This window comes from Talpa europaea, assembly GCF_964194135.1.
Source record: "Talpa europaea genome assembly, chromosome: 12".
In the NCBI taxonomy this organism is placed as follows: domain Eukaryota; kingdom Metazoa; phylum Chordata; class Mammalia; order Eulipotyphla; family Talpidae; genus Talpa; species Talpa europaea.
The window spans coordinates 13,287,083-13,399,413 of NC_140079.1; the positions used below are offsets into that span (position 1 = coordinate 13,287,083).

The following is a 112,331-nucleotide window of genomic DNA, read 5'->3' on the forward strand; positions in this document are numbered from 1 at the left end:
AAGCATTCATATGTGTAAATGCTTAGCCCTGGGAAAGTAGTCCACCACAACCTTTAGGAAATGCAAAATTTCTTCGAAGTCTAATGTTTATCTTAAATATTTGTTTAAATCTCACACCTACTCTGCTTTTCATATGTAAATAAGAGCTTTCAAGGAGAACTTCTATTCCAGAAGATGCAGTATGTTTAGCAAAACTCAGAGAAATCCCTCCCCCTCCACAATCATAGCACAACTCATATCACCATTATATCTTAAATTTTTACTGCTCTGGGGTGGAATGCAGTGGTTTAATATTTCCTTAATTTGTACTTTATCTACTCATTCAATCAATATTTATGGAGTATCTACTATTTTTCTTTATTTTAGCAAAATCACCAATTAAGCTGATATAATGAAGATGTTCACATAATTTGTGTTCTACCAACAGTTATGATGCAAAATTAAAATCTAAGTGTATTCAAATTGTGTAAAGTTTCTTTGTATTTTCATCAAATATGTAAACTAAGCATAAAATATTAAGGCATAATAACTATTATTCATGCGTTGTCAAAAAAGTTACCTCTCCTAAAATATTCAAAAGCCATCTACTAAAATTTAAAGGAAAAATTGTAAATTATATTTAATATCAATATTTAAAATTAAACTTATTTAATCTGAATTTTAATCTTTAAAATTTAAATATTATTAAACAGTTTATGAAAGTATAGCAATTCCTAACTGAAATTTATTGTCCTAGTCGCCACTGCAAAGCATTGGTACCAAGCTCATGAATGTTATAGTTAGATCTTGCTGTATAAGGGATATGATGTATAGGGGAGATAAGGGGGACATGAGTTATTTGATGCACAGAATATTCTTCAGCCGTCATGTACAACAGCTGTAAAACTGCCCTAATATGTGAACATAAAAAAGTGTAATTAGCAGCATTGGAGAATAATTAGATATGGAAAAATCTATTCATTCTTATTGAAAGAAAATATTTGAAGAACTAATTATTTGTCTTTCCTCTTATCTAAGCACCATAATGGAGTAGACAGTGGATGTGACATGAGTCCCTCTACTCTGCTTAGGACAGAATGAAGTGAGAACAAGATTTAGGAATGAAGAGTTTACAAAGTGCTTTCCCATACATTGCCTCCTACCCAGTGATGTTAGTCTATAAAGCAAATATGATCATCATTACCTGACAAAAAAAAGAAACTGAGGCACAAACTCAATTAAAGTGACTCTCCACTATTTACTGACCTACAATTTGGTGGAGATAAGACCGGAGGAGCCCGGGGCTCCTGACATCCTGCCCACAGAATCTCGTTGCCTCCTGTCCAGATATTTGATTCTCAGAGTCCTCTGTATTCTATCAAGTTTTCATGGTCAAGTATTATGTGAATTGAAAGGAATAAAATAACCACATTGTTTAATCCTCTTCAGTGTTTAAGACTTTAGAAGTTTAGGGTGGAGGAAAGGGAAGTTATTTTAACAGACGATTTCGGAACTTGATCATTGAACTTCAGTGTCTTGCAAACAACATATCCTGAAACAGTGATTATGGGCACAACAATGCCATCACTGTATTTAGTCTGCTGGGGAGTGGTCAGCATCTTCTTTCATCCTTTTGATTTGGATTTCCTTGGACTGCTGCATGGGGATGTTTTCTGTTCTTATGTGGCAATTTGAGAGGGGTAGCTAAGTAGCATAATTGTTATTTACCGTGTGATGTGCACTATTTGGGAGTTGGGGGCTGAAGCTGAAACAAAATTAAATGGGATTTCTGCCCTCAGAAGTCCTCATTTTACTCTGATGAATAGATTTGACATGTAAACACAGGAAAGAAAAAAGAATACCAACTTCAGGGGAAATGGTGTAGAGATACACCCAAAAAAAAAAAAAAAAAAAAAGACTGCAAACCAAATCAATGTGATTCAATGATGACCTGAAGAAAAAATAAGAGCTTTTTTAGCTGAAAAGCCAAGGTGGTAAAGGAAGCCTCTCAAGCTGATCAACATTTTCCCCCCAATTTTTGCATAAGTTCTTATAAAACATCTGCCTGCAAACCAGGTTCTTAGTGACATTGTCTTCCTCAAAAAATATATATCCCTCTCTTTTTCACTGTTAACCCTTTCCACCAATATACCATCAAGGAACTAAAATAAGCATCAAATTATCTTTACAGGAATGGATGGAAGCATTTTTAGGAAGACATCACAAAATGTGGCTGACCACTAGAGGGGGCATGAGCTTCACATCTGGTGTTCTTTAAAGACATAAGAAACCAGAAAGAAGGCTATTTGTGAGGTCTCAAGCAGAATAAATCTGAATTAGGCATGAAGAAATCTACAGCTGCTAAAAAAAGTTTTGTGAATATTTGCTTCAAATCTTCACATTCTTGCATGGGAATATGAAAAGGAACATTATGCAGACGAGAGGAATGAATCATTCTTGATGTAACAGTGTATGACATTTCTTACTGGAACTCTCTTGCATTCAAATTCTTATTTCTTGATGATATGACATGTCGTTTAATTTTAACAAAGCTTTCCATGACATGCAGAAGCAAATTCCTCAACTTGCAATGACAAAGTCTCTGTAGCACAATACCTATGTTAGGTAAAAATCTCAGCTTCACATATCTAGAGAATGTGTCATCAGCAGAACTGCTCTTGGTTGGTATCTCAGTGAATAAAACAGTCTTAGTGGCCAGGAGCCTAACCCAGTTGTTAAGGGCTAGGCCCTAGAGTCAAACAGATGTGGCTTCAAATTCTGAATTCTACTATACGCTGTCTTCATGGACAGAGCAAATTAGGTTCACTCACCAAGATTTGATTCATCTGTACAAATGGGATTACAGGGCCTCCCTGGAGGCACAGAGGTTAAGTCTCAGCACTATTAAGCTATCGCCAGCCACTGCAGCATGAGTTCAATCCTTGGCCAGGGAGCTAACCCACATGGTGCAGGAGTCCTAACCCTCTCGTCTCGACCACTGCTCCCCTCCGCAGTGTATTTTAATAGATCTGCCTGTTCTGCTCCCTACTCTGTCTCTAGTGAATCCTCTCACCCTCCTGCACCTCTGGGCTACACCCCAGTTCTTGTATGCATAAATAAACTTTAAAAAAAACAGGATTACAGTAGTAACAAAAAATAGGATTGTTATGTAGATTAATGGTAACTAATAATAAAAGCAAAATGTAGTGGGCAGCTGATGTTGTTTTTCCACTCAAGTGCAGAGAATTGGATTATCTTTGATTCATTGGCCTAAGCAAGCCCTCTTTTGTTTCTATATATAGTCTGTACTTATTTTAATAATACTTGTGAACCAATCACCCAATTGAAAAATTAGAACATCAACAGTCATTTACACACACCTATGAGCTTCTTCCCAAGCTATTTCTCTACTTCTCCTTCCTTTAATCTTGCATTTATTATAATAAATTGGTTTTGGAATTATAGCTTATTGCATTTTTATACTCCTAAAAATTATATGGCTTAATTTTCTTTGTCTTTAGCATTATAAAAAGGGTACCGGCTCTATACAATCTTTGAAAATTTCCTTTTTAAAAAATTGTATTACCTAGATGATTCATACTTTTGCTTGTAGCTTTACACTTTGCTATATAATATGCCATGATGTGAAGTTACCATAATTTATTTATCCATTTCCTATAATTTTTTGGTTTGTTTCAGGTATTTACTCTTATTAAGAGTAAGAGTTCAGTAAAAACTGCTGGAAACACTCTTGTTTATGTCTTCTATCGTACGAGAGTTTTTCTTGAGTGTATATCTAGAAGTGGAATTGCTGAATAATAGGATATGGAAATGTTCAGCATCTAGATAGATAGCAAACTTTCCACACTGGTCATACCCATTTATACTTCCAAGGGTTTGTATAAGACATCCTGTTAATTCATAGCATCTCCAATACTTTCATTGCCATCCTCCTTAGTTTTTTGCCAATTGTATGCATATAAATTGACATCAGTAATGAAGCTGATTATCACAATTTTATTGATCATGTTTTCTCCTCTGTATTTCTTACCCATCTTCTATTGAATTATTTGCCTTTTCCTTATTAATTTGAGGAAACCTTTATATATTCTTGCTATTAAATATTTTGTAGGTTAATTGTGTTGAAAATAACCTCTCTCAAACTCTTTATTTTTGTAAGACAGCTTTTGGTGTTCAGATCTTAATTTTAATATACTCAGACTGATCTTTTATGGTTAGAAATTTTTTTGATGTGTCTTTAATAAATATTTCTACCCCAAAGTCAGAAAAATATTTACCTATAACATTTTAATTTTTTTTTTAAAGATCTTATTTATTTTTGCATAGAAGAACTGGGGTATAGGCCAGAGATTCAGGGGGGTGAGAGGATTCACCAGATACAGAATGGGGAGCAGATCAGGTGGACTTACTGAAACACACTGCTGAGGGTAGTAGCAGGCGAGACAGGGGAGGCCTGCTAAGCCATATGTGGGTTAGCTCCCTGGCCAGGGATCAAATTCAGGCTGTATGGCCCACAGCACTGAGAGTTAATCCTTAGGCCACCAGGGAGGTCCACATTTTCCTTTTTAATACCTAAGTTCTTAATATATCTGCAGTTCATTCTTACATATGGTATGAAATAGGGAATCAATAATAGGATGTTTTCTATATAAAATTACGTTTTTACTACTCTATTGAATCACCCCTCTTTTTCCTATTGAACTGCCATGCCACAGCTATCATATATTAATTTTCCATATCTACATAGTTCTGTCTCTGAGTTTTCTATCTACTCATTGGTTTATAATTGGTTCTATTGGGATCAAATACCATGCTATCTTCAGACACAACATCTTTAAAAGAAATCCTGTTCTCTAGTAAAGCAAATTTCCTCTCCCTACTCTTCTCTAAAAAGAAAAGTCTTAACTTTTGGTCCTTTACTCTCCCATACAAATTTTAGAATAAACTGTCAAGTTCCATTACAATCCTATTGGGATTTTTGTTGGAGTTACGGTAAGTCCATAAATCAATATGAGAAGTGAAATATTTACAATATTACAACTTAAGAAACAATATTAAGTTTTTCTATTATAGATATAAGCAATAGGTATCATTGTATTTCTCTTCATTTATTTAGGACTTGTTAATGAATCTCAAAAATTTTCTTTTTTCTCCATGGGGGTCCTGCACATCTCTTTAAAAATTTTAGTCTATGAAATTATGGTTTCTAAGAATATAAGTGGTATCCACTGAAATTATATTTTATGGTTACATTTGCTAGTGTATAAGAATCAATTCACTTTGCTAACTTTTACTATTATTGATAATGACATAATGCATTGATCAGGAATCTTTAATTTTTTATAATCATACCACCAGCAAATAATAAAGATTCTATTTCCTCCTTTCCATTTCTTAAGCCTCCCTGTGCTTTTTTGTGCCTTATTGCACTAGTTAAAACAGTCAATATAAATTTGAATAGAAGTGATGTTATCGGGCATCGTTGTCTCATTCCTGCTTTTAAATAGCATGCTACTATTGCTTCCCCATTAAGTATGATATTTGCTATACATAATTATCCTTCATCAGGTTAAGCAAATTTTCCATTTGCTTAAGAATTTTTATCATGAGTCCAATTTCTGTGAAATATTTTTATCCTTTAAGATGATTATATTTTTGTCCTTTTAAGTTGTGAATGCTGTGAATTATATTTATAGATATTTTATATGTCTATAGAGATATAGCTATATATCTACATTATAGATATGCTATAAATATAAAGAATGTAAATAGTTAAAGTCTTAAGAAAGTTCTACATGGTATATTTTACTTTGTATACTCTGCTGGACTAAGCTTGCAAATATTTTGTTTAGAATTTCTACACTTAAGTTCCTGAGGAAATAATCTGTAAATTTCCTTTCTCATAATATCCTTATCATGAAGCTGGAGATTTTATGGTCCCATACATGAGGTGGGAGTACTCCCTATTTTTGTTTTCTTCTGTTATAGTTCGTAGGAAGTTCAGTATGACAGGTTCCTTGGAAGTTTAGTAGAACTCGCCTACAAAATCACCGCCCTGATATTTTATTTGTGAGATGAAATATTGATTTAATTTCTTTAATGGTTACAACGCTATTATAGCCTCTACTCTTAATTTCTTCATTCAATTGATAGATTATGATTTTCTTCCAGAAAATTTTCCATTTCATGTATTTCAAATCTGTTTGCATGGTATGGAGATAATATTAGGAATACCAGAATGGACACATCCACAAATAAAGCTGAGATTAAAAGATAACACTAGTGTTTTGGGTTTTTTTTTTTTTCTATCCTTTATCACTTTTTCCAGGCACTGATCTATTTCATTAGTTGTTTTTTCCAAAGAATCAATTTTTGGTTCTGTTCATCTCTGTATTTTCTTTTTCTTTTCTATCTCATTAATTCTGGCTATTGTTTTTCTCCTCTGCTTTCTCCTTTCTTTCAATTTATTCTGTTCTTAAGAAATGTCTAACCTAAAGACACTACCCTTTGATATTATGTAGAATTTAAGTGTAGGTTATTATAAACTTTTTTTTTTTTGGTCTTTGCTAATTTTTGAAAGATAACACCAAACTTTTCCCAGGTATTTAATTATCGTTACATCACACATTTCTAGCAGTATCTCCTCGATTTGCTTCTTCTTTTAGTGTGCTATTCCCACGACTATTTTCAATATGGGTCTGTTTGACAAACCTTTTGAAGCTATACACACCTGAAAATGTTACTATACCCTCACATAAATGTCGATTTATATTTACTGCATATAAATTTAGGTTCAAAGTTCTTTTGTCTTTGCAACACTTAAAACTATTACCACTATCTTCTTGTTGCTCTTGAAAAGTCTGAGATCTTTGTGATTCTTGTTCTTTTCATAGTTGATGAGCTAATTTCTACATAATTTTCCTGCCTCAGGGTTTAGATGCACATACCTAAGTTAAAAACAGGCTTACCTCTCCCTGGGGATTTCTCTGTGGATTTCACCTTTATTTCCATGATACTTTTCCTCTATGGGTCCTTCAAGATTCATCTTCGGGTCAGAAGCCAGACCACGGTAATTCTCAATGCTGGCAAAATGAAAGGTTTTACATAGGTTTATATAAGACCAAATTGTATAACAAGTATCCCCTGGGAACTTAGCTGCACCTGGACAACCCAAGATTCAAAAATCTCAATTTTCAATGCTGATAGACCTGAGCCTTCCTTCATCACCAAAGGTCTCTGCTCTGGTCCTTGCCTTCTTCACATTCCAGTAAATGATGCTTACCAGTTCCCTATACAGATATACAGATACCCAATCATCCCAGTTATGAAGCTAACTGGAATAAAACAGAATAGCAGAGAGGGAGGAAGCCTAGGGACTTTCTCTTAAGCAACCAAAACGCATTTTAAAAGTGGTATTTGGAAGACCATCACATTTTCTTTGTTTAATCCAAAAGTACAAGGCTTTGTAGAAGAGAAGTAGTAGACTGTGGAGAAGACATTTTATATAATATATAATTATTTAAAATTTCAAATTTCATTGTGTAGAATCACATACCTATAATAATTTCAATTAAAGCTTAGACATTAACAACAATTATAAGTCAACTTTTCCCATTTCAAGTCTAGAAGGTCAAATGTCCCTTATGATGTAGTACATGCAGCAGTACATAATACAGTCCTAACTGACCCCTTGAATTCCATCTCCCAACTTTCATTGTTATGATTTAGTTTGAACATTTTCAGCTTCATGAGCCTCAAAATATTCAGAAACCTTTTTAATTCTATTGGCAAGGCTCTCTTTACATCTCCTTCCCTGGCTAATTCTTACTCACTCTACAGAGTTTAACTTAAATGTCACTTCCTTAGGAAAACTTCTTGGCCCCTACCTCCCCTCCAGACTAGATCTAGATCCCATGCATGCAATATCCTAGCAGGCAGTAATTTTCCTTTAAAGCATTTTCCATAACTAACTAAATACCTGAAGAAGAGAGAAATTGAGAAAATACACTCAGAAGCAGAAAAATAAAGCATTTTATTCATTCTGGGAAACAAATATATATTTGTTCTAGGCATTATATTAAGTGGGGATGATACTGCAGGGAAAGAGGCAGACCCCTTATCTTTACTTTATTCACCCATCCAGGCCATGCCCTGTATTTTGCCATGAACTAAATCAATGTCTAACTCAGGTGTATACCAGAATAGCCACAACTCCTCCTCAAGAACTTTTATGCCTTCTTCAGCACCTCATTTATGCTCCAGAGTCTTGGGCCCTCCATTTCCCGCCCCACCCCCCCATTTCCCCCACCCCCCAGCCCCTCATTCCACCCACCCCCGCCTCTTCTTATGTTCATTTCTTTCTCTATCCAGGCTACATGATACGTGTTTCCAATAACTTTCTTGCCCCTTTGACATTCAGTAGGATCCAAACAGCAAACTCCAGCCCTGTACTGGAATCCAGGATAGCAAACATTGTTGCAAAAAGTCCTATGGCCATTTAATTGGTGTATGTACCAATTCATGGTTTTCCATCCTCAAACAGATTGTCCTCATTGCCCAGCACATTTTCTCTGTGTCCTAATCAGTTTCCTTTCCCACTCTCACCGCTGATTTTTCAGACCTCCACTGCTCCTCGAAAGCCTCTTGTTCCTGTATTCTCACACTCTGCAGATAACCTGCTTCCTATTTCACAGAGGAAACTGAGCCAAAGGTTAACTTCCTGCACAGCAAACTAACTAACTACCCCCACTTACCTGAAGCTAAAGCTGCCCTTGTTTCCATCCCCCACCCATATCAGAGTAAAGGAGGCATCTCACCTCCTGGCTGAAGAGCCCCTGGAATCTTGGATTTTATTGCCCTAAGTAGATGATCTTTACCCAATTTACTTCAAACTTTCTGTCTTCTAGCCTTTCCAAAAGTGCTCAACACTCTAACAAATGAAAAAAAAAAAAGAAAAAGAAAAAACACACTAAGCTTCTCTTGACTCTACATCTCCGTTGTCTTTGTTCTGTCATAGACATTTCTTGCAAGACCGGTCTGCACTCATTCGTCTTCACCCCTTCCCACTCTCCCGCCCTCGGTACTCTGAGATGCTCTGCAAAGATCATCAATTATCTCTTCGTGACTAAATCCAGTGAATTCTTTTTGATCTTTATAGTGCTTGACAGCTTTTCGGTGATTGAACGTAGTCCCTTTACCTTGAAATTCTCCTTTAAACACTCTTCCATCTAGATCTTAATATTTTTCCCTCTCTAGCCAATTTCTTTCCAATTCTCCTGCTTCCCCTCCTTGGCAGAGTGAATTCTTCTCTTTATTAGCCCACTCCCATGAATCCTGTACAAAATAATATGGGATTTTGTCTTCTCTTTCACTGTTGTAGGGGTGGAGGGGGTGAATTTTTTATTGGCTTGTTTTTGCAAGTTATTTTCTTTTTGCCAAGTGAACTGAGCAAATGAATATATTCGTCAGTCTTGGAGACCAAAAATAAGTGCAAATTTAAAAATAACTTTTGTAGTTATAAATATAACATTTAATCTAAGTTCAACAGTCTAAAACAATCTGCTAAAACCAGGTTAAAATTAACAACCACCAAAGTTGGATACAATTATATTAAAAACTGAAATTTACATATTCACAGTTCCAAAAATACACCTACAAACCCAAAAAGAACATGTCCACTAGCAAATTAGAAGCAAACATGGTTCTAGCTTTCACAATATAAAACACTTTCTGAAACTGAAGATTAGAAAATAACTAATGACTCACTTGCAATATTTACTCCTTGAACAGACAAGTCAGAATGGTAAAAACTCAAACCCAGGCCCCCCCATGAATCTGTGGGTTTATCCTCTTGAGCTGTACGTTAATGGGCTCCTAAATTAGCAGAAGACAGTAAATAGCTGCAATGTCTTCTCCTCCACCTTTATACTTCAGGGATACCATCCTGTCTTTGACTTAGACCATCAGTACTATTAAGCTGTAAATTTCCAGCCTAAATCTCTCCTCTGAGCTCCAGAATCATGTATTCAGAGCTTACAAATGGCAGTGCAGAACATCTGATTCCCAACACATCTCCCTTTGCTCCATTACACAGACATAATATATATTGATTTCTGCAAATTATTTAATCATCTTTCATAATATCTTTACATATCTATTAGAGAAGTAAGGGCTAACGTCTGAATGAAGTTGATTATATGCTTTTTGAGGACTGGATCCACATTCCATCCACCTTTGGTTGTTCAGTGCCCAGCAGTGAATGGCAGGCACATGGGAAGCAATTCTCAGTAATTGATTACATCTGTTCACTCCTGTCAAAAACCTGGGAGCAATCTTCAACATCTCTCTTCCCCATCCTGCACATCTCATCACTGCCACAGTAAGAACTCATCACTCCAGCAGCTTCCCTATCCACTTGCAGCTTCAGAATTTTTCTTTGGCAGGGTTAAGGAGCAGCAATCTGGCTGGACAGGGGAGAGGGAGCCCTCCATGACCTGGTCCCATGTATCTTTCTATTTTATCTGTGGACAATCTCATCATTAAGTACCAACATTCACAACTGAGAGCAGTTATCTAAGTACATCCTCCCTCTTCATACCTTCAGGACCATTGCTCATGCTGTTTCCTCTTCAAATGCTTACCCAATCTTTCTTTTACCTGGTTAACGCTTACTGAATTTCTCAACTCCCTCCAGTTTCCTCTTTGGAAGCCTCTCTTGCAAACACATTAATCACCTCTTCTCTGTGTTCCCTATGCAAACCTTTGATCTTAGCACTTACCACCTCACGTTATAACTACAATCCTGAGATAGATGCTATGAAGTGTTACATAGGACTACTTAATAGTGAGAAACTGAGGCAGAGAAAGGTTAAGCAACTTTCCCAAAGTCACCTGCTAGTAAGTGGCAGAACCATAAGTCATACCAAAGCAGCCAGATTTCTGAGTTCTCACTCTTAACCATAACATTCTCAAAGTCAGCGACTGTGCCTTATTCATTTTTGCTTCCCTATTGTGGACCATGATGTCTAGCACATGAATGCAATAAATGTCAAACTAAACTGCATTTGTTGAATTATGCCAGAAAGTTTAGGAATTTCAAAAAGACTAAGATATAATCCTTACCCTCAATGAAGTTCATCATTGTAGTGAGAGGAATGACCACAGTGCAGGTTTTCTGATCCAGCATACTGGGTAAAGGAGGAGTCAGAGTCCTCAGTGGCTTTTTGCAGCTTTTATTGGGATTTACCTGGTACACAGCAGGCGGGGGTGCTGGGGGGCTGGGAGGCTGGCAGTCCTCCCAGCCCCCAGCAAGTCTTCACTCTATCTGGGCTCTCCAGCCTTCTCTCTGCTTCTCTGCTCTTCTGTTCGTTCCGCTGCTTCTCAGCTTCTGCTGGCGTCCCCATGATGCCACCCTTAAAAAAAAGCACAGTCTTAGCCCAGGTGAATCCCATCTACACATGCCCCCACCTTATTCCAGGTGCCCGCCATCAGGCATGCATTCAGGACCACAGGGTTCTGTCATCTATCCTAATGGCGGGAGGGCAGAAAAGCCTGACATTTTTTCCTTACCCTACAATCATCTAGTAAAGTTGGAGCAAATTAGTAAAATATTCCTATCATAGAAAGAAAAAAACTAAGGGGGAAGTAACTGAGAGTTGAGTAGCTTACACATTGAAATATTGATATTAGAATGTTTGAGGGCCATCTTCAAAATCTTATCCCAGCAGCATAGATGTAGAATTTTCCTGGAGTTCAAGGTTATATAAATAACCGAATTAAATGAATGTTGACTAATAAATTGTTGGAAATTAAAATGGAAGACGATTAGTGACAAACTCAAAACTCTGGCCCAGGCTTTGCCCTATTGGCCAGTTTACTAATCTAGTCATAAACCTACTAGGAGCCACACACTTGCACTAGGAGTGGAGGGAGAAAGAATAATGAGTGCAGTAAGGAGATAGATGCCAAGTTGGAAGAATCAGCAGATGGCCCAGAAGACTAAAGAGTAGGTAATGTGATAGACAGCAGAGCAAAGATTCAAAATTATTCTATTATCTGGAACAAAGAGCAAAATCAACAAGATGACGTTTTTAACTATTGGGATTTCCAGTTACGTTTTTTGAAAATAGTAACAATATCATATGTAGAAGACCCGGAGTGTCAGTTGATCTAATCTTAACTGCTTAGATGACACCTGGGCTACTGTGCTCAGTTTTGGAAACAATATAATAAAGAGAAATTGACAAACCAGAGTCCAGAGAAGCATTAGAGGAGAACAGCAGAATGCTAGAAATATAGTGGGCTACACAGTGAACTGGAGAATGTTTTGCTGGAGAATGGAAGAAAGAATATAATAGGTAGGAGTGTCTGTGAGTGTGTTTGTGTGTATATCTTGTGCTAGGGAACAGAACTAAAATCTATGGACATTGGAAAGAAGCAGCTATTATGAAAGAATATTTTCCACTATTAATCTCACATAGACTGGGTTTTTCTATTAAGCAGTAATCCTAGGTTTGATGCTACCTGTCTAATGTTTAGAGATTTTGTATCAGATGAGAAGGTAGACTCATGACATTCTTTAAGACCCTAAGAAAACCTGTCATCCCAGAAGAGAAATAAAAAAGTTTGAAATTATTTTCAAAGTTTAGAGATAATTATTCTTCATTTAGAGAAGATACAACAGCTATAACTAAATTAAAAAAAAAATTAAAACCAGGGCAAGGTGACCTGTCCTTTAAAAGAGCCGAAAATGTTTTATTTAAATAACATCAGTCCTCTAGATTATTTCTTGAATAGTAGCTTAAACATAGTGACCCTAAGAAAACCTGTCATCCCAGAAGAGAAATAAAAAAGTTTGAAATTATTTTCAAAGTTTAGAGATAATTATTCTTCATTTAGAGAAGATACAACTATAACTAAATTTAAAAAAAAAAAATTAAAACCAGGGCAAGGTGACCTATCCTTTAAAAGAGCTGAAAAAGTTTTCTTTAAATAACATCAGTCCTCTAGATTATTTTCTGAATAGTAGCTTAAACATAGTGACAGTGACACCCAAATGCTCATTAACCCGAAGATTGACAAATATTCCAGGAATAACTATATTTCTACTAATAAGAAGGACTTGTAGGGCCTCTCCGGTAGCCTACGGGTTAAGTCTCAGCCCTATCACCGTTTTAGCATGAGTTCGAGCCTTGGCCAGGGAGCTGACCCACATAGGGCACAGCAGACCTCTCCTGCCTCAACTGCTGCTCCCCTTAGCGGTATAATCCAATAGATCCACCTGTTCTGCTCCCCAGTCTGCCTCTGGTGAATTCTCTCATCCCCACCCCCCATCTATGGCCTATACCGCAGATCTTGCATGCAAAATAAAAAAATAAATCTTTAAAGAAATAAATAACTTCCAAAAATAAAAGAAGCACTTGTAATTGGCAAGGGGTGTAATTCGTATTTTCTCATATACTTTCTGTCTTTTGTAATATAAAAGCAAAAAGCAAAGTATTCATTCTAGCTTTGTAATCTATTTTTCTAAGCAATCTAATAAAGATTTTACTAGTTTTTTATTTGAACTAAATCTAAAATCAGGCCTAGGCATACTGGTATATTGACTTTCATTCAGTCATAAAATGATTAAACAGCAAAAAAAATGCAGATATTATTCTTGACAAAGGAAACACAATGCATATCTTATTTCTCGAGTTCATGGGCTGTCTGCTTCACCAAAATATATACAGCACTATGAGCCGTGAGGTTTTCTTTCCTCACATTTCAAATCTTTCACTATCACTTTGCTAACTCCTACATTTTTTTTGTTTCAAAGTCTGTTTTAGTCTGATAAAGCATTAATTCTTATCTCAGTCTCTCACCATCTTTCTTAATTCTTTCTATGTATTCACCCTTGTCCTTTGTCATCTTAATATCTTTTAATCAACTCAGTGGCAAATATAATGGATTCATGCATTAGCTGGGGATGTTACATTTTAAAGTTCAAGCAAATAGGAAATCTCGTGATTAGAGCACTCTACCTTACTTATACTGAAACTGGAGATGAAGGATGGGGATTGTAGAAGTTTCACTTTTCTTTCCCTTTTCCCCTTATTTTTTATTCTTTTTCCTGAAGGATGATAGTGGTGGTAGTGATGGCAGTGTGTGTCCAAGGGAGAGAGAAAGAGGAAAGGAAAGCAAGTGTTAGATACTATTAGTAATTGCTAAAATGCATCAATATATCCCTATCATTTAGTTGAAGTAAAGACATATTCTAGCTAGAGATACAGGGTTGAATCTGTATCCCTACAGGGAGAAAGAGATCTTCTGGACAGAGGAAAAAGAGCAAATCACAAATTCCAAGGATGCAATATTCTGCTCAGTTCCCATGTACTTCTTCGGGGTTACATTTATAATCTACCAGTACCCCAGCAGCATTTCCAAATGCACAAGGTTTATTTTTGCAATAGTGCCATTTCTGGCCTCCCTTTCTCTAGTCTCTAAACATTCAGCATCTTTGCACTGATATCTGGTTTGCCTAAAACCTTTGGGCACTCCCTGCCATTCCTTTCTATTATTGCCAACTCCAAATCAAATCTTATTCACAGATTTCTACAAGGAGACAGTTGGTCTGGTATCCTATTAAAATAGTCAGAGAGAAATTAGTCTTAATTCACATTTTAAAAAAATACTTTAAAAGAGGAGGCTGTTGGCTCTAGTGAATCTCTACGTGCATTTTCTCATTCTTGACTAAGCAACTTTTCATCAGCTTCCCCAGAGCAATTAAACCACATTAATCTAACAGGCAAATGTATATGGGAGCTATTTTTGAACTGTGAGCTCTTAGATTATTTAGAGCTACTCCCATCAATCCAGAAATCTTATCAGCCTTACAGCCTAATTCCAATTCCAATCCCTTTCTCAGTTTTGCAAACAACATGATTTAGAGTAGAAGATACTACTTGGGGAGAATGAAGGACAGAAGCAAAGAAAGAAGAAGGAGGACCCAAAAGACAACCCATCTGACAAAGATAAAATGTGAAACAAAAAAGTAAATGTATACACACATACATTAACTTCCATTAAAAAATTAAAACTAAGAAAAGTTGCAAAACAGCACAATAAACTCTCATATACCCGTTATCTAGATTTATCAATTTAACATTTGGCTACATTTGCCTTATCTATCTATCTTTGCGAAACCATTTGAGAGGATGTTACATAAATATATCAAAAACTTTTATCACTAAATACTTCAGTGTGCATCTCTTAGTAAGGGTATTTTCATAACCATAGCACAAATATGAAATTCAAGAAGCTCAACATTTAAATAGCACTATTATCTAATATATAATCCATATTCAAATTTCTACAGTTATCCTGAAAACATTTCTTTAAAGTATTTTTCCCCAATCCAGGATCACAAGTTGCCTTTTTAATCCCCTACAGTTAGAACAATTCCCTTAGCCTGTCTTTGTCTCTGGTGACAGACATTTTTTAAGAGTAAAGGCCAGTGGTTGGTAGACTGTTTCTCAATTTGCATTTTTCTAATTGTTTCTTTGTGATGAGATTCAGACACGTATTTTTTGCCAAAGATACATGAGACTGTGTACATCTCACTCTCACATCAAAAGGCACATCATGTCATTTTATTCCACAATTGGTGACAGTAACTTTGATCACTTGGCTCAGAATTCTGTCAGATTGCTGCATAATACAGGTAGCGTCTACCCCTTTGTAATGAATAAGAAATCGAGGGATACTTACAGACTATGTAAGTATCATCTTTCCAGCAAACTTTCACCCGATGATTTTCACATCTATTGATAAAGCTGAGTCAATTATTACTATAGTGGCTGCAAAACCGTGATTTTTCTAATTTCATCATTTATGTGTATTCGTTGGCATGCCACTGTCAAAAAATCGTCTTCACACTTTATTTTTATTTAAAATATTATGAATAAATATGGATTTGTAAATTCCTTTTTAAAAACCCATTGTTATATCATGCACGATGTTCAAATTGTCCCACATTTAGTAAATGGAGGTACCTTGAACCAGACTCCTGCATCCTTTTGACCTGTACTCATCAGTCTTTGAAAATCTTGCTCTCTGGTACAAGATCTTTCAAGGGCATTTTACACTTTCCCTGTTTTTTGCCCTGGAACCAACCATTCTGCAGAGTCTGGTTGCTCGAAGTGGAGAATGGCACCTAGGTACCAAGACCTGGACTCCTGTGATATTCAAAATATTAAAACAAAGCAGTACCTGTCTCCTTGGGTCAGCTCTAGAAGGCGTGTGGTGCCATCCTAAACCTAGCCATGCCTGAGTGCCTCTAGCCACCCCTTCATTCCTGGGGTTTGCTTTCTCATCTGAAAAAAAAATTGAATTAGATAAGTATTTCTGAACTTTTTCGGTGTCACCAACACCTCTGGGAACTGGATAAAAGCACTAGCCCCATGTCCCCGGGGGCAAACTCATAAAATAAGCAACAATTTGCGTACATTTCCTTGTGTCCCAGGCTCTGAAGCCTATTTGGGGCGCCACATTCCTGAACCAAGTGACCTGTGGGGTCTCCTCAGAACCGCCACTCAGCGAGTCTCTGAGCGCCCGCCCTGCTGTCAGGACTCCTCAGAGGGATTCATACAGCAGCGAGACGAGGAAAGGATAGAGAAGGACACAAAGAAAGGCGCCTGTGAGCCAAGCTCTCCTCAGCCGCCGCTCCTAGCCGGGGCCACATCCAGCACGCAGGGGAGCCCTGGGTGAGGTTTTGGCGGGAAGGTCCCGGGCGGGCGGACAACGCGAGGCGGAGGACGGCGCCCCGGTCGCGCCCGGCTCGCTGCACCCCTCCGCTCCGCCCACCAGGGCTCGCTCTTGAGCTTCGGCTCCGAGGCCGAAAAACCGGGCGGGCCGGGTGGCGACCCCACCCCCGTCAGCGGCGCGGCGGCGGCGGCGGCTGTGGGGCTGAGGGCGCCGGAGCCCGGAAGGAACGCGCCGTCCAGGCCACGCCCCCTCCTGCCCCCGCCCTCGCGCCGCCGACGTCGGCGGGGCTCCGGTCGCCATGGTGACCAATCCGGCCCGGTCCCGCCCCCGCCCCCCTACCCCGGCCCCCTGACGTCGGCGCACGTCAGCGGCGGCGCGCGCCTGGCTGGGCCCAGCGGAGCGGGAGGGACGGAGCCCAGGAGCGAGCGAGCGGCCGTCGCCCGAGCCGAGCCGCGCCGTGCAGCCCGCCCGCCCGCCCGCCCGCCCGCGCTCCAGCCCGCCGTGCTCAGCAGCGGGGCCCAGCATGGTCATGGCGGATGGCCCGAGGCACTTGCAGCGCGGGCCGGTCCGGGTGGGGTTCTACGACATCGAGGGCACGCTGGGCAAGGGCAACTTCGCCGTGGTGAAGCTGGGGCGGCACCGGATCACCAAGACGGAGGTGCGGCCCGGGGCCCGGCGGGCGCGTCCGAGGCGCGGGCTGGGAGAGGCGCTGCTGGCCCCTGGGGGCGGCCGCCGCGGCGCTGGGGGACCCCGGGGGGGCCGGGGTCACCGGCCGGGGCGCGCGCAAAGGCCGGGGCTGGAGGGACCCCGGGGGTGCCGGGGAGCGGTGCGCCCCGAGGGGTCGGGGCCGGGTCCCCCGCGCCCCGGGGTCGTCCGATCGCAGCCCCGAGCGGCCGGAGCTGTGCGTCCCCCGCGCCGCCCCCCGTGGCCGCGCGGCACTGCGCCCCGAGCCGCCCCCCCGGGCCGTGACCCGGCCTGTGGCCTCCTGGGGAGCCCAAGTTCCGCGTCTTCCCAGCTTTCGACTGGGGGTGGGGTGGGAGGGGAAGTCTCGGCGCTCCGGGCGCCGCGGGGAGACGCCGCCGGCCCCGCGGAGGGGACCCCACGGCTGCGCCCGCGCGCCCCGGACGGGGCGGCGCGCGGCCCGGGGGACCCCCGCGGAGAAGGGACCCCCCCCCCCGTGGCCGAGAGCGCCCCGACGGCCACTGTCCACTCTTCCCTTCCCTCCTTTTGCCCGACAGTGTCTCTAATTTGATGTCAGGGTAGCTTGATCTCGTGCTGGAGCAATTTCCAGCCGATACCCCAGACAATAGGACTGGGTTAAATGGTCTTCCAGGCGTTTGCACACTTTGGTAATGCAAAGTGGGGCGTCTGGGCCTCGGGTGTCCCTTTACCTGGTGTGCGTTCTGGCTGGGGATACGCGTCCCTTAAAGCCACATCAGGTATCAGATTCTGCCTCTCTGCTCCCAAGCCCTCAGCTGCTTCCTGCCGGGGAATCCAGCATCCCCCACCACCCCACCTCCATGGCACATTCTAATGCACCGCACATATTTTCTCACAAGTCTCTGTTCTTACCTAACCCGCCCCCCTTCCTTTCCCTGCTTCAAGCTGCTTTCCTTGGGGTCTCTATTTTAAGACGTGCAAATTAAATACGTTAGGAAGACGGTAGGAGCAAAATCATTCTTTGGAATAAAACCTTGTGTTTTTCGCGTACTCCATACCTTCATGGAGTTGCTCATGGAGTTGCACCCTCTTTTTTTTTTTTTTCAGTTTGTCTTTTTTTATTTTGCAGTTTTCATCCTATTCAGTTGTGCCCCTTCAAAGTACAAATGTACTCGAGTTTGAATATGCAATAAAGTAGACTTGCTTTCCAGAATGGCTATGTAGGATGAAGGGCATTTGAGAACTTGAGTGCTTTTTTGCTACTGTTGTTCTTAGAAGTTTTACTTAATCTGAAGGAGTACATTTCAAAAAAGAAGGGTATATATCTGTGTCATCTTCACTTTTGACCTCTGCTGCTGATCTTGAAGCCGTCCAATCTCCTTTTTTTTTTTTGCCTCAGGACCAAGGTCACAAATTTTCCTCTCACAAATTTACCCATGTTAGCAATTTAGGTTAACTTTGTAGTGATAGATAATGTGTGGCTATAATGACATTGCTAAATATTTGCATAGTTTAATCTCACCCAAGCATTTTTTAAAATGAAGAAACAAACTGTTTCCATTCCTCTGCAGAACCATGGCCTAATTACCAGGCTATTTCCCCTGAAATTCGTTGAAATGAAGGCATTTTGAATGTGTATTTTTATACGAGTCCTTGCTAAGTGATTGTCAAAAATCAAACAAATTGTGCGTTACCTGCAATGTCTACAGAACTTTTGAACTATATTATGAAGTTGAATTTCAGACCTGTCAATTCTGTTTTTTCTCAGCAGTTCTTATTAGTATTGTCCCGCCAATTAAATGTCAGCTGTTATTTATTAGGTCACTGTTTCTTAATACAGTATCTATTTAAGAATTGCTTAAGTGGGACTGATAGGGACTGCCTTTCTTGAGGTTGACAGTTCGAACTGTGTGTCCCTTTCAAACTGATATATCTTGCAGAGCTAGGGGGCACTGTGACTAGTGTCATGACTTGGCTTTGAGAGTGAGTTCACTGCATTTGTAATTGAAGGCACAGGTCAGATCGTGAAAGCACTCATATCCTAATTGTGTTCTGTAGTATCATATGTGCATAAAATGATTTAAATTAAAAGCTACTTGTCTAGTCCATGGAACTCATTTCCTTTCAGCGCTAGTGTCCTTAACATATAAAAAGAAACTGTGAATTTAAGATGCTGAGTATGTGAGTTTATGGTAATTTGGTGTGATGACTAGCCATATTAAAGTTGAGAGGAAAATACCAAGATAATTAATGAAAAGTTCCTGTAGCTCTCAAGTACTGTGAAGTTGCTCTGTGAACTTACTTGATAATTTGTAAGAATTTAAGAATTTTTTAACAATAGCATAGGCACAATTGTTTTTCTTAATGTATTCGATGTTACTAATGAGATTTTTTTTAAAGCAGTTATTTATCTTCATAAACTGGATACATAATGTGTGTCTTTAATAACTACAGTGACTATCTCAAATATTATAAGATAGCTAATGGAAACTTTCAAGTTTTATTTAACATTATTTTAGGTCCTCATTGCTGAATATACTTCAGTAATTACAGTGAGGACAGTTAATATGGTATAAAAGAATAGTACCAGCAGACTTGTGATTATGCTTACTGATTATAAAAGCTTTTTTCAATATACTAAGCTTTAACATCAATATAAGTTTGTATGTTTTAAAACTTCCCCCATGTTTAAACCCAAGGCAAAGTTTCGGGCTTAGTTTAAACATTTCTGTGTTGAACAGTTGGCCCCTTTTAGTTTTAATTGGCTGTTCTCTGTCTCTTGTTCTGTAGCATTCAAAAAATGATATATTTTCTACAGAGCTTGGGCAATCCAAGACTGCTTGCCTTTTAGGGGGGAAAAAATAGAAGTAAAAATAAATATTTATTTTGTTCTATCAAAGAACTTAACATTGTTTAAGAAATGTATTTACATCATCTGAAGCGGTATCCTCATTTTAGTTCCCCTATGTAGATTTTTCACACAAAAGGGATGACAGGTGGTGGTAGACTCAAGCTTCCTAATATAATACTTCATAAAAGCTTTGTAGTATTGTTTTGTGGTTTATGAATTAAAGTAGCTAATTTTATAAAATTAGCATAATGGGGAGAGAATAATAGCATTTAGACTGTTAAAAACTATTTTAGGCAGTTGTGGTTGCTAGCTTGCTTGCTTGCTATGCCGTGAATGTCCTTGAGTAGTGTTTTATTTTATTAGTACTATACTAGCAAGGAACTATTTCCTTCTAACTAATTGTATGGCTAGTTTTTCACTTGCTTTTTTGTGTGTTTGTTTGTTGTTTTTGTCTGTTAAATAAAATTCCAGAAAAGTCATTGTGTCTTTAAATTTTTTTTTTTTTGTTTTCTGACTACTAAAGAAATGTGGTCTCACTATAGAGAAAAAATAGTGTGCAGAGAAGTACATGCATAATTCCACCACCAATGGGGTAAATCATTCTTAACATTATGGAATATTTACTCCAGTCTTATTTTTTAATGCATTTTTTCCATAGAAGGGATTACATGATATACTTTAAATTGTATCCTTTAGTCCAGTTATCATTATAGCCTAGGCATTTTTATTATCTATAACTTTATAAAACAGTCTTAATAGCTGTATAGTGTACTACCTTTTAGATGACTCCTATTTTGTTTCATGAGTTCCTTATTATTGAACATTAGATTGTTTGCAGTTTTCACACACAGTCAATAATTTTCAGTGAACATTTTTGTGCATGTAACTCTGTAGCATTTAAGAAGAGGAATTAGGGGTAAATTCCTAAAGGGAAATTACCAAATGAGAAGTTATTTTTGTCTTCTATTTTTATTATCAAATGTTGCATGTTTGTTATTTAAAAATTTAAAAGCATAGATAAATGAAAATCCATAATGTCACCTACCAGTAGATAACCATTATTAGTTCTTTTCAGATCTTTTCCTCTTATAGTGCTTAGCTAAAGAGCACATGAATGTGTGGCCATGAAATCTTAAAGGTCTTTCACAGAGATTCTGCAAATTACCTTATTATAAGGACATGTGGGTATTGGACTATTGACTTAGAGTTCCTAGAGCCTGGAATGCTAACTGAAAAGAAAGGACATCTGAAAACTGCTTCCTTCACTAAAAAGCAATGTGCATTTGGGACTTTCATATTTACATATAATTCCTAAAATAACAACTACCTTAAAAATGTTAAAAAAAATTACAAAGCTTTCCAAAATGGCTAAAGTATCAAAATTGCATTTTTAGGGCAAAGATAGAAACAAGAGAAGGGTATATTACACTCCAATTATGATGTTTGTTGAAATAACTTATTTTTTAAAGACATTTGAATTTTACACTTTAAATGTTAAGACTCCTGTCAGTACTCTGTGTATTAATCTTTGCTATGAAATATTCCAGATTTCAAGAAATAGCTGTACTGTGGACAACAAAAGGACTGTTACCAAAAAAGTTAATCACTAATATTTGTATCTAGGCCTATGTGTGATCTTTAATTGTGTGCTGAAATAAAAATTATTTTTGTCATGGGATGTATATACTTTATTAGAAATTGTTCTCTAATTTCTTGGCACCCCAAACAAGTTGCATGTGCTAAATTTTTCTGTTAAGGATTATTTTTCAAAATGATCTGTTCTTTTGGGGGGAAACATGAAAAAAGTTTGTGTAGATTTTTATATTCTGTAGAAATTTTTAACTTGAACAGAATTAAATGCATCTGATTTAATCCCACTGAGGGAGATTCTGTCTCAGTATGAGGCAATTAAAAAAAAACGTTTATTTGGAAATAACTAACACTGACCTCCATTCTTGGATTCACATGGTGACAATTCATTTATGGCCCACTGCTTACTGCAGATTCATTCCTTGGAGCCAAATGGATTCCAGAAATTTGCTATGATCTTTCGTTCCTCTTTTTTCTACCTTTACATCCATATATTTGAAATATTTTATTTTTGTAAAAGTTTCTTTATGCGAAATATTTGTTGAGAATGCTTTCCCACTTTTCAAAGACTAACAGACCACATATCTAGTTGAAATTATTAGAAGAATGAAAGATAATTACATTTGGACATGTCATCAGAAACTTCATTTATAAAAACATTTAAAAATACTTTAGCTGGTTAAGCAGTGGATCATGGATAAATTAAACTGAAAAATACCAAAGTTGAAGTTCTTTAAAATGTATGCTTCCCCCCACCCTTTCTTTGTAGACGTGGTTGAAAAGCTCAAGAAAAATACTAAACATCCTTAATTCCACCATCCAGACTAAGACACAACATTGATAATACATAGCTAATACATAGCCTTTTAGTTATTCACATATATTTTCTACGTAAGTAATAAAATTGATGTCTTTTATAATAGTCACTAAATGTGTTAACATTTCCCCATGTCTTAAATAGAAAAACTCTCTAAAGGATGGCTAAATATTATCTGTCATAGGAACATCTGTTTTGCTTAACTGTTCTCTTATTGTTGAAATTTAGATTATTTCTCTTTCCTGCTGTTTCTCTTACTAAAATAATGTTTCATAAGACATTCCCTATATATACATTCTTGTGCACCAAATTCTTGAGTCAAAGAGTCTGTTCTTCCATCCATATCTTATGGCATGAGGAGGAGCCAAATAACTCTCTGAAAAAGAGGAACTTACTTAATTTACACCAGGAATAATGCATATTTACCAAGAATGTCATTTTTTAAATCTTTCTAAGCTTGATGGGAAAAAATAATGTTTTTATTTAGTTTGCTTTTCTTTACACAAATTTATACTGTGACTGTTAACATTTCTTTTGTGACTTGCTTTTTTGTCCTTTGACCCATTTTTTAAATGTAGTTATTCTTTATTGATTTGTTTAAAATTTTAGGATAGACATTTCTTTTAAAATCACTTCTTTTATAGTTTTAAGGATTCTCAGCTCAATTTTTATGGCTATAGAGGTATAATGACATTTGCTAACTAGAGAAGTCCAGTCAGTTTCACTACCGACTTTTCCTGTGTTCACAAACCCTTTTATTATAGAACACTCACACTCCCACTTCAATCAAATAATAGACTGGTATTTATTCTACCTGTGACTTGACATATTAACTTGAAAAGTGCATTTATTCTTTTAACTTCAGAGATCTAATTGTATGGTAAAGATAATGCTTCTTGATATTTCAAAAGGACAGTATAAAATTAGTGTATAAGTAGTAAACAGCAACCTGGTAATTCTTTCTGATTTGTTGCTGGAAGAATAGGTCTTGCTGCATAACATCCTTATAAAGTCACCAAAAACCACTTTGGTATGTATATCTTTAAATGCATGAGATTAATATTTCCTTTATGAGAAGTGAAATAGTTTTTTTTAATTATTAAAACGCTAACGTTACCATTAAATTACATTTTGAAAAATGAAAAAATTTCAATTACCCATCAATTTAAAACTATTTTCATCTCTTACATTTAACTCATTGTCTTCCTTGCAGATTTGCATTTTGCATGGTTATTAATTTTACTGTATTGCTTTTTACTTAACTTTCTGTGCCTGCGATTTTCTTAATAATTAAATCTTATAAATTAGTGAGGCCATTTTAGAGATGATCATGAAAATGGCTAATATTTCACAGATGAGAAGTTAGCATACTTGACAAATATAACTCCATTTCATCTAATTTGTACTCATTGGACAGGATGAAAATAATCTATAATCCATGATTTTTCACTCACTGATAACATTTTTGCCATATTTGTATCTAATTTTTACTGATCTCTTTCTGTACACAACTTGTGACTGCATTGATATCCTGACTTTTTTAATTGAATGTTAATTTTTTTATCTTCCTATAAATTTACTGAAGGAATTTTTAAAGATAATGGTTGCATAATTCAGAATTAGAGGATTGAATAATATAAACAATAAAGAAAAAGGGATCTTTGATTATAGAATCCCTTGCTTGACTTTGTCTTGGCCTTGTAGATTTTGGAGTTAAGGGGAAGGATATAGAGAATAAGTTCTCAGAAATCTAAGTTCATAGGTATCTTTAAAGCGAACTTTTAGAGCACAACCCTTTCTAAGTTGGGACTTTTGTACACCATTTAGGGAAATCCCAAAATGCAGGTTGATGAAATATGTTTTCCGAAAGAGTTCTTTATTCTCACAGACCAATTCCTTGAGGTTAGGAATCAGATCTTGTTCATTTTTGATTCTCAGATATGATTTCAGGCACACAACAGGTGCCCAGTGAATGTGGGAATAATAGGCTCTTTGAAATGGTGAGGAGATTGAACTTGGAGTTAGAAGGCCTGTGGTTTTTCCCCATTAATTAATTTGTGCTCTTTGCAGATTATGAAGCACTTTTTGAGCCTCAGTTTTCATAGACATGGCCATATTGTTTGTTTAATTTACTGCACGGCATTAGGATACAGATGAGATAAAATATATAAGGTATCTCACTAAAGTGCTGTGCAGTTGTGAAAGTCATCCTCCTTATCATCATCATTATATCTCTGGGAAGTGTTAGGAAGAGTCCGTTGTTAAATTATCTGGAAGAGTTTAGCAGAGACTGCTAAATGATTGCCAAAACTCCACTGTTTCCACCTCTTCCCTAGCTTATAACTAGACTTTTTCTTGGCCTCCCTTGTATTAGGTATGAGCATATGACTGAGTTTTCCAGTAGATTGAAGAGAAATAACATGTGCCACTTCCTGGCCTAACCTATAAAACCTTACAGGAGGGCTCTCCCAGGCTTTTCTTCTCTGGCTAGCTGGACCACAGACTACCTTCAGGGTAATCATTCCAGCCCCTGTGACGTAGTAAATCCACCTTGAAACTCTCACTTGCCTGGAAGAGGGCCACCTGCCAACTTTACCCATCCATTTCTACTACATGAGCTAGAAAGTAAGCTTATGTTGTCTTTAAATCATTTTGGATTTTACTTGTTAAAGCAGTTGCACTAGCCCTAACTATTATAAGGAAGCTGCTAACATGTGCTCTTTTCTTTAAGTACTTTGCTTTTTCATAATCCTCCTATAGCAGTTTTACAAACAAGGGCTAACTAATGATATATATATGTATATACACATGCACACACTTAATAATATATATACATTTGTGTCGTATATATCTGTATATAATATATATTTTTGTGTTAGTATGTAAATTTATAAAATATATTTTTAACATATATCGTTTGTGACCTAAGAGAAAATTGAGGAATTAAATATAATCTCTTATGAGATTTTTTGAGGTTTATAGCTTTTTATTATGAAAGTTTAGTTAGATAACATATTTTTCACTTTTTCATTGTTTAAGGCCAAAGTTCCAAAAGAGTGTAAGAAATATTTCTTAGGGTTACATTACATTAATTGTTATTTAGTATCCAAACCTTTTCTTCAGCATTAAATGTGATATTCAGGATATTTTATATAATAAATTTTTTTCTCAGTGATGGGGATCATGGTAGATTTTAAAATGCATGATTATTTTCTCCCCAGTTCTTTTTCTATTTATTTGATGGTTCCAATCCATTTTTTTTGGATCAGGAGGATCCTTTGTTGGGGGAAGGGTGCTGGTATCTTGATGCACTCCAGAAATTGTAGGGTAAGGCATTCTCTTCAAAATATGTGTACCTGTGAAACTCCATTTTATCTTTCTAAGGAATATTGAAGAAATTTAAGTATACACTTATCTTTCTATCTGATAGCTGTTACCCAAAGTGACTGATAGTATTGTATGCTTTTTTTTTTTTTAAAGTACTGTGTGTATTCTGTCGTAGTTTTAACTTGACAAGGGGGGGATCTCTTTAGCTTTGAGGTGGTCCAATAATGTCTCTAATCACAAATTAATCTACTTATCTGCCAAAGTTTTACACCTTTTACTTGCCAGAATATTTTCATTATCAAAGTCAATAAAATACCACCAGATATTACGAAAATAGTTACTGCTAAACCTATGCACTTCGCTGCCCAGAGGAGGAGCTACTATCGTACCCTTTCTTAGACAATAAATTTAATTTTACTTATATTTAGTAATCTGATTTCCCCTTGGAAGTTTGGGTTCTTTTGTCAGTTACAACTAATTCAAATCAGGAAACAAACTGTGGACAGCAAAGTATTATAGAACTAGAGGAAGATAAGAAGGAAATCTTAAGGTAGAGCTCTAAGAGGAAAATAGTAGAGGACAGAACAGCTGTCAGGAAAGACTTAGTGGTTCCCAGTTACCTGAAAATTTTTATTTAAATCTGAATCTGTATTTTCAACCAGATAGCTGCCAATTTTTAAAAATCAGTTCTTTTTGGTGATTGGAAAAATATGTGATTGTTTATAAATACCTAGTTACTCATATTCAAATTATTAACCTAGTTATGTTTAGTTATGTGAGGAAGAGGCCACATTTTTTGAAAATCAAATTCCTTTAAGAAATTAAGTTAGTGGGCCTCCCCGGTGGCACAGTAGGTTGAGCACAGCACTGTAAAGCTGACCGCAGCCTCTGCAGCATGGGTTCAATTCCTGACCAGCCAGGGAGATTCCCACATGGTGGGCAGACCTCTCCTGTCATGCCCGCTGCTCCCCTCAGCAGTGTATTTCGGTCCCTCTGCCTGTTCTGCTCCCTGCTGTATCTCTGGTGAATCCTCTCACCTTCCCGCACCTCTGGCCTGTGCCACAGCTCTTGTATAAAAATAAACATATTTTTAAAACAAAACAAAAAACAAGATTGGATCAAAGAATTAATAGATTTTAAAAAAGAAAGAAAGAAATTAAGTTAGTGTAATTACAAGCATTTGAATTTTTGCACTTTGATTTTTAAGACTTTATAATCACTTTTTTTTTTCCCAGAAAGGTGTGCCTGTGTTTTTTGTAACCTATTACTTGCTTTTCTAGAAAAAAATCATATTACGGTACGATTGAAACTTCCACTTCACTGATCATTTGCTCATAGGTATTGTGTGGTAGCATAACAAGTTGCAACCACTGAGATTTTATTTCTTTGGTTTTTAAATGGAATAAGGAGACGTTAGAGTAGTAATGAAAGAAAAACATTTTATTAAGGTAGTTTTACAGGCTGAATCCTCTACCTCTGAACCTTATACATGATAAATGTCTAACAGATATTTGTGGATTGAATGAGCATTGAATTTAAACTAGTTACCAGCATTACCGTAGGTATCTACAGCAAAGTCTTAACTTATTTTTTAAGATACTTAATTGGAAAATGTTAACTATTATATACTAATTGTATTTATTTGTATCTGGGATGCAGGTGGCAATAAAAATAATAGACAAATCTCAGCTGGATGCAGTGAACCTTGAGAAAATCTACCGAGAAGTACAAATAATGAAACTCTTAGATCACCCTCACATAATCAAACTTTATCAGGTATGCTTTACTTAACCTTGTACCTCTTCATGCTTCTCCAGCATCTACTTTGCATTATCAGTTTTCAGTTTGCATCATCAGTGTCTTTTTTTATCTCAAAAAAGAGTACTTACATGTCTTTAGTATACCGCAGATGTCCACTCTTTTACATTTAAATACAAAATCAAAAAACTACTAGTAACTTACTTTTAAGTTGTCTTAAATTTGGAAGTCATTTATTTAAAAAGTTGGCACTTACTCATTTTTAACACTCTACTTATACCTGTTGGTGGCATCTTAATAAGGAAATGCTAATTTTGCTTCTTTAAAAAATAAACTAATTCTATCTTATGAAATACAAAGGTTAAAGTAGTATATTACTTCACTGGCATACTTTATAATACCTAGAGCCAAATCTTATATTTTGTTTGGGTTATTTTTGTCAAATAAAGCAAATGAGCTGTTTTTTTTAAAAATCAACTTTGTTAAGACATAATTTTTGTAAAATGAACTGCACCCATTTCAGGTATAAGCCATGTTTTTGAAAGGAAGATTTTCTCAGATTTTTTAAGTGTAATTCATGTCTAAAAGTTATAATTTTGTGTAAAACTTCTTTACACTTCTGTTCATTAATATGTAGAATTTTTATATTGGAGAACTATTTTTAAACTATTGCAGTATACTTACTATGACTTTGATCTCCGAAGTATGATGTGTGTGCCCGGTATGCCAGACTCTGCCTGTACTGGCTTGTGAGAAAGAACTGCTGAATTTTCAGAGGTCTTACCAACCAATTAATATCATGTTAGTAGCTCAAAATCAGTGACAATGATATGAGTCTTTATACCACAGAAATTAGTTGACAACTCTGAACCATTTTTTTCCCAGAGAGGGGTAGGTCTAGCACTCAAATGGTTTAAAGCACAAATGTGCTTTGGGGGATAGTAAGAAAAGATTAGAATTGTTAGAAAATTCAACTTATGTTTATTTTTTATATGTGAATTGTGTAATATACAGAATGTACTTACACAGTAGGACAAGTATGCAATTATGCCTCTGTATTTATGTGCACATAGGTACAAAGACATGTGTGTAAGTGTGTGCGTACAAGTACATGTATATATATCTACATGACTCGTGTATTTGACTCAACAACTTTTTATTGATAGGTATTTGCAATTAAAAAGGTGTGCAGCAAATAAATAAATAAATAAAATTAAAAGGTGTGCAGCATTGGAGACTATTCAAATTATCAGAGTAAGAGAGAGTGGAGTGCCATTCAAATCAATTCCTAAAATTCTAAAACCTCACAGGGCCTCTTTGGTCAAATCTGTATCAGCGAATTTGTCCCTTTAAGCTTTTTCTTTTTTAATTCCCCAAGAGAAAACTATAAGAAAGTAAGCACATCCTTAAAAGCCTCTGATGAACCATAACCAAACTGAGGTTAAAAGTACCATTATTCACATAATAATTCTGTCATCATTCAAACCAAATAACCAGTTAACATTGACTTGTCCCAATTTGTAGATAGTTCTCAGTTTTCTGGCCTGATAGGGAATAGACCTAAACTATGATTAGAGCAAAATTCCTTTTCAGCCTTTCAGTAGATCGCACTTAAATATAGCAATATATAAGAAGGTGAGAGTGACAGAGAAGCAACCTAAAATTCACTCATTTTGAATCTATCAATTCATTTCAGTATGTTTTGCAATATCAAGTTTGTGACAATGACACTTCATTTCTAAACCTAGAAAACTAATTTAAATAAAGGGAATAGCAGTGGCGCTGTGAAGAAGCTTTTGAACAGTATTTTCAAATGGCAGTGCTTTGTGACAATATTAAAGTATAGTAGGAGGAATAATGCATTCTTCTAGATTAGCTAGGCTATAGGCCAGATATAATGAGCCCTGTTATTCTTAATCAGAGGCCAGCACAAAGCTAGAAAAGTAGTGAAATGTTAAGAACTCCTATTACATATGTTAATATTCCTCTCAAACTTGAATATCTATAAAAATCACCTGGAAATTTTGTCAAAATCATAAGTTTTGATTAACTTGGTCTAGGGTGGGTCCTGAGATTCTGCATTTCTGGGCAGTGCTCTTGCAGCTGCTGAACCAAGCATCACACTGGTACGAGCAGACTAGATTTTCCACAAAAAAAAGTTAGTATAGAGATATTGTCAGTCTTGTAAACTTCTCTAGCTTCTGAACTGCTCACAACTTCTACTCTATTGTTAGTCATTTTTATTTAGATAACACCATAGAACATTGGGATGATTGCAGTCCTTTACTGTTGCACTAATACGGAATTATTTCTAAATAGGTAATGGAGACCAAAAGTATGCTGTACCTTGTGACAGAATATGCCAAAAATGGAGAAATTTTTGGTAAGTTTTTTCTTTAACTTTTTAAAATTTGAAAATGTCATTTATCTTCATGAATAGGATATTTTCTGTTTATTCTCCTGCTTGTTTAAAAGTTGGTAGCATGAATTAGAAATTTTTTATCATAGACTATAATAAAACTACTAGTAAGTTGCAAACCTGGAATATGATTTATTCTCTTGTATTTGTAATATTAAAACTACTGCATAGTTGTCTGTGTTAAAGAGTTTGGAGAATTAAAGATAGGGAGAAACTTTTAGTCATATCATAGGAAAGATTTTGTTTCTTTTTGTCTGAAGATACCTTTTTATCTTTCTCTCCGGGTGAAAGATCAATCAACAAATATTTATTGAGCTCCTCCTGTGTCCCAGGCGTTGTACTCACTATTGGGAATACAATGGTGACCTAAATAGCACAGTCACTGTCATTGTGGCTCTTACACTGTCATGAGCTCATAACTGAAGACCTCACACAGGTCACTAAACCTTTCTAGGACGTGGTTCCTTTCTCTTTAAAAAAAAAACAAAAACTAAGTAAAGACATGGAAGATATATTTAAAGAAAGGGTCCTAGTCAAGTTTATAGAGCTGAAAACTCTGTCTGAGATGAAAAATACACTGGATAAAAGTTCAGATTAGACATTGCAGAGTAAAAAATTGGTGAACTTAAAGACAAAAACAACTGCCCAAAATGAAATTTAGACTATTTATTTATTTATTTTAGGTGGCATTGGTTACAACACTGTACATGATTCAGAGGTATAGGGTCACACCTCCTCAGATATATGTCACCACACCACACCCACCACCAAGGCACCCATAAGTTCTCTACCACAGTCTATTGTATTTGGCAGTTGCTTAGAGCGGTTTTATTGGAACAAGAAAGTGGGCCAAGAGTTAGAAATATGGAGTTTAAGAGCAAATGAGAGAAGAAAAATGGAGAAAGCAAAATAAACAAATCTTTAAAAGATTTCTGCTGAAAAAAGGGAGGAAGAAGTGGGGAGGTGTTAAGGACTAGTGCAATCAAGGGAAGTATTTTTAAGTCTCTACCATTCAAATACTTTTGAAGTATCAGACTATATAGTTTTAGCAGTAAATTAGAAATAGCTGTTACTTGTTAGATGTAATTTTTATGAAAATGAAATGTTCTTAATTGCTCTTTCTTGCTAAAACCTTTGATAAAGTTTGTGTCACATTGTTTTTTTTTTTAAGTTGAAGCATAATTTTGGGGTTTTTATTGTATAGCATTTACTTTTAATGCATAATATCTGGGGTAAAAATGATATCAAGACAGAATAAACTTTTAAGTTCAAATAGGTGCAAGCATAGAGCAATCTGGTAGATTACCAGTCTGCTTCCTCAGCCATGGAACCCATGAGGAAAGTATAACAGAATTGAAAAGATGCAGTCCATGGGACACTAAGCAAGTAATGGAAAATATATACAAGATTTTAAGTGAATTCTGAGCCCAAAATGTTTTATGTCAATTGGAGACTTAGATGAAAAAGAACTCCATGAATAGTATTCGAACCATGTATTCAAAACTACATGTTAAGGTTTAATCTTTCATGTTTGTAACTTTGGAATTACTCTTTATTTAACTTTATAAGTATTCCTTTAGTTCCTACTTTATGCTGGAGGACATTGTGTTCCTTTTTTTTCTTTTTATTCTCTTAGTTTCATATTTAGTTGGCCAGCAAACCATACCCTGTGTTCTTGAAAAATGGCTTGAAATTAAATCCTTCTGTTTCCACAATCATCACCCTGATCTAGGCTTTCATCACCTCATGTCTCAATTAGTGAAGACCTCATGTTTTACCATCCCTAATTTTTCCCAGTCAAGTACATTTCTGATATAACTCTTGCTTCATCTTCCCAGAATATATTTTTATTATGTTATTGCCTTGTTTCTTAACCTTCACTTAACTTCCTGTTGCTTATTGGATAAAATTCAAACTCCTCAGGCTACAAATAGGCTAACTCCTCTAAGTAAATGAATGTGCCAGTTAATCCTTACATAGGTCAATGTATGAACAACCAAATTGCACAGTGTACTTCTTGCTTCAGTTAATAACCAACCCTCCTTCCTGCCTTTAATCCTTCCTTTGTATCTTTCTTTCTTACATGTTTTTTATTTTTATAAAAGTTTAATATGTATTGTTACTATTTTAAGAAACCAAATGATCCTGCAAGATTTATTAGCAAAAATATCAGTTTCTCATTCTTCTCCCCACTCCCATTTTCCCTTCCTCAAAGGCAACCACTTTCACTTCTTTTAGCTGATTAGTTTGGATTTACCTGCATTTCCCTCAGTAATATACTTACCTTGCTCCTCTGCCTTCTTCCTATTTTTGGCATAATCCTTTAAATCCCTTTTGGATTCTTTCTCCTGGATATAAAAGTCATATGTTCAGAGAGGTGCGTAAGGACCTTGAGTGTTTGGATAAGGGTTAAAGGTTATTTTTTAGAGTTGTCATTAGGGAACCAAAAGCTGATAATAAACCAAAGGTGATGATGTGGATAAAGACTTTTTTAAAGAAGCTAAATCCAGCTGTGGTATGTAATCTGAATTAGAAAAGGAGAACAGAGGCTGTTTAGCAGACTATTTTATTTGTTTATGTATGAGACTAAATACTTAGGTGAAGATGTTAGTTGTCAGAATCATGAGAAGAGATTTTAGTCAACAGGCCTTTCCAAGGCTCCCTGGTAGCTCAGGGGTTAAAGTCTCAGCACTATCAAGCTATCACCAGCCACTGCAGCATGAGTTCTATCCCAGCCAGGAAGCTGACCCACATGGCACAGCAGACCTCTCCTTTCTCACCTGCTGATAAATAAATCTTTTTTTAAAAAGGCCTTTCCAATTCTGATAATAACAATCAGTACTGTTCACTGAGCACTCCCTTTTTGGTGGTTCCTATTTAATTTTTTAGCATTTATTTTATTTATTTATATATACAAGATCTAGGGTATAGGCCAGAGGTGTGGGGGAGGGGATGAGAGAATTCACCAGAGACAGAGGGGAGCAGAACAGGCGGATTGACTGAAATACACTGCTAAGGGGAGCAGCTGGAGAGACAGGAAAGGTCTGCTGCACAATGTGGGTCAGCTCCCTGGCGGGGGATCAAACTCATGCTGCAGTGGCTGCTGATAGCTTCATAGTGCTGAGACTTAACCCTTTGTACCACCAGGCAGGCCCTGGTTACTATTTAAAGTATTTTGCACAATTTACTGACTTAAATCTCACATAAACTGTTACAAGATAGGGACTGACATTCAGTATTTTATCCAGAGTTACACAGTAAATAAGTGGCACAGTCCAAATTGAACAACACAATCTCAGAACCTATACCTTGATAAACAACTCTACTTGGAAGAGTTCTTATTGACTGTCAAGAGGAAAACATCGAGTTAGGATACAAAGCAAATATGATTGGAGAATGCTCGTGATGCCATTGACAGCAATAAAGAGTTCTGGTTCCCAACTGAGAAATTACACTTTAAATTTCAAATGTACTGTTGGAGATACTACTAATACATTTAGTCTGATATACACTGTTAGCAGTAGAATATATGGAAACAAATGACATTCAAAAGACAAATTTAAATTCAGCAATAAAGACAACCAACCCTGTTTAACAGTCTACAAAAGACTGGAAACAGACACTTCACAAAAGGAGATACATAAACGGTCAACAAGCACATGAAAAATTAGTTAACATTAATAGTCATTAGAGAAATGCAAATTAAAAACCACGATGAGATAACATTGCATATCCAATAAAATGACTAAAATTGAAAAGATTGAGCAAACTACATAGTAGCAAAGATATGAAGCAACTAGTATTCTCACTTATTGCTGGTGGAGTATAAAATGATACAACAACTTAGGAGAACAATTACTTACAAAATTAAACTCTGTTACCCAGCAATTCCATTTCTAGGTAATTATCCAAAGTTATATGCCCATACAAAATGGAGCATGAATTTGTCAGCACTTTTTTTTTTAAATTTTTAAAAAAGATTTTATTTATACAAGAACTGGGGTACAGGCCAGCGGCTTTGGAGGGTGAGAGGATTCACCAGAGACAGAGCGGGGCACAGAACAGGCAGACTGACTGAAATACACTGCTAAGGGGAGCAGCAGGTGAGACAGGAGAGGTCTACCACGCCATGTGGGTATCTCCCTGGCTGGCTGGGAATTGAACTGGTGTTACAGAGGCTGCAAACAGCTTCACAGCACTGTGCTCAACCCTCTGCACCACTGGGGAAGCCCTTTTAATTTTTTTTAAAGATTTTATTTATTTTCATACAACAACTTTTATAAGAATGTCCATAGCAACCTTTTTATAAGCAGTAGTAGCCCAATGTCCACCAATGGAGGACTGTATCCAGAACAAATTTGGTATAGTAATGTAATGAAAGACAATAGAGCAACAAAAAGGAACAATACTATTTATACAACAAGACGAACAAATTTTATAGACAGAAGAAACTAGGAATGAAAGAATATAGTGTATTTAGCTCTATTTACATGAAATTCTAGAGTAGGCAACACTAATAAATAGTAATAGGTGTTGAAAGTTGTTGCCTCTTTCCACTTTTTCTTGGAAGAGGGAAATCTGACCAAAAAAGGGCCAGAGAGAACTATTTTTGGGTGATGAAAATGATCATTTTTGTTTTGAGTGGTGCTTATACAGAGAATGCCATTACCACATTGCATCTAACTAATCACCTTAGGGATTTGCATGTTACTGTCTCTATATAAAGTATACCTCAATAAATCCTTTTCACTCTCAATAAAGGAAAGTTTAGCCGTAGAGGCATAAATTTAAGAATTGCCTGCATGGAAGTGATAGGTGAAGTTGTATTTAATGAGAACTCCAAGAGAAGAGGCTGAGAAAGACGTTTGGGTTAAGTCTTCTTTTGGAAGGCAGGTGGGAGAAGTGGAATTGGGAAATAAAGACAGCTTCTGACCTAATTAGTCAAAGGGGGAGAGAGCTTGGAATAGAAGGATGGGAAGAGGGTAAATTTAGTCATGAAGAGAGGATAGAGACACTTTGAAGAGACTACCTTTCCATAAATTAGGAGCCAAAACCAGATTTCCAGAAGTTGTAGTCACATGGGTAGCAAGGAAAAGCTGTACTAATGATAGGGCTGCAGAGGAGCTATGGGGCAAAATGGAGCATGAATTTGTCAGCATAGGATAGATTTGATTCATTCTGTAACGCAGCAGATGAGACAGCAGGGAAAGCACAGCACATTAGCCCTGTGGGGCCGGGAAGGGTTTAGAGCAGCTGGCAGTGTTCATATGGCACTCAAGGGATGAATGAAAGCATCGATAATTAGCAGTGTGGGAGTTCATGGTAGACGCACAGTCAGCAGTGCTTTCCAACGCAGGAGGACAAAAAGTGGACAGTATGAGTGACCCCAGTTAGGGACTGGAATAGTAGAAGGTCAAATGCATGTAGGCATTGGTGCACCCACAGAGGTCAGAGTCGCAATGACTAAACCGTGAGGTCGAGTTCAGGAGGGAGATAAGTAAAGCCGCACTGGGGGCTCATGAGCTGAGAAAATAGAAGAGTAGAGCAAGTGAAGGTTCTAAAGAGAGTGAAACATTTTTGGGGAAAACATTCAGATATAAAAAGATCTTGAGCCTGTTCATAACTTCTCAGCAGCTTTCTACTTTTAAGTTCTCTTCTGCTCCCGGCACTGACTGCCCTCACTGTGCCCTGCTAATTCAGGAAAGGCCTTGGGTCTTTGCACTGTCCTCATCTGCTGCTTTTTTGCATAGAGAGAGGTTTCCTGCGCCATCTGGTTTCTACCTCCATCTGACTTGGTTTATGCCAAAAGAGTGATTTTGGTAGCATGCTGGGAATGCATATACAGTGCATGATCATGGTGTTTATGCCCTTTGTTTTTATTTGGTTAATTATATTGCATATCATTCCACAAAGGGTTGAAATAGCTTTAAAGGAGAATAATGCAAAAACAGTAATTCTAAAATATAAAGAAAAATAAAGAATTGAATCAGAAAATACATGGTAAGAGAAGGAAACATCCCTGGAAGGGGGCACATAAAATGGCAGGCAGCAGGAACCCGAGAGCTGCAAATTTGGCTCTAAGCTGTCTGGTTGTCGGAGCAAAAAGAAAATTGTCGTCGTTTACAGAATTTTGTCTAGAAGAAAGGTATCTATTCTTCAAAGCAGAGCTTCTCTTGATAGTAAATTCTAAAATAAAATTTCCAATTGCAGCGTCTTATAAGAGGTACTAAGTGAACCATCTTTTTAAGACATAATCAAGTTAAATTTTTCCCTTTTAATTGCTTTTGAGATGAAATCCAGGCTCCTTAGCAAGGCCAACAAGGATCATTACACTCTACATGCTCTGACTTTAAAAACTGTAACCCATGTAGGCCTCCCCGGTGGCACAGCGGGTTGAGTGCAGCACTGTAAAGCTGTCCGCAGCCTCTGCAGCGCGGGTTTGATTCCCGGCTGGCCAGGGAGATTCCCACATGGCGCGGCAGAGCTCTCCTGTCTCACCTGCTGCTCCCCTCAGCAGTGTATTTCGGTCCATCTGCCTGTTCTGTTCCCCACTCTGTCTCTGGTGAATCCTCTCACCCTCCGGCGCCTGTGACTAGTACCCCAGCTCTTGTATAAAAATGAATAAGTCTTTAAAAAAAAAAAAACCTGTAACAAAAGTGATCATTTCTTGAACACTTACCATTTGCTAGCGTGTGCTCAGTCCCATACACCTATCATTTCACCCTCTCAAGTGCCTTCTACATTTTCCATTTTACATTTGGGGAATTTTAGGAACAGAGAGGCTAAATAATTCTCCCCCTACGTGGAGCAAGCAAGTGGCATCACCAAGACTTGAAGCTATCGTCTGACTTCAGAGCCTGAGCTTTTTATGGCTCCATCCACTCTATAAATATGTCTTCCTGAAGTTCTTTGAAATACCTGTGGCTGTACATTACTATTTCTTCTGCCTGAAGGATTTTTGCCCTCATCTTCCTGAACTTGTCAGTTAATTGTGTTGCATACTGATAGATATCATAATTTAATGCTATTATTAAAACTAGAAACAGGCAAGGAAAATAATGGTTGTGTTCGTTATGGTGGGTCTTCCCTATTCTTCTTGATATAACTTCTTGTGTAACTACAGCCCTGTATTTCCTCCTTATTTAGGAGGCATTTGTGTTCCTGTCTTCAGGGCTTTGGCAGCTGGCCAGTGAACTCCTTACCAAATCTAATGACCAAATCAAATCTAATGACCACAGAACCCATAACTAAGCTGATCTTTGTACTGGTTCTCAAAATAGAACATAGAAATTTCTGATTTCAAATCTGTGTTCATTTTGATCTGGAGCTCTAGAAGGGCCTATGTTCTCTACATATTCACATCCTGCCTTTTTTAAAGGTCTAGCTTTCAATAAAAAGTTCCATCTCTTCAATAAAGACTTTCTTAGTTAATTCTGTCTGCATTGATTTCCCCTTATGGGAACCATTATGCTTCTCTCTCCTGCACAACTCGTTTTAGAATTGATCTGCATACTGCCTTTCATTGTTATTTAAAGTCTTCATGTGTGTCTTTTTATCTCTACTACATTGTAAGTTTCTGCTAAGAACTTAGCACAATGCACAACATTTTTAAACACCTGTTGAATGAATGGTGCAATAGTCTTCTTTGGCCTTCTTCACCTGTTTATTCACTGAAGCCAACAGGAAAGCAATCTGCCAGGTTGAGTAGTCTGAGGTACTTCTTTGTTCGTTTTTTGAAAGGAGTTTTCTGCTGCTTTACTCTTCAGGAGATGAACAAGAATGGGGAAAGACTAACTGAATCAAGGAGAAAATTGGCATCCTCTAGTGTACTGAGTCGTTGTTGAGCACTTACCGGTAGTTACCACCCTACAGTTACATTCTTCTACACCCACACGTCCCTAAAATAACCTTTTAGAGTGTAATGGTAAATAAGAGCATATAAATTTAATCCAAGTAATTTTGCTTTTCCAATTCTTGTATAGCTGTTGGTGCTCATCTCTGAAGGATATTATTTTCTTGATCTGGCCACATGGAATATGTAATGGTAAATGAATTTGCTAAAAAGAGCTTGGGGTTATTTATAAATACAAGGTTTGACTCTTCATTTTTCCTTTGAAATCACAGGTGTGATGGATGAAAGTTACTGAAGATTCCTACAATCTTTAGAACTATTTCTCGTTATTTGTCCCTGTGGTCACATGCAGTAAATGGTGCAAAAATGTTAGGGTGGCCACTTCATCAGACAATTTGGGCACTGTTCAAACAATTAAACCGGCAGTCAGCAGATTCCGGCTTGGTAATTAAATTACCCAAAGCCTTTGTTTTCAGATTTCTGTGCCTTGATATTCTGTGTCTTTCTAGGCCAAGCATGTGCCTGAGGTTTATTGATTCATTTCCTGTCTTTCCCTTTCAGTGGTAACATATTAGGATGCTAGCTACAGAAACTGAAAGGGGCTTTGTTTTAGCCAAAATACCTTTAGACCCTTGAGATCTCAGAGTACCTAAGGGACAGTTTGTGTGGCCTTTGGTTACTGTCTTAACAGCATGAAGGTAATGTTAGAAAAGTCTTCATTTGCCTCTCATTATGTGTTTAAATACAGTTTGAAGGTTTTGAACACTTTCTAATACCAATATGACTCTAATTTAAGTTTTAATTCTTTGGGTTTTTAAATTATTAGCCGATGTCCCACTTGCAGTCCTGTTCAAATCTGTTGTCACTTTTCCGGTTTCTTCCATCTTTGCTTCAGTTTGGACCTTCCTCACTTCTTACTTGCATGGCCTCAGCAGCCTGCGGTCTCTTTATCTCCAGATTTGTCCCTCTTGTAATCTATTTTCTGTGTGACTGTCAAAATTGTCTTTCTAAACTGTAGCGCCGATCCTGTTTTCTACTTCAAATATTTCTGTGGTTCTCCATTGCTTTCAATACAAAAGGGGAGATGGGTATAGAATTGGTACAATGAGGGCCTCCCCTGGTGGCGCAGACGGTTGAGCGCGGCACTGTGAAGCTGTCCGCAGCCTCTGCAGTGCGGGTTCAATCCCTGCCAGCCAGCGAGAATCCCACATGGCGCGGCAGACCTCTCCTGTCTCATCTGCTGCTCCCGTCAGCAGTGTATTTTATCAGTCTGCCTGTTCTGTTCCCCACTCTGTCTCTGGTGAATCCTCTCACCCTCCCGCGAATCTGGCCTGTGCCCCAGCTCTTGTGTAAATAAATAAATAAAAATTAAAAAAAAAAAACTTAAAGAAAAAAAGAATTGGTACAATGATGCAGTGCCTGTCTGCCTTTCCAGTAATGTCCCAGTCATGTGTTGCATGAGCTTTGTTGACTGAACAAAATCTACTGTGCAGATATAGAGGCAAAAACTGCGTTCACACATCTGAGGATGGAAGATGTTAAGAGAGAGAGTAAATTGGTGTATACCTCAGAAGGGATATGCAAATGTTAAATTCATGCAGACAAAATTAGACGTAGATGTAAAATTTAGGATCTTTCTTTTTAAATCTTTATTAGACTCCTGTAACATAGCAACCTTTGAAAAAGTCAGATCTAATTGAACTGTTGGTTAATCTTTCTAGTTAACTTTTGGGGAGACTAGTAACTACATGAAAGAGCAATATGATTCATGGCTCTCCCTGCCCCCTTGGTCTGAATAGGGTCAGACATCAAAGGAAAAGTCAGAGCAAGGCCTGTGTGCTATCCCCACATCTCACAGAACCATCCCAGGGCCAGCCCTATAACCTTTCTAAGCCTCGGTATCTTCTAAAAATGAGGGGGTGGTATGAGGTTATTGAGTTTCATGTACTTGATACTATGACTAGTGCTGGGGATTTCAAAGGAAAAAAGATGAGTGACTTTTAAGCACTGCACCAAGGGGCCTCGCAGTCCGTTTTCTGCGTCTAAAACGTTGACGCCTATACATCTCAGGGAACAAGTTTGGTTCTGAGCGTTTGATGAATGAAATGGATTTGTCAGAGATGATTAAATAAATTATTTTTAAGCTTCATATGTTTGGAAATATAAGCATAACAGGCTTTAATTGAATAGACAAGTTTCTGAAAGGCAGTCCAGTTTTCCTGTTAACTTCTGTTTTAATTTCAGCTATCTCCTGCTGATTATTGGCAGGCTGCCTTGAGTTATGGTTCAAAGCTGACATTCTGTGCTGTGAGCAGTGAGCTTCTCCCGTGTCTGGCAGCTGCAGCTGCAGCTAGGCTACAGTGAAGGGGGGAGAGAAAGAAGCATCAGCTATTCTGATCTTGGCCATAACCATACCCAGCCAAATTCTATTAATGTGAGGCTTTTGGCAGTCTGTGTTCTGTTTCTTTCAGGATAAATTTCTACTAAGTGAATCATTGTATTAAGACATTTCAATAAGATTGAATTAATTCAGAGAAAGCTGCTTTTTTGCTTGCTAAAGGGGAGAACCAAAGGTAAATTTTATTGCTAATTAAGGTGGTAAGAGGAATTTCCTACTTGGGATAAAATGGGAAAGCCATAGTACATAACGAAGATCTTCTCATCCCTTTTTGGAGAATATTTTTTTCTGCTTTCAGAAAGAGTTCTCTGAGTTAAACTTTTGAGATATATTTCTGAAAATGCCTTCATTTCATCCTCACACATAAATGATCTGTGCTTCATTGTAAGAATTTCTTCCTATCAAAGCAATACATTGTTTATCAAAAGTCTGTTGTATATCACACTGGTTCTAGGTGCTAAGAACATATCAATGAATGTATTCCTTGCCATCTTGAAACTTTATTTTAGTGAGAATGTTTCATTTTGGAGGATTAAAAGAAAATGTGTTAAGTCAGCATTTCAGAGACAAGATAAGGGGTAGGGATTAGGATGAAGATTTGTTCTTTCATAAAAGTTGGTCAAGGAAAGCCTCTCTGTTGCTGTGCAGAAGCTCTTTAATTTGATGTAGTCCCAGCTGTTTACCTTTGTCTTCACTATCACTGCTTTGGGTGATGTGTCTATAAAGATGTCTTTGATGTGCATATCATGTAGTGTTTCGCCTATATTTCCTTCTATGTATTTTATGGTTTCAGGTCTTGTGTCTAGTTCTTTAATCCATTTTGAGTTGGTTTTGTGTATGGTGTTAGGTAGTAGTTAAGCTTCATTCTTCTGCATGTAGCGACCCAGTTTTCCCAGCACCATTTATTGAACAAACTTTCTTTGCTCCAATGCATAGTCTTTGCTCCTTTGTCAAAGATTAGTTGACCATAAATCTGTGGGTTTATTTCTGGATTTTCTATACGATTCAATTGGTCTCTGTGTCTGTTCTTGTTCCAATACCATGCAGTTTTGATGATTATGCTTTGTAGTATAGTTTGAAGTCTGGGAGTGTGATGCCTCCATTCCCTTCTTTTTTTTTCAGGAGAGCTTTGGCTATTTATAATAGCCAAATCTTTTGGCTATTCATAATTCCATATGAATTTCATCAATAATTGTTCTATCTTTGAAGAATGACATTGAAATTTTTATTGGAATAGCATTGAATCTGTATATTGCTTTTAAGATGTGGTACATATACACCATGGAATATTACTCAGCATTCAAAAAAGATAAACACATGCAATTTGCAGCAACATGGATGGAGTTGGAAGGGATCATGCTCAGTGAAATAAGCCAGAAAGAAAAAGAAAAATACTAGATGGTCTCACTCATAGCAGGAATCTAGAAAACTTAAATAAGGTACCAGGAAAAAGAATAACTATAAGAAAGAAAATATCAAAATCAACAAACAACTATGAACCAGAGACACTCTATGGGGAGTGGGGGGCGGGGAAAGGAGGGATTGGGGTCAAAATAAGGGGGTTGTAATTGTATGGGGAATATAAAAATAAAATTTAAATTAATAAAAAGCCTCTGATAAATATTTGAGCAGAAATCTGAGGAAAGGTGTAGAGGAGGACATTTTTTGAGATATTACATTTCTAAAGACCTTGCATGTGTACCATAATACTCAGTAGTTTGTCTTGGAATAGAATTTTAAGTTGGAAATAATTTCCCTCAGAATAATGAGGACATTGTTCCATTGTCTCACAGTTTCCAGGATTGCTTTGGAAAAGCCCAAAGTAATCCAGTTCCTGAACCTTTATTGCAAATTATTTTCTGTCTGTGAGGTTGTCAGATCATCTCTTTACCCCCAGTGCTCTGAAACTTCACAATGAGCTGCCTTGCTGTGATTCTGTTTTGCTTCATGGTGCTGGGCTATTGGTGGTCGCTTTTTTTTCCCTGTAAATTCAAAGCCTTCAGTTGTAGGAACAGCCTTGAATTGCTCAGCTGATTTGTCTCCTTTCCTAATTTTCTGTTTTCCCTCTCATGAATACCTATTAGTCAGATACTGTTCCCCTTGAACTGGCCCTCTAACTGCCCTCTTCTGTGTCTCTCTTCTTTCACTCTGCTTCTGGGGGATTTTATAAACTTTATCTTCCAACTTTTCTGTTGCTGCTGTATTTTAAATATCTCTGAATTTATTTTGTTCCCTGATCCTTTTCAAATGATCCTTGATGGTTTTATTATGTGAGTTCTCTCAGAACAATGACTTTTTTTAATATATTTTCTCTTTATATATATAGTCTCTTCTTTCCTCCAAGTTGATTTTTTTCCTCTACGTGTGTATGTTTTGTTCTACATATTTTGTGTTAGAAGTTTTCTTTAGATTGTTTCTAAACATATTTGGTTGTCACTTTCTGGTTTAGGAAACTATAAAGCAGCTGATTTGAAACCAAGGCAGTGGATGGGATTTGTCAGCTGCATGTTTTACTGTAGGTGTGATCCAGCTGTGTTCTTTCATTGGAGATTCCCATGTTTATATATTTACACTGGAGTTGATAGATTCCTAGAAGACTCTGCCCAGAAGGTAAAGACCCAGTTTCAGGAGTCTTGGTTTCATAGGTAGGGAAGACAGAAGCAAGTCAGTGGCTGGTGAATATATGTTTACTTAATCCCTTTGTTTCAGTGTGGTGTCCTATTCTCAACTGTGCCTGGAGACACTAAGTCTAGAGAATCCAGTTTTGTAGAAAGAGAGTGGAGATCTGGAGTGAAGTGTTTTTAACCATCTTCAACAGATCACCCTTCTTGTAACTTCATTAACACCAACTTGCAGAGTTCTTGTGTCATCAGTTCCTGAGTCTTTGGGTGATTTTTCTGCATAAATTATATTGATTTAAGGCATTTTTTATTGCTGAGGCTTCTGGTCTCTCAGGTTGCTTAAGGTTTGTACATCAACAGTTAGATTTTTTATTTCCAAAAACAATTTGTTTTTTCCCAAGATGGGATGTATCCTCTTATTCCTGGGAAAAGGTTGAACTTACATATTTATCTCTAGATTGTCCTTTTTTTTCTTATAACATATTTTCCTTTAAGTACATGGGCATAATTAAAACAGCTGATTTAGTGTCTTTGTCTGATAGTTTCATCTCTCTTTCTGGGTCTGTTTCTGTTGTCTGTTTTTCTCCTGATTATAGGTTATATTTTCCCTACTTCTTCATCTCATCTCATATTGAATGCTAGATGCCATGACTTTTGTATTGTCAAGTCTCTTTATTGTCTTCCCCTAAAGAGTGTTGAACTTTGGTAGGCAGTTGAGAGTTACTTGTAATTCTCTCTGAGCAGTTCAAGTTTTCTTCAGATGACTGTTAGAGTATAATATTTACACTTGGGGGTAGGTTAGCTTACCATTCAGCTGTGGTCTTTTCAGGTCTGTACTAGAAATGAATGCCTTGAATGTTCAATGAGAACGCTCCACTTTAGCTGATGGAACTCTGAATGCTTCTCAGACCTATGTGAGCAATGAGAACCATTTGGCTTACAGCACCTCAATCATTCTTTGCCCAGCTTTGTAGAATTTTATCCTGTGCACACATGTCTGAGTACTTAGCAGAGACTTAATGGCACCCCTATTCAGATTTGTGAATTTTTCTTACATATCTCCCTCTTCTCCAAAACTTTGCCCCACATCTTCTAGAAACCTCAGACTTCTGGAATTCTAATTTCCATCCCCTCTACTCATAAGGCAGCATGCTCTGCTTGATCTTTGTCCCTGCTGTTAGGTACAGAATGTGCCTCTAGACAGAAAACCAGATTATAGGTATCACTTCATTTGTTTCCTCATTCTGAGGGATCACAGCCCCATGTTGCCTGTGGTCCAGTGTCTGAAGAAAGTTGTTTTATATATTTTGGCCAGTTTTCTAATTGTTCTAAGTGAAGGGAAATTTTTTTCTGGGAAATTCTCTTTTGTGTCAAGTCTCTTTTCCTACTGTAAGATTTGTCTCTCTGTCTTATTTTTCTGTCCCCAAAGAGCAAGAGCTCTGTATATTCTCTCATGGTGAGCTTCTATATTCCAAAGACTTCGATTCATCCAGGAATTCATTCTCAAGTCTTTGACCTGGGCCTTTTATAAAATTACCCTATTCCAGATTCATACTTTCGGCTGTGAAACCTACAAAATAAATACAAAACTGAATACATTTTCTCATCTTCTTCTAAATAAGCCTGTGTTTAAAATTCTGTCAACAGTTTGACCATTCTTTTCATCTGAATTATCTTTGACTCCTCCAACTTCTTATGTTTATGTCTAGTGAATTACCCTAGGGTTACATTTTTTCCTTTGAAAAACATCATTTCTGTCTTGTCTTAATATTTCCATTGCATTAACCCTAATTTAGTTTCTCATTAGTTCACTTCTAGCTCATGATTAGCTTTCCATGTTATTATATGTATCAGTAGTTCATTCTTTTTCATTGCTATATACTTTTTAAGGTTTTTTTTTCCACAAAAGTAATATATTTATTAAAGAAATTTTGGAAAATATAAGAAAGGTAGGGGGAAAGTTGGGGGAGGGGAAATATCTTTTATTTCCCCGAGACAAATATTCCTACATTTTGGTTTCCTTCCACCTTTATTTTTTTTATTTATACTGGCTGTCCCTAGTTAGAATTGTAACATTTAAGTCACTGTGTATCATTTTTTTTTTAAATTATATAACATGAGTATTTTTAGAGTCACCAAGCAAGCAAGGCCGACTGTCCTTTTGTTTTGCCCTGGCTGAATTACTAATGGTTTCGAATTTTCATTTATTCATTTATAATTCAACAAATATTTGTACCAGTCACAGCTCAGAGTAGACCAGTGGACAAGACAAATAAAGCCCCTTTAGCTGTCCACACTGGGGGAGTAAATCCAATAAACAAATAAAGAAGAAAGGTTCAGGTAGCAATAAGTACTGTAAAAGAAATTCATCGATACAGAGCCAAGAGAGTTCTCCTATACTGGTGTGGTATGTACATTATTAAGTCAAGTCAAATATAAATATATTTTGTGACCCAGAAATTTCACTCTATTTTGTGTACATATAAACCAAGATGCTCCAAAAAGAATGTTCATAGCAGTCGTGTTTTTAATCGTCCCAAATAGGAAAGAACAAAATACCTATCAGCAGAAGGATGGATAAATATGGTGGTAGTATATCCATACAACAGAATATATACTGCTACAACTACACTCAGTATGAGTGAGTCTTAAAGACATGTTAAGAGAAAACAGATGCAGAAGAACACATTCTATTTCTGTAAAGCCCAAAAACATGTTAAAACTAAGCTGTATCATTGGGGGGGGGGGGGAGGGTGTATGCTGACACAGCAAAATTAATTTTTTAAAAGTGATTACCATAAAAATCAGTAGGATTACTTACTTGTGGGAGAGGGAGGAGTTGTGATTAGAAAGGAAATGTGAGAGAGGTGCTTGGGTTGCTGGAAAAGTTCTGTTTCTTCGTTTCGATGGTGGTAATATGAGTGTTCATAGTAATTCATTAAGCTGCATCTTTATGTTTTAGGCACCTTTCCATTTGTGTTTTGTATTTCAAGCAAAACAGTGGGGTGATAGCATAAGGATTGTGTGTGTGTGTGTGTGTGTGTATGCCTGAACTGGAAAAATTTAGGCCTGTGTGTTAACCCATGAAACCATCACCATAATCAAGATAATGAACATGTTCACCACCCCCACCAAGTTTCCTCGTATCCCTTTGTAATCCTTCTCTCCACCTGTTCTTATTCCCTCACTCCCAGGCAACCACTAATCTGAATTGTCACTGTAAATTAGCTTCTGGAATTTTATATAAATGGAATTCTGTAGTATATACTTTTATTTTTCTCTGGTTCATTCAAACTCCAGCATAATTATTATGAGGTTCATTCATGGTGCTGGATATTTCAGTAGTTTACTCCTTTTTATTGTTGAGTCATATTCCCTTGCTTGGCTATACCACAATTTATCCATTCACCTGTTGATGGATATTTGGGTTGTTTACAGTTTCTGAATTACAGATAAAATCACTATACATATTTATATAAATCTGTGTGTAGCTATATGCATTCTTTTCTCTTGGTTAAATACATAGGAATGAAATGCCTGGATCATATGATAAGTATTTCACTTTCTAAGAAATATATAAAATATATGTATATATTTCTTAAGGAATATATTATATGTGTGTATATAAGAAATAGAAATGTACTTTTGTACTCCTTTAATACCTTATGAAAGTATTTTCACATCAGTAAATATATTTCTAAAAAATTATTTTAAATCACTATCTAGGAGTCTGTCAGTTAAATATGCCTTAAGGTACTTAACCAGTTGTTTATAGGTAAGCATTTCAGATTTTTTCACTATTATAAACAATATAACCATGAATATCCTTAAAACTAAATCTTTGAACATGCTTTTAATTATTTCTTTAAGATAAATGACTAGAAGTGAAATTGCTTGGCCAATCATTCAAGCTTTTGTTACAGATTGTCTTCTAGACATATAACACATGAAATCTTTATCAGATTTTTTCATTTGAATACTAGATTTATGTCAGATACAGTTAGTCAAAACTGTATGTGAGATACTTTCAAAATACTCGTTTGTGCAATGAAGCATTTTTACTTTACTCTCTTTAGGATGTATAAGCCTTGAAGATGGTTTATCTGTTTGTATCTTAGATTAAATGAAATTTCTCATTCTGAATCAAATGTAGTTGTGAAAAAATTGCCCTTGAAATTTGAAAATCTTGAAGTTTAGCCAGAAAATGTATGATTGCATTTAGACTTTCAAATACATTGCTATATAATACTATTTACTGTTTTTAAGTTATGTTTGATTCATGTTGATACATTTATATATCATAAATACATTTATACATAATATACATGAAATCCATAGGCATATTTCATTATAATGTATATTTTCATAGACAGGGAAATTTTTAGAAAATAGGAATTAAGCTGTATAGTAGTATCTCTGAGGAGTAAGATTACAAGGACTTGCATTTGTACATTACTTTGTATTTAAAGTTTCTTCACAATGAATATGTACAGATTTTACTATTGGAAAAAGTAAAGTAGTTTTTATTTGGAAAAATACAAGAGAGCTGTGCGGTTAAGTTCAGAAGATATGTGAGAGGGTAGCACTTGTGGAGAAGGTTCCAACTAGAAGGGAGGCTGTGACAAGTGGATTGACTGGATCCTACTGCTGGAATCTGTCTTATTTACCAGTTATATTCTCCCAGTCAGTGTTTGTGTTCTTGAGTTGTTAGTCAGCAAAAAGAATACTTTTCACTCTTTCTTAAATTCTGTCAGGCTACACATATTTCATAATTGATATGTTTGTAGCTTGTCAGTTCCAGTGCACTAGCGCCTATTATATTTCAGCACACTGCAGCTGGTTAGGGTAGTGTCACATACTTTCATTCTTTTTCTGCACATTTGTCTCTCCATCTGTGAGTACAGCATTTTGTTGATCCTTGCACACATTCCATGTATCTGTCTATACTCTGACATTGAATCTGTTAATCATACGCCATACATTTAGCTGGTGACCACTGCGTTCTAAAATAATGCATTGTTATTGCCAATCTATTGCCAGTTTCTCCCCCCGCCCCCATCCGGTAACATCTTATCTATAAATGAAGGTAAGGAAGTGAAAGTATTTGAATTCTTGGAGCTTATAGTACTGTGGTGGAAAAGCCACTTAACTAGATAACCAAGAGACCAACTAGATAACCAAGAGACCCATGTAATTATCTTAGCTCTGTTCTGTACTTAGGAAGTTATATCATCTACATGGGGTAATAATACTTGATTGCCACAGTTACCTAACAAGGAATGATCATGAGGATTAAGCAATGAAAAGTAGGTGAGAACATTTTATAGATGAGAAAGGACAATGCATATGTAGTTCATCTACTTTTTTATTGTACTATCAGGAGTCCTTATCACATAGGAGGAAGAACAGAAAGAAGGTATCACTAGTACTTTTGCAACACTATTTTTTCATAACAAAATCTCTTCTCCAGAATAACTTTCATTATTTAAAAAATAAAATAAAAATTAGGGCCTCCCCGGTGGCGCAGCAGTCGAGTGCTGGGTTGCGAAGCTGCCCGCAGCCTCTGCAGCGCCTGGCCACCGGAGAAGGGTCCCACGTGGCACACAGACCTCTCCTGCTGCCTGCTGCTCCCCTCAGCAGTGTATTTCGTCGGTCTGCCTGCTCTGCTCCCTGCTCTGGCTCTGGTGAATCCTCTCACCCTCCCGCGCTTCTAACTGTACCCAGTGCTTGTATAAATAAATTAAAATAAATCTTAAAAAAAAAAGTCTTTAAAAAAAAATTAACCCCCAGGCGTGCTTATAAGATTTTGCACATCCAGAAGTTGATTTAAGGAATGAAGACAGAAATTTATTCTTTCTTATTTTATTTATTTATGCATACAAGAGCTGGAGTGCAGAACAGGGGTGCGGAGCACAGGCTGGGCATGAGAGGATTCACCAGAGACAGAGTGGGGAGCAGAATAGGCAGACTGACTGAAATACACTGATGAGGGATGCAGCGGCCCGACAGGAGAGGTTTGCCACCCCATGTGGGTCAGCTCCCTGGCCAGGGATTGAACCCATGCTGCATTGGCTGCTGATAGCTTCGCAGTGCTGAGACTTAACCCTTTGTGCCACCAGGGAGGCCCCAGAAAAATATTCTTTAGTGGTTTACTAATGAACACTCATTCGAGGCATATGCAAGTGCAGTCATATCTCCCCAGCATTAACTATAAACAGTTTGTTAGTCCTTGAAGCATTATTGATTGACTCTGATTCCGTAGATCTTTGCCCCAGTAAAACATTGGGTCAGTAGTTGTATATGCCTTATGTCAATATGCTAGTCAGCTAACATATTGCTTAATGTCCTCCATTTAGATATATTTCAAACCTTAGCTTTAGCAATTGATTATTTTTTCTATGACTTTTCTGAGCAGCCAGTTTCTAGCTCATGACTTGGTTAAACTATCAGTTACAAACTTTCTGAGGAAATAAAAAAAAAATCTCTGATCTTTATAGAAACACATGGCTGTAGTTACCAAGATAGTCTACTTGGTATTCTTTTAGGCTTTGAGAACAGGACTTTGACCTCTATATAGACAATCATAAGAAAAAGCTTTTATGAAAATGGTATTCTCCTAGAAAACAGAAATGGCTTCTTGTTTATCATTTTGAAAATATTTATTGTATCTCTATTAAAGAAATTCTAATAATATGATTCTCTAGTAAAGTTACAAAATCTTTGGCATAATTATTACTTTGGGGCAAGTAACTAAACTTGCATCAATAACTAAAAACATAAACATTTTGTTGATCCTAAATAATTATTCTCAACCTCTTTTTATTTTTCTGTTCAATTCCCCACTATCAAATGTCAAAATACAAATTATTTGCATTGAGCATGTTCTCCGTTTTTCCCTATTTTAACATAGGAAGACTACTTTCCATAAAATTATGGAATGAAACTAAATGTAAATGAAAGTAAAAGTAATAGATTCTTAAAGCAAGGTTGTATTTGGTAGTTAAACCAAAGTGAGTCTACTTTTATGTTTAGTTAATAACATGGCTGGTCTTAGGCATACATTTTCTAGAAATAATTCTGTCTTATTATGAGTTTCAGCATAGAGGAAAATTTGTATTTTATACCTTTGAGTATATGTGAAGGTAAAATTGAGTTTTACTGCTTTTACTCTTTTGCTAAGAGTACTTCTAAGGTCCAGTTAAATTTATAAAATGGTTAAGTTACCTCAAGCTGTATTTTCTTTGCTGAAACACAGTATTTCACATATCATATGCAAGTAAGATTGGGTTTTTATTTTACTAGAGTAAAAGTAAAATTAATTTAAGTTATTAGTGTTGTGATCCATAAGAATTACATAGGTTCTAACTGAGTTTTAGTGGTAGACTTTAGTTTTGCTGATTTTTTTTTTTAAGGCAAAATAACATAGGTACTTAGTACAGTTGACATGTGTAGAGGCAACCATTGTTTGCACATTTATTCAGTAGCTATGCATTAAACACCTACCTTATGGCAGACACTCCAATTTGATAAATTTGCTTCAGTAGTGTTATGAATTGTGATTTTGGCTTTGTCAGTGGCAAATATGTCATTCTAACCAGGGTGATTTTGTCGGCTCTGTAGCATTCTTTTAATGGACTGATAATTTTAATGGAAGTAACTTACTACTTCAAAAGCATTTCATAAATGCTATGTAAGAATAATTATTAACTCTACCAAGAAGCCAATAATGGGCTCTTTATACAAATACTTATTCCACATTATTCTGTGGTTGAAGTTATTGCATCAATTTGTCTAAGATCTCATGCAAACTTTCTTTAAAAAAATCTGTCAAATTTATTGAATATACCCTAAAAACATATATTAATAAAAAGGATAAATATATTTGTATGTGTACATGGCTTGATTTACATATACATAAATATATTTACATATAGTTTATATTATATATACACATTTTTGTATATAAGTATTTTATATTAGATATTTATATGCATAAATAAAACAATGTAATTTAATCCTTAGTTAATTTTAAAAAACACATAAGGCTTTAAATCTTGTATGTATTAAATTTTGGGGAATTTGGCCAGGGCACTATGGCCAGAATTAATCATATCTGACTTTTTGACAGCTTCTTGCTCAAATGGGTCACTTATATGTAAGGTAATGGGGAGTGTTAGGGAAGCAGGAAGAATGACAGAAATTGGTAGAGCACCAAAATCAAATCTAGTTTGCAGTTTTGCCAAGAAACCTGGTGATAGACGGCCTGTCATTAATACCATCTTGGGACGGCAGGCTGCCTTTGGCACACCACTCCAATTTAAACAAGTTACCATGAGAAACATGGAGCTCTTAGATGTGAATGAGACTACCTTGTATTCGTCTAACTGAGTATCTGACCATTGTAAGTGCTTGGAGAGACGCAACCAAACAGCACCAGATAACCTTGATTAGAAGACCTAATTTTTTTAAATTATTGTTAATAGTGTTAGTTACAATAACTGACCTTTAATGAATAATTACCATAGCTTGTGCCCGGCTATTGTTTGGTATGTCTTTTTTTAAAAGATTTATTTATTTATGCATACAAGTACTAAAGTGTAGGCCAGAAGTATGGAGTGGGGGTGAGAGGATTCACCAGAGACAGAGTAGGGAGTAGAACAGGCAGATCTACTGAAATACACTGCTGAGGGGAGCAGCAAGCAAGACAGGAGAGGTCTCCTACACAATGTGGGTCAGCAACTTGGCCAGGGATTGAACTCATGTTACAGTAGCTGGCAATAGCTTGATAGCACTGTGTTTTTAACACCTGTGCCACTAGGGAGGCCCTGTTTTGTATGTTTTGTCCCATTTAAACCTCATGTAGGTGCATGTATTATCCTTATCTTCATGTAGATGAGCAAAGGGAGACTCAGTGGTAAAATACACTTGCCCCTGATAACACAGTAAGTGGGAAAAGTAAGATTCAAACCTAGATGAGTCTTAACTAAAAAAACCCAGGCACTTAACTATTATAATAGTGTTTCTCAAAGTATGTTTTACAGACTACAGACCTTAAAAGTATATTGGATAAGTATATAAAAAGATGTCTATGACCCATAGTAGATCTGCTGAATCTGATTTCTTGGGTATAGGATCCAGGCTTTGCATTTCTCACAAGCTTTCCAGTGTGACTTGTATGAACACTGAAGTGTAAAAACCATTGGACCACATTATATTGCTACATGATTTGAGTATTTAAAGACAAATAACTTGTGCCGATGGGTAGGAGAATAAAGAATATTTCTGATACCAGGAATATAAAATTATAGAAGTGTGAATACGTTCCATATGGACTTGCAGTATTTGTAATATTGGAAAACATCAGTTAGGATCAAGAGAGTTTGGGGGATTTTGATGTCTAAATTAAAGATTAAGATAATGGATAGAGCTTGGTGTTAACTTTTCCTGCCCTATATTATAATGCTGAAACACTGCATTTCTGCTATCTCTTTCCTTCATTAAACAGTGTCCTTAAGACAGATTATTCTATTTTATTCATTGTTGTGTTCCATTACTTAGCTTAGTCCCTGGTACATACAGATCCTTATAAATGTAAAGTTTTCTTACTTTAAAAAAAAAAAAAAGCTCATGGAAGGCCTAAATTGGGCTGGAGTCCTCTAGGCTCACTTTTAGCAATATGAGAGTCTTGATTATCACCTTCCTAAACCCACAAACCCAGGGAGGAGCTTTAAGCTACAACTTGGCTTCTAGGAACCAACCATTGACGTTTAAACCAACAACCTTAAATACTGAGTCTTCTGGATGCCCCAAGAAGAAAATTCCCAGGAAGTCACAGCAGCCTCTTCCTGCCCAGCAGTACTATTAAGAGAGTCCAGTAACTTGACCCTCAGTCCTGGGATCATCTACCCTTCTCCTCCAGCAGAAGGACTAGCCAATAACAAGACAAAGAGAAGGCCATCCTATGGTAGAGAATGGGAAGAGATATCATCCTTTGATTCTGAAGACAATTTAGTTGGAGAGCATTCAGTCGCAGTATGCCTACATAGTACACATTATACAAAACAACTTCAGACTTCAGACTTGAATTTGAATGTTGTCATTTCTGGAATCATTTTGGAAACTGTACAATGAGAAAAATAGCCTCTCAGTCTTGCTCCTTAGTTCATAAATGCTAGGTAACTTGACCCTCAGCCCTCATACCACCTTTCCTCTGCTCTAGAAGAAATGTTCCAGCAGCAGGTGAGAAAAGAGAAGAGCCAACCAAAAAAAAGGCAGTGAGAAAGGGAATTGGCATCTTCAGAGAGAGGCTTCTAACGCTGTGGTAAAGGACAGGTTGAAAAGGGTTGAGATGTCACAGGATGGAGATTAGATTATTTACAGACATGAATGTGCATATTGCCTTGCACGGAGCTTTCTAAGAACTTAAAACAGTGTGAGGAGTGGTCAGTTGTAGCAACAGAAGGTAGATTTATGCCAGAAGTAGATTCCATCCAGAAGTAGATTCCATCCAGTTTCAGCGCAACATGATCCTCCACTAATTTTAGGATCACTGTGGGCCAGCTGAGAGGTTTCTGTCATTGAAGTTGTCTTTTTCCCTCCTCAGATCTCTCTCCTTCCCATCCACATTATCTACAATATAGGTCATCTGTATAGTTTGAATACCTTTCTAATTTCACTTTGCTTTATTCCATTTTCTTGATTAACCATTCTTTGTATGTGTATTTTTGAATTCTAAAATCAGCTATAAGATGGGATTGTTGTTAAGAATTTTAAACAAAAACATGAGGAAAGCAAAAATAGAAATAGTTAGGGAAACCATAATTGTAATGAAGTATTATGTTAGTAAATATTTTTTGCTCCATAGTAGTGATCTTGTTATTCCCTCGTAAAGGAACTTGTGCTGTATCATTTAGTTTTCAAAGGGGAGAAAAACTTTTGGTAATTCCAATGACGGGACAAATCCTTACAAAAAAAAAAAAACTAAAGAAGAAAACCTAAACATCAAGATTAGAGTAGCTAATTTCACTTGCTTGTTGAAATTTCTGACTGTTACCTGATCTCCTTTGCTGCAGGATTTGAATCATTATTATTCAAACAGTATTTAGTCCTTGTCAGTTTATTTAGCCAAAATAGATTACTCTTTCCTGCTTCTTTTTCATTACTTATTTTCTTGACTTCATTATATGGTTTTTATTACTCAGTATCCTATTTCTATTTCTCTGTATATAAAAACACTCAATTATGAGTTTTTTCAAATGGAAGGTAATTCTTTACTATTGTGCTTTGTGTAATTGGTACAAAATGACTTTTTTACGTGTTTTACAATTCTAAAACAGGCATCTCAAGTAGCTTTTAAATTAGTTCCCCACACCTAAATGTGAGTGAGAATTGTACATTTTTCTGCTTGTCATCAACTGCCTCTTCTCCTCAGTCTTAACCATGTTTCACTAACCATGTCCATCTGTTGTGTCTTATTAAGAATCTGTACACCCATCAGCTTCACACTTTTAGAGGAGTGTAGTACAAAAGCTTCATGGAGAATAACTGTATTTTACACGAGATAAAATTTCCTTCCCCAGGTGAGGACTATTTTTATTTTTCACTCTATATGCAAACCCATTAGAAAATAACTTATGAGCATAAACTCTGATTTCAGAACACAAATTCCTTTGAGAGAAAATTTAATCAGAATATTTTAAAACATTCTGCAGTACAGTAAACAACATAAAATTTACTAGTGACTCCATATATATATATATGTATATACATACACACACATAAACACACACACACATATATATATGATATATGAGGAACAGGATTTTGAAAGTTTTTTTACTTAAATATTTAAGTTAAAAGAAGTTTTTCTCTTTCCTTTATTGCCTCACCTGCCAGTAAAATCTGAATTTTAAGCTTTATGTAGATTAGAGGAAAATAGTAATTTTTTTCATTCTCTTTCTATAAAATCACTGTGGGCCAGTGATTTTTATATTAATTTATATTTTCATTTATATTTTCATATTAAATCTGTGTGAAGAATGCTGCTTATTTTTTGGCTCTGTGTACCGAGACTTTTGACATTGATAGTGATTTTGTGATTGATATTATTGAAAGAACAATAACCTGAAATTCTCCCTTGACTCCTATGTGCTAGGTAGTTGACAGAGGGCGCTTCTTTGCGGTTCCTTAATGGCCTATGCCTAGCTCTCAATGCTCTACTTTCCACTTTATAATTATAGGCTTCTAGGTCTGTCTCCCCTCACTAGACTAAACTCCATGGGGGCAAAAAATACTTTTTTTTGGAACAGACACATTTATTTACTAACAAAAGGGATAAGCTTAATGAAACCATACTTTGAAATAGCTGCATATAAAATATCTGTGATAAAGATAATTGAATGCAGTAATTTTTTAAAAAAGCAATATAGAGATTTGCTTATCACACTGAATTTTTCCATCCTGTAGCTAATTCCTGTCCAAGATGATGATTGAATTTTTGTTTTACTTTTTCATAGACCTGAGTACCAGTGACATTATTCATGATGCCACTCATCTTCCAGTTTTCTTGTTCCTATGCTTTGCTTCCCATGTCCTTCCTGATTTGAACCAATGTGCCAGTAAAGTTGCAGACATTCTGAGTTTTTCTGCCTTCCCCGATTGCCTTCAAACTTCACTCCCAGATTACATGAAATTTGTATTTTTTTTTAAAGATTTATTTATTTATTTATACAATCATTGGGTACAGTCAGAAGCGCGGGAGGGTGAGAGAATTCACCAGAGCCAGAGCGGGGAGCAGAGCAGGCAGAAGGACCGAAGTACACTGCTGAGGGGAGCAGCGGGCGGCAGGAGAGGTCTGCCTGCCATGTGGGACCCTCCTCCGGTGGCCGGGGAGCAGCCGAGGCTCGAACCAGCGCTGCAGAGGCCGCGGGCAGCTTCGCAACCCAGCGCTCAACCGCTGCGCCACCGGGGAGGCCCTGAAATTTGTATTTTTTGTCAAAGTGCTCTCAGTTTTCACATGGGAGGTGATCGCCATCAACAGTGATCACACAATCTAGTTTGGCCATTGCACCCATTCTTTGCAGAGCCATCCCCACTCCTAATTCCTTCATGTGCTCATCATAGCTGCTGCTGCTAACCAAGCACCATTTCCTACCAGCTCCTAAATGGTGGCCATGGTGGGCACAGAGAGAACAGAACAGGTGGTGGGGTGGAGTCAAAAATTGTTTCTTATTTATCCTTGTGTTTCCAGTACCTGAAGGAATGCTGAGTCCATAGCCTGTTGTCAGTATTCTGGCAGTATTTACTAGGGAATTGAGCAAACTCACTCTAACATTTTGAACTAAGACTGTGGACCAACGCAGTGCTGACCAAAAGTATATTTATATTGCTTTTAACCATTTCCCTAATGTTAGAAATTCTAGTTAGCCAAAAAGTTTAACATCCTACATATGTCCATAATGCAGGCAATTTTGCTCAATATAGTCTATGCTGATACACCCTTTACATAAGGATTCTGCATCCTGGTTACTATGAGACTTTGAGCTAGTTTGTTAACCATTCCCCATATGTACAACTCACCAGTTTCTATTGCACCATTCCATGAGGATAACTGACACAGTGGTTGTCACCATTTTTTAAATTTCTTTTTAGAGAGACTTACTAATGGAGAGAAACAGGGACAAGTTATTTATAGTGCAAAAGAATCCATTCAGCTTGTTTCTGAAATGCATTTGTTAACATTTTTGAAATGTTTGATCTGAAATTTTGTTTTGCAGCATGCCTTACACATAATATATGAGTGTTACTGTTAGTGATTTTGGCATGCCAAATAAAATACAGTAGTCATGCTACAAAACTCTGACTTGAGTTTCTAGTAAGCTAGTTGCCCAATTAAATTCCCATCTGATTTTCTTATTTTTTCCTCAGAAACTTCTATTCTTTCCTTAGTGTAATATCACACATTTTAATTATGTTTTTACACTCTAAACTAGATGTTTAGCTAACTCAAATTCCCCTGGAGAAAGAAATAGAAACCCTTTAAAAGGCCCTTTCTAAACCTCAGTGTCCCTTTTGTTCTGCAACAGCCTAAGAATAAAGTTATGCAAATATCTGTTAAACATTATTACTTGTAAGTCACTGTTTAGTGCTGTAGACTGATTATAAGTTAATTAAGATGTGGTTTTCTGTTTTCAAGTCTGTTAGAATAAAAGAGACACATTCATGTAACAATGACAAAGCTTAAAGAGCTAGGTAGCATTTTTTGAAGGAGGTGATATTTGAGTTGGAACTTGAGGGACTATTGAAAGGGTCTGGTCTGTCTGACTAGTCAACTGACTAGCAGTTGAATCACTGCTCGCTGTCCCTGCTGATTCTCCCATTTTGCCTGCCTGCTGTATCTTTCTATTTTGGTTAAGTGCTCCTGACTTGTAACCCTTAAAGTGATTTTTGCATATATCTACTCTGAATCATTCATATGCTGATTTTATTAATTAGAATATTCTGCTCTTTCTCAAAATCTGTTAGTCCTTTGTGCTGCCTACAAGAATGGAGGAGACTTTAGATTGGGGGGAGGTAAGTTTCAGATGAAGGTAACAACTTGTGCAAAGTACTAAATTAGAAAATTATGAGGTTGATATGGAGAACAACGCAATTCAACTTGACTGGAGCAAATGCGGGGAGGGAAGGTGGCTAGTGGGAGGAGATGGTAATAAGAGATAGTAAGGGCATAAGAGTTGGGTTAAAACTACATATTATAGGGGCTCTTTATACTAAGTAAGGCTGAGTTATATTGGCTTGATTAATGCCATAAGCATTAATCTTATTTGAGAATTTTTAGAGGAAAGATATTTTCCAAATTTTGCTTTAGAAAGTTTTTTTTTTTTTTTTTTTTTTGGAACTGGGACGTGCTGGAGCCATGGTGGTTACCTTGACAAATATTACAGTAACCCTAGTGATAGGTAATCAGGACTGATATCAGCAGAACTCAAAATGGGAGGTGGGGAGTTGAGGAAAGAGATACCAGATGGGAGAGAGGTTGCAAAGAGAAAATGTGAAGCCCTGTCATGGCTTTCCAAAGACATAGGAATTATTGAAAAGTTAAATGTGTGGAGAAAGGATTTGAAAAACTAATACTGGACCTAGATACACTTTTGCTATCTCTTGAACATATCTTTTCCTATACAATAAGAATATTTATTGCTTACACAACACAAAGTCCCAAGGTTAGTTAAATCACTCAATAATATCATTAAACTTCCTTGGTCTCACCATCATCAGACTAAGGTTTTTCTTCCTTGTGTGTGTTATCTCCTGGCCACAAGATGGCTGCTGCAGCTCCAAAGTTCTGGAGGCTGGGAAGTCCAAGATCAGGGTCTGGTAAGGTTCAGTTTCTGGTCAGACCCCCCTTCCTGTTTAGAGATGGCTACTGTCTTGCTGTGGGCTCACGTGCCCTTTTCTTTGTTTTTTTTTTTTTTTAAAGATTTATTTATGCATACAAGAACTGGGGTGCAGGCCAGAGGTGCAGGGGGTGAGAGAATTCACCAGAGAGAGTAGGGAGCAGAACAGGCAGATCCACTGAAGTACACTGCTGAGGGGTGCAGAAGGTGAGTCAGGAGAGGTCGGCTGAGGCTGCGCCATAAGGGTTGCTCCCTGGCCTGCGGGGGTGGGGGGGGGTGATGCAGCCGTGGCTGTTCATAGCTTGATAGCTCTGTCTTTAACCCCCGAGCCACCAGGAAGGCCCCTTTTCTTGAGGTATGTGCCCTGAGAGGAAGGGGGGTAGAGAAAGAGAAAGAGAACAAATTAATCAATCATAGAACTTTTTGACATGTAACTTTTTTCTCTTCTAGTAGTCAATTAGTTTGATTCTGTTTGAGACCTGTGTTCACTTTTTATTTACTCTGTTGTCTTCTTCGTTAAGTGTCACTATTGTCAAGCCTTTTTTTAGTTCCTCATCCACTGTTACTCACCTCTTTAATTGGCAATGTTAGTCGAGTTTGCGTTTCACCTTTCCGTCTACTCTCACGTCCTAGACACTTGCTTCTAAAATAGGAGGCTCCAGAGAAGGATTGAAACAAGGAAGAAAGGAATACATCAAGCTACCGTAGGAATTTCAAGAATTCATTGTAGTACCAGGGGTGCTGTGAGACAGGTGTAGACCAAGGAGGGTATGAAATGATTGACTAAGGCTAAAGTGGGTATGAAAATTAGAACCAAGATTTTAAAATTGCAGAGGACCTTTGAGTCTGTGGTTCTGTTTTCCAAGGCTGCTCACTAAGTTATTGGATCACCTTAGGGGTCAGAACCTTGGAGAGTTCCAAGCAGACCTGGGCAGGAGAAACTAACATGCAATGTTAACTACCTACTGGCATGAAATAGATGGGAAGGAGACTCTTCAGCAACATTTGTTGCTGAAGCAATCCTCTTTCTTGCTTTCTAGTGTAATCTCCATGATTTAAAAGACTGGCATTTCTGCTGTTCCACAACCTCACGGAGATCTTGGTAGGGCTAGAGGTTTCAGTCCATTGTGTGGGATACATGCAAAACCATCATAGTTGCAAGGGAGTTTTTGTTAAATTTTGATGGTACAGCAGGAGTTGGGGTTCCTTTCAGAATCTTGTGCTTTCTCCTAAAAACTCTTAAGGCATGGTATTGCTTCTCTCTTTCCTGACCTTTTAAAAGATTAGTCAGAATCTTTAGTGGATGTGGGAGGGTAGATTTGCCTAAAAGTTGTTTTCTGGCTGGCATTTAATGTTTGTAACTGAAAAATAAAAGAAAAGATACTTAACATATTAGACAAGGCTATCAAAACTGAAATATGTTCAGGCTTTTGCCAGTAACAGTAAACTCTCACAATATAAAGTCAGGGTGACATAGCTGTCTCTAATTTCAGTACCTTGATATGTTTGTTTATTTGTTTTGCTGTTTTTAGAGTGCTAATAAAATTTTCATTGTTCCTTTATCAGTTTTAGGGCATGTTTTCAAATCAGATAAATTTCTGATACTTCAATTTAGAACTTCACCAAATTTTAAAAATCTTCTTTTTAACCAGTCTACATTTATGATGCCACATCAGACCGAAAATAGGAATTTGAATGTAAATTTTAGGAAACACCTAACTAGTAAATCTTAGAGATAATAATAGCAAAGGGCAGAAAATGTATGAAAATAGAACTTATTATAGAGAATATGATTATATATTTATACTCCATTACAGTTCTAACATGTATCTATTATCTTTTAATAGTACCTGAGAGAACAGGAGAGTCAGAACAAAATTCCTGAATAGCTAACTGATTCGTAATGCCAAAAATAAATGTAGTCTCTAAAAGGTTTGTGATGAGAAGGGAGTCTCCAGGATTGCATTAATATTCTAAGCATTAGATTAAGGAGATTTAAAAAGTTAGAAATGGTTATAGATAACAGTATATAATAGTGAGAAACATACAAGATAATTTCAGAGATTTATAGCTCCTTCAGTAGGTATTTTTCAAAATATTAATGAGTATAGGTATCTTTTATGTACAGGGTAAAATATTTTTTATATTGTGGTCATCAACTGCATTCGTACTGAGATTTGAATTTGTTATTCCTACAATATGCGTCAAGACACCAAGAAGGAAACCTTGGGAAAGTTTTCAGGTGGACTACGTAGGGGAGAAGGATAGTGTCCTGAGTATGAACTGCAGCCCTGAAATTACAAGTGAAAACTACAGAAGGAAGGAAAGCCGGATGTCAAAAGCAACCAAGAAGGAAATACTGGTACCATTAATAGGAATGAGTCATGTCACAAAGGAACTCCAGTAAGGAGTTCCATTCAGAACATGTTGAATATAAAGAATTGGGATGCTCTCCAGTTGGAAATATTTATTAGATAGATGGAAATTTTATTCATTCAGCAAGTATTTATTGAGCCCTAGAGAGTTTTCTTTTAACATTTGTTGCGATTAAGAGTAGTACAGCTTTCTTTTCTATTCCCATAAGCCCAATAATATGGTCCCCAGATGCATTTTCTTAAGGAAAATTTTAAGCTAACTATATGTAAGATGTAATAATTGCTTTTTTAAGCCTATGTGCTACATCTTACAGTAATCATAGTTTCCAAACTCAGAGGCTGTTTTTAGTGTTGTTAAAAAAGAAATTATTCTGCCTTTGAATGTACTAGAAAACATTGAATTGTGTGACCTAAATGGGTGAATTGCATGTTGTGCTAATTTATATCTCAGTAAAACTGTAAAAAATTACTCTTCACTGCACACATTTCTGAATAGACATTGTTTAAGAGAGGGAAAAGTCATAGCTCTGTATCAGCATTAGAACTTATGACATACAAATAAATTACACTGGATTTTAGGAAAAGAGAGAGCCAATACCAATTAATTTTCAGAATGAAGCTTCAAACTAACTTTTACAAAATGTGGATATTTTTCCTTTAGTCAGCAAAATGGAGTTCCTGATCTACCCAACCAAGAGAAGTGAGGAGATGCTTGCTTAAGGTGGTGATATTCTGAGATGAGTATGAAAGGATGAGTAGTGATTAGTACATTCAGGGTGAAGGTATTCAGAGGCAACAGCATGTGCCAGGGCAAGTAGATGTGGGGAAATTCCCTCACTTTCACATAGAATTAGAAATGTGTTATAGGCACATACAAATTCCTAATAAATTGAATTGGAAAACTTTATGGTAAACTAGCAGTTACAATGTTAGTCACTCTGTGGTATTCTGGCAATGGTCATTTACCAGCTGTAATGACTTCATGGTCTCAACTTTGGTTTACCTTTTGCTTCCATCATTTCTTTAACTCCCATGAATTTCTCTGATCTCAGCCATCCTTTCTCACTCACTGTAGACTACATTTTCATACTCTGCTCCGCATTCTCAGTTCCCATACTGTCTACCTGTTAGCTTTATGTTGTGGAGATGCCCTATTTCATAGAAACCTCAGTCAATTCTTGGCTCATTCTGCAGCCTAATTATAGTAGTTTTAAAATGCTATAAATTAGTTATCATTTATCTGCATGATAATATTTTTCTTCAGGAAACAAAAGCCAGAAACTCACTGTGTGGGAATTGTAAATCCAGGCTGGCACAGGATCTACTGACCCTGCGGATTTCAAAGGATCAAATCCAAAGGCACTGACAGATCTTTCTAACTTTTCTCCAGTTTGTTTGCTTAATAGACATTTTCACTTACAGAAAAGTTTACTGACCCACACATAAATGTGAATAGCACATAGGTATTCTGTTTGACTGTTGCTAATATTAGTGCATGATGGACTTTAAATTGAAAATAGGGCAAACCCAGAATTTCCCAAGCACTTTAATTTCACTTTCTCTGGGAGTTACACAAGCTCTCAAGACCCTAGTATTATGAGCTATGTTAAGCTCCAATAAGAGTATTCTTTAATCAAGCCTAGGGTGTTTAGTAAATCGTAGTGACAATTTTTTAAAGTGCACAATCAAAACAATAGAGGAATCATAATTTAGTTTTCAGCATTCTTGTAATAATTGACTTAACAGTGATTAGATTCTTCATGTCTTAACAAATTCCTCGAAAGTAAAATAGGTTAACTATTCAATGTTTTTCCTTCCTCTAGAAAAGGAAGGAAAAAAATTAGAAAGATAGGTCAGAGACTGTTGAAAACTGCTAATTAAACATCGGCAATGACAAGATAGCCAGAAAATTCTAGCCTCAAAATCTGTGGACCACAACACTTGTAAGAGGATATAAATACTTTTTTTTTTTAATTGAGGTAATATCAGGATACCTCCATCAGGTATTACTACCATACTGCACCCACCACCCACTCACCAGTATTCCACCACTATAGACAATTGTTCATCCTGGCCTCTTTGTTGTTACCCTTTACTCATACCTTCCCCACCTGGTGCTTCATTTCTGTAGTCCACTAACAAAGGTTAGTTTTTAAACTTGACTTTATCTGACTATTAATTTAGTTACTTTATATCCCACATAATAGTGACATCATCTGTGTTTTTCTCCTTATGATTTATTTCACTTAGCATTATCCCTTCAGGCCCCATCCATGTTGCCACAAATAGCATGAGTTTATCTTTGTTGATCACTGAGTAATGTTCCATTGTGTGTATGTACCACATCTTCTTGATTAACTCATTTGTTCTGGGACACTTAGATTGTTTCCATGATTTAGCTGTAGCGAACAGTGCTGTAATTAACATGGAAGTGCAAGTTTCCTTTGAAATTAGTGATTTTGAAGTTTGGGAGTAGATTCCTAGGAATGGAATTACTGAGTGGAATGTCATATCCATTTTTAATGTTTTGCAACACCTCCATACTTCTTTTCATAAGGGCTGGACCAGTTTGCATTCCCACCACAAGTGTAGGAGGATTCTCTTTTCTCTGTATCCTGGCCAGCATCTATTTCTGGTCTTTTTGATAAGGGCCATTCTCACAGAGATGTTATCTCATTGAGTTCTTGATTTTCATTTCTCTAATTATAAATGATTGTGAACATTTTTTCATGTTCCCATTAGCCATCTGACTTCTTTGGAGGAGTACCTGTTTAGTTCTTTTGCCCATTTTTTTTTTTAAAGATCTATTTATTTATTTATACAAGCACTGGGTACCGTCAGAAGCGCGGAAGGGTGAGAGAATTCACCAGAGCCAGAGCGGGGGGCAGAGCAGGCAGAAGGACAGAAGTACACTGCTGAGGGGAGCAGCGGGCGGCAGGAGAGGTCTGCGCGCCACGTGGGACCCTTCTCCAGTGGTGGCTGGGGAGCAGCCGGGGATCGTACTGGTGCTGCAGAGGTTGCAGGCAGCTTCGCAACCCAGCGCTCAACCGCTGTGCCACCGGGGAGGCCCACTTTTGCCCATTTTTTTGACTGGGTTATTTGTTTTGTTTTTGTAGCATTTGATGAGGGTTTTTTGTATATCTTTGATATCAGGCCTTTGTCAGATGTATTATGTGCAAATACTTTCTCCCATTCAGTAGGGTGTCTTTTCGTTATGTTTTCTTTCTCTGTATAGAAGCTTTCAGTTTGATGTAGTCCCAGCTGCTTATGTTATCTTTTGTTTTCCTTGCTGTTGAGTACAAATTCCTAAAGGCATCACTAAAACTTATGTCATGAAATGTTTTGCCTCTGTTCTCTTCTATGTATCTTATGGTTTCAGGTTTTGCATCCAAGTCTTTGATCCTTTTTGAGTTGATTTTGGTGGGTGGTGTTAGATCATAGTCTAGTTTCATTCTTTTACATACAGCTGGCCAGTTTTCCCAACACCATTTATTGAAGAGGCTGTCCTTGTTCCAATGTATGTTTTTGGCTCCTTTGTCATAGAGTAACTGTCCGTAGATATGTGGGTTTATTTCTGGGCTCTCTATTCAATTCTACCAGTATGAGGCTGTTTTAATAATTATAGCTTTATGTTACAGCTTGAGGTCTGCAACTGTGATACCTCCATTCTCTTTCTTTCTCAGGATCGCTTTTGCTATCTTTTATGATTCCAAATGAATTTCAGTAGTATTTACTCCAGTTCTTATAAAGACTTTCAATGTCTTTCAAGTCATAAGTCCATGTCCTAATCTAGGTGAATACAGAGATTTGAGATAAGGATGCAGATGCTTTCTAAACTCTGTAGAGGCAACCACTATTAGCTTAAACTCTGACTTTAACAAAATTTAATGATTATTGAAAAGATACCAAACTGTATCTTAGGGTGCTTTATTTTTTTAAACTTGCCTTTTGTGTGTCCGCAGAACATGGTAATAGTGTATTTGGGTTTCCAAAGCATAATGATTAGAAATCCATACTAAGCTGTTTCCTGGTTAACCACACCTGTGACACAAGATTTGCCACTTAAATCACCCAGAGATATTATTGAATCTAAGAGCTGAATTTGTAAACCCAGCTCTATGAAGTCACATCTTTTCTTGAATATTAATTTTTAGGAGACCACGGAAGAACTTTGCTCAATGATTATACCTGCTCCTGTTATTCCAGATCATCACTCTAAATTTAGAACCTGTAGGTTTTGTTTTATAAGCATCTTCAAATCTCTTTTTCTGTTGTTAAAAAGAAATATTTATTAATGAGCTACCTACCAGGGTAGAGGCTATATTGCCCATCCATCCTTTCATTCAATTGCTGTTCTACCCCACTGAGTGTCCTTGAATTGAAACTGCTGGCTGTATGAAATGGCAAATCTTGTTTTCTAAAACCACCAGAGGTAGGACAGGCTCTCCTGTCTACTTTAGGTCCCTGAATACTGCCCACATTGAAGTCACTACCTTTCACCCATCTTGTTGCCTTCTTGGATTTGATGTTTTCTTCTGGCTTCTAGTATTTTCAACCTATGATTCTGTCCTTTTGGCCTCACTACTGGATGAGTAGTTTTGGAGCTGCCACCCCAGCACCTCTCACTTCTCTCCATCCTCAAATAAGTGCCCCAGGGATTTTTGTACCAGAAATTACAGGGAAAGAGATGAGATAAAAAATAAACCAAGGAGGAACTGAACACTTAACAATAGTTAAGATAGTAAATGTTTTGTGTAGTTTACCACAATCAAAAAAATTAAATGAAAGGGAAAGTTAAAGTCACTTTTTTTACAATGCTGATATCTGCTGAATTATTATTATTATTGATTTTTTTTAAAGATTTATTTATTTATTTATTTATACAAACACTGGGTACAGTCAGAAGTGCGGGAGGGTGAGAGAACTCACCAGAGCCAGAGCGGGGAGCAGAGCAGGCAGAAGGACCAAGGTACACTGCTGAGGGGAGCAGTGGGTGGCAGGAGAGGTCTGCACACCATGGGGGACCCTCACCCAGTGGCCGGGGATCGAACCTGCGCTGCAGAGGCCGCAGGCAGTTTCGCAACCCAGCGCTCAACCTCTGCGCCACCGGGGAGGCCCTGAATTTTTTTTTTTTTTTTAAACTACCCTGCCCTGGAAGTTAAGTGTAATCAGAAACACAGACCTGGAAAGACTGAGTGATGTGTAAGACCTGAGAATAAACCCTGGTGTTTTCAGCATTAGCCGGAGCCATCTTTAATTACTCCCTTCACTTAGGAGTTAGTCATAACCAACCCCTCTGTCTACTTTATCTTCTTTGAGAATTGAATTATAATCGGTTCTTTAGAACCATGCCTAATCAGTTGTCTGCCTTTCCCAGGACTGAACATGGAAATAGGAAGCAGTGGGTAGGTAAGTCTAGGGGCTTATAGTGGATAAACTGGCTTGGAAAGAGTGATCAGGTGACCTCCTAAGAGGAAATCAGACCAGTCTTTACATCATCTTACAGAGCAAAGCCAGTAATTTATGTGGCCTGTGTGAGTAGTTCCCAACCTTGTTCTTCAAGGCCAATCAGGTTAGTTTTGATATCCAAAGTTGTCATCCAGAGGTATAAAAATAATACAAGTATATGTGATGAGGAGCACCAAATGTCACATAAATTATGTGCCCAAAATACTCAAAAGATTTCTTTCTGCAAAATTATGAGATTTTACAGGTGAATAAACTTTCTAATATTGGAAATTATTTTAGTCGTATTTGTGCTGTAGTAATGTTACATAACAAGTATCTCCACAATTTGGTGATTTCTGTTTTGTCTGTAGGCCAATGCGGTGGTCCTATTTCAGACTATAGATTGGATTCATATCTGCTCCATGTATCTATCAACTGGGGTATGTTCCTCTCTTGGTAGATGATAGAAACACAAAAAGTCAAGTCAAGTCACACATAATTCCCTGTGATTAAGACCAAAAGCAATAGGGCAGAAATATACCTCCTGTTCTACTGTGAGGCATCGTAGAGTCAACAATAGAGGGGAGGGTATTTAATTCTGTTACAGAGAGGGAATGAAGAAACGGGAACAAAAATCTACCACAAAACTCTTTTACCCCATAATATCAGTCTGTTGCTGAATTAACTGTCATCTTTGATTTCTGAATAGTTGACCAGCTAGCCAGGGTCTTGTTTTTTCAGCTAATCCTTCTCTTTCACTGTCAGAAGCTCTCTTCTTTCACCAATGAGCCATGATGTCATTACTTACTATATGGGACCCTAGTAAACATGTGCATCATGGTCAAGCCATTGGCAGATAAAGTAAGGGACAAGGCTTTTCATCAGCTTGTTTACCAAAGAAACTTGATTTGCTGTCTAGCTACCTTTATTGCAAGGCTTTCATTGAAAAATTTTTGTTCTTACTCAGCACAACTGCATTTACACTCTTGACTTCTCTGTGCCCATTTCTGAATGAACCAATGCAACCTGGCTTCATTGTTTTCCACTCTCAATTTACCTGAAGAATTCAAAATAATCAATGAATGAATGAACAAATATATTTGCCTTTTATCAGTGAATGATGACAGCATCTTAGATCTTCAGTGTTTGCTAAAAATGGATCTTTAGAGTGCCTATATACAGAAACCAAAATAGTTTAAATTAATAGACTTGCTTCCTTCATCAGCATCTTATTCTCCAAATTTGGCATTTGAATCCTAATCCCTAAAAGTCACCTGCTTTGGTAAACCATAATCTGTTCTTTGGACTGTATTTCTTTCCTCCTGAAGAAATAATTACATATCAAAATAACTATCTGGATGTATTTATCTGTGTAAAGAATGTGTTAGAAGTGTGACCAGATTGCATTTATAAATATTATTATAACACTACTATAAATTGAGTAAATAGCACACAACATCAGTAGTTCAGCTTAGAGTGACTCATTTATCAGTCCAGTCATATTCATTACTCAGAAATAATTCACAACAGACTCTGAGGTCGGGTAGAAATGACAAAAATAGGCAGGACAAAAATACCTGTTGAGGGTATTATCTGGCATGTGTGAGCTCTGGAGATGACAGCATCATCTTATGGTCATGTTATATATGACTCTGGATACTTTTTTAGGCTATTCAGTGTACTTAGTTTTTAATGCTTGCCTAAAAACAGTCTGAGACAGTTAATGAAATGTTACCTCATATGGCAAAATCAGAAAGAAAACCCAGCTATTGTTCTGGAATTGTATTGAGAGTTTCTGATGTTTTAGACCATAACACATGTCTTTAGGCCAGTATTGTCTCATGTCTTCTATTACTATCATAAGGCCAATTAAAGTTTTTATTATTGAACCTCTTTTTCTCGTGTGTATTGTGAATGTGTTTGCAGTAGGCACTGAAAGTTCATTCCTAACGGAGCTCACGTCAGCTATCAGACCATTCCCATAGAAGTGCTTAAATTTTTTTGCTTGAGTTTTTGCTTAATGAAACTACACAGCTTATTAACATAGAGTTCACAGTTTCAGATTATTTTTAGGTGCATTAAAATGTAAATTAGTTCAGGTCTCTCACCTAGTTAAAACCATTAAATGGTTTCACAATACTTTAAACTACAGACTGTCCCCCTCTTAGGCTACAAGTTCTTGCTATGTTTGACTCCCACCTCTTTGGTTTACTTTATGCCTCTCCCAGCCCCAACTTCTCCGTACTCTCTGCTCTAGCCTCTTGAGTGTTCTTTTTGTTCCAGGAGTGTGCTACATCTTTTCTTAAAACACTTTGCTCCCCAGTTACACTGGTACCTTCTTGCAAAATTCTCTCCTGACCTATAATGGCCTCCCTTCAGATACTTTCCAGCACATCTCCTGATTTCCTTGGCATTTATTAGACTTTGTCATTATAATTTTTATTTTTATACACATTCATTGTCTTTTCCTCATTGCAACTGGAAGTTTCATGAGGGCAAGGTGTAGGGCATAGCTTGCTGACCCAAAGAAATCAATCAAGTATTTCCTGAAATATGAATAAATGGTGACTCTTATTTAGCTCACAAGTTTGACTTTCTTCTTTAATTTGATTGAGAGAAAGCCTTATTCTCTGAGATTGACCTGAAGGGAGTCAGTGCAATTAAGGGCCCAAGTGGTCATATGCTTCTATTCTCATTATTCTTTGTAATTAATTTTATTCTTACCCATACCTGTAGCATGTGTGTTTTTAAAGATCTGTCTATGTATTCAAAACTGGACCACATCATATTCTTTGTACATGTTTGTTTTCACAAGCTTTGATTTATTCTATTAAATATTTCCAAATTAGAAATGTAACTTTTTTTTATAATGTATATTTTGTGTTATAACTACTAGACTCTTATTAAACACCACAGACAGCATAATATTTTTAGGCAACAGGATAAGGAAACTTCTATGTATGGACAGACGCCAATAGGATAGATGGAAAAATAAAACACTCTTGAAAGATTTTTTACCATTAAACTAGAATTTATATGTAAAGTAGGCTAAGGTAATACCCTTCCACAAAGAACAAAATTGGGGGGTTATTACTGGGAAATCTAGGCCTTATCTAAGGTTACACAGCAATGAGAGGTAGCAGCATTCAGAATCAGACTTGTCTGACTCCAGAACTTATTTCTACTGGATTTTGAAATCTCCCTGGCTAGAAAATTCATAAATTTATTTTATTTATGTATTTATTAAGGATATAAATATATTTTGAAGTTACCTGTTTGGTGTCTGTTGCTATCTTTAGGTATTACAACTAGTTGGCTTCTATGTGGAAGTTATAAATAATTTTAAAGTTTGACTATGTTTGCTTTTAACTGTTGCTGAAACTTAAATGTTTAGCGACAAAAGTTAATCATGAATAATCCTTAAGACTTTAAATTATGTAACTAAAAATTCATCTTCATTCTCAGAGGACTATGATTTGTTTCAGTAGTTCCACAGAGCTTAAAGAACTGATTTAACAGATGTGAACAATCTAATGTAGGGAAATTGCTAGAAGCACAATTAAATTGCCAGAGTATACAACAAGCAAGAATTTCCTTTCATTTTTGTCAAACATAATTTGAAGTGATTATGTGGTTATAAAAACAAACCCAAAAAAGGCAAAATATTTTAGAATCTATAGTTTTGTATTCACAAATATGTCTCAATATTAAGTTTAATTTAATATATAAATATTATAGTAGTCAGTTAGATTAACCCATGTTATCCTAATTCATTATAGATCATACACCTAATACCTTTCTGTTAGTGTGCACAGTGCAAGGTTGTGCATATTTTAATGAGTAAAAACTATTATTTAGATTTTTATTTTTTTAAAGATTTATTTATTTATGTATACAAGAACTGGGGTACAGGCCAGAGGTTTGGGGGGGTGAGAGGATTCACCAGAGACAGAGTGGGGAGCAGAACAGGCAGATTGACTGAAATAAACTGCTGAGGGGAGCACCAGTCGAGTCAGGAGAGGTCTATTGCACCATGTGGGTAGCCCTCTGGCCAGGGATTGAACTGGTGCAGCAGTGGCTGCGGATAGCTTCATAGGTTGCGTCCTAACCCCTTGCGCCACCAGGTCTTCCTTCATTAGTTATATTTTATCCAAAAGTGTTTGGTAAGAACTAGCACAATCTAAGCTGACAAAGACCAGAGTCCTAATCTATAATGAGATAGGATTTTCCTTTACAGTATAACATTTGAACCGATTAGGAAAAAAGTATTAGAGGAAAAGATGAATAGAAATTTAAATGTGGGGAATGAAAATTATGGATCTTCAAAATAATGGATCTTTGTTTTGACAAAGGAACCAGTTTTGATGACCTTATTGTAGCCTCAGGGTTCATCATGGCTATATTCCTGAAAACTCTATTTCTCTTTGAATTTAGTCATTTCATTTAAAAATTGAAGTGTTTATAAATTTGTGGGTTAGGAACCTCTGGCAAGGATTTAATTATCTGAGGTTTTTCTTTTTTAAGACAATTGAAGCATAAAATATTAAATTGGCATCGACCTTTTTACTTTACTCCCAAATTACAAATTGATGAAATTACAAATTAAATCCTTTTAACACAACATTAAATATTTAATTGCATAAATTATTAATCTTTAGGACTGCTGCTCAGCTTCAGCTTTAGGGGATGCTAGTAATTTCTGACCAAAGAATATTAAGCTTAAAAGTAGTCAGTTGAAAGTTTCTGACATCCCTGAAACAAGCGACCAGCTGGGTTTCTCCACCTCTTTGATAAAATTCTAAGAAAAGTGCCCCTTATTTGTAAGGGAAGAAAATGGATGCCACTAAGGTAATAGCAGTGGTGGTGATGATGATTATAATGATAATAGCAGCTAACATTTACTGAGCTCTTATTGTGTAAGGCACCGTGCTATGAAATCTAGACTTATCTATAAAGGCAGGATACAAACACTGATTAATTTTACTATATAAAACTTAAATCTATAACTTGAAACCTACTTACAGGAGCTTCCACCATACTTAATTCAGGGGTTGGTAAAAGATGACTATTGAATTTTGGAGGTTGAATGACTGTAAGGTGATAGTTATAGTGATTTAGAAGGTGGTAATGAAGTTTATAAAAAGAAAGGTGAACTCAGTCTTGATAATACCTCAGTGGCTGAAAGAAAACCTGTGTAGATATACAGTTGAGTTACTGTTAAAAGGCTAAACATGCTTGGCAAATCTGAAGGTTATTTTTATAAAAATTCTAGTGAATGAATGAAACCCCCAAGGTAAAGTTTCTTAAACTTGATGAAACCTAAGTTTCTGTAGACCCCCTTGAAATTGCATACACTATTCTATGTCTGTGCTTATATGGTAAGATCATTTTTCTTGGAATCTCAATAGACTCTTACCACAGGAAGTCCTAGACCGTAGTGCTGTCCCCACTGAAATGATTAGAGGGCCCCTAAGACAAGCACTGAATGAGATGAGGTGAAAGGAAGTAATATCATCCAGCTAAGAATAAAGCAGAGAAAAAAAAAAAAAAAAGGATAAAGCAGAGGAAAGGTTACCCGTATGAAGGTGATAGTTTAAATTATTTTTTTGAGAGGAGTATAAAAGAGAAAGATAGGGCCAGACCTAGATTGTGATAGTTTTATGTGGTTAGAAGAGAAAGAAGAACCAATTAGTGAAGGAGATGGGAGGAAAACCAAGTGAACACAGAATCAATAGGGAGATACATTTATATGGGAAAGCCATTATGCATAAGATACAATTGGAAGGTCATTGAGAAAAGGGTTATTGACTTAAATTTAGAAAAGTTGTCAATGACTTTAGAACAATTTCCAATGGAATCTGAAACAGAAAGTATATCACAAGGGGCGAATGACTAGATAGTAGGAGAGCAAGTAGCCTGAGTCAGCACCAGTAATACCACAAATATTATTGAAATACAGCAGCTGACATTATTGAGCACTTATATGTGTATGGCACCGGGAAGAGATTTTCTGTTTTAATTGCTTTCTTTCATTTAATCTTAACATAACCTTGTGAGGTGGATTCTGTTCTCCGAACTTTAGGATGAACAAGTGAAGGTTTTGGGAGGTTAAGTAATTTGCTCAAAGTCACATGGTTAGCTTGGGTGGAAGCTTTTGAACCTAGAATTTGAACCTGAGCAACATGACTCCTGAGCCTTCCTAGTACCACACTGTTAATACAAAACGTATCTGCAATGGTGTAAAAGAAATGTGATGATTTCCCAGTACTGCTATCAAGTGGTGGTAGGCAGGGAGGAATAACAATTGTTGCTTTTGTGTAAGAAGTGGGGAGAATACACACACACACGCACGCGTGCACACACACACACACACACATTTTATCATATAAAATGAAACACGGTAAGAATAAACCAGGGCCTCCCCGGTGGCACAGCGGGTTGAGTGCAGCACTGTGAAGCTGTCCACAGCCTCTGTAGCATGGGTTCGATTCCCGGCCATCCAGGGAGATTCCCACATGGCGGGGCAGACCTTTCCCGTCTCGCCCGCTTCCCCCCTCAGCATTGTTTTTGGTCTGTCTGCCTGTTCTGCTCCCCCCTCTGTCTCTGGTGAATGCCCTCACCCTCCCGTGCCTCTGGCCTATACCCCAGCTATTGTATAAATAAAAAATAAATCTTTTTAAAAAAAAGAATAAACCAAAAAACTTAGTAAAAACAAGGACCTACAAGCAAAGGTTGACAGTATGAAGCCAGATTCTTGGACTATATCTTATTACTTAGTTTTAACTTTGGCTTCATAGTAAACATTAGATGAGTGTTTTACATGTTCCAAAATAAAGAGAAATCCAAAACAAGAAAAATAAATACTCTGATATTGAAAATAGACATATAAAGGATACTATCTTTATATCATACTGGCAACCCACCAATGCTTTTCAGGTAATTTTCAAACAAAGTATTTGCTCTATTCTTTAGGACAGTGTGTAATCTCAAGATAAAAAGTGCAAAGAAGTGTTAACTTTTAAGTTTCATTGAGTCATTTGATTGTTAATAGTAATCTTAGAATGTTCTTTTGAAACTGTTGCATGTGTATTGGGTAAAACAGGTGATCTATGCTAATACTGAGAACTGGGGCCTTTTTAATATAAGAGAAAAAATACAAATATGCAAATCAAAGAAATGTAATTCCCATGTTAAATTTGCAATGGAATAAATTCATTTTTGTTCTTTATAAAAGTGCTTATTTCCTAACTGTGTCCCTAAAAAGACTTAAAACAGTACCAATTCCGCAGTAAAATGCACCCTGAGCACCCAGATATCATTCTCCCAAAGAAGAACCAGAGCTTCCTGGAGAAATGACTGATTCCAAGTTTGGAACAGGAAGCATTCAAGATAAGCATGAGACTTTTTTGTTATTCCAGAAAGCAACAAAGGTATTCAGTGTTTCTGTGGTTATATTAAAAATCAAAAACAGTAAAAAGGGTACCCACTGGCCACAGAGGGGGAAATTTGAGCACCAAAAAAGAATAAATTACAGTTGACTGAAACAAATTGTATCTATAAAAATGCATTCACTCGTGGTATTTAAAAGAATCATAAAAGAAAGAAAAAGAAAGCTTTAAAAAAATAGGAGGAAAAAAGCTTTAAAAATAAAATAAGCAAACATACAGATTTTAATAATTATCACTGGAGGTAGCTATTGTGGCAACCCCTTGCTCTGAAAAGTGGTACTAAAAAAGGAACAATTAAGCATTCATCCTTCCTCATCTGTTTTAGTTGTATTTTAGAATAACTAAGTAGCCCTAATTGACAAGAAGAAGTTCTTCTCTACAGAAGCGTTTCATCTAATAAATGTATCAGGAATAAAAAGAAATGAGAAAATCACAATTTTGCTCTCAGTCATTAGTTCAGGACCAACCACCAATGAATGCTAAAATCAGGTCTGTGGCATCATGGTCCTCCAAAAAAATACATACATTCTTGGGCCCTTGTCAGTACCTCCTGAATCAGAAACTCTGGGGGCAGGTTCCAATAATCTTTGTAACAAGCCCTGTAAGGGTTCTGATGTACACTGGAGCTTGAGAACTGTGCTAATTGAAGGTTCAAGCAATCACCCCCAAAACTCACTGATCAATCTTAGCTCTCCTAAAAGACGGAGAACCAACTGTGATAGTCCTCCTCAGTAGATGTACCTATGACATATTCTGGGCCACCCTCCAAAAAAGTTAAACTTGAATCTGTTGTTTTCTTTTTACTTGAAATGCAATTTATAGGAAATATGGGAGATAGAAGAATACGTTAAGCAGTATCATGAAGAAGCAAAGAATATTCAGAATCCAGTTTGTTTAACATGTTAGTGATATGGGAAAACGGGAAGGAGAAGGACTATTCCAGAATAAAAGAACCCTGTAAACAAAATAAGCAAGTATAAAATGTGTATCTTGTTTGTATCCTGATTGAAATAAGCCGGCTGGGGATATTTGAATTCAGACTGTATTATTAAATAGATGATATTAGGGAATTGTTAACTTCATTATATTTGATAATAATATCGTGGTTATGTAAGAAAATGTAGTTTTTAGAGCTATATACAAAAGCATTAGGGTAAAACAAAATGATTCCAAGATTTTCTTTAAGTTATTATCCTTAAAAACAAAAAAGTAGGGCCTCCCTGGTGGTATAAGGGGTTAAGTCTCAGCATTATTAGAGCTATCAGCAGCCACTGCAGCACTGCAAGGAGCTAACCCACATGGCCCAACAGACCTCTCCTGTCACCTGCTGCTCCCCTCAACAGTGTATCTCAGTAGATACACTCACCTCTTCTGCTCCCCACTCTGTCTCTGGTGAATCCTCTCACCCCACCCTCGCACCTCTGGCCTATACCCCAGTTCTTGTATGCAGAAATACATAAAATAAATCTTAAAAAAATTATAATGCATATAAAAGGATAAGTGAAACAAGTATAGTAAAATGGTCAATAACAAATCTGGAGGATTCGTTACACTCTTTCCTCTATTTTCATGTTTATTTGAAACTCATAAAAAGATAGAAAATTTTAAAAGATATCCACAAAAATAGTTAAGATGTATTTATTCCATGCTAGCCTTTATTTATAACACTGTAATTGCATGTCTACTTGTCCATACCAATATTTCTCAAACTATCAGTATCAAAAGACCAATTTTTTAAATTGTCCAATAAGTCATAGACCATGATTTCTGTAAAATACAGTAAAAAATTACCACAAAAGCAAAATGGGGGGAAAGAACATAGAAAATCTAACCTTAAAAAGTATGTCATTGAAGTCATAAATTTCACTTAACAAGCAGAGCAAATGCCAACATTAAAAAAATTAAATAAATGATTGGAACTGTATCCATTCATCAAAAGTACCCCCATAGGCAATTGGGGATTGCTGTTACACTTACAGTTTTCTTCTGTAAGCATAATTAAGTTTTGGATGTGAGGCATGAGTATGCCCATTTGCATGTTAACTTGACCTTGTGCACTAAGTTGAGTTTGTGTTGGTAGTAGTGTTCCTCTCAGGGAGTGATATATGCACCTAAGCTGATTTTATTTGTGGCCATAGGTTTTTGCCTCAGTCAATTCTATTACTGATTTCTCAGCAGATGGTCCAGTTTTCAGAATGCCTACCCTGCAGAAATCATAAAGAATAGAGGAGATAATAGGCTGAAGCACTTGCTGAGATTTTCACTTAAGGAATGAAAAAAACATCTCTTTAAATAGTTGATCTCTTACTGTATGGAACTCAGTTATTCCTCATACTGTGTGTTATGTATTTATTGATATGTTAAGACTGTGACTTTACATATTAATTTAAGGTTCAGCTATACCATGTCTTTGTTTTTTTTTTAATGTATTTATTTATGCATACAAGAGCTGGGGTACAGGCCAGAGGTGTGGGGAGGGTGAGAAGATTCACCAGAGACAGAGTGGGGAACAGCACAGGCAGATTGACCAAAGTATACTGCTGAGGGGAGCAGCGGGGCGAGACAGGAGAGATCTGCTGTGCCATGTGGGTTGCTCCCTGGCTGGCCAGAAGTAGAATTTGTGCTGCAGTGGCTGTAGACAGCTTCATAGGTTGTGTCTGAACCCCTTGCGCCACCAGGGAGGCCCACCAGGTCTTTTTGTTTTTTAGACAGTACCCTTCTTGCTAGTCTTTAAAGTTTTTCTGCCCTCTCGGCTGTGGTAATGTTGGTTTGGACTGATTACTTCAAAAATAGTCCATTACTGTAGATTCTGTTTGTGTTTCCCAGAATTTATTTTGCAGGTAACAGTTTGGGTTCTTTTTTCATGTATGTTAACTTGTACTTGTTCACACTGGATCCACTAAGTTTCTTTATATTGCCAGAATCTCAAAAACAAAAAAATTTCCACTGACCTACCTTGACTCAGCATTTTCAACAGAAAGAACTTTTGTCTATAAAAAGATTGTCATGTTTAATGCTATAGTTTAAGTAGCATTTGGTGTGGAAATCTTAGGAAAGATGTTACTAACTAGCCAGAGCTAATCCCTTACAGAAAACACATTGCAGTCCCTTCAGTCAGTTCGGCTTGCCCAACAGTCCAGCTCATCCTTTCTTAGGGATTTCTCAGCTCGTCTACCAGAGAGGCAAGACCCTGGTTTACTCTCATGAATAGAAAGCACATTGCCCACTTGACAATTCATTTATGCATAACCACTCTGATGATAGTTTCGACATTTGGACTGAAAATAGTACATATTTTTTCTAAAGTGCTCTTTTTTCGAGAACTATGTGGGTTCCGTAAAGGCAAAGGGAAGACATGACCAGATGATTGTCTCGGTTTGTGATAATAGCAGGAGAATACCCAAATTGTCCACTTACACATAAACCTCTAACATATGGAAATAGCACCATACTCCACATTTCTGTACTCCTGTTGGTGGAAAGCTACAGGATTCCCTCCATGTACTAACATTTAAGTGCAGTTCTAGGATATTTTGTGCCAAGTGCTAATTAAGCATTGTAGGGAATACAGAAGAGAATGATATGTTCTCTCTCCTCAGGGAAACTTAAATGAAGTTATCTTTTATTTTTCAAAGCATAATGTGTAGCGTTAGGGCATGTATGTATGTGTCTTCATATCTGCATGCATGTTGGGGTATTAAAGATGCACATGCAAATAAATAAGATGGGAACAATGTGTTATAAAAGATAAGGAAAAGACATTATTTCTACATGAAGTGATGAGGACTATTTAAAGGCAAATTTGTATTTACATAAGGTTTTGAATATAGAGTTAGGATTTCAGGGGGAGTCCAGTAAAGAAGCAGCTTGATACAGTAAAGAAACCTAAAGGTTCTGCTTCAGATCAACCATTCACTTATCAGCCGTACAAATTCAGCCAGTTTACTACTCCCTGTGGTCTTCAGCTTCCTCATCTACAGAATTGCAATTTGAGTCATAGTTACCATGCAGTGTTTTTAGGAAGCCTAAGTGAAATATGGTTTTCTTTGTAAACTATAAAGTGCTATGCAGTGTTAGTAAATTTTATAATTAATATTGCAATGGCATAAGTCAAAGATATTGGATTTTTAAAACCAGTAAACCATATAGCCTAGCCCAGAAAATATGTGAAGATGACTGTGAGAATTGATTCACCCATACCATTCCTTTCATGGGAAAATAATCATAACTAGAAAAGCTTTTCAAGATTTATATTGGATCCCTTTCCTCCTTTAAAAAAATCACTTAAGGAGCCTTTAAGATCTTCAGATGAAACTGGTACAAGTTGTAATATTTTGTTTTATTGAATTCATGTAACTTACACAGCTTGTTTATCTGAAGTACGATTATTGGTAATCGAAAATTTTACACATGTAAACTTACACAGAATTAATTTTCAGGTATGCTGCTTTATTTTTTTTTTTGAAGATTTATATATTTATGCATACAAGAACTGGGGTACAGGCCAGAGATATGGGGGGGTGAGAAGACTCACCAGAGACAGAGTGGGGAACAGAACAGTCAGACTGACTGAAATACACTGCTGAGGGGAGCAGCGGGCGAGACAGGAGAGGTCTGCGCGCCATGTGGGTTTCTCCCTGGCTGGCCAGGATCAGATTCGTGCTGCAGAGGCTGTGGATTGCTTCATAGTGCGGTGCTTAACCCCTTGTGCCACCAGGGAGGCCCAGGTATACTGCTTTACAAAGACAGTAAATATATCTTGCAAAGTATAATCTGTTTAGAGAACACGGCTCTCGTGGCAGTGCCTGGTTTAGAGAACAAGTCTGCCTGTTCTAGGGTAACCCAGACCCCACTGTTCAGCAGGACAGGGTGTGAATTATTTAAGCTCCTTCCAGGGACCACCTTATCTCATGTTACCATTGGATTGTGTAACTACAGGAAATGATGCCTTAAAAGAATAACCCACATCCAGTCGGATGTCAGAGAACAGATTCATGTTCTTTGTTTTACATAAATTTATTTAATAATGTGTTCAGGAAAAATATCCAAAGCATTCTTCAACAGCATGCCAGAGAGTGCTCAGGGATTAACGCACTTTGAGTTACATCATGAATGTTATACCACTTGCTGCTGTCCAGCCTGGGCTCCAGTGAAATGTTTGGAATTACTTCTCTGAAGGAAAGCAACTTTCCTTAGAAAACAGCACATTGGGCCTCCCCTGGTGGCGCAGCGATTGAGCGCTGGGCTGCGAAGCTGCCTGCAGCCTCTGCAGCACCGGTTCCATCCCTGGCCACGGGCAAGGGTCCCACATGGCGCACAGACCTCTCCTGTCATGCCCGCTGCTCCCCTCAGCAGTGTATTTTGTCAGTCTGCCTGTTCTGTTCCCTGCTGTGGCTCTGGTGAATTCTCTCACCCTCCCGCGCTTCTGACTGTACCCAGTGCTTGTATAAATAAATAAATAAATAAATAAAATCTTTAAAAAAAAAATTATAGAAAAAAGAAAACAGCACATTATTTGAACACTAACTCTTAGTCCTTAAAAAAGCTTTTTGAGAGGGAAAAAATCCTGAATACTAATAGTGGGGTTATTTTATTTTGGTGAATGATTCTCAATTCTTATTTTACAGACTATCTTGCTAATCATGGCCGGTTAAACGAGTGTGAAGCCAGGCGCAAATTCTGGCAAATCCTGTCAGCTGTTGATTATTGTCATGAGCGGAAGGTCGTGCACCGTGACCTCAAAGCTGAAAATCTCCTGCTGGATAACAACATGAATATCAAAATAGCAGGTAACAGGGGCACAGCTGGCTCTGACAGGAGCAGATGGGAGCCACTGCGCTCAGTGGGTATGGAAACAGATCTGCGGGCAGAGACTCAGGTTCACTTCCACCCTGACATCAACTTTCTCCAAATGTATTTCATTTACTTCCTTAGATGTCTGCATAATGAAGAGTAAGGGAGACAAGTTCATTATTAATAGACACAGTGGCAGGATTACGACTGTGATCCAGTTTGTATCCTCAGTATGATTTGTGCAGGTCCTTCTGTGGGGCTCTGCTGGAGGAAGTGGGCTATCTGTGATGGGGGGTGAAGAACACATAGGTGCTGGTGCTGTATGTACCCCGCTGTCCTCATTGTTGCTGGTGGCTGATGGCTGAAGAGAGGCAGGGCAGGAGGGAATGGAAGTAGAATGAGAAATGTTTGGGACACAAAAGCTCATTGCCTTGCTCTATTATAATAGGGTTTTGATTTATAGCATAGAAACTAAGGGTGGAGGTTATTTTGCTAGTTTTCTGCCTGTCATTTGCACAATTATAAAAACTGATTTCTTTTTATCCACGTGGTCAAACTCTAATTCAGTAAACATCTAAGTGTCTGGTATGGAGCTATGCTGAATACTGGGTATACGAATCAAAAACTCTTTTCCTCTTTCTTAGAAGTCTAGTGGGGAGATCAGAATGATTAAAATTCACGTGAAGCATGCACATATGGAGATGTGAAAATGGACCCCCAAGTTACATGAATACAAGTTAATATAAGTTAAATGATTGACAAGTTAATAAAAACAAAAATCTTCAAACATAAAGAAACCGTGCCCAAATTAATGCTTCTTGTATTGACTTTCAATAAAGACAAGAGCATAAAAAAGAATAATTAAAATGCAACAGAATAGTTACCCAAAAATATATCTACAAAAACGCAATAGAAGTATAGATGAAGGAACATCAGTTTATCTGAGGCATCAGGGATGCTTCACAGAGAAGAAACTGACTTAGGCTTGAGAAATGAGTTAGGAGTTTGCCAGCAAGATGAGGAGCAGGAGGATATTGCAGACAGACAGGCAGGGGCACTGTATATTCACAGGAAGAGATTGAGATTGCAGTGGTGGGAAACTGTAGTTCCGTACTGGTTCACTGCAAAGTCTGGGGGTACAGGGGAGGGACACAGTGGGAGCCAGACAAAGACCAGCATAGGAAGGATTTGAGTAACAGGGAAACAGATGCAGTGGTCCACTTAAGAAAATGGCAGCTGTGGGGGCTGTAGTGTGGAAGGGAGGAAGATTTATTTTGCCTAGGCTTTTAAAGACCCTAAGGGACATGAAGCAAAAACTTAGCAAAGTTGTGAGGAGTGGTGTTTTGTTCTAGGGTTGTCAAAGAGGAAGAGAGAGACATCCAGATGGGAGATGCTTGCCAGGAGATAACTGCAGGGGTGCTAGGTTGGGTGCTCCCTAGACTCACCAAGTTTAGAGGGGAAGCAGCTGCCTTGCTTGCTGCCCTGTGGTATCAAATAAGTTTAAAACCTCAGATTTGTGTATTAATGTTTATTTCTATGTCATTTCTATTCATTTTTGTCTTGGGTATTTTGTGGAAGGTAAATAACTCATTTTTAGTTCCTTTCATTTTAATACCTAATTGTAAATGCCATTGATTCATGTTTCAGGGAGGGAATGAATTTTCCATTCTGTAGCCTGTGACTTTTTTCCCCTAATGGGTATGCCTGTGTGGGACATAGTACTTTTCACATTAATTTCTTATATCCCCATTGCATATGTACAGATTTGCATTAATAGGTCATCTTTGTTTTGAAAGTGCAATCCATGGTAATTGTTGCCATATTTTCTATCTGCCACTTGTCAGTTTTTTCCCTTAATCTTCTTGTGACCCTTCTTCCATTTGCTCTCATTTATATTGTTCCTGTTTGCCAACTTTCTGCAATGCACTTCAGTGGAATTTTTTTCTTTACTTCTCCTTGAAAACATCAGTTGGAATGCGCTTGATCTTTGAAGTCTTGTAGAAATAAGGAGGTATTCCTGCATCACCTTTACATTCCTTTATCATCAAAACAAAACAGCACCTTAAAGGAGTTCTGGGAGTCATTTTTAGTGGAGAAAAGTTGGAGCTGTGAGTCAGGCTATGGGATCTACAAAGCGCTCTCACTAATATCTCAAGAGCAAATGTCAGAGCAGAACCCCAAAGAAACCTGCAAACAGTACATGCAGAATCGTCTTACAAAACTAAAACCAAGTTTGGCCTAAGTATAATGCATCTACTATAATTCCCGACTATACGTAGGTAAACCCAGTGTTTCTAATGTCATTATGTAACATCCAGTTGTTTGTTCTCCTGTCTTTGTTTTTGTTTTTGACTATCTAAACTTCCCTATTTCAAGGTCCTATGCTAAATACTTGTGTCATTAACCGTCACAGCGACCCTAGGAGCTGCTGAACTCGCTCAGTTTTTAGATGAAAAAGCTGAAACATGGAGATTAAATAAATAACTTGTTGAAGTGACTGAGATAATAAGTAACAGACCTGGAATTCAAAGCTAGGTCTCTCTGACCACAGTATCTGAAGTGTTTATACTAAAATCTTTGGAAAGGCTAAAAGGGTAAAATTGTATGAATTACTTGGAGGAGATTTTCCAGACAATACCATCATTCAAATAAGGCATCACATAGAGAATGTGGAGTTTGATATCAGCCAGTTTGATTTGCTGGCACAAATTCTGGTTTTGCCACTTAGTGTGACCTTGGACTGATTATTTTACCTCACTGAGCCTAAGTTTCCATATCTACTAAACAGAATAATCTATTTCTTCGGACTGTGGAATGGTTAGGGATCATGTTAGAAGTGGGGAGCATAAGAATATGGACTGTGGAGCCGTGCTACCTGGTCTTAAATCCTGGCTCTGTCACTTACCAGCTACATGACCTTGGATTCTTGACCTGACTTCTCTGTCTTCAGTTTCCTGTCCATAAAGAGGGAATGAATGATACATGTTCCTATATCTCACTGGTTACTGCTGTGGTTAATATTTGCAAAGTACTTAGAACAGTGCCTGGTACAAAGTTAGTGCTATTTAAATGTTTGTTAAATAATGTTAAAGTTCCTGACACCATTTTATTTTGTTGAGTGTTTGCTCAATAAAAGGTAGCTACTATTTGTTTTCAATTATAATGAAATTTAATGTGAAAACAAATCCTTGAAATTTTGATAGTCATATAACCCCCCTTTTTTTTTTTGCCTTACTCATATAAACCTCAGAGGAACAGGAAAGTTTTGTCATTTATATTCTGTATTGTCTCTGCTTGATGCAAATTAATTTTTTTTTTCTGAGAGGAACACTAAATGTATTTAGTAATGTATGATTAGCCTGATTAACCTGTGTGTGCCCATAAGTCACTTGTCTTTAGCCAGAGAGGCACGCTCCCTGTCTGAGTTCACCTGCCACCTCTGAGTGGCCCATCATCCCTCTTCATTGCTTCTGACAACCTTCCTGCTTATTGGAAGACCTTGAGACAGGATCTCCATGTATAATTGCAGTTCTTTACCCTGGAATGAAGTTTTAAAAAAAAAAAAAGTGTGGAAGAAGCTGAGACAGGTTGTTATGTAAACATCCTTACAGAAAGACATCCATTTGTTAACCCCCTGCCTCTAGCACTATGTAAAACATAAAGAGGGCTTTGCATCAGCCAGCACAAGGGTACCCTGTCTTTACCCTTCAAGTCTACTTTGCATTTGCAGTACATTGCACCTGAAAAAGGGCAGACTGCTCCATGGATTTGTCTTTGTTTACCATCTTGATCACCCTCCTCCTCCATTCTGGGCTAAGGAAGCCCACTTAAAAAAAAAAAGATTTATTTATTCAAGAACTGGGGTACAGGTCAGAAGCACAGGAGGGTGAGAGGATTCACCAGAGACTGAGCAGGGAACAGAACAGGCAGACGTACCAAAAACACTGCTGAGCAGCGGGCAAGGCAGGAGAGGTCTGCCGTGCCATGTGGGTTTCTCCCTGGCCAGCGGGGAATCGAACCAGCGCTGCACAGGAGGAAGCCCACTTTTTTGCTTCTTAGCTCACTGAACTCTGTCTTTAGACAAATTGATGCCTCACAATGGTTAGCAGGATCACGTTTCTTCTCGGCCCTGATGATCGTTTTCGTGCCCTTTGACAGGTAGAGAGGGCATGCCTGATGCTTGGACGTGAACTGGGCAGCTGGCCTTTTGCTGGTGGGCAGCAGAGTAGCATTGACGTCAGTGGTGGCTCATTGGTATTCAGTGTGTGCACTGGGTCAGCCTCATCTCTACCCCCTCCTACCTTTCATTTGTCAGCATCATTTTCTCCTCATTGTATTCTTCACCCCTATTATAATAATTACAAAAGATGGGCAACTCTTCATCGCAACTGGATATCTGAGTTCTGGTAATTTTAGAAACAAGGATAAATTTAACCCCAAAGCCATCTGTTACTCTGTAGGAGGATTTTTTTTTTAATTATTAATTAGATGTTGTAGCACAATGCTAGAGATTTAAAATTGCCTCAGTTGCGTTAATTCCTAGAAGTCATTTACCTTTTCTAAGCTTAAAGGCTGGGTTCAGTATTTCTTTTGCTTTTTCCTTTAAAAATAACTTAAATAGTTTACTTTTAATTAGTAACTTCTCCTTTTTAGTGTTTTTTCCTTTAAATAAAAATCATGAAAGTATTTCATAATCACAATCATTTTACAGCCCTGCACACTGACAGACGGCTAAACATCTTCTCCATCTTCATCACCACTTCTCCTTTGCCCTCTGTCTCCTGGCCACGCAGGAGTGGGTGGGAGCCAGCAGCATGCACCCCTCTATGAAACTTGTTAGGAACCCAGAATGCAAGGCCCAAACCTTGGTCTGCTGAATCAAAATCTGCATTTTAGCAGGCTCCCTAGGTGATTTCTATGCATGCTAACGTTTGATCTATGTCATGCCAACAGACAAAAGAGAATTCTCTAATGTGCTTGGTTTCCTCATACAGTAATCATCAGGGTCAGCTTATTTACTCTGTACAAGGTCCTTATTAGTCCTTGAATATGGGCCTTAGCTAATGGTGTTTGGTTGCTAATAATTTATGTAAATCTAGAGATGACAATAGTAATAACTGAATTTTATTATCAGGAAGGTGCTATTTTCAAAGATATCCATGGTCTGTTACTGGTTAGCTAGGTAAGAGGTAATGAGGGGACTCAGCTTTTGAGACTGACTTGATTTCCAGGAGATTCAGGCAATAGTAATTGATCTTTTCTGTGATTCAAGACTCTCTACCCCCAAGACTCTGCCTCTCTTCTATCGACATTTTTGGCCACACAGAAACCAGGTGAGAGAAATGTATGTATGAGGAAATCCTCAGAATATGTGCCTTGGGGTGGGGGTGGAAGTATGCGTTATCCTCACATGCCTTAGAGGTTGCAGGTCCCAATTTGCAGTGTGGCAAAGGGGTTCCCCACACATACAAACAACAATTCTCCAAATGCCTGCCGGGCACCTACAGTTTAATTCATTTCTGACATTGTCCACCTGAGTTAGCATTAGGGTCCACAGGTTGAGGGGTCAGTACTTCAAGACTGCCCCCAATTCCCCACACTTCAGATGCAGTCTCAAGCCTGTGTTGTTACCTGTGCTCGCAAACCATAACTTCCTACCATCTCCTCCTTGTGTTCAATTAACTTGCTAGAGCAACTCACAGAGCTGAGAGAAGCATTTTATTTAAATTATCAGATAATGTTGAAAGGATAGGATTCAGGAACAACCAGAGATACAGAGGGCAAGGATTTGATTCTGAAGAGGGCAAGATACGTGGAGGGGCTTAGAGCTCCCTGTGCTCTCTAGGGGTGCCTGTCTCCCCAGATTCACCAACCAGAAGGTCTCCTAACCTCGGCCTTTGGGGCTTTTGTGGAAGTATCATTATGTAAACATGAATGATGATGTAATTAATCATTGATGATTGATTCTTAACCAGTTCTCCTGCCTCCTGTCACCTCTCCCCTCCTGAGAGGTCAAGAAGTAGGACTAAAAAGTTCTAATGCTCTAATCACAGGGTTGGTGCACAGTCATCCCCTACCCTTAAGTGCTTCCCCAAAGCCCCTCGTTAACATAACAAACACCTTTCTTGCTCTCCTCCCTTAGGAAACCCCAAGGCTTTTAGATCTGTGCCAGAAATGGCAGGAAGAGCAAATATAAGATCTGAAAAGGACAAGATGTGTCCACTTAACACATCGTGCATTCTTAAAAATGAATATAAATTCCTAAAATGAATGTTGGTATAAATTTCTGACATTTACTTTGTAAACATCTTAATTTGCCCATTTGCTTATTAAGGATGCTAAGAACAGCATTCAATACTATCAAAAAGAAGAAACCCTTATTTGTCTACTTATGCTGGCAGAGGGATAAATTAGAAAAAGCACTCATCTCTATTTAATGGAGAGGATTTCTCATGGTTTATGACAGTTTTATTCCAGTTTTAAGTTGGATTAAACTTCTCTGACTAGTGGTGTTCTTGGAATATCTATGATATAGTGAAGAAGAATACCTGGCTTGAGATTTGAAGATTGGCTAAGCCACTTACTGCTGTAGATACTCAGGCAAGTCAGTTAAGCACTTGAGCTTAAATTTTCCCCCTTTGTAAGGTAAGGATAGTCGGGCCTCACAGGACCGTCATCAGGACTAAATGAGTTAATATGAACAAAAACACCAATTGTGTGATGGCCTCACCCAAAAGCATGGCATAAATGTTTTTCAAATTTTATTATAATTCATAGACCATGTTGCAGGACTAGTTGTCATCTTATTTCTAAAACTTCTTATGATTTTTATATTGAACTTTCTTAAAATTGAGAAGCTGAGAGATTCTTTGAGAAAAACTTGTCTTTTTTTCCTACCACTTAAAGAAATGTTAAAAATCATGATGGAGCTGACAAATTCAAGATGTGTTCTAAGGGAGAGTTGAAACAATTACTCCCACACAAATGACAGATTACTGTAGAAGAATGAAACTTCTTTCTACTTTCAAAAATTTGTCAGAGTTGCTCAGTCAATCATATATGAATAAAAATAGTATCAAGATAGATAATGTGAGACTGAGCCCTGGCTTGGAGTGAGAGGTACCAGAATGAACTCATGGACTATTTGGGTTTGTGGTTGGTTGGTTGGTTTTTTTTAATGCATAGATACAAAGGCAAATATAAAAGTGTGTATATGTGGGTTTGTGATCATACATAGGTTTCCTAGTTCTGTCTGCTGACAGGGCCTGGAAGCAGAGATATCCAAGTTACAATGAGAATATGCAGGGCCTGGTCTTGGTTTCTAAAACCTGTTCCTCTGTAAAATGAACCCGGGCTCCTTGGGGAAGGAGTTGATTCCAGGCCTGAGACAAGGGAAAATAGAAGATGAGCCTGGAACTCTTCTGGTGCCAGCAGATAAGGAAATGCTTAAAATAAATTGAAACTCATAAAAGATGGTGGGGGCATGTCGAAGGGGCACAGGTGCCAATTTGAATTAGCTCCTTATGACCAAAGGGGGCACCGTTTGGATATCAAAATGAGTAACAGGAGTATTGACCCATAACCCAAAGAATGAGATGAATGCTTATGGCAAATGTCACATAATATGACAATCCTTGTAAATAATAAATGATTTCATGAATAAATAAAATGGGGAAGAAGGAACAACTTTTCCTTAAAGAATTGTAATTGTGTATAGAAGGAGTGAGGGAAATGAGAACTCACCATTAGAACATCACAGACGTCTTTAGAGCAGTGAAGATCTGCCAGTGAATGCTAATGGCGACAGGTTAGAGAGAAACAGAGTATGTGTAGTCCCAGTGTATCTTCTCTAAAATATTTATTACCACAAAGGGGAAAGTAGTAAATTTATAATGGGGAAACCCAGCAGACACCACCTTAATCAAGAAATCAAGGTTAGCCGGTCCCCAGTACCTAGACATTAAACCTACCTAGACATTACACCATGCTGCTCCCAGCCTGATGCAGAGAAGAGACTTAGCTTCAGTGACATTCTTCCCCAAAAGGCATGATCTCAATCTAACCATGAGACCCAGTCATACCCAGACTGGGGGGCAATCTTCAAATACCTGACCTGTACTCTTCTTGGTCATGAAAGATAAGAAAAACCCCAGAAACTGCTACAGATAGAAGATAACCAAAACACATTGTGGAATTCTAAACTTTTTTGAAAAGGGACAGTCGTGGAAAAACTGATGAAGTCTTAATTGAAGTCCATGGTTTAGTTAAGAGTATCAAGTCAGCGTAACGTAGTTTTGATTATTATACTAATCTAGTTATGTGAAATGTTAACATCAGGGGAGTTCTTTATTGTTGCAACTCTCTGGAAATCTAAAATTGTTTCCAAATTAGAAGTTAAATAATGTCAAAGCGAATCCAACATTACCTAAGTTTTATCACAGAAGAACGGGAAGGAAGATGTCTGAGGGACATAGCAGTCACCAGTTTAGGTAGTAACTCACAAATCAGATCTTGAGAGAAGACATTAGCCTCGAAAGATGCTTCCCTTTCAGCAAGGCCTAGCAGGAGCTGCTTCTAGCGTGAAAGAGAAGAGTGGTTATTTTCATGATACTTTCCAAAAGTCGGATGATAAAATAGGCTTTTTTATTATTTTCTTGTTGTGAGACTGTCTTCTGCGTTTGCACAGTGGTTGAAATGTGTGTGCACTCAACTGTTTCAAGAAGGAATGAATGGATTCGGTTGGCATGAAAAAACAGTCAGCCATTCCATTTGAATAAATGGCAGCAAGAAGCAAATTGTGTCTGAGCATGCCAGTTTGTCCCTTTCGCTCCCCTTTGTTTCACTACATGCTTTAGGCAAAAGCTGCAGACTGTAATGAAGCAAATTACCCACATTCCCATAAAGAAATAGACTAACTTTTAAGTGCCTTTCTTTTGCCACTGCTTAAACCTGACAGTTATTAACTTGCTCAAAAATAGCTACGTACCACTGTGCCAGAGAAAGACAGAAAGGCGGTGGCTAACAGTGCTGGCTCTAGGCAGACTTGGTTTCTGTTCCAGTTCTGCAACTTTATACACCCTCTAGGAAGGTGCTTACCTCTCTCTCCTCACTTTCTCCTAAGATAAGGATACTTTGTGGGGTTATTAAGAAGAAATCGGGGCCTCCCCGGTGGCGCAGCGGTTGAGCGCTGGGTTGCGAAGCTGCCCGCAGCCTCTGCAGTGCCAGTTCGATCCCCGGCTGCTCCCCGGCCACGGGAGGAGGGTCCCACATGGCGCGCAGACCTCTCCTGCCGCCCGCTGCTCCCCTCAGCAGTGTCCTTCGGTCCTTCTGCCTGCTCTGCTCCCCGCTCTGGCTCTGGTGAATTCTCTCACCCTCCCGCGCTTCTGACTGTACCCAGTGCTTGTGTAAATAAATAAAAAATAAATCTTTAAAATAAAAAAAAAAAAAAAGAAGAAATCATTTTCAGAGAGCTTAGGTCAGCTTCTGGCACATGGTAAGCACATTTAAAAGACGACAGCATATTCATTCAGCAAACCTTTACTGAACAGCTGGTGTTTGTAGACCGAATTCTAAGTTCTGGGCATACAGACACGTATCATTGCCCCAACTCCCCCAACTCCAGGGATTTAGTGTGATTGGGAAGACAGATAAGTAAAACACAAAGAATTGTTCTTCTCTTTCTGTTCTCTTGAGTAGCTACTCAATAGCTACTATTTATTGAGCACCAAATGTGTTTCAGTAGCTTGTGTAAAGCAGCATATATAATCTACTTTGATACGAGTATACCTATGCAGAACTTTGTATCTACATATATAGTTGCTTTTTTGTGAATAGTGTCCCAGTTTTACCAATGAAGAAACTGAGGTTCAGAGAACTTAAGTAAGTTGCCCAAGGTCATACAGTTAAGTGGGAAACCCAGAATTGATCCCTATCTTCCTGATGCCAAGGTCTTCCTTAATCCATATGTCAGATGATTATGGTACAACACGCAGGTGCCCTAAGAGATTTACAGAAGACATGTGTGTATCTACTATACTAGTTTTAGTGGACCTGATTGTCTTCAGTGTTTCTTTTAATGTTCCTGCAGCTCAAGCTCCTAGGTTCTTCAGTTACCTACAGGAAATGAAAGTCAGCATCTGCTTTGTACCACATTTATAAGTCAATGGGAAGCTTTCTTTATCCTAGATGCATAAAGCTATCGTTGAGACTGGGCTACGGAAGGCCTGGCTCTTGTTCTCTTACCCATGAATCTGCCAGGGAGTTTGCCTCAGGCAGAAAGAAGCCAGGCCGCCTCCCTGCCAGCTCCTGTCCCAGTCACTCCTCTTAGTCCTTCCCCAGAGACTGGGGAGGTTGGGAATGAAGGAGCTTTCTAATGGTCTTTGAGACATTCAAATTTTACAATGCTATTTGGAGAGTATCCTCAAGTCGTGCTAGAACTCATCCTGTGATTATGGGTTAAAGTATAGCAATTATTGTACCTATTTCAGGATCTCCAAACACATCCCAGAGCTGCTTGTGCTTTTCTTTGTGAGTGAAACTAACATTGCCCTCCTTAAATGTTATTTGAATATCTAGTCCTTGACTCACTGGAGAACTTGAGAGTATAGTTTTTCTAGAATATTAGAAACACGTATCTATATGAACATCTGAGTTATGATGTGGTGTGAGTGGGTAGCCATGGAGGCAGAGGTGAAGGGCTGAGACCTCTCTGACAGTGTTTTGGAAAGCGGGCTGAAGGACTGAACTACCGTCGAATCTGTGGGGAGAGTTCTCCTGGCCTCTGACTCCGGGTGCCACACAAGCCACAGTGGTGTGCCACCAGATTCAGTCAGTGCCTAAGGCACTTTCTTTTCTCTTCTGGGCCATTTAGCTCCCGCCATATTTTTCTTGCCCTTCCAGTATATTTTCTCAGGACCCTTTTCTCTGAAAGGTGATAGTTGGTAATGACAGCTTCATGGAAGGGACTCAAAGGTTCACATCTGCTATGCCCCAGGCATTTTACATTTTTAATCTTATTTAATCCTCACACTGCCCTGTCTGGGTAGGTGGATTGTCCCCACCCACATATATAAGAAACAAGATCTAAGTTTCAGGAAAGTCAAATAATTTACCAAGGAGGACTTGAATCTAGTAAGTGGCAGACCTGGAAATCAGCTCCAGTGCTTCCCAACTGCGTGGATCCTACTCCTCCAGGAAGCTGTGGTTGGAGGTTGCCACCACTTTTTACACCAGCTGGCTAAGAGAACATTCCACCTCAGATGTATGTGTAATCTCAGCATGTGAACAGAGCTGGAGTTTGTGTTAACTCAGTGGAGCCCCACAGCAGCCTGCTGAACAGCTGGGGACACTAAGTCTCACAAAGCTTGATGGAAGGCACCTGGCCAGTCCACCTGGCACTGGAGACTGATAGACCCCTTGTACCCCCCTAAAGCTCTGCTGTGCACTGGCTGGGTGCAGAGCCAGCTCCTGTGGCAATGGCAGTGTTCTTCAGTCAGGAGTGTGTGACAACACAGGACAATGTGACTGTAACTTACAAAATAGTAGGAATTTGTTTCTTTTTTTTTTTAAAGATTTATTTATTTATGCATACAAGAACTGGGGTACAGGCCAGAGGTGTGGGGGGGTGAGAGGATTCACCAGAGACAGAGTGGGGAACAGAATAGGCAGACTGACTGAAATACACTGCTGAGGGGAGCAGTGGGCAAGACAGGAGAGGTCTGCCGCGCCATGTGGGTAGCTCCCTGGCCGGGGATCAAACTTGTGCTGCACAGGCTGCAGATAGCTTCATAGGTTGTGTCTTAACCCCTGTGCCACTAGGGAGGCCCAGAATTTGTTTCTTAAGGAAGAACAAAGACTGAAAGCTTAGCAAAAGGGAACAAGCTTGCACTTGGACCAAAGCTCACAGTTGTCATGCATATTGAAGCCTCCTGATACAATGCTTCTAGGGTGCATGCTATATAGGAAAGCTGTTGATTCAGCATGACTAATAACATCAGAGGAGGCTGTTATCTGGAAGCATAATGTCACTACCTCCCATCTATGGGAAATTCAATGATATGGTGATAAGTGGCTTGTGGCTGTACAGTTCTCACATGGCAATGAGCTGTTCAGATGGTCATTGCCTAAATGAGGATGTAGGGCCCAAACTTAGAGCTGTTCCTTAGGAAACTCTGTACCCCATAACCTAAAAGGTTCCGTATCTTGCTACCCCGGGGTCATGGCTGTAAGAGCAGCCAGCCTCTCAGTCAGGTTTAGGTAAGTATTCTAGAGTGTTACTTGTTTGTGCCTTCCTTTTAGACTATGTAAGAGAAAATGCTTTTCCTCATGGAGTAATTGAAATGCTAAGATTATCAAATTCAGTTCAGCAGTCCACAGCTTTTAAAATACATGATATTTAAGGTCTTTTTCCGATTTCTTATGTATTCTCTTTGAGAAGAAAACGTGATTCTCTTTACACATCCATTCAACAAATATTCCTTGAAATACTTAATATTTGCTAATCATTATGCTGAGTGCCCATTAAACATCACAAAATAGATGTCGGGACTCCCCAGTGGTGCAGCGGGTTGAGCGCTGCTCTGTGAAGCTGTCCGCAGCCTCTGCAGCGTGGGTTCGATTCCCAGCCGGCCATGGAGAAACCCACATGGCGTGGCAGACCTCTCCTGTCTCTCCCACTGCTCCCCTCAGTATCTTCAGTCCGTCTGCCTGTTCTGCTCCCCACTCTCTCTGGTGAATTCTCTCACCCTCCCGTGCCTCTGACCTGTGCCACAGTTCTTCTATAAATAAATAAATCTTAAAAAAAAAAATAGATGTCATAGCATTCCTCACACAGGAAATAGTAATGACATTGTTAGTACAGCATCTTATAAAATTTGTTACAGAGAAATTCTGTGTAGTTTGAGCGCATAGATGAAAGTAACATTTATTTCCATCCCAATAGATTTCGGTTTTGGAAATTTCTTTAAAAGTGGTGAACTGCTGGCAACGTGGTGTGGCAGCCCCCCTTATGCAGCCCCCGAAGTCTTTGAAGGGCAGCAGTATGAAGGACCACAGCTGGATATTTGGGTATTTCTTTGTTTTGCTGTTTTTACTGCATCTATAACGGTAATACTTGGTATCCTGGCCCCTCTTCAAAGCTCTTGTTACCTAACAAATAGGCTGTAGTTCCTACTTTCCCGGTCTGCTGAACTGTAATTAGCCAGAGCATCTTGAATTGGATTCTAGGGAACAATTTCTAGGGACAGATGTTATCACTCCAATATCAGCAGTAACTTAAAGTTAAGTAGTAATCAAAATGAATAAATTCAGATCTCTCGATACTATTAGATATTTTATTGTTGTAAGTTTTTCAGATTTTTTTCAAATTCTGAGAAAATGGTACATTCAAAGCAGGAATTCTTTAGTCCATAGATTTTTAGAGCTCCGTGGATATTTAGGAAAACAGTATTTGAAGTTCTCAGGGGAAAAGTGACTGCATTGTTTTGTTCCCTAGAGCATGGGAGTTGTTCTTTATGTCCTTGTCTGTGGAGCTCTGCCTTTCGATGGACCAACTCTTCCAATTTTGAGGCAGAGGGTTTTGGAAGGAAGATTCCGGATTCCATATTTCATGTCAGAAGGTAACAACCTCATTCATTGTGCTTTACAGATTTTGTGCTTCAAATGAAATCCCTAGGCAGGAGCTTCCCTGTTCTATGAGTTTGGGTGCCAAATAAATTGACTGAGTCACTTAAAAAGCTACAGAAATAAGCAGCCCCCTCCATGTAGGTAAGAAAAGTTCCAGCCTTCCTACTGGTAACTGAAAACAGAACGTTTCTCACATTAAGAACAGCAAGACCTCCTCCCGTTTACTCTTGGTCTATATATGCCCCGGGTTTATTTTAGACTTAGAGAGAAGCACTTTGTAGATACAGATTCACAACCATTTTACTGTAAGTATGAAGTGGATTTTCCCATATCCTTTGGCAGGAAATTGCAAAATTAAAATTTTTAATTAAATTAAATACCAACTGGCAAAGCTGTTGACTTAAGATGAAATATCATAATCTCTACCAGCCTTGTATTGGATTGTTACATTGAATGCAACACACTTAAGTTTACACATTAGCTTGGTTTTTGGTTATCATTAACTCTTTTATGCCTCGTAACAGTAAAACATGCTCTAGTAGTTAAGAGCATGGAGTTTCGAGCCAAACTGCCTGGCTGTATTCCTCAGTCCACACTTGCTGGCTGTCTTCCTTTGGCAAGTTCTGTCTCCTTTCTGTGCTTCAATTTTCTCAGTCTATAAAATGGAACTAACAATAGTTCCTAATGGGACTGTGGTGAGGATTAATTAAATTAAGCTGTATGAAGCGCTGAGCCAGTGGGGCATGGTTAGCACATGTGGGGGGTTAAAGAGCTCGTGCCCAAGGCTGCAGCAGTGCAGTCGTCTCAGTGTCATCAGGGTAAATAATGTCCACGTACATGTTTCTCAGCCACACTCCTGTGGGGAAAAGTCACAACCCACTGGAGAGCTCTTGCCTCACACTCAGCCTTAGTGTTTCAGCTTCAGAAGTGACTGAAGATCAATTTATTGTTTGCTTGTTCTGGGAATGAGGCTTGTTTTTCCTGTAGTGGGAATCTATGTCTGTGTCTAGATGTTTTCAGTTGAGTAATTTCATAGAAAGGTTCATTTAGCACAGAATTGGATAGACTTCTACCTTCTGTTTTTCTCAAGTATTCGTTTTCTGTAATGGTTAATTTTATGTGTCAACATTCACCATGTGAACTTGACAAATATAAGTAGACTTTATGTTTTCATTTCCTCATTTGACCTTGGCTTTCCAGCAGACACTGTGGAGGAGGTTAACACTGTGCACAGAGTCCCATGAGTCAAGGAAATAGACCGACATGCAAGGTGATTTGTGTGACTTTTGTGACATTGTGTTTTGCACAGATTGTGAGCACCTTATTCGAAGAATGTTGGTTCTAGACCCATCTAAACGGCTAACCATAGCTCAAATCAAGGAACATAAGTGGATGCTCGTAGAAGTTCCCGTACAGAGACCTGTTCTCTATCCACAAGGACAAGAAAATGAGCCATCCATCGGGGAGTTTAATGAACAGGTTCTGAGACTGATGCACAGCCTTGGAATAGATCAACAGAAAACCATAGAGGTAGGTTGGCCAGAGGTTTGATTAAAGGTGTTTTAGGATTCTGTTGTACTTGGTTACTTGAAATTTCATGCTCGCACCAGTCACCACCCCACCCCCCGCCCCCGGGTCTTGGAGCATGGGCATCCCCAGCCCCTAAGCACACTGTTCCCTTTCCCTGAAGATTACATATCACACTCATTATGGTTGCTTTGATTCAATGTATAATGTCCTCCCTTTGCCCCACCTGCTTAAAAATTCAAGAAGAAGGGCCTATGTAAGACTGAGAAAAGCAGAGATGAGAGCTTAACAAAAACAAGGTAAAAAGTTTCTTCCAAGATGAAGCATAAAGTTTTGTGTGAGTCATAATCTAGTTTGATGGAACATATATGTGCAGACATAGGACAAGGCTAAGGCTGAGCAGGAAACTAGAACAGAGGTGTCAGGTTTAGGAAAGCCAGGGGGATTTAGCTTGTGAACTGGAGAAACTGAGAAGGCAAAAACAGGTGGATTCCTGATTTGGAAGTATTATGGGCCATAGAGCTGAGAAGGTCACGATCCTGGGAAATTCCTCTTGGCTTTTTTTCCCTGCCCTTTAATAGTCAGCAAGTGCACAGCATATACATATTTCTAATACCTCCACACAGTAAAAACAAACAGTGCCTTTAAGGAGGAAGCATAATAAGAGAGAATAAAAATGCCCCTTTGTTTACTGTGAAAACCAAACTTGAAACTTGTGCTGCCTCTTCCTTCATCGTAGCCATAAGTGAAACCAAAATGGCCTTCCTGCTTTGCTCCTTGCGGGCTCGGGGATGTGCGTCTGTCCTCGTCAATGAGGTAGACCCCGCACGGCAGCTGCACATGCAGAACCCCTGGCCTGTGCCTTTTGCCATGGGCACTCCCTGATGGTGCACTTGCAGATGTCAGGTGGTACGAGAAGCCAGAGGAGCAGTTACTTCTCTGTTCCATGAGTATCCTGGGAAAGCTGGCCAGGATTTGAAAAATTGGGAAGCAACTTTATTTTCAAAGATTCAAGAGGGTGGGACTACAAAAACAAGAGGAAAAAATTACCTAAGCATGGAGACACAGTGTCTCTCCATCTAGCATCCAAATACCATTCTCCAGCCCAAAATAATCACCAGAAAGTTCCCCAGTGACTAATCATTCATTCAGAGTTTTCAATGGTTAGGACTTGTGTTGAAGCTATGGAATCAGAGCCTCTGGGCTGAGGTCGCTAAGTGACCTGACACCATAGTTACAGCCCTGAGATGGGACCGTATGACCCCATTTGGGGAACGTCTATATGAGACAGTGGCATTTGCTCTGGATGCAGAAAAAATGAATGAATCCTGTTCAGGTGAAAGGTCAAGTCATTTAAAGCTATCACAGTTGATGTGAATATTGCTGGAGACTTGCAGTGTCTGTTTCCATTCTCAGTTCACTCTGAGCATGTACTTCCTTTGTTTTCTGTTTTTCAGAATATGATTTCTTTCCTTTTTTCTCTTTTAGAAAGGTGTAGATGTTTGCATTGGTTTTTATAGTTCCCTGCCTTCAGCACTTGTTCTCTCTTTCAGTCTTTGGAGAACAAGAGCTATAACCACTTTGCTGCCATTTATTTCTTGTTGGTGGAGCGCCTGAAATCACATAGGAGCAGCTTTCCTGTGGAGCAGAGACTTGACGCCCGCCAGCGCCGGCCGAGCACCGTGGCTGAACAAACAGTTGCCAAGGTAACGCCCCATTAGCCAATAGTCTCATCCATGCATGTGCCTTTTCACATGTTTGACACATTTTTCATCTTGTGGTACAAAGGGTTAGGATTTTATCCTCTACTCTCTGTTTTTCTGTAAAGTTCTGCCTCTGTCATTTAGTAGATTCTCAAATGTCTTAGACCCTTCCTGTTTTAAGCATTAACTTTATTTCAAAGCGTTTTTTTTTTGAAGAGATTTTTCATTATTTTATTCTCTCGTGTGAATTCTCATGAGAATCAGTGTAGCTCGCCTGTACATTGAATTTCATTTAACAAGTTGTTATTGCAGATTTACCGTGTGCAGGCTTCTTTTATTCAGCACCCTAGGGGGTAGGAGATAGAAAACACAGTTATTGCCCTCAAAGACATGACAGTACAGAAGAAAAATAAGACAACATCATAAATAATTGTTAATCATAATAAAGATAAATGCTATCGAAGAACTAAGGGCAACAAAGATATGTCTGGATGGGAAAGTCTTGGTGGGGGAGAAGGCATTTAGAGAGAGCCTCACAAGTGTGGGACTTGATGAGGGAGAGGCAGGAGTCACAGGCATTATTTGTAGGCAGAAGCAGCAGCTTGAGTATTGGTGCTCAAGTGGGCATGTGGGGGCCTGTTAAAAGTAATGCACTTGAATTGAAGTCTGGGGAAATGAGAAAGTTGGAGTGGTAAGTTGAAGGCATGCGGTGAAGGTCTGCGAACGCCAAGGTAGAGAGTCTACTTCCAATTCAGGAAATAATAAGGAACTACTGCAGGCTGAAGCAGAAAAGGGACTTAATATCCATGCTTTAAGCTAATTAATCTGTAAGGTTGGGAGTGATAGATTGATAGGGAAGAGAAGAAATTTGGGGAGAGCAGTTAAGAGATAATTATTACAGTTGTTGAGACGAGAGGTACTGAAGGCTTGAACTAAAATGTTGGAAGGGGCAGGAAGTATTAGGACCATGTCAGAGGTGGACTGTTGGCACTTAGTGATTCAGAGGCAGCTCTTAACAATATTCCTAATGATTTCCTTTCTTAAGGTAGAAGCAGTCTAGTTTATTTGGAACATTCTTCTTACCCTCATTAGGTTTTCAATCAAATGATAAAGCTGAGCTTTGATGTCTGTTTCTCAAATTCACTACATTACAAGTTTCAATTTTACATTATGGTGCTCAAAAAATGTATTTTAAATGACTCTGCTTGAAAGGGAAAGAAAGTTGTTTGGCCTCTAAAGTGACCTAAGATATAAATCTCTGAGGAATGATGATATAAGAAATGGTATTTCTTTATCATGCTCAGAAGAGCTTGCGGTGTATTTTTTTGTTGTTGTTTGTTTACCATCCAAGTTGTTGCTCTTTTATTCTTTATCACATACTATATATCTAAGGATGTTGATATTGAATTATACCCAGTATAATCTAAATGTATTCAGATTATATTGTGTGTGTGTGTGTGTGTGTGTGTGTGTGTGTGTGTATGAGATGTATGTTTGTAATATATTGCCCCATCCTTGAAAACCATCAACCTGAAACATTTTTAACCGGACTGTTGGAGGGTATATGAGAACAAAATTCTGTATTCATCTTGCAGGCAAATTCCTATATTAAGTGCCTATGGTTATTTAAAAACTTTAGAAAGAAGAGAAAAGGAAGAATTAACATTACTGAGCTGAGGAACTTTACCTTTCACAATCTGAACTTCACTGTAAAATAGGTATTTTACCCCTTTACACAGAAATAAGATCCAGAGAGAGGGTAGGTAACCTGATGAAGGTCCCACAATTAGTAAGTGATGGAGGCCTCCCTGGTGGCACGAGGGGTTAAGCACAGCACTATGAGGCTAGCCGCAGCTTCTGCAGCATGAGTTCAATCCCTGGCCAGCCAGAGAGCTACCCACATGGCACAGCAGACCTCTCCTGTCTCGCCCACTACTCCCCTCAGCAGTGTTTTCAGTCTTCCTGTTCTGTTCCCCACTCTGTCTCTGATGAATCCTCTCACCCTCCCACACCTCTGGCCTATACACCAGTTCTTATATGCATAGATAAATAAATCTTAAAAAAATATATAGACATGTAAAAAAAAAAAATTAGTAAGTGATGGAGCCAGGAAAGAAGCTCAGATCATGAGAGAGAAGCTAGAATCATACCACCTTGTTTCTTCTCATTTGTTGGAACTTAAAACTCACCATTCTGTATGTCTGAGTGGCTCTAGCATAAAAAACACAGGCCATCCCTCTGCCTTTCAGAACCCGCGTGATGATTTGTTCCCACAGATGTTTGCAATGTCTATTCTGTTAATAAATTATTCTGCTATTCTGAGGAGATGGGGAGGAAAGGATTACCCAAGTTTCACCTTTAAAATCATTTCTCATCAATGATCAGAAAGGAATTTTTAATTCCTTTTAAATGATTTTTTTTTCAAGAGAGTTTGTTATCCTGTTTATTTATAGTTTTTTAACGAAGGAGGTACGAAGAATGGTCTTAAGGCCCGAGGGAACTGGCTAGAGGAGGTGGACATGAGTCACATCACAAGCTTAGCAATAGGCCTCTCGCCACTGCTCACACAGGCTGTGGTCAGGCTGCATGTCTCCCTGCAAGGACATTCCTGTCACACCTTCCTCCTCTTCACACATACCCTTGTCATATATACCCTCATCCACCAGGGAGGTAGATCACTTTTATTTCCACATTCTGTGTTGTGAGGAAGTTGTGAGGATGTACATCTTTCCCTGGTTTAGTTTTGAGCTTCTGGAAACAGGGGCTGTTCTATGCTTTATGTTTTCCCAGGGTAATATAATGAAGAAAATACACAATAAACATTTATTGAACTGAAATCCTTACAGAGGCTACCTTTTCTGTCATCCTTATGAAATTTATGCACCTTCCCATGGAACAGGAATGAAATTCTGCAAAACCTGCCTCAGGATCAGGTTGATGAGACTGCCTCAGTCCAATAGCTGTTCTCTATATATGTTTCGTCAGTTCTTTTCTAGAGTTTCTGACCAATGACTATCCTTTCATTGCACCAGGAATAATTCTTTCATTCCAAGAATTTTGTTTACTTTGCAAATATAAATTATTATTAATCTTGTCAAACTCTCTGTCCTTGCCGTGCTCCAGGCACAAACCGTGGGGCTCCCCGTGACCATGCATTCCCCAAACATGCGAGTGATGCGATCCACCCTCCTCCCACAAGCGTCCAACGTGGAGGCCTTTTCGTTTTCAGCGGCCAGCTGCCAGGCAGAAGCAGCGTTCATGGAGGAAGAGTGTGTGGACACTCCAAAGGTACGGGCGGGCTCAAGACACCCCAGCTTGCAGTATTGCTGGAGACTTCAGTTCGTGCAATGCTTTGGCTTTGTTGAACTTTGTCATTTCTTCACGTCCTCAGGAGTGTTAGCTTGTAAAGAAGAACCTACAAAAAGCGTCCAGGTCCCAACATAACCTTGTCAGTGTCTTGTCATTGCAACTGTGACTGTCCTTTCTCTTTCCTCTCCAAATTTCTAGATCCTCGCACGACTTTTGGAATATTTTTTGGAAACAAATTGTACTTCCAACAACAAAAGTATGACTGCTGTGCTGAATTGTTCGTATTGTTTCTCTTCTGTGTGCGCTGCAGCTAAAAATGATGGACCATCTTTTTTGGTCATTTAAATGTCTTTTTTGGTCTGGTTTGGACGTGCTTGAAGGAGAAAAGGTTATTCTGGGGAAGTGTGAGAAGTTGGCTTGCAGCGTATGGAAGATGACAGCCTCTCCCATTTAATGGATATCCACCTGACTTCTTTTTTGTGTTTTAGACACTTAGCATCACATGATATGCAAAGCGTCATCTTAATGACAGAGTGTATCAGAGAACATAGGACTTGGAGTCTGTTCAAAGCAGTCTCTGTTTTTTGCTACCTCAAGAACTTGGGCAAGGTGACTAGCTTCTCTGAACCTCAGTGCTGTGTAAAATGAGACCTTTGTAAGGATTAATGTGTGTGAGGTTCTGGAAAGATTGTAGATAATTAATATCAGTTTCCTGTCTATTTTAACTTGTTTAGGTAATAACAGAGATAAATTAGGTATGAATTCTGCTCTAAGTTTACAGTCGAGCAGAAGAGATGGTACCTAGTAACTACAGACAATGTACCAGGGGCTGAAGACATCAGTAAAATAGCTTAAAGACCTATAAATCACATGCTCCCAGGCTGGAAGATGGCAGTTGCTTTTAACCCATTCAAGCAGGAAAGTGAGAGCTGGGAATTGGGAGGTAGGCAGAGTGAGGTGGCAGGAAACCAGGCCAAAACATTATTGAAATAGGGACAGCTGAGCCCCAGCGAGCCTCAGGAAGACTTGGGTCCAGTCTAAGTTGGAGCAGCAGCTCAGTGTGTCTGTGGAACAGGGGCAGGAGGAAGAATTGTACAAAAGAAACACAAATGGGTTAGCTTTGAATGGCAAGCCGAGGAATTTAGAATTTTTCTCGACACTAGGACTCCCAACCTTGGAATGTCTTTCAGTATCATCCAGAGATTTTTCCTAATGTTCTGCTCTGAGGTTGGAAGAAATAATGGAATATCTTTGATCCAGGAAGCGCTACCATATACCTCGTGAGTCAGAAACTAGCCTGGAAGAGCGCATAGCTGCATGGGCTAGGACCGAGGCAAGAAGTTGAAGGTACAGCATGCGTCTGTGAGGGCCTGAGCTAGGAGAGTTCCTGTGATCAAATAATATGGTGCAGGCAGAATGGGTAGCGTATTAGCATCCTGAGTGAAGTTCACAGTGATGACAGTATTTTGAAACAGATGACTGGAGGGAGAATGACACTATCAGAACCAGGGAGGTAAAAGTAGAGCCCATCAAAAGTTAAATTATGAGTTTAGCTAGACCATGGTTGAGGCCGCTGGATGCCAGGCTGCCCCTAGCAGGTGTTGAGTTGCTGGCCATGAGGGGTTAGTGTCCATGCCCCTGAGGACAGGTCACCTCCCGTGGGTGGTCTGTTTTCTCTGCTACCAGCATGTTCAGCAACCATATAAACTGCTACTACATCCTCACCCAGAAATCTAGACACAAATTGGGACAACATAATTCATTTACTTTTAAGATCTAATTCCCTTCAAAAAATTAAAATGCAGTCTGCTAAAAACTTGTCTGTGAGGGCATCAGGCCCAAAACACAGATTGGGCACTGTCTGCTGTATTATATAGGGCAAGCTATTTTTAAAGCTTGTGATTGTTACCGTAACTAGGAAACAGACAGGAAATGAATGATTTTGTGAAAGATACAGACAGTAGCTAGATGGTGTATTTGCATTTGTAGGAGGAGCAGTGCCACGCTGGACCCGGCCACCCACACTGGCAGTGCCACCCCGGCATCCAGCCAGGCCCTAGATACCGCCAGTCTTATTTGTGGACTATTTCAGTTATGTCAGCAAAAACGCCTATCCCTCTTCTGTCCCTAGTGCCTCTTTCTGTGGGGACCCATAAATAAATGCACACACACAAAACTAGCCGCAAAATAAACAACAAAGTTCCTTTGTTGCTCATGTAGCGTCATATGCATTTACATAACACCCACTTGTCTCTAGAAGACGTGTCATGGCTGCGTGTGCGGCTCATTCATTTCTACTCAGTGGCAGGTAGCATGCGCCCCAGAGATGTCACCTCTCCTTTTCTCCCAGAAGCTCTCCACTGCTTACACCAGTCAGTAAAATCTGTCAGGGAGTCTGCATGCAAAGTTTGCTTTGGGGTCCCTTCAAAAAATAGGGTGACCTCTTTGAGACAGTCACCCTACTTGAGCAGAAACCGACACCCCAAGGGGTGTCGACCATTTGGGGCCAGTGACTGAGCTTGCAGATCAGTCTTTCTCTTTTGAGGGTTTCCTTTTCCTTGGGAATAATGAATTTTTTATACACACACAGACACACACACACAGTTCAGTCACTTTGAACATTTTATGAGCGGTAATAAAAAAGATTTTCCAAGCTACCACCTTCATTGCTGGATAGCAGAAGGGAACTGTGAGGCTAAACTGAAAATGGGAGCGTGGTAGAGGTGTCCCGTGTCCGCTTACATTTTATTAACTTCTTACTGTAAGAGAGGGTCTGGAAAGGTAGTAAGAGAGGGTCTGGAAAGGATGTACATGTGGCAAACTCTTTAGTAGAGTTTAGAAAAGGAAATACTACACTCCTGAATTTGAATTTTTAATTTGTAATTGGGAAAAATAAAACCAATCAATGCATGGAAAATCCAGAGAGGGATAGATAATACATTAATTTGTCCATCATGACATTACTTTGACATGTTTTCTTGGATTAAATAATACAGGTGGGTGACATGTGCTAGTGAGTGATGGTGCTGAGGTTGGAGCTGAGGTTGAAGAGATGGAGCACCTCTTCAAATATATAGCAAACTTGTGGACACTTAGGATACAAATTAAACAAAATACATTTTCTCAAGGTTCTGGAGGCTTAAAAGTCCAAGATCAAAGTTCTGAGCAGTTAGGCTTCTGGGGAGGACTCTCTCCCTGCCTGGTAGAGGGCCAGCCTCTCCCTGTGTCCTCCGTGGTCTTTCCTCTGTGCCCTCCTTGAGAGAGAGCTTCCTGGTATATCTTTTTATCAGGACACTAGTCCAATGGGATCAGGACCCCACCCTATGGCATCATTTAACTGCACTTCCATATGGCCCCATCTGTAAATACAGCCACCCTTGGGATTAGGGTTTCCATGTATGAATTTGGGGGTGGCTCTGTATAGCAATCTGCCAGCCTCCCGTGCTAGAATCTGTATCTGTGGTAGATTTGGGGGTTTTTACCTGTTAGAGCCCTGCACATTCGTGGTCTCTTATTAGAAATGATTGAGCTTTAAGGAAAGACAAAAACAATGTGTTTCGCTGTTGCTGCTTTTAAGTCCTGTAATTTACATTTAGCCTAGATTATTTCCTAGAGCAAAGAGCAAAAGATCTTAATTCTAGCAATCTAGGTAAGATCTAAGATCAGCCCAGTATTTTGCTCACAAAATCCTAGTGCTGAGGGCCTCCCTGGTGGCGCAGCGGTTGAGCACTGGGTTGCGAAGCTGCCCGCGGCCTCTGCGGCCCCGGTTCGATCCCCGGCTGCTCCCCGGCCACCGGAGGAGGGTCCCACATGGCGCGCAGACCTCTCCTGCCACCCGCTGCTCCCCTCAGCAGTGTGCTTCGGTCCTTCTGCCTGCTCTGCTCCCCGCTCTGGCTCTGGTGAATTCTCTCACCCTCCCGTACTTCTGACTGTACCCAGTGCATGTATAAACAAAAACAAACAAATAAATGAATAAATAAATAAAACATGCCTCTATTAAAAAAAATTTTTTTTTTAAAAATCCTAGTGCTGAATTTAGACCCTTGTTATATCAAGTCCCAGGGTAGTAAGTTGGCAAGGGTGGCATGGTTAGCACCTGTTTCAGGAAATGGACTTATTGCTGAAGGCTGTTCACACCTATTAACGATGAGCAGCCCACACAGCGCTTTCTGATTTAATCATCCGAACATCATCTTAAAAGCCAGATCATTGTTTTCTGCCTGTTCTAGGATGAAACTGAAATCAGCCAACATTTTTTAAATAATTTAAAAGACATAATTTAAAGGACATAATTCCTCTTGTACTCTGGATAAGGGAGTACATTTATGAGCAGACAATTTGAGAAAAAAATGTAAATTTGAGGCTACTAAGATTTTTTTAAGTATTCAGGAAAAGGTGACTCTTTTCTGTTAAGGAAAAAAAAAAAACGAGAACCTGCTGGAGGCTATATTGCAAGAAATCTGATGAGATTTCTCCATAGGCCATAGGTATAAAGATGCTTAGCAGATAATTACTTAACAACAGTCTTTTCTCTGTTGCTTTCTTTATTCATTTCTAAATCATCCTTGGCTAACCTAAAGACATGTTATCAGTTTTAGTTAAGGACACTGAAGGTATGAATACACTGAGAAAGGACCTTGTGGAGCCTGGAGTGCAGACTGAAGAGTTGTTTCCTGGTGCCTTGGGGAAAGCCTTGGTGCCTTCGGGCCTTGCCTGGGAAGACAGCATTTGCTGCTCTTCCTTTAAAGTGACCACTCTTCACTGTAAACCTCCCGAAGGCATGAGCCACCTGATCCAAGCAATGCCACAGCTCTCTCCACCCGCAACAGTTTTGGGGAATAACTGTCCCCTCCCCCAGGCAAACAAAGGTCTGAGTCACCCAAGTCTCCCTCTCCAAATAAAGGGCCTGCTGTGCCTTCTGCTTGGTTGCCATAAGAGGAAAGTTTCCTGTGTCTGGCACAGGGCTGACCCACGTCACCTCTCACATACATGAGCTGCTCCTGCTTCCAAAGGAAACAATAGCTCTACCCAGCGTCCTCCAGGTGAAAGTACTGAGCGTCTCCTGACTGGCTGTTCCTGAGCAGCTAATTCATAGGAGAAAACGGGTTGATTTCCACGGGGGAATAGTTAAGGTAATGAGGTAAATAATTGCCTCCTCATTGGGGCTTTTACCTGTCAGACAAACTCGCAGCCACAACTCCCCTTTGTCTGCTGTTTCTGCCTGCCACTCGGTGGTTTGCTTGGCAACTGCCAAGAAGGGCCGGGTCCTGGCCCTGGAGCTGCTCTGTACTCATCCTGCAGCAGGGACCACGGAGAGTGTGTGTTGCTGGAGGAGAGAGAGATTTCAGTGCGCTGGTGCTCATTAACCTCTGCTGGAATTTGGGGCCTGTGAGTCATTTGTTATTCTATAATGGAAGCCTTTGGCTGTTTGCCATTTGATTTTTTTTTTTCCAAATCCTTTTTGTGGTATCAGCCTGTCTTTAAAGAATTCTTTTTTCCATTCCTCAGGCACATAGAACCAATTAAAGACTGAATCAAATGGGCAGGTACTTCAATTATCACCATAAAAGTATGTCTAGAACCTTCCAGTATGTTTTGTGATAGAAAATCAGAAGAATGCTCTTGCCTATTCTTTTTTTCTTAGCTACAAGCCATGGTTTGTTGTTGTTTTTTTTTAAATCTCCCAGCCCTTTATGTTTCCCTTATTTAAAAAATAGTAGTGGCTTATAGGCCTGAACCTACTCTACCCTGTTCATCTAGAAACCACTTAAATAATGGTTTATTGAAATAATGATGACTCAGAGAAACCGGGGAGGCAGTGCCAGGTGGGTTCATAATAGGCTTCTGTCTCAAGTGCTGCCGTTGACTCGCCTTAACTTCTAATCTACAAATTATCTTTAGCAAATACACATTTTTAATATTTTACTTAATTTCTAACTTGCCACACTGTTATCTTTTTTTCCTTTGTGGAATTGCCTACCATCTCACCACAGCATGCCCTGATCATTTCCATATCACTTGGAATTTAGGTCAACGGCTGTCTGCTGGACCCAGTGCCTCCTGTCCTGGCAAGGAAAGGATGCCAGTCACTGCCCAGCAACATGATGGAGACCTCCATCGATGAAGGCTTGGAGACAGAAGGAGAGGCTGAGGAAGACCCCAGTCAGGCCTTTGACGCCTTCCAGTCCACACGCAGTGGGCAGCGCCGGCACACGCTGTCAGAAGTGACCAACCAGCTGGTCGTGCTGCCCGGTTCAGGTATGACATCGGGAAAGCGCCAGGTTAAGTCTTCCTGGCATCGGCTCACACTCCCATCTCCAAGACGTGGTGATGACGCCAAGCAGTGCCTGCAACAATCTGTCTTGTTCTTTTAGGGACCACACTGGGCAGAATGTAGGACTAGTCCTGCTGCACAGCGGCAAAGATTAAACTGCAGTGCCTCTAAATTGGCTCCCCTAACTCCCAGGATTCACCTGAGTGCCGTGTGACTCCCCAGGGCCTCTGGCTTTTAGGAGTAGCAGAGATCCATGGGTACAGGTTCTAGAGTATTTTTCCCAGTAAAATTCCTAGTTGATTAAGTTGACATGTGAAAAGGCTCTGAAAGGATGTGTGGTTGGAGATGAAGGACACTGTAGCTGTGAAGACTCAATATGGAATGTTCAAAGAAGATGCGTTTTGCTGTTGGTCTAATCTGCTTTGTTTTCTCTTAAAGGGAAAGTTTTCTCCATGAGTGACAACCCCTCACTTGACAGTGTTGACTCTGAGTATGATATGGGGTCTGTTCAAAGGGACCTGAACTTTCTGGAGGACAACCCTTCCCTCAAGGACATCATGCTGGCCAATCAGCCCTCACCCCGCATGACATCTCCCTTCATAAGCCTGAGACCTGCCAACCCAGCCATGCAGGCTCTGAGCGCCCAGAAGCGGGAGGCCCACAACAGGTCACCTGTGAGCTTCCGAGAAGGCCGCCGCGCGTCAGATACCTCCCTCACCCAAGGTGACTCCCTGCTCTCTCTTATGGCTTTTAAGCCTCATGTCCTGCAGGATGTGAAAGGGTTGGTGGCCATGTTGGTTTCACACCTGTGGTCACTGAAGGGTCTTCTGCTTTATTTAAATTCTTTGCTTTTTGAATTCTCTTTCAGGCATTGTAGCATTTAGACAGCATCTTCAGAATCTGGCAAGAACCAAAGGAATCCTAGAGCTGAACAAAGTGCAGCTGTTGTATGAACAAATAGGACCAGAGGCCGACCCTAACATGGCCTCAGCTGCTCCTCAGCTCCAGGACCTCGCCAGCAGTTGCCCTCAGGTGTGTGCTCTGGGCCCTTCCCACGAAGGCTTCATGAATATGAGATGTGAATGTGTCCTGAAGATGACTCATTTCATTAGGAGGTGTTACCTGTGGTCCTGGAGCAAACAGGTTCTTGTGGAAAGCCCATGTTCTGAGAGCTTTCCTAGTCGGCACTTCCTGCCGCAGGCGGTTACCCTGTCCATGATGGCCCCAGGTGACCAGCACCTCTTGAAGGCCTAGACATGCTCAAGGTGTGTTTGGGCCCTGGGGCAGATTTTATGTGAATTACCTCATAATATCTCTTGAACCCTCTCTCCCAGTGCACACACATAAAAATGAAGACGATAGACTAGAACTCAAATGAGAAGCTTGTCACCACTACCTTTATGCGCTGTCACATCATTAAATATTTCAAGTGGAATATTTATGCTAAAAAATACCAAAAAAAATATTGCTGGTTACCTGATATATTTTATTTTGAGCCTATTTTCAGTGCCTAGGGGTATCGAGGCCTCCTAATGACAAGAGTCTTTGCTCCCATACCAATTGTTTCCCACTGATAATGCATGTGTGAACTTTCCGCTTAACTCTCAGCCTGCTACTTATGTAAAGAGCTGTGAGTGTATTGTGTCTTCCAGAGTTGGAGTTCCTCTTGGATTTTTGCCAAGGTGCTTAAACTAAGAATTGAAACTTTTTCCCCACATGGAGAACTGAAAATGTTTTCACCCCCTCTCTGTCCTTAGGAGGAAGTCTCTCAGCAGCAGAAGAGCGTCTCTGCTCTCCCGAGCAGCGTGCACCCGCAGCTCTCCCAGCGGCAGAGCCTGGAAGCCCAGTACCTGCAGCACAGACTCCAGGTGGGATCCCCGCCCTGTTGCGCCCGCTCACTTCATTGTCCAGCAGCTGCCTCAGCACTGCAGAAACCTGTTCTGCTTACTCTCTTGGAAGGGTAGATTGCTTATAGGCAGGGAGGTTTGACTCTGCACGTGTAGTTTCCAGAGACATGTTCAAACTTAGTCTACTGCGCTGTGCTGGCAGTGGCCAAGGATTTGTCCTCAGCCCTCAGGAAAGGACACCACCACTGAGGCTGAGTGGTAGGAAAGGGAAACCTGGCTGCTTCTAGTGTTCTGCCTCTTAATAATGTGTGCAATGGAAATCTCAAGTCTGCAGAATTTTCATATCTGCTCTCTGCATTGGGGCCTGAAAATCTTTAAAAAGATAGAACATGGATCCCATAAAGAGTGAGTCATTGGTTCATTCAGCAGGTATTGCGGCCCTTACTCTCCTCATCTGACTCCGCTTGTCTTGTTGTGTTTCATCTCCATAACCTCACACGCCCGGAGGACTTTCAGGGGAGGAGAACTGAAGTAGGCCAGAGCTGAGACGGCCCAGGCCTGCTGACCGGGCCTGCCTCCCAGGCTGTGGCGGGGTCTCCCCAGTGCAGTCAGCCTTCCCTTCCCCTGGGGGTGCTGGAGGACACACTTGACTTGATCCTCCAGGCCGAGTACAGCCTGGGGACGGCGCCTTCGATGACAGCACATAGTTAGTTACCACATGGTCACGCTTGTGCTGTTTGTTTGCTCTTCCTTGCAGAAGCCCAGCCTCCTGTCAAAAGCCCCGAACACCTGTCAGCTTTATTGTAAAGAACCACCACGGAGCCTTGAACAGCAGCTGCAGGAGCACAGGTGAGAGACAGTCTTTGGCCAAGGAAGTCATTTTCCCTTGTGAAGACGTAAGAATGCCGGGTGTGTTGTCCTTTCCGGGTGTTTGCCTCTCCGAGGAAACTAGGTTTGATGTATGAGCCAGTCTTCAAGACAGCGTCGATTTGGATATTCCAATGTCTGTGGACCATGGGCCTGTCAGGGAAAAACAGCCCTAAAATGTGCTCTGTTTTCCTTTTCTTCTAGCGTTTCCCCTGGGGGTTATGAAGAGACCTAAGCTTTCAGAATCTGGGACCTAATGCAGTTTAAGTGGGGTGTGCTGCAGAGAGGCCTCATCCTCCCCTGCAGTCATTGGTGTCCCCCGGCCTCACTGGCAGAAGCAGCTTGGCCAAGGTGGAATTACCCTAATCCATCCACCGACAGACACCCTCGAGGCCAAGGTGTTACCCCCCCTTCGAACCCTCTAGCTGGCAAATCAGCCTCTCGCCTCATGGGCAGGAAAACCGAGTCTTAGAGAAAAATGAATCTGTGTTCACTTGAACACTGAGGGATCAGTCAGAATTGGGGAGAAAAAAAAAAAAGATTGGGTTTAAGAAAGCAGACACGATGGGTTCCTACCCCACTTTTTTTTCCTGCCACGGGGAAAAGAGAAGTAGGAGGACCGAAGCTAATGACTGATACTGGATTTCCATTAAAATCGCCATCAGTCAAGAAGATTTAAAATTCTTTCTTTTGGTGTTGCCAATTTAGACTCCAACAGAAGCGACTCTTCCTCCAGAAACAGTCTCAGCTGCAGGCATACTTTAATCAGATGCAGATAGCAGAGAGCTCGTACCCACAGCAGAGCCAGCAGCTGCCCCCCCAGGAGACGCCCCCGACAGCACAGCAGCCACCGCCGTTCGGTCTGACCCCGTCCCTCGGCCCCGTCCTGGAGCCCGCTTCGGAGCAGATGCAGTTCAGCCCTTTCCTCCGCCAGTACCAGGAGATGCAGCTGCAGCCCCTGCCCTCCTCGCCGGGCGCCCGGGCCCCTCCGCCACTGCCCGCCCACCTGCAGCAGCCCCCGCCGCCGCCACCACCCCCGCCGCCGCCACAGCCCTCGGGCGCGGCCCCCGCGCCCCTGCAGTTCCCCTACCAGACTTGTGAGCTGCCCGGTGCTGCCCCTCCCGAGCCAGACTATTCCACTCCCTGTCAGTACCCCATGGAGGGGGCCCAGCAGAGCGGCATGGCGGCGCCCGACTGTCCCCGGAGCTCAGGACTGCAGGAGGCCCCCTCCGGCTACGACCCCCTCGCCCTGTCCGAGTTCCCTGGACTCTTCGATTGTGAGATGCTGGAGGCTGTGGACCCGCAGCACAGCGGCTACGTCCTGGTGAATTAACCTCCACCCGGACGGTGAGGCAGGTCAGGTGAAGGAAGAGTGTGTTTCTATTTTTATTCCACCCTTTTCCATTTGAAGCTTGTTTTCCTCCTGCCCTCGCACTAACGGGGGATAAGGCGAGTCGCCCAGCTGGAATCAGAGGGCCCCCCACAGTCGTCCGTGGCAAGTGCTGGAATGTAGTTTTAGGCTGAAGGTCACGCACTTAGGTCAAATGGATCATGCTCTTGTGGGAGGCACCGACAAATGTGTTTATCAGAAGATTTCCGGACTGGGTTTTACGAGAACTGCACCAACCCATGCTGAGGGGAACCTTGGTGAGAGAGGAAACTTCACGTGCCATTCTGTATGGGCAAAAAAAAGGCAATACATCTTCCACCGAAACCAAGCAACGACGCGTTACTTTAAGGCAAATCAAGAATCCCATAATGAAATTCGATGCACAGGAGATAAAGGAAAGTTGTACTTAGTCATTAAATCTAAAGTTCTAAGCTGCTGGTGCAGGCTGTCCCCAAGACCACTGGAAAGCAGTGGCGTGTGAGCTGCGTTTCGGGGGCCACTAACGACAGCTGGTACTGACCCCCGAGACTGGCAGCGTACGACACGTCTCTCTGGGCGGCGCCCTGGGCCACGGTGTCCGTGCACTTGGGGCTCCGGAGATGTCGCCCGTAGAATCAACCGACAGGACACGCACCGACCACAGTGGAGACTGGGGAGAGACGGTCGCGAGCAGCAGCCCCGAGCCAGGGAAGACAGGCTCTTCCTGCAGCCTTCTGTGGAGACTTCTGGTTTGGGACAGTCGGTCTCTGGAGGACCTAGTGTCTCTTTTTAAATGTAATAACTACTTTGACTTTACACTCTATGTTGCTAGTAGTTTCTTCAGCTTTGTATATTTGGACAGTTTCCTATAGGGCTTAGAAATTTTAAGGGCAAGGAAAATGAACTTTTCTCTCCCATGTGACGTGGTAGTGCTGTGCCTTCCCCCCGATCATGCTTTAATTCTTTCTTCTCTGTAGACACCAAGTTGCCCATGTATGTCAATGCTAGATCCAAAGTCACTTCGGAGTTTGTTTTCCACCATGTGGGAGTCGCATTCTTAATTTCCTTGAAGTTTTGACTTGCAGTGAAATGTTCAAGTATTACAGCAATATGCAAAAGCCACAGATGTGTTAACCATTGAAGCAGCTCATCTGCCAAACAGGTGATATTGCGAGGGTAAATGTGACCCTTACAACTCATTCATCAAAGTAAGTAAAATGCAGACGTTACAGCTAGTTAACTGTACACCTAGAAGTCATGAGTCATCTGTCATTTGAACAGGAACAGCCAAGTGTTACAAATTCAGTATTATTGACAAAGGAGATCACTCTGTCCTTCGAATGGCTTTTCCAAACAGCAGATGAATGTGTTAAGCACAAAGCATCTTCCTTAAAGCACAAAGAAGAGCGCTACTACACTGATGCTGCATCTAGAAACACCTTTAAGTTGCCTTTCCTCTTTGTAGTAAGTGTCCAGGCAGGCGAGGAAAAGCATGGCAGGCCCGAAGAGCTCTGTCCTGGCCCGCCCAGCCTCTAGCTGGCAGCCTGAGCAGTCCCTGCTGCTGGCGCCGGTGGCCGTGGGCGCTAGAAAGGGTGGGGTGGAGACTCTCAGCTTCTGTGATGTAACAACACACAGCGACAATTCGGGATGAATGAGTGATGTTCCTTCTGTGGGTTGCTTGCTCCTCCTCGTGCTTAAGATTGATCATTTCATGAAATAACATTATTAGGTCCTTTCGTTAAGATTTCTAATGTGTTTTAAGTCTTTGCAAAATGAGCCAGTTCAAAACAGGGCGGGATTTGTTTAGACTGAGGAGGATGTTCTCCCAGATTTACTAGAGAAGAGCTATAAATTCATGAAATTAAGATGCCTTCCAGGTTGAAATGCTGACCACTCGTCTCAGCGTGTCGAGAAGGGCAGTCACCGACAGGCACAAATGCCCGCCTCCCTCCCCTGACAAGACCACGAGCCCCCTGAGTCCAGGAAGCTAGGAGCTACGGCAGGATTTAGGACAACAGCGGAGGGACACGGAGAGGCTGCTGAAGGGATACAGGTCCCCAAGCAGGAAGGGGGACACTCCGGGTCCGTCGGAACCAGTAGATGAGCCCCGGGGGCACAGGCCCAGTGGACAGCATGGCCGCGCGGCTGGACCTGTGTCGTAAGCTTTGGTTTGCATTTCCTTTTTATTTCAAGCAGATGTCAGGTTCCATAACCATCTGTATTAACTGACGCGCCAGCTAGTGAGAGGAGACTGGCTCTGTCGGTCCGCCAGGGGCGTCCTCCACCTCTGTCTCATTGCTCTGCCCCGACCCAGTGA

At 39.1% G+C, this 112,331-nt stretch overlaps 1 protein-coding gene across 2 annotated transcripts; it reads left to right on the forward strand.

Annotated features, from left to right (window-relative positions):
* Nucleotides 1–17,266: 17,266 nt before the first annotated feature.
* SIK2 (salt inducible kinase 2) lies at nucleotides 17,267–109,978 on the forward strand (the record flags this gene model as incomplete). 2 transcript variants are annotated; one of them, XM_084248951.1, is made up of 15 exons in its annotated part: nucleotides 17,267–17,401; nucleotides 27,648–27,764; nucleotides 30,066–30,129; nucleotides 79,330–79,491; nucleotides 92,436–92,560; nucleotides 92,988–93,111; nucleotides 94,428–94,648; nucleotides 96,199–96,351; nucleotides 99,472–99,636; nucleotides 105,687–105,915; nucleotides 106,370–106,654; nucleotides 106,800–106,963; nucleotides 107,689–107,799; nucleotides 108,536–108,627; nucleotides 109,354–109,978. In XM_084248951.1, the coding sequence occupies 15 exons, from the start codon at nucleotides 17,267–17,269 to the stop codon at nucleotides 109,976–109,978; spliced, it is 2,772 nt and encodes a 923-aa protein (XP_084105077.1). The 2 variants fall into 2 exon arrangements, with proteins under 2 accessions (XP_084105077.1, XP_084105078.1); XM_084248952.1 differs by having other exon boundaries at nucleotides 99,547–99,636.
* Between the last annotated feature and the right edge of the window lie 2,353 nt (nucleotides 109,979–112,331).